At 39.8% G+C, this 144,179-nt stretch overlaps 3 protein-coding genes across 3 annotated transcripts; 2 read left to right on the forward strand and 1 right to left on the reverse strand.

The window, feature by feature from the left end:
• Positions 1-1,740: 1,740 nt before the first annotated feature.
• Positions 1,741-48,434, forward strand: RHOQ (ras homolog family member Q; the record flags this gene model as incomplete). The annotated part of the gene is made up of 5 exons (XM_080711187.1): positions 1,741-1,882; positions 2,299-2,357; positions 43,908-44,072; positions 44,424-44,519; positions 48,279-48,434. 5 exons carry the CDS (start codon positions 1,741-1,743, stop codon positions 48,432-48,434), a joined length of 618 nt encoding a protein of 205 aa, XP_080567313.1.
• Positions 48,435-48,835: 401 nt separating this feature from the next.
• Positions 48,836-89,126, reverse strand: PIGF (phosphatidylinositol glycan anchor biosynthesis class F; the record flags this gene model as incomplete). Its single annotated transcript, XM_080711251.1, has 5 exons — positions 48,836-48,949; positions 66,288-66,396; positions 85,108-85,224; positions 87,188-87,279; positions 88,899-89,126. 5 exons carry the CDS (start codon positions 89,124-89,126, stop codon positions 48,836-48,838), a joined length of 660 nt encoding a protein of 219 aa, XP_080567377.1.
• Positions 89,127-91,479: 2,353 nt separating this feature from the next.
• CRIPT (CXXC repeat containing interactor of PDZ3 domain) lies at positions 91,480-100,494 on the forward strand (the record flags this gene model as incomplete). The annotated part of the gene is made up of 5 exons (XM_080711869.1): positions 91,480-91,495; positions 96,080-96,145; positions 98,281-98,335; positions 100,067-100,170; positions 100,430-100,494. 5 exons carry the CDS (start codon positions 91,480-91,482, stop codon positions 100,492-100,494), a joined length of 306 nt encoding a protein of 101 aa, XP_080567995.1.
• Between the last annotated feature and the right edge of the window lie 43,685 nt (positions 100,495-144,179).

The following is a 144,179-nucleotide window of genomic DNA, read 5'->3' on the forward strand; positions in this document are numbered from 1 at the left end:
CAGCCCCCTGACTTCTGCTTTCAGAATACTAATCCCAGCAAATGCTGCCTGAGCAAATGGTCCCACAGACCAAAAATGGGGCTAGCCCTCCTTCCTTCCCCTCTAAGAGAAAGTGCCAAAGCCTGACCTCAAGGCACTGTGCTGCCTTTTGTAACCTGCCATTCTGTACCTACGAAGTGCCTTCCAGATCCAGTACACAATGCAAAGCAGCTTTGCTGCAAAAACAACAGCAAAAAAAACAAAAACAAAAAAAAACAAAAAACAAAAAACAAAAAACCCAACACTATCTACCACAGGGATCTGGAGAAATGCTTAGTGCAAATGCACAAGGAATTTCCAGACATCCCGAAGTCTTCCTGGAAGGGTGGAAATCAGATTTAGGTCTTGAGAACTGAGGCCTAGGAGTGGAGAAATGACATCACATCGAGTATTTTCCAAAGTATGCTTCAAGTCCTTGAATGCTAGAAGTTAGAAATATTTGGATAACATCTCTCCAGGCATCAGCTTACTCACCTACAACCTAAAAGCCATGGTCTAACTGACCTCCACGATTCCTCTCCACACAGCATTTTTTCTAATGCTGAGAATCAATGGGAGGAAGTGACTTCCTCCTGTCAGCAAGTTTGGGTGGGGCTGTGGTGGGCACCACGCGGGAGGGCACCCTTGCCTGGCACCCAGTTTGCAGAGCCCTACTGTCAGCAGCAGAACCCCACTTGGCCAGGCGGATTTTCACAGGCCAAGTCTTAGAGCACAGGGGAGTGTATTATAGTCTGGAAGGGACATTTGGAACCCCCAGAGAATGTTGCCTCCAGGGGGAGGTCCAAAGTCCATGGGGTTTCCCTTTTCTGGCTGTGTGTGTGTGTGTTTCAGTAGTTCCATTCGCTGTATTTTTCTTAGTTACCAGTTTCATAGAAAGTGATTTAAGCTCTTGCTGTGGAAGGCGGGGGGAGTTGCTGGGGAAGACCAACAATAAGCTAGGAGGGATCGCATCATCATTTCTCCACCATTCCGGTCGCCTTTGTAATTGCCTTAAAAAAAAACTCTATTGGCCTTTCTTTTTTTCTTTCCTTTTTTTTTTTTTTTTTTTTAACTCTATTGGCCTTTTTTTCCTCTCCCAGATTTCTAGTTCTGCTGTGCACTTTGAGGCGGACAGGAGGGCTGTGGCCTTCCGGGTGCAGTTTAAACATGTGTGTGTATAATTTTGCACGCCTATGGCGTCATCGTCGAAGTCTTGGTGGTTCCCGGAGAGGCCTCGGCCCCTCCGCCCAGCCGGGGCCTGCGGACGCCTCGCGGCGCGGCGGGCACTTGCGCGAGGAGCCCTCGGCCCCGCCCCGCGCCCCTCCCCCGCCGCCCGCCTCGGGCGCGCGCGCGCAGGCTCGGGAGCGCGCAGGGCCGCGGCGGGGGGGCCGGCGCGGGGCGGGCCGCGCCGCCTGGCCCCTCCCCCCCGCTCCGCGCCGCGCCGCCCTGAAGTTGCGGTCTCCGCGGGCCGACGGTCTGGGGATCCACCGACCCTCCCGGAGGCCGGGCCGGGCGCGGCGGGCGGCGGGAGCGCGGAGGGCCGGCCGGGCGGGGGTCGGGGCGGCGAGCCAGGCGGCAGCGCCCGGGCCCGCCGCCCCTCCGGGAGGGGAGCCGCTGCATGGGGCCGGGGGGGCGGCGGCGGACCCCCCGGGCGGGCTGCGCGGAGCCGGGGCCGGGGCGCGGGCTCCGGGGGACCATGCCCGGAGGCCGGCCGGCCGCAGCATGGCGCACGGGCCGGGCGCGCTGATGCTCAAGTGCGTGGTGGTCGGCGACGGGGCGGTGGGCAAGACGTGCCTGCTCATGAGCTACGCCAACGACGCCTTCCCCGAGGAGTACGTGCCCACCGTCTTCGACCACTACGCAGGTGAGCCCGCGAACTGCTGACTAAGGGGACGCCGCCCGGCCGGGAACTTCGGAGCAACTTTGGCGGAGCCCCCGGCCGCTCCCCGCGGCCCCACCTCCGGGCCGCAGACCCGGCCGCGCGCCCTCCCTGACCTTCCCTCGGCCGCTCCCCCGCTGCCCCTAGCCTCGGGGAACCTTGGACACCCGGAGAGACGCGGCGCTGGGACTTGGGAGAATGGGTGGGCAGCTGCGGGCCACATCCCCCTTGATCCCAGGCGGCTTCACAGAGCGATGGGTGCCGAGAAAAAGGGGCGACGTCTCCTGGGGATTGCCCACGAGCTCCAGCCGGGCCGGGAGAGGGGGTCCTGGTGGGGAGTGAAAGCCCAGAGCCCAGGTGATTGCGAGCTTCTTTCCCCACCCCCACTTCTGTCCTTACAGTCAGCGTCACCGTGGGGGGCAAGCAGTATCTTCTGGGACTCTACGACACGGCTGGACAGGTGAGTGCCCTGGCCTCTGACTTTTGCCGAATTCCTCCTCCCTTTGCCCAATTCCCCGTTGCTCTCAAGAGCCTTCGGAAACTGAGGGTCTAGGTGGGAGGGTGTGTCCGACAGGGTCTCCCTCCAGATCAGGTCTTTTTTTTCCCCCTCAAGTCAACCTAATAGACAAAAACAAACGCAGCCCTCCCTTGTGAGCCCTGGGCTGCGAAAGTTTTAGCCTCTGTTGGTCCTTCCCTGTGGCGACTCATGTGTGGGTCTCAACTCCTGTTGCAAAGTAGCTGCAGCCAATGGTGAAGTGCCCTTATTTTTAGTTGCAGATGACCAGGTCTCCCTCTCTCAGCCTCTGTCTGGTCCCTCATTGGTGAGTGGTCTGCCTGCCCAAGGAGCCTGATTGGTGGGAAATGGCATCATCTAACATGATGGGAAGGCATTTGGTCTTGGTTATGTTTATTACAACATCATTGCACTCTGGGACTCCAGTCCCAGAAAACGTAATTTGTGGTGTTACCAGAGGACCACAGGGAAAAAGAAAAGAAATAACAACCATCCAGCCACTCCCCGGGGTGGATGGGTGCAGGAGAGGAAGGGTTGGGAGTTCAGTGTGAGTCTTGGAGGAAAAGCTTTCTCCCCTCTGCAGTGCCTGGTTACTTTGTCTTTTTGTTGTTATTGTTGTTTGTTTTTTTGTTTTGTTTTTTTTTTGAAGACATTACTGTGCTGGGAGAAAATGAACAGTTCTCCCTGCAGCCTCTGGCGTGTATTTGCAAATCAGAAGCGGCCAGACTTCGCTCCTGAAGGCTTAAGGGCTGCTCTGCCGGCCTCCGTTTCCCAGCTCCGTGCCCTTCCCAGACCCACTTTTGTTCTGGGGCTGAGATGATTGTGTGATGAAGTTTTGCAGAATCCAGCTCTGTGACTTGAACTGAAGGCTCAGGCACAAGTTTCTGCACACCATGTAGACTTGAGTGGTTCAGGACAAGTGAACTGAAGGGCTTAGAAAATGGTATTGGAAGAAGTCCAATAGCAGCTTTCTTATCTGCAAAATGGGATTAAAGAATAAAAGACCATCCCCCAGTGCAGATAGATATTGTATAGCAGATGCATTGCGCTGAGCCCAGCACATACTTGGTGCTCAAAAGAGGGAGTGCTGCTGTTTGTAGCTTGTCGAGATTTGGCTTTCATAATTGTGCGCAGTTAGATTTGTGTTGGATTTTGGAAAATGGCCTGTTTGTATGTGTGTGGGGGTGTTAGCATGATGTGGCCTTGGCTTCTTAACTGCTAAGTAGAGGAACATCTGAAGACACAGAACTGCTGGCATTTCAAGGTGCTAGAAGCCACCCCCCTTCCCCATACCAGCTCAACTCTGTACAAACAATTCTCAATTCCCGAACTCTTTTTGGTTGCCTGCGTTGTAGTTTTCGCTCTTTCTACCTTCATCAGAAGGTATAGAGGGCAAGAGACAGAACGCACTCAAAGTCCAGTTTTTAAGTAGTTGATAAATGAGAGGTTGACATTGGCTGAAAAGAGTTTTTTATTGTGTGTGTGTGGTACTGGGGATGGAACCCCAGGGGCATTCTACATCCCAGCTATACCTCCAGCCCTATTTTGTACTCTTTATTTTGAAACAAGGGCTCACTAAGTTGCAGAAGACCTTGCTAAGTAGCTGAGGCTGTCTGTGAACCACCATCCTCCTATCTCAGCCTCCCAAGTACTGGGGTTACAAGCATGCGCCACCACACCTGGCTTAAAAAAATCGTTTCTAATTTTAACTTCTTTCTACCTCTTCTTCTTTTGTCTTTCACTGTGATCAACTGGACACATGTATGTCAGAGCTATTCTGTGCACAGTTGGTACCAACTTATATTTACTGAGTGCCTTCTATATATCAGACACAGGGTAACCAAATACAGATATTACAGTATTTACTCCATGAAACAACCTCCTGAGATAAGGTTGCAGATGAGGAAATGGGCTCAGTGAAGCTAGGTTGCTTGCCTAAGGTCACAGCTAATGAGGGGTGTTGGTGGGATTAAGAAGTGGTTTTGAGCCAGGCGTGGTGGCACACGCTTGTAATCCCCGTGCTTGGGAGGCGCAGACAGGAGTATTGTGCTGGTACAAAGCCAGCCTCACTGGCTTAAGAGACCCTGTTTCCAAATTAAAAATAAATAAATAAATAAATAAATAAATAAATAGGTCTGGGAGTGTATCCCGGAGGTAGAAGGGCTTCCAGGAACCCCAGTACCACCAAAAAAAAAAAAAAAAAAGTGGTTTTGAATCTTCTCCGATTTGAAGTGCTTATTCACACAAGAAGTAATAGAAAGTGCTGAAATGCCCCCCAGATTGGTTTGATTGTTTGTATGGACATAGATGTACCTTGAGCCTTTATAGCCAAGTTGCTGAGTGAGGTTTGTATGTTTCCTCTACAGACCAGAGTGCTTAAGCCCAAAAAGTCATGCTAAGTCAAGGCCAGTTACAGAACCAGGGCTTTCCATTTATCATTCTAAACTAAGGATTCTGAGATATATACCAAGCAGGGTCAGTATAAGGCTTGAATAGTACTGTTTTTACTCCCTGGTGGGACCTGATCTGTCGGCCCAAATGTGTGTTAGAACTCCTTGGTGTTTCTCCCAGGGGCTAAAAGATTTGTTTTTAGATCAAAGTTAGTAATCTCTATTACTAAAAAGTACACTAAGCAATGATGGGGCCAAGTGACAGCTGCCTGTTGTATACCTAGTACTATGCTAAAGAAGTACAAAAAAGTAAATTTAAGATAGGGACCCAGCTGGGCGTGGTGGCGCACACGTGTAATCCCAGCATTTAGGATTCAGGAGGCTGAGACCGGAGGATTTTGATTCTCCAATGGCCTCAGCTACTTAGTGAGGCCATTTGCAATTCAGTGAAACCCTGTTTCAAAAATAAAAAGAATAAAATCTAGGGCTGGGGGTGTAGCTTGGAGATACAACGACCCTGGGTTCCATCCACAGTACTGCAAAAAATAAAATAAAATAAAAGATAGGGATCTGTCAAGGTTGAAAGCAACATAGGTAGAAGTATCTGGATTGCAAGCCTGTTTCTATGTCTTATGTAGGAGATGTCTGTGTGATACTTGATCATTAAGATCCATGCCTCTACAGACTGATGTCACATCATCTTACAATAATAATAGTAAAGAAATACATACACAAACATGCATGTGCATGCACGCATGTGTGCACACATATAAACACACATATATCATATAATATATGTCTTTAAGTCTAATGGGCAGCAGAAGAAAGCCCATGCCTTTGGAATCAAACAGGCTAGGGTTCAGATCTCTACCTTGCTGTAATAGTTATGTTATTCTAGCTAAGTTATTTACCTTCTTTGTAATGGTAGAAATGTGGATAATTAGAATCTGAATTTCCAGGGTGTAGTCTGTCTTAAGGTCTTTAATATATATAAAAACAGCTGATGCAGTTCTTCATGCATAGTAGGTATGTAAAAGGTATTACAAAAAATCAGTGCCCTCTCCTTTGGGCAGTTTTGTGGGGGAAGGGGTCACAGATGGAAGAAGACAGTGCATTATGCCTGCAGTTGGTAGAGATTCCACTAAAAAGTCACACCTAGAAATTGCTTCCGCAGAGCATGGAGCCAGCTTTCAGAGCCTGCATCCCCATTAATGTAAGCGAAGTAGCTGAGTTCTGTGTAGAATTTGAGGAGCAAGTGGCATATGCAGTCTTTAGTTGGTGTTTTTTTAAGGAGGTAAGATGGAATGAGGAGGAAGCTCCAAGCACTGGAAAGCAGTTGCTTTCTCTCCAGAATGCTCACTTGTGCATGTGGGCACCTGCTGTGCCTGCTTAAATAACAGCGACAGCACCTCCCCCCAGGTTGGCACCTCTAGTCCACTTGCTCACTTTTGGCCTTCTTCATGACCCTAGCCAAGTTCAGAGCCACAGCCCAATCTGCATATTAAGAATCTACTAGTCAAGGGCTGATCAAAGAAGGTGAACTTTTGCCTTCTAGAGGAGACTGTTTTCTACTGACCTTTGCCACTATTAGTAGAGAGTGATACAGGCAGAGACAAAGACAGAGACAGAGACAAAGATGAGAATATGAGTGTGTCGGACCCCAGTCCCCATCATGTGCTGCTTGGCCTAGGGACATCCCTCAATGTCCCAGCTCACTCACTGACATCTCTGCTAAAGAGAAGCCCTCTCTTCTCTTGGCTGAGGCCCTGGTGGTCCAAGGGCAGTGTGATATTTGGGCTGCCAAGCATTTTGGAGTAAAAGTCCACAGAGGTGCATTCCTCCTCTCTGGCAGCCTAGTAGAAAGGTCTGGTTTTCTGCCTAAGCCTTTCTAGAGCTTCTCTATACTTGCCTATCCTTTAGGAGGCCTGTGTGGACTCTGAACCACCCCCCCCCCCCCACTGTCTTCCCAGGGAGGGACTGGAGTGGTGGGATTTCCCCTCCTGCTTTTGTGCTGCTGGGAGCCAGGGGAAGTGGAAGAGTTCTCTCTCTGTCCAGACAAGCCTGTGGAGAGCTGCCTGGCAAGCTGCTCCCTTGCCTGGCCTGCAGGCTGATCTCTTAATCCTTGGCAGGAAAGCAGAACTTGATACTCTGAAGAGGGAAGGACTGGAGCCTAGTTTATCCCAGGTCCCAGAAAACCCACATAGGAGGATATGTGTTGGGGTGAGTGTGGGATCCCTGGAGTTCCAAATTTAGCCAGTGTCTCGCTGTCTTTATGCATGCTTTGGGGCATGCTGTTGTTAGGTCTGTTAACTTAAACACACAAGCTCAGGGATGCATACGTGAAAGCTATAAATATCCTTTACTCCAGTGTTCCCTGGGGTAGCTCTTTCAGTGACAAGTGAGATTTGTTTCACACTTGACATAGCCCAGCAGCTGTAGCCTCCTTGCCAGCCCTCTGGGTGCTCAAGGAGGCATTTCCCCTATGGAGAGGACTCTTTCCTGTAGGCAGCCTCCACAGGTCCCTCCTGCGACTCATGTGATAGCACCCAAGGACCCAGCATGATGGGTTGGGGGAAGGGCTCCCAGGTATTGTACTGAATAAGCTCCTCCTACCTTCAGGCCAGGCAAGCTCACAGCGCCTTTCAGGGTGGACTTTTCCTAGAGGAGAAGGTGGGGAATGAGTGGGCTAATTGGAACCAGACAGAGATATGATTTGGAAAAAGGTTTTCCTCCAGAAAGGGTTTTCTTTAGAGAGGGCCTGCACTGAACATAGGGCGTGCCCATTCATGACATCAGGCCCTAGGTTGCTGCAGCACTAGTATCCATCCCTGAAGGACCTAGGGAGCAGAATCTAGGAGGGGACACGGGGTTCTCTCCAGATAGCAGCCACAACAGGTGAGATGCTGGCACTAAGCATCCTGGTTTCCCTTAGTAACCTCCTGTAGATGTCTCATCTGTGCATTTTGCTAACCTTTTTAGAAGCTATTTATATCTCCAGCCTGCACCACATCACACAGGATTGCTGGTTTCCTACTCTCAGTTGAGGAGGAGGATGGATGGCCTCTGTCTATTCCAGAGCCTTTGCTATTTAGAATGCCTGTGTTCCCCTCTTTGGGACTCCGATGTCAGTTTGGGATGTGTCAGCTCAGACAAGACCAATAGGCAGGGAATCTTGGAACAAGGCAGTGGCCCACCAGTTCTGATTGGCTTCTGGTTATACCCCAGCTGTGTCCCATCTTCTCTCAGTCCCTTGATCCATCTGGCTTCTCTGCTTCTGTCATGGTTCTCCTGAGGTGTGGTGACATTTCCCCTCTTTAATCCAAAGCTTCCCAACAGGTATACCAGGCATGAATGTTACTGAGTGTGCCAAGAAGCTGTCCTATCAGCTCTTGGGTGCTGGAGGACTGCAGAATCTCAAGGGGGCTGAGCACAAGTTGTCATTTGCTGTCAGTGCCATGATGGGGCTGCAGATAAAACCCAGGGCTTCATGAAAACTAGACAAACACTCTACTACTGAGCTACATGCCTAGAACATGCCATGATATGAAAAAGGTATGAAACATTGAACCTCATAGCTCAGAGCCTCTCTGGAAAATTGGGCTTTTTTGGTTTTGTTGTGGAATTGGGGATTTCAGGAGATGTGACCTAATGGTATTAAAACAAAACAAAACAAAGCAGCTCTCCATGGGGGTATCAGTTTCTAGCAGGGACTTGGGAGTTGGCAGCAGGGTAAATACTGAGAAGCTCTAGACAAGGATAGCGACACTGAAGGAGGAGGGAGGAGACCAGGTGGAAAGAAATCAAAGGCAAGACCATGAATAGCTTTTTATTTTTATTTTCTTATGCTGTACTAGTGATTGAACCTAGGGGCATTCTACGTCTGAGCCACATCCAGCTCTATTTTTTTTTTTTTTTTTGAAACAGGATCTCTGTAAGTTGCGGAGGGCCTCACTAAGTAGCTGAGGCTGGCCATGAACCTGCAACCCTCCTGTATCAGCCTCCTAAATGCTGGAATTACAAGTGTGCACCACTTATGCCTGGCTCACACATGGCTTTTTTTGTTTTGTTTTGTTTTGAAAAGTTTTTTTTTTTTTTTAATATACAAAGGAGCTTCTAAGGGTTATAGGAGTAATAGGCATAGATGTGCAGTTGGCCACCAGTTCTGTCCCTACAGGGCCATGGGCTTTGTGGCCACCAGGCTCAGGCCTGTACATCCTTCCTGAGACCTCTTGCTCCCTGGCCTCCTGAGTGAGAGGCAGTTTGGCAGTGGGAAGACTGGGTTGAATTCCAGCAGTCTCTTTTGTAGAGGAATCCATTAGCTAGCCAGCTCACTCCTGTGAGTCCCCGTTCCCTCTCTGTGATGCGGGGACACAATTTCTGTCTTGTGGGGTAGCCATGAAAATTGAGAGACTGTGTATGTGGCTGAGACGTGATGGCCCAGGCCAGCTTGAGGAGGGCACCATTCTGCCACAATTCCAGTGGTGTTGGTTTTGGTGCCTGTTCTGTGCTCCATCTTCTGTAGAAGAAAGAGCATGATCACTCCACAGAAAGGCCAACTGCACAACTGGGAAAATGCGTGAGAAACCAGGTGCTGCAGGGGCCTACATGGGAAGAGGTAGGTGTAGGAAGAGCAGTTTGCAGGATCTGGGCCCGCAGGGAAGGAATGGCAGGCAGTGAGCACTGGCTACCAGTGTGGTCCCCACGTTGGGCCATCAGCGGGCTCTGCCACTTCCCAGCAAGGGACTCGCCTCTTGAAACCTGTTTTTCTGATCTATAAAATGGAATTATAATCGTTGGGGTTTTTTGGTAGGGTTGTTGAACCAAATCAGAGCTTCTCAGCTTGGCTCTCAGGGCAGCTGGACAAGGTCTTGGACAACCAGGGGCTCAGTTGTCCCCTCCAGTTTGAGCATTCATCTCTGTCACTTACCTGTGGCCCTCTGTCCCCACTCTAACTGTGCCCATCATGGTGTTCCAAGAAGTGAAAGTTGGGGAAGCATTGCACTCAGTGAGGCTGAGCAGGCCAGGGTAAGGGAGCTCATGTTCTGGTGGGGGCAGCAATATGGGGAGGGCAGGCTTGGGAGTCCCACATGTGTCTCTGTGGACCTTAAACTCCTGCGATCGGTGTCAACATGAGGAACAAACTTGATAACTAAATTATGGAGTTTTTCATCCCATGACTGACAACTTAGTAATTAGAAAGATATTAAACTGGTGCTGCTTTTCTTGTTGATTTTAATAAAGAAAAAAGAAAGTGGAGGAGGGGACTTTATTGTTCTTGGTTGTTGTTGTTTTTCCCTCCATGTGACCAGTGGAAGAAGTGAGCCAGCTGTCTCCCCAGATCCCCAGACTTGTAGGTCTACCCTGGTCAGGATAGACTTTAGGGCTTAAGAATGACAGTCCATCAAATGGCATTTTCACAGAGTACAGAGCATGGAACATTGGACCCTCCTGAGGCCTCTTACTTGCTCTGTCACTAGTGGACATTAGTGGTGTCTTCCTCATTTTGCAGATTCCGGGAGGTTAAGTGACTTGCTCCAGGTGACACTGCTGGTGAAGGTCAAAGCTTGGATTCCCAGGGCAGGCACTTGGTCTCCAAGACCTTGATTCTAATCAGCTTGACCAGAGCATATGTGTCCTTATGTGGACATACTTCATTGTTGAATATTTTATGCAAAAAATACATTCCATAAAAAAGGGACTTTGTGAAAATGGAAAGGAGACCAGTATAATAGAGGAAGTGATGGTGTGGGGAGGTCAGAAAAGGGCAGGTTCTAGGGAGTGAAACTGAGCACATTTCTGTTATGTGCATGTAAAAACATGTTAAGATGAGCTCCATGTTTTTGTGTCATTATGATGCACCAATAAAATTTTTAATTTGTAATAAACAAATAAAAGATATATTCCAATCACATTTCTTTTGTGGGTGAAGAGCTGGTGGGATGGTGTTTGTGGGTGGAATCTACGTAGGAGCTTCTGCTAAAATAGAGAGTGGCTAGCTCCTGTTAATGCTGTTCTGCCCTGTGAGGTAGAGGCTATTCTGTCAGTGTGCCCATAAACCACTGCACTTTTTTAGAAGGGGTATGTTTGGAGGCGCTCTGTCACACTGTGGAGTGTTTAGAAGAATTTTGGTGCCACTTGCTCTGAGGAGCTGGCCTTGTGTCCCGTTTTGAAGTGTAGTGGGCTTCCCTCAGGCCAAGGAGGCAGTGCCCTCCCTGTCCTTTTGGGCTCTGGCCTGTTCTTCCCACTAGCTTTGACTCCATGTCAGCTTGCAGTTTGGGAGCTGCCTCCAAAGGACAGGTGTCTTTCTTTCCCATGAGGATCACCCCACACCTCTCTTTTCTCTCTTTAGAAGTTTTCTTATTTAGGGGGAAGCTGCCTCTTCAGAAACGTTTGTCCCTTTCATCTGAATATTCCCAGAATATATTCAGAAGTTTCCTCTGCCACCTGCTGCTCTCCCTGCCCCCTGCCATCCCCATTGCTGCCCCTCGCCATGGACTCCCGCATCCTTCTGCCTAGGTCGCTTCCCATAGTGGCTGTCAAGACTAAATGAGAACATTCACCCAGTCAGTTGGCAAACATCCCTTGAGCACCCAGATCTGGGCGGGGACCTGTGCCAGGGGCAGAGTTTTCAGGGTAGGAGAAACATTTTGTCACATTGTAGTGAGTGATGGGAGGAGAGCTGGTGCTGGTGGGGGCATAAAGGAGGCTGTGGGCTGCTCTTCCAGGAGATGAACTGCTAATAACAGCTAAGTTGGGTGTGGGTTCTCCGAGTGCTCCAGAGGAGTGCCCAAATCGGATTCCCACAGGTGCTGTGCTCAGCAGGGGTTTGGAATGGTTGTACTGGTTCTCAAAGTGTGGTTCCCCAGCCTATGTCTTGGCAACTTATTAGCCATCTGAATGCTTAGGCTCCACCTCCTCATAGTTCTTGAATTAAAAAAAAAAAAAAAGCTCTAGGAAATTTCTTTTATTACAGGCCTTCCAGGTGATTCTGACACAGGCAAAAGTGTCAGAATCACAGAGACAATGAGACAATGTGTGTGTGCTCAGACACCTTCTCTCAGCAAGTCACCTGCACCCCACCCCTGAGGCATGCACACTGTACACTATCTCCAGAGTGTGGGAACAAAATTTCTTTATTTTTTAAATCCTCTGTATGACCAAACAACCCCTTCTCCACTCTTACTCCTTTCTTCCTTGTTTTTGGCATGTTTGGGACGCTTATTTGTTGGAGATCTTCGGCCACTGGGGCTCCACAGCACTCTGGTGCAGTGGGCTAAAGTGCTGCCAGGAGGCAGCGGAAGCAGGATTTTGTAAGACACCTTTGGCTTCATCAGAGTGCTGCTTGCATAGGCTGTACCCACTGTATGCTTCACTGACATTCCTTGATGAGGCCTAAATGCCAAAACATTTTTATTAATGGGCCAGATAGACAGGCACTGTGGTGGCTGAGGCTCAGTCCCTGGGTATGGTCAGCCCTGTACCTAAGCAGGACAGCTTGGTTTGTGCTGAATTAGTTCCAGAACATCAGATGGACCATTGCATCCCTGTATTAAACTCCTGGGCAGGTCACAAGGCGTGGCTGGAGGAAGAGGAAGGGTTTGTCGCTCCAGCACCGTCCTCGGCAGGGAAGGTGTCCCCTTGGCTGACAGCTTGTGCTTAGTCAGTGTCCTCTGTTCTCCTGCCCCTCCCTTTGAAACATTTTTTTTTTCTTTTGGCAAACTCTTTTCAGTCTAGAGAAACCATCCTCTTTCAAGTGGCATCATGGTTGGGATTATAAATGAGTTGGCTCAAGGCAGGGCCCCTCTAAGAGCTGCCTCCGAGGGCAAGCATTTAATTATGACCAGTGGGACAATTAAAATCCCATTGCTCTAGCATAATCTTCAAAAGGCCATCTCCCCAGCCAGCTGAGCCAGGGATCACACTTATTGCCTGGAGGTGTTTCTAGTGGCCTCCTTGGCCCTAGGGACATGGGGTTGAGCTGGACCATGGAGAGGGACCAGGTTAGGGAGACAGGGCTCAGTTCCCAACAAGTGGGACCTTCAAGCTTGATTCAGAAAGTGCACTCATTCTGAGGCTTAGGCACCCTGTGGCTTCCCTCTACAGGTTGATCCCTCTTTTGAATTTCATCTAGGTAAATTGTCACTGTGGTACAATTCCTAGAATTTGGCTTTATTTATGCATATCCCCTTGAGGGGAGCCCGCATGTAGCACTTAGCATTTGATACAAGGTTTGGGGCATTGGTAAGGAGCGTCAGTGTCAGATTTCAGAGAGCCTGTTGGCAAGATTATTATAGAGGGAACCTTTCCCATGACTCTGTTTCACCTTCATCATGGCTTTCTTATCAGCTCACTTGAAAGGGGATTCTGACCTGTCTAGGCATTATTGAAAGTTTTTTTGTGGGTACTGGGGATTGATCCCAGGGGCATTCTGCCTCTGAGCTATAACTCCAGTCCAGTTTCTTACTTATTTGTTATTTGAAACAGGATCTTACTAGGTTGATGAGAGTCTCAGTACTTTCTGAGGCTGTCCTCCTGTCTCAGCTTCCCAAGTACTAGGACTACAAGCATGCTCTACCATGCCCAGCTTAAGGGTTTTAAGATCAGGTTACAAGGGGAGATTTTTTTTAATAAACCATTTTGATTATTTATTATTATTTTTATTATTTTGGCATTACTGAGGATTGAACCCAGGGACATTTTACCTCTGAGCTATACCCCCAGCCCTATTTTTTATTCTTTATTTTGAAACGATCTCACTAAGTGGCAGAGGGCCTCACAGAGTAGCTGAGGCCAGCCACTAACCTTCAGTCCTCCTGTCAGCCTCAGTACTAGGATTACACGCATGCTTCACCATGCCTAGCTGATTTATTTATTTATTTATTCATTCATTCATTGTTTCTTTCTTTTTTTTTTTTTTGGGTGGCACTGGGGATGGAATGCAGAGGCCTTCTACCTCCGGGCTACACTCCCAGACCTATTTTATATTTTATTTGGAAACAGGGTCTCACTAAGTTGCTGAGAATCTCACTAAGTAGCTGAGGCTGGCTTCGAACCTGCGCGATCCTCCTGTCTCAGCCTCCCAAGCACGGGGATTACAAGCGTGTGCCACCACGCCCGGCCATTGTTTCTTAATATGCTTTTCTTTGTACATTATAGTCTCACATCATACTTACAGAGGGAACCTTTTCCATGACCTCTGTTTCACCTCCATCGTGGCTTTCTTATCAGCTCACTTGAAAAGGGATTCCGACCTGTCTAGACATTATTGAAAGTTGTGGGGCTTTTTTGTGGATACTGGGGATTGAACCCAGGGGCACCATAATATGCATCATGTTGATAGTGACATACATGCATACGGCACTTGGTAGCCTCCTTCCCTCCGCCTCCTCATCTTTCCCCTTCCCGAAAGAGAATACTGAGATTGACATTGGTATTTTCATATGTGTACACATAATTGATGGTAGTATTTCTATAAATGAGCTTCACTCTTCTGCTTCTCCTTTCCTTGGACCACTTCCATGGCTCCACTGAGGTTCCTCCTCCCTTATCTGGAGTCCCTCTGGTATCCCAATTAGTCCCTAGCTTGCCCATATTAGGGGAAACACATGACCCTTGACTTTCTGTGAATGACTAATCTCACTTAACATAATGTTCTCCAGGTCCTTCCATTTTCTTACAAATTATATAATTTTGTTCTTTATTGCTGAGTAAAATTCCAGTGTATGTATATCTCATAATTTTGTAATCTATCCATCTGTTGATGGATACTTAAGTTGGTTCCATAATTTGGTTAATATGAAGACCTCTACAATGAAAATTATAAAACACTAAAGAAAGAAATTTAGAAGATCTTAGAAGATGTAAAGATCTACCTCGTTCTTCAATAGGCAGAATAAATATTATCAAAATGGCCATTCTATCAAAAGTGATCTAAGAATCAATGCAATCCCTACCACAATACCAATGTAGTTCTTTATAGACCTAAAGAAAAAATCAGTCACAAATTTCATATGGAGAAACAAAAGACCCAGAATAGCCAAAGCAATTCTTAGCAATAATGCCCATGCAGTAAGCCAGACTTGGTGGCTCACACTTATAATCTCATTACTTGGGAGGCTGAGACAGGAGGATCACAGGTTCACAACCAGCCTCAGCTGCTTAGTGAGGTCCTCTACAACTCAGTGAGATCCTGTTTCAAAATAAAGAATAAAAACTAGGGTTTGGGGTATAGCTTAGAGGTAGTGTACCCAGGGTTCAATCCCCATATCCCCCCTAAAAAAGAACAATGCAAGAGGCATCACAATTCTTGACTTCAAATTATACTACAGCTCTATAGTAATGAAAACAATATGGCATTGGCATAAAAACAGACACATAGACCAATAGAACAGAATAGAAGATACAGAAATAAATCCACACACATATAGCAAATTAATTTTTTACAAAGGTGCCAGATACATATGTTGGCGTAAAGACAGCCTTTTCAACAAATGGTGTTGGGAAACTGGTTATATAGTTGTAGAAAAATGGAACTAAATCTTAACCTCTTACTCTGCACAGGAGTCAACTCAAGATGTATCAAAGACCTGGAAGTTAGACCAGAGACTTTGAAGCTGTTAGAGGAGGGCATAGGTCCAATAGTCCAACATATAGGGACAGATAGAAACTTCCTCAAGAGGACCTCAAAAGCTCAGGAAATTAAAACAAGAATTAAATAGTAGGATGGCATTAAACTAAAAAGTTTCTGCTCATCAAAGGTAACCATCAGCCGGGCGTGGTGGCACATGCTTGTAATCCCTGTGCTTGGGAGGCAGAGACAGGAGAATCACGCAGGTTCGAAGCCAGCCTCACTAACTTAAGAGACCCTGTTTCCAAATAAAAAAATATAAAAATAGGTCTGGGAGTGTAGCCCGGAGGTAGAAGTGTTCCATCTCAGTACCACCAAAAAAAAGGTATCCATCAAAAGTAAATAGAAAGCATATAGAATGGGAGAAGATCTTGCCAGCTATCCCTCTGATAAAGGACTAATATATAGAATATACAAAGAACTTAAAACTAAAAAAAAAAATCCAATTACGAAATGAGCAACTGAATTGAATAGATACTTTACAAAAGAGATACAAATGGCCAATAAATACATGAAAAAATGTTCAACATCATTAGTGATCACAGAGATGTAAATCAAAACTATGCTGAGATTGCATCTAGTCTCAATCAGAATATAAATCACCAATAAGTCAAAAAATATTAAATTTTGGTGAGCATATGGGGAAATTGGAACTTTTTTACACTACTGGTGGGATTGCAAATTAGTTTAACCACTACAGAAATCAGTGTGGAGATTCCTCAGAAAACTGGGAATGGATGCACCATATGATCTGACTATACCACTCCTGGGTATCTTTCCAAAGGGTCTGAAATCAGAACCACAGTAATATATGCATACCCATGTTCATAGCAGCACAGGGGGAGATTTTAATGCATTGCCCTTTTAAGAACAATGGGACTTGAGCTCATTCTCAGAAAGGCTGCCAGGTCACTTGGGTATAATAGTAGTGGTGGTTCTGTTTTCCAGCAAGTCTGGACCTAAAGAAATCCTTCACTGTGTTTTATATCAGGTGTGCCTCTAAAGTGGCCTGTAGCCATCTGTGACAAGTGAGGAAGAGGAGGAGATGTGGGAACTGACTTGCTCAGCTTCTTGCCAAGAAGAGAGATCCAAGAGTTTGTTGTGGCCCATGTGGGCACATGGAATATCAGTGACTAGCAAGTGGCCTTATGAAGAAAATGATTATACAGGGATTCTAGTAGTAGATCAAGTTGTTGATATACACATCTTCTTTCCTTCTTTTAAGTCAAGATAAAATCCATAGAACATTTTCATTACTTTTAAAAGAACCCCATACCCATTAGGAGTCAGCCTTCCCAGTTACTTTTTCCCCATTCCCTAGCAACCACTAGTCTGCTTCTTGTTTCTATGAATTTGCCTGTGCTGCACATTTCATATAAGTGGAATCAATCAGTATTTGCTTTTTTATCATAAGAGATAAAAAAAATAGATGAGTTTGCCAAAGGGTATGTGGCCCTGGTGGAAAAATGGACAAAAGATAATAGCTCACAAAAGAAGAGCAAGTAGCCAATGAAAGCACACTGTGCAAAGATATACAAATAAAACCTTTTTCTTCTTATCAAATTGGACAAGGTGGGAAAAATTGATACCCAAGAGAGAGTAAAGTGGATGATACTTTGCACTGTTTTGGGGAGTAAAAACTGATACAGCCAGTTTGAAGGTTAATTTGGTTACAGACCCTTGAATTTTCAGTGATCCATTTCTATGAATTTATGCCAAGAAAACATTTGAAGTACACAAAGATTTGGATAAAATTATATTATTTTCAGTGTTATTTATAATAGTGATAAATTATAAACACATGGATGTGTGGTACATATGAAATTGTCAAACCATAGAATATGTGTTTTAATAATAGCAGCCATTAAAAACTGTGCTTTCAACAAATATTTAACAAAATGTAAAAGGCTAATGATGTGGTAAGTGTGGAAAAGCATGAATCAAAACTATATACAGCATGATTACAACTTTGAAAAATATGCACATGTGTAATATTCAGGGGATATGTTGGAACAAAGTAGTCCAAATGTGAAAATGGCTGGCTCTATCTAGGTGGTGATGTTGAATAATTTTAGAAATTTGCTTATTTATACTTCATACTGCTTTTCCCTAACTTTAAAAAGTCATTCCATTTTTATTAAAGTTATAATGCAGATGTTTTCAAGAGTCAGCAATTCTATATGGTCCTATTGTAAAGAAACAAAGACACATATCACTCTCCTGAGACATTCACTTTTAATTTTTGATTGTTTATTTTGGTAACAAATACCCTGTATTGACTTTGTACCATGAATGATGAAGTTTTAGCTTTCTTTTACACATACCATTCGCTTCCACCCACTTGGTCTTTGTTTATATTTTTATGGCTATGTGGTCACAGCTGAACTATGTAGTCTACTATGACTTTTTCCTTCTTGTACCAATCTTGTTTTCCCTGGATTTAATGCTGCTCTTGTTTCTCCCATGCTCAGTTCTCCCTGCCCCCCTGTCTCACCCTCAGCTCGCCTTCCATGTGGCCAGGCTTACTGGTGTTCTGCGTCGTCCTCTTGGCAGCATCCCTCCTGAGCCTCCCGCCTGCTGTTGTACAACAACTGCCCGTCTTTATTAGGATTCTTTCAGCTACCATCTCTGAATTAGATTTCTGCATTCAGGATTTCGTATCTTCTTGGTTTACTTCCTCACTTTGATGGGGTTTTTTTTGTTGTTGTTGTTCATTCCCTGAGAAAAGATTACTTGTGGGCAAATTAATAACTAATATGTTTGAAAATTTTTTATTTCCTTCATTCCTGATTGACTGTTGGAAAATTGATTGGCAATTATTTTTCTTCAAATTTCTGTTGTGTGTGTGTGTGTGTGTGTGTGTGTGTGTGTGTATGTGTGTGTGTTACTGAGGATGGTACTCAGGGGCATTCTACCTCCAAGCTACATTCCTAGCCCTATTCTATTTTTTATTCTTTATTTTGAATTAGGGTCTCACTAAATTGCAGAGTGCCTCACTATGTAGCTGAAGCTGTCTTCAAACCTGTGATCTTCCTGTCTCAGCCTCTCAAATGCTGACTTAAAAGCATGCACCACCACGCCCAGCTCTCTTCAGAATTTCAAAGGCATCGTTCCATTATCTTCTACCTTCTGTTTATGCTGTTGAGAGTTCCATACCAATCTGATCTTTGATTTGTCATCAGGACCTGTTTTTTGTTTTTTTGGTTTTCTTTCTCTCTGGAAACTTAAAGGATTTGCCATCTCACCCTCCTGAAATTTCAGAATCATTTGTTTTATAGTAGGGTCCAGCTGTTTGCTGTGGTCTTTGCAATCTAGAAATTTATATGTTCCAAGTTTTATATATATATATATATATATATATATATTAATATATATATATATATTAATATTACTTCCTGTTAGTTTATTTCTCTTACCTGGATTTAGAGGCTGGAGTTCCTGGGACAGTCCTCTAATTTCTCATATTTTTGCTTACTCCCTCTTTTTCTTCTGTTTTAAGGAGATTTTCTCAATTTTGTCATTTATTTATTTATTTATTTATTTATTTATTTATTTATTTATTTATTGTGGTACTAGGGATGGAACCCAGGGGCATTCTACCTTCAAACTACATCCCAGCCCTATTTTTTATTCTTTATTTTGAAACAAGGTCTCACTGAGTTGCAAAGGGCCTCACTAAGTAGCTGAGGCTGTCCATGAGGTGTGATCCTCCTTGTCTCAGCCTCCCAAATGCTGGGATTACATGCATGTGCCACCACACCCAGCTACATTCTTTTTTTTAAATGTGATTTATATATATTTTTTAATTTGATTTAAGCTGGTTGTGATGGTGCACACTTGTAATCCTAGCATTACAAGCCTGTTATCCCTTTACTTGGGAAGCTGAGAGAGGAAGATCATAGGTTCAAGGCTAGCCTCAGCAACTTAGCAAGGCCCTCAGCAACCCAATGGGACCCTGTTTCAAAATTAAAAAATGAAAAGGTCTAGGGGCGTAACTTGGAGGTAGAATTCTGCTGGGCTTAATACCCAGTACCCCCCAAATATATTCTATTTTTAATGTTCAAGAGCCTTTCTTTTCTTTCTCTGTATATTCTTTTCTCCCATGTGGTCTCTTCTAGGTTTTTTTAACTTGGTTTTTGATGAAATAGCATCTATAATGTCTCTGAAGATATCAATAATAAAATATATAGGGTTCTGTACTACCTATAATTCCAAGTATCTGCTGAAAGCCTTGGAAAGTATCTCTTGGAGGTACTTAGAGAGGACTACTGTATATATTATGGGTGATTAAATCTAGCTAATTAAAGTCTTTTTCTAATAAGTCCAATGTCTGCATGTCTTCAAGGATGGTCTCAGTAGATATATTTTGGTCCTTCAAATGGAGGTTGTTTCCTTGTTTCTTTGTATGTGTTGTGGTTTTTTAGAATTCTAGTTTTGTCTCTCTACATAGTCTTTCATTTTGATCTCTTCCCTTTATGAAGGTTAAGTTGGCATTTCCTCAAGTACCCACTCATACCAATAAGACTGGTCCCTGAGCACGTGAGAAGCATGAGTGGGGTTTTTGACTCTGGTCTTCACAGCAGGATTTACCAACTCAACACTGTTGGTATTTGGGGCTTGACTGTTTTATTGTGGGGGCTAGCTTGTGCACTGTTTAATAGGATATTTAATAGCATTTCTAGCCTTTTCTCACTATATGCCATAAGTACCCCTCCTCCAATTGTGACAATCAAAAAATGTCTCTGAATATTGTCAGATATTCCTTTGAGGGAACATAACTTTATACTTCCTCCCCCTAGTTGAGAATCACTATTATTCTGTAGTCTGTCTAAATCTGTTCATTGAAGAATCTCTAAGGTCAGTAGGTTTTGATGTGTTTTCTTGGGGTTGTCATATTCCCAGAAAAGAATCTACTCCTACCCCAGAGGCTCATGCTGGGCTACCAGTGCCCTGGGACAGGTGGAGGAAGCAGGATGGGTTTCAGTTTTCAGCATGTACCCTGGCCTTGCGTTTTCAGTGTGTCCAACTGGGCCTTGTGTCCTCCCATCCAGGCAGCCTTTGTGCTTCCCTTTTCAGAGAATACCTGTCCTCTGCCTTTCACCAGGATTAGGGAAATTGCTATGACAGAGAAGGGAATGTGGGAACGAACCGCTTCATATGCAGACTCAGTCCCTCCTCTTCTTTGTGTCTCTGCCTTCATTCTACATCCAGAACATGCAATTCTAGTCCTCACACCTCAGACCCTTGACACACTGTTGTGCAGCCTGAGCTGTTACTTAGCTTCCCCTCATTGCTGGCTCAGGACCTGGCTCCCTAGGTCTGCAGTCACTTCACTTCTTCTTTTGCCTTCTAATTTCTAAAATTTTCTTGTGTCTCCTTCCCTATTTGTTTTGTCCTTGTGGCTTTATGCCTTTTTTTTTTTTAATACTGTACATTTTAGAGGACTTGAGAGAGATCAGAGACAAACATATGTGTTTAGTCAACTGGACTTTAACCAGTCTTCATTTTATAATTATAAATCTGGAGAACACAGTTAATAGTGGAGGCTCTTCTTTTCAGTACCTTCCTCAAAATACCTGGGGAAATGAGTCTGTAAGAAGTTTGCCTGGATTTCAGGCTTTGGAACAGAAGAAGTTGGATATCTTGGAGCTCTTTGTTTCCTCTGGGTCCTGGAACTGCAGGATGGCCTTTTCCTTCCACGTGAGAATGTGGCTTTCTTGTGACCAGAATCTGCGTCTTCCAGGTCTAGAATATTTCGACTGGGCAGAGCTAGGGGGACACCAGTAGTCCACTTATGCAAGTTCTACTTTTCTGGACTCTGTGTAAGGATTGTTTGGAAGTGATTTTTTTAGTGAACATATTTCTAGACAAGCCAAAACATACTGTATTAGGTTACAGCTTTCTTTGGTTTCATCTCAGCCAATGTAGCTTTATCTCCAGTGGTTAAGTCTCCTCCCCTCTTTCCCCCAGTATGCATTGCCTGTGCCTGCAGTGCCAGTGACATTAAGAAGTGGGAAAGAGCAGGTTCTGTTGTAGGGCAAGGGCAGGGCTGGGGTCTGCAGGTGAGGAGGTGGCATGGGTGGGGGACACAGATGGGACCAGGTATTCCAGGCTTAGAGAAAGATACAAAAGGAGATGAGCAGGGAGTATAGGGGAGCAGCCAGTGTTCATTCTGGCAACAGAGTGCCAGAATAGGCATGAGGGAAGCCATTGATGCTCAGGTTGGCAATGGGGCTTGATGCCAGTTTTCCAGCCGGAAAACTGGGTGGAAGAGTCTACTTCCTGAAGGTGTATTCAAGAGCCAGTGATGTCTGTGAAGATAGGTGCCATTTATCCCGTGTAGTCATAACAGAGACTTTATAAGGCCCGTAGTAGTACCTACTCTTCTCCCTGCCCCCCGCCCTTTTACTAGGAATTGAACCCAGAAGCATTCTACCTCCATGCTACATTCCCAGATCTTTTTATTTATTTATTTTTATTTTAAGACAGGACTCACTAAGTTGCTGAGGCTGACCTTGAACTTTTGATTCTCCTAAGTCCTGGGATTCCAGAATGAGCCACAACATCCAGTTACTCCCACCTTTTTTAATTTATGAAGAAATTGGCTTAGAAATGCTGAAAAGACTCACAGGGTTACATATGTGGCCCTTGTGAGGCAACATGAAGCCTGACTAGGCCTTCCACATGTGGCAGCTTGCTGTTCAGGATCTTTCCCATGCTGCCGAGATCTCACCAGATTCCTCAAATAAGCCAGTAGCTCTTTAAAGGAAAACACCTACTGTTTAATTTTCTCTAGGCTGCACAGAACACAGACTCCAGTGATGGACTGCAGGCCTTAAGGGTCTTCCTTAGTGGGTAACCCAGGGCAGGGCTCCGAGCTGGAGCTAGTAGGCTTCTGTGCAGTTTGGCCAGCCACAGGCTGCAGTCTTGCATGTGAGTTACTCCTGTGGGCACAGCTGTTCAGGGTCGTTTCACCTCCGCCTCACCGCGTGCCTAGCTGTGCCACTTCCCTCATAGCCCTTGTTGGAGGGATGATTGAACCCATCCCAATGCTGCCTGCAAAGGTTTTATGAGAATGCAAGGAAAAGAACATTCTTTGGGAATGTGGGAAAGCACAATTTATCTGGTGAATTTCCAACAGGTCTTGTGGCTCCTGGTTTTCTAGGTTTCTGTGTCATTTATAGTGTTGCTTCTCTTCGATTTCTCTTCACTGGCTCTTGGTTGGCTTTGGGCAGTGTCACCTGTCTCCCTAGCTAGGTGCTTTAGAGTAGGAAATCCAGCTCCTGAACTGGCTGAACTTGGGACACAGAGAATGCTGAGTAAAGAGTGTCCTATCAGTATTGTACAGTGAGCTGCTGTCGGGGCCGTGGCATGTGGGCCAGGGAGGGCTCCGTGGCCATGCCACAGCTCACATGCACAGTGACTCTTCACTTCCCAGGTCAATCACTGCTATTTTCTGATCACATTTTTCAGGTATGTTGATATCTCTGTTTTCTAGGTAGTCATGAAAACCAGGGAAAATGAACCTATTTAAACCAGAAAAACTTCTTGATGTATTTCTCTTGAAGTCCGCTTCACCTCAGTTTTCATTCCCTGCCTATTTATTCTTCTGCCTCATATCTAAACTGAATGGAGAAGGAACACACCTGAGCAGGCATGGTTCTGAAAAATAGCCACCACACGTGCTAAGTGCCTTGATAGTGTTGTCACTCCCTTCCTTTACCCAGCAGTTTAAGGAGAGGGTCTATCCACTTGAAAGATAAAGGAAATCAGAAAGGAGAGTAACTTGCCAAAGGCCACATAGCTAGTAAGCTGGACTCGAGATTCACAAGGTCTGTGTCTGATACCTGGTATACCTATGATGCCAGTTAAAACTAGCTGTTAGGAGAACTGCCTTCTGCTAGGCTTCTGTCCAGTTGTCCATGTGGTAAGCTTCCTTGAACCTCCGTTTCCCCGTCAATAGACTGGGAGCTGTCCTCTGTCCAGGGCTAGTGGTGAAGGCTCAGTGGGATCTTTGAGGTTTGTGGGAAAGTGGGAACCAGGTATTTTTCCCTCTGTGAAGTTAAATAGACTATAGTTACAGAATGAGTTTTCTTGTTCCAGGGCTGCAGGAACTCTGCAGGGAACTCCTATAGTACAAAAAGGTGCCAGCTGGAAGGGAGGAGATGAAGGGAGCAATTCAGAACAGGCAGGATGGGAATGGATGTGACATGTGCCGGGAGGAGGAGCCATGCTCTTCAGTGTGGAAGTGTGTAGTGGTGATTTATGCAGGGTGTGAGGGGGTGAGGGGCCAGGGACTTCCTGAAGGATAATTCTGCCATGTTCAGCACCTCTCAATTTTCAAAGAAATCTATGAGTATGTATGGAGCGGTGGAGTTTCCTGCAGTGACACACCTCTGCACTCTTGTGTATTTGTATGTATTTTTTAAGTTGAGGTGGAGTTCACACAACATTAACCATTTTAAAGTATACAATCCAGTGGTGTTTAGTACATTCTCAGCATGATGCAGCCATCATCTCTGTTTAGTTCCAAAATATTTCCATCATTCCAGCAGAAATTATGTGTATTATGAAGGGATCTGTTCCCTGCAGGCGTATCTGTGAAGTGTGTTAGGTTGTCCCAATTTTGCCTGCTTACTGAGAATCCTTCCTCATCCTCAGATGGCAGATTACACTGTATGTGTTTGGTGAGCAGGGTGTGGTTTACATCTTTACTGGATTCTAAATGGGTTTATTAGTCATAGTTCCCCATGTAGTCTGGCTGTCTCATTTAGACATGGAGAAAGGCAGCCTTGGAGCTTAATCAGAGTGTACAGATGACCCTTGCTGTCCTCATGGGATTGATTCCAGATCCTCTTCAGATACCCAAATCTATGGGTGTGCAAGTCCCTTACGTAAAATGGCATAATATTTGCATATGATCTACACACATCTTCTCATATACTTTAAATAGTCTCAAAAGTGCTTATAATACCTAATACAATGTAGATTTTATGTGAGTGGCCATTTTACTCTATTGTTTAGGGAATAATGACAAGAAAAAGTTTGTACATGTTCAGTACAGGCACAATTTTTTTTTTGCTTGTGAATATTTTTCATCTATCCTTGGTTGAGTGTGGAGCCCATAATAAGGATGGACAACTAATCACAAGTGCTGGGGTCTTCTCTTGGCTGCTTGTCTTCTTAGTGTATTAAAAAGATATATGTTGCAAGTCTGTTTGTCAGCAAGAGAACTCTAGACTCTAGCCCAGGTGTTGAATGGGGAGAGAGGGCTATTTTGATGGAAATGTTAGGCCTGGTACTTATCATTATTCTTGGAGATTGGGACAAGCTCAGTGACTGAGCTGTCACATACACAGTGATAGTGAGACAGAGACCACAGCACTGACCCATGGAGGGGGTGCCCTGACCGTCTCCTTGAGAGAGTGGAAAATCCTTATGTACTGATGGGAGTGGGAAAGAAGAGGATGGGGAAGGTGAGAGGGGAGGAGGGAAGCAGCAGCAGCAGGAGAAAAACAGAGTCTACCTTGAATTATCCAGAAATGCTTCATTCTGATTGGAAGCTTAGGTCATGTGCCCACAAAAGAACCAATGCCTGTGGGAGGGGTGAAGAATGGAACTCACTGACTGGATCCAAGCATGGCTTTTCTGTAGCCAGGTACGATGTCAGGGTTCCCAGAGCCCCATTCCCCGATGGACACTGGGTATGTATGTATGTATGTATGTATGTATGTATGTATGTATGTGTGTATTTAATTTTGTGGTCCTGGAGAGTAAACTCAAGGGCATTCTACCTCCAAGCTGCTCCCCCAGCTCTATTTTTTATTTTTATTTTGAAACAGGACCTTACTAGGATGGTAAGAGTCTTACTACTTGCTGAGGCCCTGAGCTTTAAAAGGAGGAAGTAGATGCTGGGTAGAAGTCAATGGTGCCCTCCATACCTAGGTGAAATAAATGTGAAGACAATTAAAAACATATATATAGGCTAAACAGAAACAGGAACTAAAATGCTGAATGTCAGCAAGAGGCTCTTACACTGAAAATTTACATTATAGTGAGTTTATAGCTTAAGTCATTCTGGCAGCTGGGTAGGTCATTGGTGTGCCATAAAAAAAAAAGGAGCCCTTATTGTGGGATCAAATTTGATTCCTCACTGAAAGTGACAATGGCAACCTGAGAAATGAGCCTGTCACTGGAGAATTGAGACACTTGATTCACTACTTTCAGCTTTGTAGCTGGCAAAGGAGACAGGCTAGCATAGGATAAGCCCCCATCTTACCTTCCCGACCTCATCTTCCCCCGCACACATTTACTCAGCAAGAATTCAATAAGCAGATACTAAAAGCCAGGCTTTGCAGACTAGTGCCTCTCTGTCGATGGGCCCTGTGGAGGTACAGTGTCAGAAATGGAGGAGAAGCCCACAGTGCTGTGGAAGTATAGAGCAAGGCGATGCTTGATCTGAATTGGGGGTTCAGGTGATATCTGTTGTGATCTCTAGACCAACATCTAGAAGATGAGTAGGGGCTACCAAGGAAAGGAAGTGGGGAGAGGGAGAGGCTTGCTACCCAGTTGACTGGTTGATGTGTGTGTTTGGGACGGGTGCTGATGCTATGGGTGCACTTAGAGTTGCTACTGAGGACTTCCACGTTTCATGCTTGGCAGCCTAGTTATTCTCTTTCCTCGTACTGAGCTCTTTTTCTACACAGCACCTATCTCACTTTATAGTTATGGTAGTTTTTTTTTTTTTTTTGGTGGTATTGGGGGTGGAACCCAGATGCTTTCTACCTCCGGACTACACTCCCAGACCCATTTTATATTTTATTTGAAACAGGGTCTCACTAAATTGCTGAGAGTCTCACTAAATAGCTAAGGCTGGCTTCGAACCTGCGCAGTCCTCCTGTCTCTGCCTCCCGAGCGCGGGGATTACAAGTGTGCACCACCACACTCGGCTGTTATGGTAGTTTTTGTCTCAGTTTTGCCTGACCTGGGACCTCAACTGTATCAGACTCATCCCTCTTTTTAAAATTAATTAATTAGCTGGACGTAGTAGCCCACGCTTGTAATCCCCGCGTTTGGGAGGTGGAGACAGGAGGATCACGCTGGTTCGGAGCCAGCCTTGCTGGCTTAAGAGACCCTGTTTCCAAATAAAAAAAATACAAAATAGGTCTAGGAGTGTAGCCCGGAGATAGAAGGGCTTCCAGGAACCACCAAAAAATAAAAAATAAAATAAATACATTAATTAATTAACTTATTTATTTTGTGCTTCTGGGGATGGAACCCAGGGGCAATCTACCTCTGAGCTACACCCCCAGCCCTATTTTTTATTATTTATTTTTGAAACAGGGTCTCACTGAGTTGCAAAGAGCGTCACTAAGTAGCTGAGGCTGTCCCCAAACTGTGATCCTCCTGTCTCAGCCTCCCAAATTCTGGGATTACAAATGTGCACCACAAAGCCCGGCTTAATCTCTCTTTTTACAACAAATGTTTCTCCTTTACTTATCCTCAAATGAAATCTATAGGTAATACCACCACCCTAGACACATAGTTTTAAAATCAGTATAACATCCTAACAGTAGGATGAAGTAGAAATAAAAAGTAATTTATCCTAAAAATATTTTTCAGTATTCAATTTCTAAATTCCAAGACTGAATAATGTAGAAATCAGATAAAATTAGCCATGAATACAACAGCCACAAAAGTTGACATTAAAACACCATAATCGTTTTATTGGTGATTCAGATACTAAGAGCAAAATTGCTAGTAGTCTCTGATCTTTTCATTTACTGGTACATTGTAATGATACATCATGATAAAGTTCAGCGTGATAGAGAACTGGGTGAGCCTCTCCCAGTTCCCACCCCTCTACTACACTGTGATTGGCATTGATAAGCTGCTGTGTGCACATCATGTCCCTTGACATGTTTCCTTCTTTGCGTCCTCCTCCCTCCATCTCCCGCATTAGGTCGCTTTCTTCACCTAACTAAAGTTTCTGCTCCTTTGTCTGGAGTCCCTCCTGTGTCCCAGTTTCTCCCAAGTTTCTGCTTATGAAGGAAAACATCTGACCTTTCACTTTTTTGTGATTGACTAATCTCATTTAGCATAATAATCTCCAGTTCCATCCATTTCCCTACAAATGACATAATTTTGTTCTGTATGGCTGAGTAGGATTTCATTGTGTGTATTCCCCATAAATTTGTAATCCATTCATCTGTTAATGGATACCTTGGCTGGTTCCATAGTTTGGCAATTATGAAATGTGCTGCTGTCAACATAGGTATGTATGTATTACCATGGGAGTCTGGTTTGGCCTATGATTTTCTGTGATGGTAAGCAACTCCTGTGATATTTTGACCAAAATAAAGTACAGTCTTCCTTCAGTCTGGATTGCACGCTTGTAATTCCAGTACTTGGGAGGATGAGGCAGGAAGATTGCAAGTTAGCTGCCAGCGTCAGCTACTTAGTGAGGTCCTTGGCAACTTAGACCCAGTTTCAAAATAAAGAATAAAAAATAGGGCTGAGGGTGCCCCTGGTTTCAACCTCCATTACCCCCCCCCCCACACACACCAGAAAGAAAAAGAAAAGTCATTAAAGCCATGCTCAAATAAACAAAAAACCTTTGTGCTTATAATTCAACCTATTCAGATCCTGGATTCATTATAATTATAAAAGGGCCTTTCATTTTTTGAATGCCTGGCAGAACACTCAGCAATCATATGGGGCTCCAGACTGTTTTGCATTGTTCAGGTTGTAGAGCATCCCAGTGCCGACCCCAAAAGCCAGTAGAGTTTCCCCATTTTTTTCTTGGCACAGGGGACTGAAACTAGGGGCATTTTACCTCTGAGCAATACTCCTGGCCCTTTCTCTTTTGAAATAGGGTCTTGCTAAGTTTCTGAGGCTCTCACTAAGTTGCTGGCCTTGACTCAGCCTCCCAAGTACTTGGATTACAAGCATGTGCCACCATGCCTAGCCTCCGGTTCATTTTTATTATTTTTTTTAGCGAGTCTGGGGATGGAACCCAAGGGCACTCAACCTCTGAGCTACACCCCCCTTCCCTATTTTTATTCTTTAATTTGAAACAGGGTCTCACTAAGTTGTGGAGGGCCTCACTAAGTAGCTGAGGCTCGGCGAACTGCGATCCTCCCATCTCAGCCTCCAGAATGCTGGGATTACAAGCGTGTGCCACCATGCCCGGCCCTCCGATTCATTTTGATAATCAAGAGCACATCCCAGATCTCTAGTGTATCCTGCAGTCACAAAACCAGGCTGCCTAGTTGACAGCCATTTGCCCACTCCAAGTGCATTAAACTCCAGGAAGGGAGAGGCCCTGTCAGTTTTCACTACTGTCTACACAGAGACAGTAAAATAGCTCAGCACCTTTTTGCCAGATATTTGTTGGACTAAATTACTAAATAAATGATGATTTCATTAACAAGAAATTTGTTCCATAAAGTTAGGAAAGAAGTATACCCCGTGGAAGTATGACCTGGTTTTTTTTTTTTTTTTTTTTTTTTTTCTGACCTTTGTTTTAGTGGAAGAGACTTGTAATTATAGCTCCTGACTATGTAGAATTTCAGCTCTAGTACTTTACAACCAGGGGAGTCATGCCACGGTGCTCAAAAGAAGTAGCACTGGCTGTGAAGCTGTGGCTTGTCTTTTTTTGGAAAGTCAGGCCTGTCTGCTAGAGGCGCTCAAAGCACTTGACCAGCCCTCATCCCTCAACATGTGTAGGCTATATTTATTCTCCCTTCACAAATGGGGAAATGAAGCTTAAGCTTGCCAGAGAGCGTGTTTAGCTAAGTCTTGCTCCTTGCCTTGTGAGGTCAGCTTAGATAAAACAGAATCCTAAGACTTGAGTTTTATCCTGGAGTTGAGACCTCCTCCGCATTAAATCTCTTATTAGCACTGCTCATGAGGTAAAAAGTTTGAGCCTTTTCTGCCTGGACTTAGCTATCTGCTTTAGTGATGAGGAAGTGCTGATTCTTGAAAACACAGTAAGACAGCAGTAAGGCCAGGCCTCTCCCCTGTTGTCTTCCTGTCCCACCAGATGTACATTTTTTTCTCCTTTTTCTTGAGCTAATGTAGACAGGAGTTATGATCAGTCAGGTGTCTGAAAGGAAGAAGTGGAAAAAGCCCACAATCTGGGTAACCCAGCTCCTCAATTGGCAATTAATGGGGAGACAGATTTATTAAAAATCATATGAAAGTGACAGTTGATGAGTGTTAGAAGCTAAACCTTGGATGTCTGAAGAATTCTTTTTGTAAGAACTAAATACCATTTTACAGAATGAAAATTAAAATACCATTTCACAGAATGAAAATTAAAAAGAAGAAAAAATCAAATATACGAAATGCTTTTGAAAAACAATGACCTCAGTGATTTATAGAACGTTTTAAAAATTATTTTCCTCCAATTTTCTTTAGTCCGATAGTCATGGGAGGTAGAAGGCAAATTCACTGATAAGCTCTGAACCAAATTTATTTACTCAGCCCAGCTTCTTTGAAAGCAGAGGGTTTTGTTATTGTCTGCAGTGCTGGGGATAGGACCCAGGGCCTCACACATGTTGGGTTACTACTCTACCACTGAGTTATACTCCAGCCTTGGATTGTTTATAAGGATATGAAAAGTGATATCTTACTTTCACAAACTTAAATGAACTCAAAAGTGACAAAAATGACTACATAAAGGAAATGAGATTTTCATATACTACTACTACCAAGAATTACCTTAGAAATATCTGTAGAGTAAATTAGACAAACACTTTTCATCCTAGGAACTAGTTTCAATGTATGTGCCCACTTGGCTTCAGTGATACCCTTTCAGGGCTGGAGTATTTCAAAGTTGTGCCTGCTACCTATTTTGGGCTTCTCACTAGAAACAGATGTTTTGAATGAAGATTACCACTTGTGCCTTGGGAGCAACAGAGTTACTGTTGTTCATATACCACAAAGCCACCAGTTGTCAGGGTATTCTTATTTAGTTGTTAGACATTTTAAATTATCTCTGAAAATAATCAGCAGCTGTTTTAGTCTTTGGAAGGCTGAGGCTTGTCTACGAAAGAATGACTTATTTGTGGCCTCGATTTTTCTCATGCTGGATTGTTACAGAGGAAAAATCTCATAGGTTTTGATAAATGATTATTCCTAAAACAAATCAACATCCTAGATTATGATACTCTTGCATGACTTTCAAAGCATTTGTCACTGGTATCCTCCCATTTTACAGTCAGTGAAATAGAGATTGACCAAGGCCATATGTTCAAATCTTCTCCAGTCAAAAAGGCCCAACTCAAACGCTGCCCCTAGCAAGTCTTTTTTTTTTTTTTAGAAGAAATTACCACATTTGGTATATAACACATTTTTTTTTTTTTTTTTTTTTTTTAAATTTATTTTTTATTGGTGCAATGTATTCATACATCATAGTGGTATAAATAAGATACTTTTGTAGACATACATGCACACATCGCCCAGTTAGCCCCTACCCGATCCCCACCCCATTCCCTCCCCATCCCTCCTTCCCACGCTTGGCTTAGTGGTTGACATCTAGTATTATAGCAATTTATACAATATTAACATTGATAATCTCACATAACAGTTTCATTTGTCTGGTACCAAACTTTTGATGACTTAAAGATAACATTTCAATATTTCTTTTTGCTTTCTTTCTTACCAGAGAATATTTTTTTTTCTTTTTTTTTTTTTAGGTGAAACTATCATACATTTATTTATTTATTTTTCAGAAAAAAAATCTATCCTGATATGGAATATGGGCTCTAGATACCCAAAACAGTCTCAAAGAAGAACAAAGCTAGAAGATGTATATTTTCTGATTTCAAACCATATAAAGCTACAATAATTGAAACAGTGTAGTACTGTTCTAAAGGCAGATATATAAACCATTGGAGCTAAATAAAAGCCTAGAGATAAATTCTTCCATACATTGTCAAGTTATTTTTGACAAGGTTTCCATGAACTTTTGGTGGAGGAAATACTAGTCTTTTAACTAAATATTGTTGAAAAATAATAATAAATGAAAAATAATAAAATTGGACCCTTACCTAACACATATACAAATATTAACTCAAAATAGATAAAGGACCTAAATATAAATCTTAATACTATCAGCTTTTAGAAGAAAATCTGGGTCATAAAACCTCACAACATTGAAATTGGAAGTGATTTCTTGGATATGATTTCAATGGCACAGGCAACAAAAGGGTAAATAAACTCCCTTAAAAAATAAAAAAATATTGTATATCCAAAGACAATGTAAACAGAGTTAAAAGTTACTGATGCTCTTCCAAGAGTTCCTCCTATGACCCATTTCTCCCTAACTCTCACATATTAGGGAAAGCATCTGATTTCTTATTTTTTGTGCCTGACTAATCTCACTTAGCATAATGTCCTCCAGCTCCATCCATTTCCCTGAAAATGATGTAATTGAGTTTTTTTTGATGGCTGAGTAAAATTCCATTGTGTACATATCCCACAGTTTTGTAATCCATTCATCTGTTGATGGACATCTTGGCTGGTTCCATAGTTTGGCTATGGTGAATTGTGCAGCTATGAACATAGATACACATGCATTAGTTTGATAGTTTGGTTTCTTTTCTTTTGGGTAGATACCCAACAGTGGTATTGCTGGATCAAATGGTAGATTTGTTCCCATTCTTCTGAGGATTCTCCATACTGTTTTCCAAAGTGGTTGCACTAATTTGCAATCCCACCAACAATGTCTTAGAGTTCCCACTTCTCCACATCCTCGCCAGCATCTGTTGTTGTTTGTGTTTTGAATGATGGCCATTCTAGTTGGAGTTAGGTGAAATCTCAGGGTAGTTTTGATTTGCATCTCTCTGATTGCCAGTGATGTTGAGCATTTTTTCATGCATTTATTGGCCATTTGAATTTCTTCTTTTGTGAAGTGTCTATTTAGTTCATTTGCCCATTTTGTTATTGGATGTTTTGTTTTCTTAGTGTTGAGTTTCTTGAGTTCTCTGTATATTCTAGATATTAGTCCTCTATCAGTGGTGTAGGTGGCAAAAATCTTCTCCCATTCTGTTGGCTCTCGATTGAGATTCTTGATAGTTTCCTTTGCTGAACAGAAGCTCTTCAGTTTCATGCAATCCCATGTATTGATTCTCCTTTTAATTTGTTGTGCTTTTGGGGTCTTGTTGAGGAAATGTTTGTCTGTGCCTATGTGTTGTAGTGTTGGACCTATGCCCTCTTCAAGGAGCTTCAAAGTCTCTGGTTTAATTTCCAAGTCTTTGATCCATCGTGAGTTGACTTTTGTACAGGGTGAAAAAGTGGGATTAACATCCAATTTTCTGCATATGGTTAACCAGTTTTGCCAACACCATTTGTTAAAGAGGCTATCTTTTTTCCAGTGTATGTTTTTGGCCCCTTTGTCAAAAATCAATTGGCTGAAAGTGTGTGGACTTGTTTCTGGGTCTTCTATTCTGCTCCATTGGTCTATATATCTGTTCTTTTGCCAGTACCATGCTGTTTTTATTACAATGGCTTTGTAGTATAGTTTAAAGTCAGGTATTGTGATTCCTCCTGCGTGGTTTTTGTTGCTGAGAACTACCTTGGCTATTCTGGGCTTTTTGTTATTCCAGATAAATTTAAGGACTGATTTTTCTATGTCTGTGAGGAATGATCTTGGTAGTTTAATGGGCATTGCATTAAATCTGTAGATCAGTTTTGGGAGTATGGCCATTTTAATAATATTTATTCTGCCAATCCATGAACATGGAAGGTCTTTCCATCTTCTAAGATCTTCTTCGATTTCTTTTTTCAGTGTTTTATAATTTTCTTTGTAGAGATCTTTTACCTCCTTGGTCAAGTTTATTCCTAGGTATTTTATTTTTTTGTGGGATATCCTGAGTGGAAGTGTTTTCTGAATTTCTTTTTCAGTGGATTTATGGTTGGTGTACAGGAAAGCTTCTGATTTTTTAAGATTGATTTTGTATCCAGATACCTTGCTGAATTTGTTGATCAGTTCTATAAGCCTTTTGGTTGAGTTTGTTGGGTTTTCTAAGTATAGTATCATGTCATCTGCAAATAGTGAAAGCTTGAGTTCTTCTTTTCCTATTTGTACTCCTTTGATTTCCTTTTCTTGCCTTATTGCTCTGGCTAGAGTCTCTAGTACTATATTGAAGAGAAGTGGTGATAGTGGACATCCTTGTCTCGTTCCAGTTTTTAGGGGGAATTCTTGAAGTTTTTCCCCATTTAATATGATGTTGGCAGTGGGCTTATTGTAGATTGCCTTAATAATGTTGAGATATGTTCCTTCTATTCCAATTCTCTGCAGTGTTTTTATCATAAATGGATGTTGAATTTTATCAAATGCTTTTTCAGCATCTATTGAGATGATCATGTGGTTTTTGTCTTTGATTCTGTTTATATGATGAATTACATGGATTGATTTTCGTATATTGAACCAGCCTTGCATCCCTGGGATGAACCCTACCTGGTCATGGTGAATGATTTTCTTGATGTGGTTTTGAATGCGTGTTGCTAGTATTTTGTTTAATAGTTTTGCATCCAAGTTCATCAGAGATATAGGCCTGTAGTTTTCCTTCCTTGAACTGTCTTTATTCGGTTTGGGTATTAGTGTGATGTTGGCTTCATAGAATGTATTTGGGAGAGTCCCGGTTTTTTCTATTTCCCGAAATAGTTTGAGTAGTATTGGGATTAGTTCTCCTATAAAGGTTTTATAGAATTCACTTGGGAAACCATCTGGTCCTGGGCTTTTCTTTGATGGTAAGCTCTTTATTGCTGTTTCAATCTCTTTAATTGTTATTGGTTGGTTTAAGTGTTCTATATCTTCTTGACTCAGTTTAGGAAGGTTGTATTTATCTAGGAAGTTGTCGATTTCCTCCAGGTTTTCCATTTTGTTGGAGTATAGTTTTTCAAAGTAGTTTCTGATAATCCTCTGGATTTCTATGCTGTCAGTAGTAATGTCTCCTTTTTCATCCCTTATCTTCATAATTTGGGTTGATTCTCTCTTTTTTTTAGTTAGGTTGGCTAATGGTTTATCAATCTTGTTAATTTTTTCAAGAAACCAGCTTTTAGTTTTGTTGATTTTCTGTATTGTTTTTTTATTCTCTATTTCATTAATTTCTGCTCTAATTTTAATAATTTCCCGTCTTCTGCTGGCTTTGGGGTTCAATTGTTCCTGCTTTTCAAGGGCTTTGAGGTGTGTCATAAGGCTATTTATTTGAAGATTTTCTGTTTTTCTTATGTGAGCACTCAGTGCTATAAATTTTCCTCTTAATACTGCCTTCAAAGTGTCCCAGAGGTTTTGATATGTTGTTTCTTTATTTTCATTTGTTTCTAGAAATTTCTTGATTTCACCTCTTACATCTTCTATGACCCATTCTTCATTCAGAAGTGTGGTGTTCAGTCTCCACATGTTTATGTTGTTTCTCTGAGTCTTCTTATAGTTGATTTCTAGTTTCATTCCATTATGGTCTGAAATGACACAGGGAAGTATGTAACATTTTTTAAATTTGCTAGTGCTCATTTTGTGTCCCAGGATGTGATCTATTTTGGAGAAGGTTCCATGAGCAGCTGAGAAAAATGTAAACTCTGCTGTAGTTGGGTGAAATATTCTATATGAGTCCAACAGGTCCATTTGGTTAATGGTGTTCTTTAGTTCTGAGACATCTTTACTGACCCTTTGTCTGGAAGATCGGTCTAGTATTGTGAGAGGTGTGTTGAAGTCTCCCAGTATTATTGTGTTGGGATTTATGTGTGACTTCATATCACAAAGAGTTTGATTTATGAAAGTAGCTGCCCCTATGTTTGGGGCATAGATGTTGATTATTGTTATTTCCTCTTGCTGGACTATTCCTTTTACCAGTAAGATGTGACCTTCTTTGTCTCTTCTAATAAGTTTGGGTTTGAAGTCTAACTTGTCTGATATCATAGTTGCTACTCCTGCTTGTCTTCGAGTACCATTAGCATGGATTACCTTGCTCCAGCCCTTTACCTTGAGTTTGTTCCTATCTTTACTTGTAAGGTGTGTTTCTTGTAAGCAGCAGATGGATGGATTCTGGCTTTTAATCCATTTTGCCACTTTATGTCTTTTTATTGGGGAGTTGAGGCCGTTTACATTAAGTGTGATTATAGAGAGATAATTTTTAATTCCCAACATGTTAAGATCTTATTTCTGTTTAAGATACTGTTTATTCTTCTTTGCTTAGTTGTCTGCTGGATGGGAATTCTTGTTTCTTTGGTTCTGGCGTGTATTACCCATTTCCTCTTTGCAGTTAATCTCCTTGAGTATTTTCTCTAGCGCTGGTTTTGAAGACATAAATTCCTTCAGTTGCTGTTTGTCATGGAAGCTTCTTATTTCCCCATCTAATTTGATGGATAGTTTTGCTGGGTAGGAAATTTTTGGCTGGAAGTTGTTTTCTTTCAGAGTTTGGAATACGTTACTCCAAGCCCTTCTGGCTTTCATAACTTGGTTTGGGAAGTCTGGAGTGATTCTAATTGGTTTGCCTCTGTATGTCACGTGGCCTTTTGTTTTTGTTGCCTTTAAGATTCTCTCCTTGGCTTCCACATTAGTCATTTTGACAATTATGTGGCGTGGGGATCCTCTTCTCTGATCCTGTCTAAAGGGAGTTCTATAAGTTTCCTGGATCTGTGTATCGACCTCTTGCTCTATATTTGGAAAATTTTCTGCTATTACTTCCTTGAAGAGATTGTTGATCCCTTTGGTTTCACCTTCTTTTCCCTCCTCTATTCCAATTATTCTTAGGTTAGCTCTCTTGAAATGGGCCCATATTTCTTCAATGTCAGATTCCTGCTGTCGGGTTTTTTTTTCTAAATTAGAAACTATGCGTTCATTTTTAGAATGATCATCTTCAAGGAGCGAGATTCTATTCTCCATGTGGTCTAATCTGTTGTTTATACTTTGGATTGAGGCCTTTACTTCATTAATTGCATCCTTTATCTCTTTTTGACTCTCTCTAAATTCTTTTCGAAAGTCCTCTATTATTTCTAAAGTTATTTTCCTAATTTGATCTTCTAGAGATCTTTGGATTTCTGTGTTATCAGATTCTGATGTTGTGGGGTTGTTGGCATTCACTGCTCCATTGTTATTTCTCTTTCCCATGATTTTGGAAGTTTGTGCCTTCTCTGGGTTCTTCCCTGAGTCGCTACGAGTTCACTTAAGATGCTCTGGATCTCGTGTCTGTGGTATCTCAGTCACCACTACTCCTTAACTGGTTTGTATCACAAAGTCTCAGACCCAGGGAGTCAATCAAGGCTGCTTAGACCGTGGGGAGTGCCAAGTTGGGCGTTCTCCAGTGGGGAGTTGTGACTATGGTATGATATCTCTGCCACTGCCACTCCCCCCCTGGGCTGCACTGCTAAAATCTCCGACCCAGGGAGACTATCTGCGCAAGTCCCTGGGAGCGCAGTACTGGGATTTCTTCCCTAGGGGTCACAATTTGACTCACAGTTATTGAGTGCGCTGATGGAGCTGTAGTGAACTTGGTGGATTCGCTGCTGCCGCCACTGGCAATATGGCACCACTGCCACGCCCTTGGCCGTGATGCGGCGTATTTCTTCTCTGGTTTTGAACTCCGCTCTGAGTCCCTGCCAGTTGTGCTGTGCTCGGCCCTTGGGAGCTTTAGATGTTCCCTGCACCAACAAAACTGCTGACTGCCGCCCGGCTGTTCAGCACCTGCTCACCTCAGCTCGCTGTCAACCGCTCCTCTCAGGCTCCTGGTGGCTGGTTGAATGGATTGGTCTAGGGCCGTCCGGTGAACTCACCACTGCCGCCAGCAGTAAGACGCTGCTTCTGCGTTTTAGGCCGCGAGGCCAAAGTACCTCCTCTCTGGATTTGAGCTCTGTTTTGAGTCTCCCTCCTCTCTGGAGCCTGGTGCTGCTAGGGGAGATGTAGGCCGCTCCGCTCCGGCCGCTCTGCGCCCGGCTCTGGCTGCTCTGCACCGCGGGTCTGGCCACTCCGGCCGCTCCGGCCGTTCCGCAACGCGGCTCTGGCTGCTCCGACTGTTCTGGCCGCTCCGCTCCGGCTGTTCTGGCCGCTCTGCTCGGCTGCTCTGGCCGCTCCGCTCAGCTGTTCTGGCCGCTCCGCTCCGGCTGCTCCAGCCGCTCCACTCCGCGGCTCTGGCCACTCCGCGCGGCCGCTCCAGGCAATCCGCGCTGCGGCTCTGGCTGCTCCGGCTGTTCTGGCCACTCCGCTTGGCTGTTCTGGCCGCTCTACTCGGCTGCTCTGAACCGCGGCTTCGGCTGCTCTGCACCGCGGGTCTGGCCACTCCGGCCGCTCTGGCGGTTCCGCGACGCGGCAGGCCGCTCCACTCTGCGGCTCCCCCCAATCCGCGCTGCGGCTCTGGCCGCTCAGCGCCGCGCGGGCGCGGCACTTCGGGCTGGTTTTTTTCTAGTGTCTTGTTTTTCCAGCCCTTTTTCTCTGTCCCTTGTAGTTACCGTGTTTATTTCTTTGCTGGTGGTGTTTTCTGGCTCTGAAAGGCGCTGGTTTTGTGGTAGTAGAGTTGGATTGTTAGCGGGACTTGTAAGTGCCGCTTTCCTCCGTCGCCATCCAAGTGGTCTGGGAAACCGAGGAGCAGCTGGGTCTCAGGCTTCCCTCTCACCCCTTCCACCCCGGGGGCTTTAGAAGGGGAAACTATAACACATTTTGTAATAACCTGTTCATGTACATTTTATCTCTTACCCTGAACTTCCCCAAAGCAAAGATTGTTACACAGGTGGATGTACCTCACCACTTATCAGGATCCTTTCTCAGTGTCCTACACTTAGGTGTGTTTCCACACCAACCCGTTTCTTCTCCTTTTCTAGGCTCTGCCTTTGTGGTCTGCAGAGCCATAGAGAGATGCACAGACACACTGTGGGTATGACTGCTCAGTGGAGCTCATTGCCTTATTTTTAGCATAGAGATAACTTATGAAAGAACTTTGTAAATATTTGCAAAGTGTTTTACATATCAAATGCTTAAATCTGGTCCCTCCTTTGTGTCCCTGATGAGGACAGCACCATTCTGGGAACCTGGTAGGTGCTTAATAATGCTTCTTAGATTAAGTGCTGATCTATTCACCTGCTCCAGCTCCACCTTTACCTCTCTACTGCTGTATATGTCTGTCTTCTTTTATTGATGTCTTTAGGTCCCAACCAAACCATCATCTCCAGAGGGTATCATTAGATCTGTCATTTGTATATGTATCCTTAGACCATCTTCCATGTAGTATAATCCCAATAGACATACACAGTCTACAAACATGTACTTTAAACAAAGACCAGTAAAGTAGGAGGGAATGCCCAGGTCCACATGGAGCAGGTGAGAATAGTGCAGAAGCAGAGAGGCTCATAGGTCCTCCTGGCTGAGTAAAGCATAAATGGGCTCTTGGCTGCTGGGCAGCTGATGTTTTTCTCTGCTGTATCTGAAAGTCATTTGTTTCCTCTCAGAACACATATCTTTGTCTTTTTGTCTGTGTTTCTTGTCAGGAGGGTACAGTTGCCATCTCCACAGATGGAGAAGTTTTGACAACAATGGAGAGCTTAATCACTAAGCTATCAGAACTTACTTTTTAAAAATTGATACAACCAGGCACAATGGCACACACCTGAAACCCTAGTACCTGGTTGGTTGAAACAGGAGGATCATGGGTTTGAGGCTGGCCTCAGCAACTTAGCATGACCCTGTTTCAAAATTAAAAACAAAAGGGTTGGGAACAGAGCTCAGAGGTAGAATGTCCATGGGTTCAATCTCCAATTTAAAAAAAAATACTCTGCTTAGTAGTTGGTAAGAAGCTAAAGCAGACTGAAAATTTTGTTGACCACACTCACCATTTTTTATGGTTTTGATATCTTTAATATACTTTACTCCTGAGAATGTTCCAGTTAAATGTTTAAATACCTACTTTTAAAATTAGAACTATAATATATAATGGGTTTGTTAATTAGGACACTGGAGAGTTGGTTGGGAGAAGTTCTGACTTTGATAAATGGCCATTTAAGGGCAGTTGCTCTACATTTAACTTTGTGTTGTCAGATTTAAAAGATATAGTTTAAGATGAAAGTTGTTTCTATAAGCTTCTTAAATATTCCCAAATCCAACATTTCATATTAAATTCACTCAAGATGAGGTACAGTGGGTATAAACAGTTTTATATGATGATGGGTACAGTATGCACAGAGGATAATTAATTTTTTTAATTTGCTACCTATTATTAGACTTTAATTATTCAGGCTGGATGGAAGCAGAAAGGTCTCATTCTTATAATAACTGCCAATTATTTAGCCAGAGGGACAGGTAGGAGGAGTTTATTTTAGGTAGTAAAGACTTAAGAAGTAATGTTTCTTCCCAAGGAATTCTAGATGTATTTTTCTTTTTTTAAAAAAATAACTCTAGTACTTCACATTTAATTATCTTAACAAAAATTGCTGTGTAACAAATAGCTAGACATGAGTGATTGCAATTGTCCTGCTTTGTGCCCACATGTCCCGCACCAAGAAAAGTCGGGATTCACTGTGATTATGAAAGTAATCTGTGTACCAGGCTTATGTTCTATAGAATGTTTGGATTAATATTATTAAGTATTTGTGGAGAACACTGAATTATGCTGCTTGGTGTTTCTTATAATATGCCCCTAGCATAGATTTCCAAATTTATAATTTATTGCCTTATTACCCCCTTTTCTGAAAAAAGAAATCACTCAGTACCTCCCCTGGTGATTCCACCACCCCCTTATTTTTATTCAATGACTCCTAATTGCACCTGTGGCGACTTCTGATTCTCCTGGGTTGGCTCAGCCCCCTCCACAGAGGGAAGAGTGCCAGTTGTATTTCCCTGCATGAAAACCTGCTTAAAAGGTAGTTTTTATTAAAATATTTAATTTGACATTCTCAAAAATATAAATATTCCTTTGTTACATTTTAAAAAGTCTTCAGGTTGTTGCATTCCAAAATAACTAGTTACTACAGTAATAATATATCTTTTTTTTTTTTAATCATAATACAGAAGTCGTACTGCCCTCTATAGACCTCAGTTTGTGTGTTTTGTTGGGAGGATAAAAATTTTATTTCACACAGAAGGAGTTTCTTCTGGGGCTGGAGGGAGATACACAGCCAGGAACTTGTGGAACTCCAGGGACCTGCATGGTTTTGCAGAGGAGTGGGAGAACCTTCTTTCCACATAATAAAGACTCTGCTAAAGCACGGATGAGTTCTCTCAAGTGCCACATGTAGTGCTGAGTGCTTTGTAAAGCTGCATTATTTCATTTATTCCTCATAATCCTATGGGATAGCATCCCCATTGCTATTTCTGTGAGAATTGGAAAGCTAAATCTGGATGAGGAGTGATTTTTAATGAGAACACCCCATTCCCTGGCCACGCCAAGCACAGGTTTGCTCTGAAGCACAGAGCTGCTGGGTAGGATGCTGCAATTAAATACTGATCTTTTTATTCTCTTATGGACTTGCAGTTTGAAATAGGTAATAGAGGGTGGAAAGTAAGTCATATTACTTAACAAATTCAAACTGGTTTTTCTAAATATATTTTTATAATAATTCTTTTGTAGTAACTGACTGTTCCAGGCCCACTTTACTTGATTAATAATTCCTTAACACCAGGGCACAGCGTTGGTCAAACCAATGAGAGGCTTCCACTTTAAAAACTAAAGGTCGCAGAAGATTGAGGCCAGCATTTCCCCATTGTTTTTGCCATAACTGTTACCTGAGAGATTTTTCCAGTGCCATGATTCCAGAATATAGGTATGCCCTTCAAAAGCTTTTAAGTGTTAGCCTCCAAAGTCAAGGGTTTAAGACTTTAATACAATCCACTTTCTGTATCTGTAGGTTGCTCATCTGCTGATTCAACCAACAGTGGATTGAAAATATTTGGGGGACAAAAGTGTCTGTAGTGGGCTGGGCATGGTTACACATCTGTTATCCTAGTACTTGGGAGGCCGAGACAGAAAGTTCACAGGTTTGAGGGCAGACTCACCAATGTGACCAGACTCAGCAACCTAGTGAGACCCTGTTTCAAAATAAAAATTAAAAAGGGCTGGAATATAACTTGGAGGTAGAATTTCCCTAGGTTCAATCCCCAATCTCATCGCATCTTCTCTTTTCTTCTCTGCTCTCCTCTCCCCCCCCCCACATTTTCAGTGAACATGAGCAGACATTTTGCTGTCATCATTTCCTATGTAATACAAATAGCAGTTATTTACATAGAATTGAAGTTATAGTAGGTATTATAAGTAACCTAAAGATAATTTAAACTATAGGAGAGGATGTGTGGAGGTAATGTACACAATGCTGTTTTATATGAAGAACTCCAGCATCTGTGGATTTTGATATATTGGGATCCCAGAACCAATTCCTCAGAGATACAAAGGGATGACTATATGCTTGAATTGAGAATTATATTAATAAAAGTCAGAAGATTACATGAAAGGAAAATTGTCCCATAAAGGAAACAGTACTGTTGAAACTTTGAGTGGAAGATATTTTTAATATTCTCTTAGTTCCACAGTTGTGCTGTTCTAGCAGTGAAGCAGGTCATTGAAGAGGGGAGGTGGCCTAGATAAAAATGGTTTCCTTAAAACTAGATGAGAGTCTAGCCATGACAGAAGTGAAATCTTGACATTGTTCCCTCACTACAATGTAAATAAGCAGAATTCTATGTCATGTAAAATAATTTCTGCAAGCCAGGTGTGGGCACATGCTTTTATTTTTTATTTATTTATTCATTTATTTATTTATTTATTTATTTTGTGGTACTGGGGATGGAACCCAGGAGCCTTCTACCTCCGGGCTACATTCCCAGACCTATATTATATTTTGTTTGGAAACAGGGTCTTCTTTTTTTGTGTGTGTGTGTGGTACTGGGGATGGAACCCTTCCACCTCTGGGCTACACTCCCAGACCTATATTTTTTATTTGGAAACAGGGTCTCTCAAGCCAGTGAGACTGGCTCTGAACCAGCATGATCCTCCTGTCTCTGCCTCCTAAGCACGGGGATTACAAGCGTGCGCCACCACGCCCGGCAAGGGCACATGCTTACGGGAGGCTGAGACCAGAGGATCGTGATTTGTGAACAGCCTCAGCTACTTAGTGAGGCCCTTCACAACTCAATGAGACCGTGTTTCAGAAAATAAAAAGACTAAAAACATAGGGCTAGGGGTGCTGTTAAAAAATAATCTCTGCAAAACAGGATGTTCACTGCTTTTTGTGAGACTAAACCACCCATCAGGAAGACAGCTGAAAAGTAGAAGTTGAAAACAATATGGTATGTTCTGATTTGGAGAAACTTCCATGGACAGTAAAGGTGCAGTGCAGCATGTATTGTATGATATCTTTCATGTATGTTTAGCTGTATGAGGATGTACAGTTGCAGGTTCTTACATGCATAGAAAAAGAAATGGACAGTTACACATGAAAACATTTGGGGAAGGAAACAGAAATTGAGGAGCAAAGAGAGGTTTGGGGACTTACTGTATTTGTTTCTATCCTTAAAATCTCTCTCTCTCTCTCTCTCTCTCTCTCTCTCTCTCTCTCTCTCTCTCTCTCTCTGACTCTCTCTCTGACTCTCTCTTCTGTGTGTGTGTATGAGTGTGCACACACACAATTAAGAATACTACAGAAACATGAGAAGCAAAATTCAAGTGTCTCCATGCAGAAGGTGTTGTGTGTGTGGCTAAGAGCTTTTCTCTGGAGTCAGACCGAGTTTGGATCCCAGCTCCTTTACTATGGCTGTGTATTCTTGTACAAGTGTTTTACCTTCTGCCCCTCCCATTTACTCAAAAGGAAAGCAGGGATAAGGGTACTTGTGTCATACTGTTGTTACAAGGAGTAAGTAAACCATGAAAAAGCGTATCGATCAGTACTTGACATAAATATTCAGTATATGTCATTATAACTTATAATGCTTAGCATCTAGTTCCCCTCAGTCCTCTTGTCACTTTTCATTTATAAAGATTCTCAGTGGTCGGGTGTAGTGGCACACACTAGTAATCCTAGTATTTGGGAGGCTGAAACAGAAGGATCACAGGTTTGAGGATAGCCTCAACAAGTAGTGAGACTCTCATGAACTTTGCGAGACTCTGTTTCAAAGTAGAAATAAAAAATAGGGGTGTAGCTCAGAGGTAGAATGCCTCTGATTTCAATCCCCATTACCAAAAAAATAAATAAATAAATAAATAAATAAATAAGGTTCTCAGTGATAGCATTAATAATCACAATGTATTTTCTCAATTTTTATTGAATTTGTTAATAATACTTTCATATTTTACCCCACTAGTGTTCAAATTTTCAAAAAAAAAGGAATAGCAAAAGCAATTGGAATTAACTTGTTTTAGTTAGAGTGCTTTATGTTCTATTTATGGAATATGCTCAAATCACCACTTTTGCTCTCTGAGCTGATACACATATTATTAGTGAACTATAGTCACAGAAATGTAAACAATTGGCTTTGTCTGTCTTTTTTTCCCCCCTTAGGAAGATTATGATCGTCTGAGGCCTTTATCTTATCCAATGACTGATGTCTTCCTCATATGCTTCTCTGTGGTAAATCCAGCCTCCTTTCAAAATGTTAAAGAGGAATGGGTACCAGAACTTAAGGAATATGCACCAAATGTACCCTTTCTATTAATAGGAACTCAGGTATGTCTGCTTTGATTTTACCCATTTAGGAATAAGCTCTATGGCCAATCTTGGGGGACTACTTTTAGACACATGGCCCCAAGGTTTTATATATACATACAAACATACATACATATGTACGTGTGTGTGTGTGTGTGTGTGTGTGTGTGTGTGTGTGTTCAACCTCAGTTGCATAATAATAAGTTATTTCGTATTTTAGAAAAAATGCCAAAAGAAACCAGTTATCGAATTTTTTTAAAAATTATTTTGTTCAATATTTTGTTTGATGTGGGGCTTAAATGGGACTACATGCTCTGATTTCTCTTTAAAGACTTGTAATATTATGGAACATTATTGACCTTTCTTAATTAGATTGATCTTCGAGATGACCCCAAAACTTTGGCAAGACTGAATGATATGAAAGAAAAACCTATATGTGTGGAACAAGGACAGAAACTAGCAAAAGAGGTAATGGAACATTTGCAGAATTTAAGAATGATGAAAAGATAATAATAAAGCTAACACTTACTGTGTATTTCTGTATACCAGACTCTACTAAGTGCTAGACACGCATTATCTTATTTAATCCTCGCACCCAAATATGTGAGGCAAGCCTGCTTGTTTCTCCTGTTATAAACAGAGATATGAAGATGTAAAGGAATTTGCCTAAGGTACCACAGTAGTAAATGGAAGTTTCAGCCCAAAGCCTAACTCCAGGGCCCCAGGCTCTTCCACCTGTGCTATACTGCCAGCAATGTTTTCTTTAAAAGTCACATATAGAAAAAGGCATCAGAAGCAAGTACTGAGTTAGTTGTTAGAATGACATAGAATGGCAATTTAAATTTGGTTAAAAACTGAAAATTATGGCTATGGTTCTAAAATATATATTACAAACATAAACCATTTAACTTATATTCTTCCTCACCCTGAAACTAGAATTGCTTTTTTCTCCATTTGGTCCTTACATTATTGGATTCTATTTTTTAAATGTTGTGACTTTAATGGATGCTGTGGAAACAATCTAATAAGGTCTTTTGAAATATATTATTAGGAGACAAAAGAAAATAAGAAAACTTTCTAGAGAACAGTGTTTCCCAAGGCAAAATATAGTTTCACTGACAAATCACTTTAGGAATTCTTGAAGAATTTCTAAATACCATAAAGGTAAGTCATAAATGAAGATATTGATGCTATAACTCCATACAAATTTAATACCACATCAAAAGTCATAAAAATCACACAACAAATTTGACATATATAGCAGAAAAAAAGATTAATATCCTTAGTATATAGGAATCCTTTGCATAAAATGAATTAACTGGAAAAAGGACATATACCCCAGTAGAAAAACAGGCTAAGAACATTAGTAGAAAGTTCACCAAAAATATAGATTATATCGAAGATAGGAATACCCAAACTCATTTAGCAGTCAGATAGTAGTTGAGTTTCACATGTAAAATTGGCAAAAAATGAAAAATGACTTGTACCGACTGTTCCAAGGGCAGAGAGGAACAGACACTCTATCAGATTGGTGGTCACTGAATAAGAGCAGTCATGACAAAATGCAAAAGCCTTAAAGTCACGTACAATTTTCATCAAGTAATTCCTTTGTGTAGCAGTTTATCCTAAGAAAATTTTTAGAATGTTGGTCAAAGAGTATAAAAACTCAGAAAGGAGGAATAAAATTTTGAGTTTGCACAGCATGGTGACTATAGCAAATAAGAATATTGTGTGTTTCAGCCAGGTGTGGTGGTGCACGCCCGCTTCCCAAGCGCGGGGAAGCGGAGACAGGAGGACTGCGCAGGTTTGAAGCCAGCTGTGCTGGCTTAAGAGACCCTGTTTCCAAATTTAAAAAAATATATAAAAATAGGTCTGGGAGTGTAGCCCGAAGGTAGAAGGGTTTCCAGGAACCCTAGTACCACAAACACACACACAAAAAGAATATTGTGGCCGGGCGTGGTGGCGCACACTTGTAATCCCTGCGCTTGGGAGGCGGAGACAGGAGGATCACACAGGTTCAGAGACCCTGTTTCCAAAAATAAAAAATAGGTCTGGGAGTGTAGCCCGGAGGTAGAAGGGCTTCCAGGAACCCCAGTACCACCAAAAAAAAAAAAAAAAATTGTGTATTTCAAAATTGCTAAGGAAGTTTCAAATGTTCTTAGCACCAAAAATGATAAGTATTTAAGGTGATGGATGTGTTAATTAGCTTGATTTAATCATTCCACATTGTTTATAACATTGTCACATTGCATTATCTATAAATACATTTAGTTTGTCAATTTTTGGAAATGGTTATTAGGATGTGCTTAAAGAGATGAGTACCAAGATGCTGCATTGTTCATAATGACCAAAATATTTTACATCTATTAAAAATGTGTGCTAAAATATCTATGGAGATGTTCATATTTCTTACGCAGTTTAAGAAGTAGTTGTAAAACATTACAATCCCATTTCTAGGCCACCAGCAGCATTTGGCAGTTATTTTGTCTATTGTGTTGCTGGGAATTGAACCTAGATGAGGGCTCCATCGCTGAGCTAGACCTTCAATATACCCCAACTTGGTTCCTCCTTAACACACTGTCTTCACTTGGCTTCCTTGAGTGGTCTCTCTTGACTTCTCTCCTCTTTCCACCCCTCCTTCATCTCTTCATCTCCCTGGTCTCTGAATGTTGATGGGTTCCAGCACTCTTTTCTGTAACCATACCCATTCCACAGGCGTAGGAAGTTTCTGTCAGTCTTGTGGCTTGAACAGTAAACAACTGAAAATTTCCAAATTTCTATCTCCAGGCTGCATCTGTTCCTTAAATTCCAGATGTGGCTCTCCAGTTGTTCGGTCAAGTCTTTCTGAGTGGCCAAGCATCTCAAAATTAACATGTCTAAAACAGAATTCCTAATTTTACCATCTAAAGCCTATCTCCTCACTCAGCTCAAAACCCTTGAAATCATGCTCAACCTTGCTCTTTCTCTCCTACATCTAACCCATCATCAAAATGTATTGCTCTTTCAGAACAGAACCAGAATCCAAACACTTTCTCACTGTCTCCTCCTCATCTCTCTCAGGTTTAGTGAAACAAGCATCTATCTTACCTTTCTGCTTCTGTCTGCCCCATGGCAACATGTTCTACACAGCAGCCAGAATGAATCTTAAAGTATAAGCTTGGTCAGGCCACTGCTCTTCCAGTGGTTCTCTGCATGCTCAGAGTAAAGGCCAAAGCCCTTCCCTGGCTAATGGGCCCAATCCCGCTGCACCTCACTCACTGTAGTTTTGTACCCCAACCTCCTTGCTTGTGCCACCAGTTGCCTGAATGAGATGCTCTGCCTGGAATGTGCTTCCTTCTGTGGACATTATTCAGTGTCTCCCTCCTTTCATGTTTCTGCTCAGATAGCACTTTTCCGTGTAACCCTTGCTTGATTTCTCTGCACTCCCAACTTTATTTCCTTCTCATTTTTCTCCAGGCCACATTACCCTTTGACATTCCACCTCTATGCTTACTAGTTCAGGGTTGGTCTTCTCCCTCTAAAATGTAATACACTGCATGAGTAGGGACTTGATTTTATTTCCCTCTATGTTCTCATATTTGACAAGAGTGTTCAGTAACCTTTCAATAAATAGTTCCCCTCTTAGAGTAGAAGCCAGCTATCGTGGCCTGAGGCTGCCTCAAGGACCTTCTCTCTCATACTCCCCGATCTTCACTGTCTCTTGCCACTTATGCTCCACATATGTTCCTGTATCAGTATCTTTGCATCTGTGGCTCATCTGCTGGAACCCTTCTTTCCACAGTATCCCTTGCTGCTCAGATTTGACTTAAGAATCCTCTCACCACCACTGCCATGACTTTCTTCAGCACTCTCCAGTCTTCCTCGTGCTGCTTTTTCTCCCTAGCCTTTGCCACCATCTGCTCTATATTCCCCTTTGTGTGCATCTCTACCACAGAATGTAAGCAGATATAAGGTGCCACAAAGAACCTTTGCTCTTTGGTTCAGTTCACTGAAGTGTCCCCAGCACCTAAACAGTGCTTAATGTATATAGTATGTACCTAGTAAATATTTGATTAAAGAATTTTTATAGAGAAAATATGGAAAGACATACTAGCGTTTTAACAGTTCTGAATATGGCTGATGAGTTTATTCTCACTTCATAGCTATATTTTACAATTTTCTTTATATGTTATACCAGTCGTGTAAAAATATTTTAAGTATTTGTGATTTTTTTTTTCTCCCTCCCAGATAGGAGCATGCTGCTATGTGGAATGTTCAGCTTTAACCCAGAAGGGACTGAAGACTGTTTTTGATGAGGCTATCATAGCCATTTTAACTCCAAAGAAACACACAGTTAAAAAAAGAATAGGATCAAGATGCATAAACTGTTGTTTGATTACTTGAGAAATGTCTTCAGTGGCCAAGAAAACTCAGTTTCTCTCAGAAAACATATGAAATGGTACAACTATACCCAGACCTCTTCTAGAGAATAAAGCAGTTTAAAACTTGAAAGGAAAAAAGAGAATCTGTCCTCAGAACTCTATAAAATTCATTAAGAATGTTTCTTAAAAGTCTAAGAAGAAGCAAACAGCATCTGAAGCCACAATCTATTATAAATACTTTATTTCAACTAGAAGGTACAATCTCTCAGGGGTTTCATAGTTTAAAAAGCTACAATCACATCATGTTGAAACTACGTTTAAAAAAAAAAGTGCTGCAAATGGAACTGCTTGGCTTTGACCATACGCTCTTCTGCACAGCCCGTATGAATCTGCACAAAAAAGTATCTTCTCCCATTGCTCCAATTAATTGTTCTTGTATGTAAGTTGCTTTCGATTCCAGTATATCCAGAGTGGTGAAATAAGAAGGCCAGCCACGTAGCCAAAAGTCGCTCCAAGTGTACAGGAGATGGGCCATACCTGAAGAGAATGTATGAGATTAAAAAAGAAAAAATGTTTTATTATTACTTGAGCACAAATTAAGTGTAACCTAAATATTTCTATATTAAAGCTTAATGTGCTTTCTTAAAGAATGCCAAAAGTGTAATAAGGTCATAACTGCATTTATCATCAACACTAAAAATGTACACATTTTAGTTAATGTGCATTAAACTGTAACACGGCTTCTGACAATTGTAGACTTAGTTTGATGCTCCCCGAACTGCATGAGATACATGCTGAAATTACAAAATTAAAATTCTGGGTCAGATTTTGCCATAATCCTGGACTCAGTTTAGCTCTCTGAACTAGTTTTTTTTTTTTTTTAATTTCCACATTGGCTGTGTATATCAAATGAAATGTATGCTGACCAAATCATAAGAAGCTAAATTGTGTTAAACAGGAAAAGACCTAGAATCTAAGCACATTACATGGAATTTGTAATAGAGTAGTTGCTTCCACTAAAACCGATATCACCTTTCAGATAGATATTGGAACTATAGCAGAAGTTATAGAACCACAACTTACATACCTACCATAAGTGTAAATTAAACAGAATAGTACTGGCTTCCAACTATACATTTTCTTCAGCCATATTATATTTTACAATATTACACTAACTCAGAAATAATGTTGATTTATTTAATCCAGACAATATATTTTGGTTCCTAAGTGAAAGGCTTTGCTTTTTTTAAAAAAAAAGTTGGAACCAAACTTTCGTGTTCATCTATAAAGCTTATTAGGCATACTGGAGCCATTTCTAATCTTTTTCTGTAGTAACAAGCCATAGAACTGTGTCAGAAGTAAACCATCTTGATAACTGGTTCTGTTACCTAATTCAGATTTTGTTTAGTCTATGGATCTCCCTTATTCTAAATGTCATGCAACAGACAGTAGTGTTAAAGCTTCCATCACCTAATACAGTTTAGAGAAAGAATCTATAAATTTTTTCTACCCTTTCTTACATTTAAACGTGCTGTTGCTTAAGTTATGCTTTATTTATCTTTGGTGTGTTTCTATTAATTTCTAAGATATGTGCTTACAGCTATGTCTATTACATAGATGGGTAATGAAACACTAAATATTTATACTTGAAAATGACAGCCTTAAATGTTCCTATCAGTCACAAATCTAGAATGTACTGTCTTGTATGTGAGCTTTGTAGTTTTTTTTCTCTTTTAAATATAAGCATCATCTTCCCCATTGAAGAATGGAGAGTCTACTGGATAACCAGTCAGGCACTTTCCCTTGGAGTTGGAAGTTAGATGTCTTCTTCCCCAAAATGGTTTTTCCCATTACGTGTCATGGCCTTATGAATGCTCAAAATCTTCTGTAACTTTCTCATTTTTTTTTTAGAGAGAACTGAAAGGAATTGTATAAATCAATTAATATACTAGCTAAGTTGTCCAACATATGGTACAAGGAATTAAGACAGTAAAGTATTATACTTTCAAGTTGCCTTTGGAGATTTGGTGGGCATTTTATTTTTCAAGTTTATATCTCTAAAACATTTCATACTTGGCATATTATGCAATGAAAATTAAAACCTAGGATATGTCTTGCTATAAGAGAACTAGATTATGAATCAGGAAATGTGAACTGATGCCATCTGTTTTCTCAAGTGGGCCTCAGTTTCCTTTTCTTATAATTATGGGAGGTAGAACAGATGATCTTCAGTGTCTCTCCTCTTTATCAGCTCTTATTCTCTTTCCTATTCACAATAATAATTATTGGACATCATCTTTTCAACTTCACATCATCCGGATGGTAAGAATCATTTATATAGATTATTAGAACTCTACGCAAAGATAATTATATAATCTGAACCTGAGGTGCCTTAGGTACTCTACTGACCTTGTTGGGAGTTGGAATTTCCCATTGCTTATTAAGAGCTTTTTAATTGTTTTGGTTATTTAGTATTTCTTTTTGCAAAATACTTCCTGCCACTTTAACTAAAAACCAAAGATTTGTTTTCTATTCATAAGCAGATTATAGAAAAATTGCCTTATTTCCACAAGCATGTTCTCATTAAAGGGTTTGGTTTCAACAGAAATTGAGATGAATTTCTGGAATGACTATTTCAAACTAGTGAACTATCTGGGAAATAAAATACTTTAAAATATTTTATTGACATGAATTTTGCTAGTGAATGAAAACACATTGCTACAAATAAGGTTATGTATGAAAACTTAAAAGAAATTTGTAGTTAATCAGTTTCTGCATAAGAGAATTAGAAAATTCTTAAAAATAATTTTAAGAACTCAGTTATTTTAAGAGACTCCCTGAAATCTTATTAAAAACTAACATTCCCTTATTCTATCATTACAGGTACAATTAAGTTATCCATGTTGCATTATAATATTTTCATTAAGTACAGTCTGAATTAATGGTTATTGGTCATGAATTATCTTAGTTTAGACACTGCTTCCATTTGATCATTAATTCTAATAGCAAATTAAATGCTGATTTGTTGGTTGTTGATTTTGAAGTGATTGTTACTTTAACAGTGTCCCTTATTGACACATGGGGTTACAAATAAAGTGACATGCATAGTTTGCTATTTATGTAAAGCACTGAACTTCTTACTTTAGTAGTTTTAATGCCCTATGGAAATGTGGGGGGAACATTCTTTTCCCTCTTTTCTTTGTGAGACTGCTCATGAATGGCAAAGTATGAACACCTGCACTGGGTTAAAAAGCTCACTGCCCAAAGTAGAGAGAACAATAATCCCTCATGAATTCCAGCCAAATTCCAATTCTATTTTTAACCACTTTGTAATTTCAGTATGGCTCTGTTCTCATCAGACACATACATGTGTCCACACATTCTTTAAGGAACTGCCATAGTTTACTGCTACAGAATGCTAAATATGAAATAAATGCTGTTTTAAAAGTTTGTATGCCAGGTGCAGTGGTGAAAGCTTGTAATCCCAGCATTTGGGGAGGTGGAGACCAGAGGTTCGAGGTTCAAGGACAGCCTCAGCTACTTGGTGAGGCTCTTCACAACCCAGTGAGACCATTTCAAAAAGTAAAAAGACTAGCTGGGTGTGGTGGCGCACATTTCTAATTCCCGAGCTTGGGAGGCGGAGACAGGAGGACTCTGCTTGGCTTAAGAGACCCTGTTTCCAAAAATAAATTTTAAAAAAGTATAAAATAGGTCTGGGAGTGTAGCCCAGAGGTAGAAGGGCTTCCAGGAACCTCAGTACCACCAAAAAATAAAAATAAAAAGACTAAAAAATAGGGCTGGGGGTGTAGCTCAGAAGAATGCCCCTGGGTTCCATTCCCAGTACCTAAACAAAGTTTTTGTCTAATGAGGATTAAGGTTTCAAACACTTGTGATTCCAAGTTATATAAATCTCAAGAAATACATACCATTAGAAAATTAAAATGTTGCATTAGCTTTTTTTTTTTTTTTGGGTGGTTCTGGGGTTCCTGGAAGCCCTTCTACCTCCGGGCTACACTCCCAGACTTATTTTTTTTTATTTGGAAACAGGGTCTCTTAAGCCAGAGAGGCTGGCTCTGAACCAGCGCGATCCTCCTGTCTCAGCCTCCCAAGCGCGGGATTACAAGCGTGCGCCACCACAAGCGTGCGCCACCACGTCTGGCTAAAATGTTGCATTGGCTTTTAAGATTGCTAGTGATGGGGCAGGCTTTGTACTTGGTGAGTACTAGCTTTTCTTTCCTGAAATAAGCAGCACTTGAGCTGGGGCTGTGGCTCCGAAACAGGGCAGGGCACTTACCTAGTGTGCAGAAGGCCCTGGGCTCCAGGGCTCGATCCCCAGCACCACATAAAAATAAATAAGTGGGAAAAAAAAAAAAAGCAGCCCTTGATTGTGTAAGGGCTGTACAATGGCCTTATATAAAGGCCATTTGCTTGACTTTTACAGACCAAGATAAGAAATGGCATAAGGGGTAGTTGAGGGAGGTTGGCCTAAGAACCACTCCTAAGCAATTCCCTACTAAGTTTCTTAGAACTGTTTTAAAATTCTTAAAACTATACTTCATATTGCCTTGTCAGATCATCCTAGCTTAATGGTATATCTTAATAATTAAATCTAAAACTTTTCTATTTAAACTTCCTATTTAAAACTATGTCTCACATATAAAGATGTTCTTATTTAACATTCTTCATGCCACAAATAGGATTTTTTCCAAAAAGTGACATATATTACATAATTTAGCTGCATAGCTATATTTCTCTAAATTACAGTAATCTAGCTGGGCATGGTGGCGCACACTTGTAATCCCAGCATTTGGGAGGCTGAGACAGGAGGGTCGCAGTTCTCAAACAGCCTCAGCTACTTAGTGAGGCCCTCCGCAATTTTGTGAGACCAACCCTGTTTCAAAATAAAAATAAAAAATAGGCAGAGGGTGTATGCCCTCCATCCCCAGACCTGCAAAATATATATATATAAATAAATAAATTACAGTAATCTGAGATGGCTGTATATAGTTACTTTGTTTTAAGGAAAATAAACAGAACAGCCAGACATGGTGGCGCACACTTGTAATCCCAGCATTTGGGAGGCTGAGACAGGAGGGTCGCAGTTCTCAAACAGCCTCAACTACTTAGTGAGGCCTTCCGCAATTTTGTGAGACCGACCCTGTTTCAAAATAAAAATAAAAAATAGGCAGAGGGTGTATGCCCTCCATCCCCAGACCTGCAAAAAATATATATATAAATAAATAAATTACAGTAATCTGAGATGGCTGTATATAGTTACTTTGTTTTAAGGAAAATAAACTGAGAACAGCCAGACATGGTGGCGCACACTTGTAATTCCAGCATTTGCCTGAGACCAGAGGATCATGGTTCGCCGGTAGCCTCAGCTACTTAGTAAGGCCCTTTGCAACTCAGTGAGATCCTGTTTCAAAATAAAGAATAAAAAATAGTACTGGGAGTGTAGCTCAGAGGTAGAATGCTCCTGGTTTCCATCCCCAATAATACACACACACACACACACACACACACACACACACACACACACACAGGAACTGGGAACAAAAACATGTAAAAAGGAAGTCATTCACAAGTGTCTGCCACCAAAATGACAATCTTTATCCAGTTCTTTGCAAAATTAAAAATTTTAAAATCACTAAATAGAAGAAACAACTCATGTTGCATAACAAAATATAATGCAAGTAGGTAAATTATTAACATTACCATTAAAAAGAAAAACCTAAGCCTGGCGTGGTGGCGCATGCTTGTAATCCCAGCATTTGAGAGGCTGAGACCAGAGGATCGCGGTTGGTGGACAGCTTCAGCTACTTAGTGAGGCTCTCCACAACTTAGTGAGACCCTGTTTCAAAATAAAGAGTAAAAATCAGGTTAAGGGGTGTAGCTCAGAGGTCGAATGCCCCTGGGTTCCATCCCCAGACCTGCAAAAAAAGAAAAAAGAAAAAAACCACATTTTAAAAAGTTGAGTGACTACATTGTGTGAAAAAAAAAGTATCCTGCTGCCGGGCGGGAGTGTTGACACACACTTGTAATCCTCCAGCTTGGGAGGCGGAGACAGGATGATTGTGCAGGTTTGAAGCCGGCTGTGCTGGTTTAAGAGACCCTGTTTCCAAATAAAAATATAAAAAAATAGGTCTGGGAGTGTAGCCCGGAGGTAGAAGGGTTTCTGGGATCCCCATTACCATTAAAAAAAAAAAAAGTATCCTGCTTACGACATCATTATTGTCTTCTCTTTAAATCAAATGGCTTATTATGTATTTTTCATCATTTAAACCAAAAAAGGTCAGTGTCCTCTTAAAATAATCAACAGTCATAAAGGTCCTATATAACATAGGGTCTGAGTACAAGGTACAATTAATAAGTTCTTTTTGAACTCATAAATAAAACAATTTTACTTTCTTAAAACATTCACAGTAAGGCAGGCGTGGTGGCCCATGCCTGTAATTCCAGCATGAGGATCACAATTCGTGGACAGCCTCAGCTACTTAGGCCCTCTGCCACTCAGTGAGACCCTGTTTCCAAATAAAAAATAAGGCTGGGGGTATAGTTCGGAGGTAGAATGCCCCTGAGTTTCATCCCCAGTACCGCAACAAAATAAAAAATAAAAAATTTACAATATATAGTACAGATTTTTTAAAAAGTATGTTTTCCATTAGGCAAATCAGTATTACTGCTGACTGAAAGATAGTTCAGAATTATATTCAGTGTATTTCTACTGAAGGGCACAGTGCTGTCTTCTGATCAGTCATTGCTATAGAACACTATATACTTTAGGAAAGGAATATGTACTAACATCTCTGCAGTACTCAATATTTCTTAAAACATATTCTTTGTGTGTGTGTGTGTGTGTGCGCGCGCATGCACACGTGTGTATGTGTGTGTATGTATAGTATTAGGGATGGAACCCAGGGGCATTCTACCTCCAAGCTACACCCCAGCCCAATTTTTTATTCTTTATTTTGAAACAGGGTCTTACTGAGTTGCAAAGAGCCTCACTAAGATGTAGCTGAGGCTATTCTTGAACTATAATCCTCCTGTCTCGGCCTCGCAAATGCTGAGATTACAAGTGTGCACCACCACACCCAGCTTAAAACATACTCTTAAGTGGCACAAAATAGGATTAAGAACAGTGATTTGGATACTATACTGACTGGATTTGAGTTTTGGTGTTTACGAAGTATGTGACTTTGGGCAAGTCATCTAACCTTTCTATGCTTTGGTTTCTCCTACAAAAATGAGGATGGTCATAAAATTTAACTCTTGAGGCCACTGGAAAGAAGAAATGTTCTATGCATTCTATAACCATAGCTTTAGCAGTATGTTGCACATAGCACAAGTGATTGGTATACCTGCACTCTAATTTATCATAACCTTTTCATTCATATTCTTCATAGGCACATATAAAATAAGTTGGCACTATAATCCTGAGAAACATCATTCCCTTAAAGCCAGGGAAAGTGGTGCATGCCTGTAACTCAAATACTTGGGAGGCTGAGACAGGAGGATTGTAGGTTCAATTCCAGCCTCAGCAACTCTAACACACACACACACACACACACACACACACACACACACACACTCTCTCTCTCTCTCTCTCTCTCTCTCTCTCTCTCACACACACACACAGATAAAATTACATCTAACATAATTCATGTTTGCTTTTTGCCAAAGCTGATCTTTAGATATATAAACTTGCATGTAATTTTAGGGGGTTCACAGACTTCTGAAGCCCATCTATGGACTCCTGGTTAAGAATCCCTGCACTCTGTATTACTCTATCGTAACAAGTATTTTTATTAATGATGACTCTTTACTGTTTGAGTTTCAAATTTTAAGGATCAACTTCAGTTATAAAGATGGCATTTATAATTACATGATTTAAAAATAAACTTGTGTATTTTAAAACTTTGTCATAATATGAACATTCTTTTGGTTCCTTTAATATATGTTGAGGATACAGATCTTAAAACTTGTAATGTTCTTAAAAATAGACCTTAAAACTTGTAATGTCACTAAAATTAAATCCACAAATTTTTTGATCCCCTAGTCATTACTGACTGTGGCAGTTATGTCTATAATGATCATTTATTTGAAATTAATGATTCTTTGAAATTATTTTACAGTGTTTAACAAAAAGTTCAAAATTAATGACACTAAAATGTTACCCCCACACCCGCCCCTGGCCGTGGTGCTTGGAATCTAACGCAGGGCTTCAGGCTTGCTAGCCAAGCCCTTCACCAATGAACTACATTATCAGCCCCTATTAAGCTACTTTCTAAAACATATCTTATTTGAGAGCTTTACTTTGCTTTTCTTAGAAGCAGCATGGAACAGTAGAGTGAAAATGATCTGAATTTCAGGGTCAGCACAGTCATATAACTTTGGACAGATTGCTTACTAAGACTCAGTTTCCCAATCTACAAAATGGAAACAGTATTACTTATACTTCAAAGGTGGGCTACTTTATTACATGAAGTAATGTTTTGAAATTTGTCATAAAACTATAACATACCATGTACTAGCATTATCCTGTATATTACATATTCTACCATAAAAATTTAACTGACAGGGACACTAATGTATTTTTTTAGGTAACCAACACTACTAGGTAATAAGTAAAAACAACAAGGAATAAAATAGTTCATGAGTTCATGAGTGTATAGTAGGAACTATTCCCATATCCTTATGATGCAATCACCTAAAATACTATTCTTCACATGAACTGAGGATTATAAAGGTTACAAAAGAAAATTCTCAGGAATTGTACAACAAACTAGCATTATGTTTACCATTTGTAGCTTCACTTCAGAAATAAAGCAACTAGCCAGGCGTGGTGGCGCACGCTTGTAATCCCCGCGCTTGGGAGGGGGAGACTGGAGGATCGCGCAGGTTCGAAGCCAGCCGTGTGCGCTGGCTCAGGAGACCATTTCCAAATAAAAATATAAAAGTAGGTCTGGGAGTGTAGCCAAGAGGTAGAAGGGCTTCCAGGAACCCCAGTACCACAAAAGAGAAACTAAGAGAAACTAAGAAAGAAAGAAAGAAAGAAAGAAAGAAAGAAAGAAAGAAAGAAAGAAAGAAAGAAAGAAAGAGGAAAGAAACTACCTGCTCTTGGCTATTATTTTTTTTATAATTATTTTTGTCTTTTTTTGAGACAAGGTTTTTCTATGTTATCCAGGATGGCCTCAACTTTGCATTCCTCCTTTCTCAGCCTCCAGAGTAGCTGAGATTATAAGTGTGCAACACTCACCTAGTGCAATTTTTATAATTTTAAGGTTTAATTATATATATTGGTTTTAATCAACCACTCATAGACATTTATGTCATTTTATTATTTATTTGTGCTGAGCACTGAACTCACAGCATTCTACCTCTGAGCTACATCCAATTCCTCTCCCCCTCTGAAACAGAGTATCAGTAGGTTGCCAGGCTGATCTTGAACCTGTAATCCTCCCGTCTTAGCTTCTCAAGTACTAGGATAACAGGCCTGTGCCACCACACACAACTTGTGTCATTTTAATTTTATAAAATTTTTTGAGGTGGGGGATCTATGTTGCCCAGGCTGGGCTTAAATTCCTGGGTGCAAGTTATCCTCCTGCCTCAGCCTCCAAGTAGTACCTGAGACAATAGGCAGGTGCCACAGTGTTCAACTTGTGTTACTTTTTTTTTTTTTTTTTTTTTTTTTTTTGTGGTACTGGGGGTGGAACCCAGAGGCTTTTTACCTCTGGGCTATCCTCCCAGCTCTATTTTATATTTTATTTGGAAACAGGGTTTCACTAAGTTGCTCAAAGCCTCACTAAGTAACTGAGGCTGGCTTTGAACCTGTGCAATCCTGTCTCAGCCTCCCAAGTGCAGGGATTACAATCGTGGGCCACAACACCAGGCTCAACTTGTGTTACTTTTTAAAGTCTCATATGAAAGGCTCCACACATTGAAAACTACCTATTAAACCCCTACAAGAAACCAAGTGTTGGTGCAAATTAAAGTTAAATTATTTAATTTGGGGTAAATTTTAATATAAATTCTTTAAAATGTGTCCCAACATAAAATTACTTATAATGTAAGTTGGTTGGGGAGAGGGGTAGGTGCCATCACAGACAACATGAAGAAATTGACCTGTTAAAAATGAGAACACCTCAAAACATTTAAAACAACTTACAACCATTAGAATTCCTGACTTGCTTCTGATATGGGAAGATAAAATCCAAGCAGCTGGTTTAATAAATCCCACAAGCAACTTTTTATTATCAGTGTTTTATTTGTTGTACTACCATGAATTTGCTTTTGCAGGACTGAGAAGCTTCATGTTTTAAAGCCTACTGACCTTCCACTGGCTCTAAATGATCACTTATATTTTTCTCTGAATTTGGTCTTGAGCTAATCATGTTCAAGCAAATGTTATTGTTAAATGTAGGAATACTTGTACAGATGAACCTACTACTCTGGCTACCTTTCTCTAGTTGTAAGTCTGCACTGATTTGAGTATGCTCTTATTTAGTCTCCTATAACTAAGACACAGGTTTAAGAAGAGTTATCTGTGGAAAAGTATGTAGTCACTGGTCTACACTACTTGCTAAAGTGACACTGAACAGTCTTAGCCACATTCATGCAAATGAGTTGTTGGCCAGGATTATTAGCTCACATGAAAGACCTGCGAGCAGATTTTATCAACGCAATTACCACAATGTAAACATATCTTTTAAGTCCAAAACCATCTTCTGTCAGTTTAGTATATGTGTTTTCCCCATGTGTGAGTCATGTAAATCATACTAATACTTTTATTTTGGTCTAAAACATAGTATAATCCCTTTGGTAGGAGAAATAACAATCTAAAAATGCAGCCCTTTAATCAAATCCATAATCTTGGTTTTATCCCTCCCTGCAGCATTTTTTTTTTGGGGGGGGGCGGGTACTGGGGTTCCTGGAAGCCCTTCTACCTCCGGGCTACACTCCCAGACCTATTTTTTTAAAATCTTTTTATTTGGAAACAGGGCCTCTTAAGCCAGCGTGGCTGGCTTCAAACCTGTGTGATCCTCCTGTCTCCGCCTCCCAAGTGTGGGAATTACAAGCGTGCGCCACCACACCCAGCCTCCCTGCAGCATTTTACAGTAATTTATTTAGTTGAAATTTCCTATGACCTTTAATTTCAGTTTATCAATGAATTATCCATGGCATCTGTGACTTTAGAAAATGAATATATAAGTTTCAAAAATATTAAAGTTTTAACATGTTAAAATGGAGAAAAAATGGAATTTAAAAATACATTAGTACCTCTTTTATCTGGTATTTTATGGGAATAAACTTAACATATTTTTAGACCAAACTGATTCAAAGACAATCTCAAGTGTTACAAGTTTCAAATTCAATTGTTTAAAATACATATGGCAGAGCCGGGCGTGGTGGCACAAGGTTGTAATCCCCGCGCTTGGGAGGCGGAGACAGGAGGATTGCGCAGGTTCGAAGCCAGCCTCAGCTACTTACTTAATGAGGCTATCAGCAACTTAGTGAGACCCTGTTTCCAAATAAAATATAAAAAATAGGTCTGGGAGTATAGCCCGGAGGTAGAAAAGCCCTGGGTATCACCCCAGTACCACACACACACACACACACAAAAAAAAAAAAAACCCTAAAATACATTTGGCTTTTTTACTTTATAAGAAAATGGTTATCTGATTCAATTCCTTTTAGAGACAGTAGCATTGACATCCATAGTTTAAAGACATTTGTGGGTTTTTTAAGCACAAAAACATGTAATGTTTTCATCACCAGAGTGGTCATGTCATTCAGAGGAAATAATGTAGGGAAAGAAAGCAATTTAATAAGCACTCAAGCTCTTCTAAAGATATATATTTACGTTAAGGCCATTTGTTTTTAAGAAAAGGCATTTTAGCCGGGCGGTGGTGCACGCTTGTTATCCCAGCATTTGGGAGGCTGAGACCTGAGGATCGCGGTTCGCGGACAGCCTCATCTACTTAGTGAGGCCCTCCGCAACTCAGTGAGACCCGGTTTCAAAATAAAGAATAAAAAAAAGGGCAGGAGGTGTAGCTCGGAGGTCGAATGCCCCTGGGTTCCACCCCTAGACCTGCAGAAAGAAAAGAAAGAAAGAAAGAAAGAAAGAAAGAAAGAAAGAAAGAAAGAAAGAAAGAAAGAAAGAAAGAAAGAAAGAAGGAAAAGGAATTTTAGAGTCTCTAGTAATGAAGAGAATCATGTCATTGTCATACTGGGGATCTTGTTTCAGTCCTAAGTCTTCCTCTTATCACCTGTGTAATGTTGAGCAAAATGTTTACTCCTTGCCTCCCATATTTTAATTTACTAGGGTGTAGAAATGGAAATGAAATCTACATTGCATTAGAGTTCTCAGGATTATTTTTGTGACAGTGCCAAGCCCCATGCCTGGAACACAGATCTAAAAATGTTATGTTTTCTACTGTCATCTGAATTATCAGGACTGAAAATTAGGTAAAATTCAAATTCCCTAAACCAGTTTAGCAAAATACCAGAGAAACAGAGAAATGAATAGTGCACTCTACCGACTAAAGGACTGCTGGGAAGCAAGAATAACATTGCAAACTGAGACAATTCACATACTCTCAAGAAAACTCAATAGATAGTAGCATTTGCATTTTTGAATACTAAAAGTCTAGTCATTAACAACTTCTTTCATAGGTCAGAAATGCCTATATTAAGCAGTAATTCTATGTCAGGCGCTAAGTATTTCAGAGGATTTTATTATTTAATCCTCACCAGCAAGTGGCAGAGCCAGATCTGAATCCAGAAATCTGATGCTAGCACTCTTAATTCTTAATCACCATGTTATCTGCCTACCTTTCTTTAAAAAATTGAAAATGGTATACATTTAAACTGTGCATGGTGTCCTCTCTCCCTCTGTTTTCCCTTCCTCCCTCCCAACAATGAGTATCCAGGTTAACCATGCTATATTCATACTTTACACATATTCGGATATAACTCATATAGCTCCTCCATTAATCAACCTCAGCCTTCTCCCTCTCCTATCCTTCCTTTCTAACTTTGCTGAGGTTTCCCTCCATTATCTGGAGTCCCTCTGGTATTCCCAGTGCTCCCTAGTTTGGGCATATTAGAGAAAACATATGTCCCTTCTCTTTCTATCCTTGGCTGATCTCACTTAACATAATGTTCTCCAGATCTTTCCATCTTCTTGTGAATGCCATGATTTTATTCTTTATAGCTGAAAATAATTCCATTGTGTGTATTTCCCATAATTTTGCAATCAATTAATCTGTTGATGGAGACCTGGGTTGGTTCCATATTTTGGCTATTACAAATTGTGCTGCTATGAACATAGGTATGCATATGTTACTGTAGTTCTCTGACTTCAACCCCTTTTGAATAATACCCAGGAGTGGTAGAGCTAGATCATATGGTGGATCTATTCCCAGTTTTCTAAGGAATCTCCACACCGATCTCCATAGCGGTTGAACTAGTTTGCACTCCCACCAACAGTGTAAAAGAGTTCCTCTTTCTTTTAATAAAACAGTCAGTTTAAAAACTTGAGCATCAATATTTAACCTTCTACTTTTTTTTTTTTTTTTTTTTTTTTTTTTTTTGCGGTGCATTCTACCTGAGCTACACCCCCAGCCCTATTTTTTAGTCTTTTTATTTTTGAAACAGGGTCTCACTGAGTTGCGAAGGGCCTCGCTAAGCAGGCTGAGGCTGTCAGCAAACTGAGATCCTCTGGTCTCTGTCTCCTGAATGCTGGGATTACAAGCCTGCACCACCATGCCCAGCTTCCACTAATTTTTTATACCATGAAATTCTAGCCAATGTTTCAATAAAGAATTAATAGTTTCCAGATGAGAAGGTCATAGCTACCTATTATTATTATTTTTGTGTGTGTGATACTGAAGATGAAACCCAGGCTACACTCCAGACCCATTTTATATTTTATTTGGAAACAGGGTCGCACTAAGTTCCTGATAGCATCATTAAGTAGCTGAGGCTGGCTTCGAACCTGTGCGATCCTCCTGTCTCAGCCTCCCAAGATCTGGGATTAAAGCATGTGCCACCATGCCCGCCCACAGATAAGTATTCTATAAAATATTTAAAGCATATTAAATCTGAATCTAAATCACAACCTGAATCTACATTATTGTTATCAAATAATTAAACTCCAGTGCTGGGTGATATTTAAGTATCTTTTATGCTTACATAGAGTATATGCTTATTACATAGTAACAACAGATACTGACTAGCTAGTTAGTTGCAGCAAAGAATTAGATTATAATGTACAAAGATTTTCAGAAGTCCAAATATTTATTTTTATCAGTAACTATAACTATAAGCTTTCTCTAGTAGTAAAGAAAAGATGTTTTCTTTTACAAAGTGAAGGCTTTCTCTAACTATAACCTAGTATCTTTTATCAGTTATCATTACTTAAAATCACTTAAAATTCATATTAAGCAAAAAAAATTTTTATTATTACTTTTTTTTTTTTTTTTGCAGGTCTGGGGATGGAACCTAGGGACCTCTGAGCTACACCTTCTGCCCTATTTTTTATTCTTTATTTTGAAACAGGGTTTCACTAAATTGCAGAGGGCCTCACTAAGTAGCTGAGGCTGTCCAGGAACCACAATCCTCTGGTCTCAGCCTCCCGAATGCTGGGATTACAAGCATGTGCCACCATGCCCGGCTAAGATTACATATTTTCAATGGGCCTTTCCAGTCACTTAATGAAGAAACAACTTTTGTACACACACACACACACACACACACACACACACACACACACACACATGCTTGAAATTTATGCTTGGCCTCAGGAACATTATAAGATTTGAGTTGAAAGTAGAGAAATGGGAATTAAAACATGTTACATTTTTTTTTTTTTTGTAGAGCTCTGTGTGTGTGTGCATGTGTATTTTTTAAGGTAAGTATCTGATTGGAGCTATAAGAAATAGGACTAAAAACATCTTTGTACACATATATTAGATAATGTACAGTATTATCTTCTCATGAAATTTTGCTCTAGCAAAATCTCCATTTTTAGGCAATGTCATATCCCTTTATCTGATTTACTGCTTCTATGGCAGATTTTATCAACATCATAAGTCACATGGAGTTCTTGTTTTGTGTAGTTAGGAATATTAAAAGTAACAATAAGAAAAAAACCTTCATTGCTAAAAGTAAAAAGTGAAAGAAAAACGAAGTCTCCTTTCCCTGGCTTAATAATAACTACTAAGAGAGGGACACATAAGTATTATATGAATAAAAGATTTGTAATTACACATCAATTCTATCATTCCCTCACCAGTATGTATCTCAAAAGGATCATGGTGAATGAGTCATTAGCTTGTTAATACCCTAAAAACAACCCAATAGAATAGATAATTAAACAGCCAGTAATATTCCAGCTGAGTGAAATATTAAGAATGAAGATAAAAAAAACATATTATATATTTAAATTAGCTAGAGAGAAAATATTTTTTAAAAGTCAGTAACTCAAGTGAAAACCTCACATTAATCAATTTTTTGTGTGGTATTGGAGGTGGAACCCAGGGGCTTTTCTACCTCTGGACTATACTCCCAGACCTATTTTATATTTTATTTGGAAAGGGAGTCTCACTGAGTTGCTGAGAGCCTCACTAAGTAGCTGAGGCTGGCTTTGAATCTGTGCGATCCTCCTGTCTCAGCCTCCCAAGCACTGGGAGGCTGAATCACGAATTACAAGCATGTGCCACCACACCCTGTTAAACCTCCAATTTAAAAATTACTGTCATTCTACTGAATGAAATCAAGTGCACTTGAAGTTCATAAGATGCCAACTTGATCACTGAGATATGTAAATAAATATAAAAGAAGCCTTTATTAGTATTAAAACCTTGAAAAGGGTTATCAGTGGAACTACATATGCCAAACCTCTAGAGATTTCTATAACATGGTGAATCAAAATAGAGAAGGTAATTCCACCAGAATTATTCAATGTGAAGAACAACTTAACTCTCTGGGAGATACAACATCTAACTGAAAACATGAAGAATGAACCTAAAGGTAGGAAGTTAGTGCAAGACACAGAATCCAGATCCCACATTTGGAAAGTGAGGCATGTATCAAAGATTTAGTCCAGCCATTTATTACTGAGGAATTTATCTTAAAGAGAAAACTTGGCAAATATGCAATGGTGTGTATTTTAGTATGATAATAACAATTGTAATAAAATATTAACAGTGAAAACTGGAAACAATCTAAGTGTCCATTCATAAAAAAATTGGTACAATATATTATTTTACCCAAATAATGAAGTATTACACACATCTAAGTTTTCATTGACATGAAATTATCTCTATTGAGGAGAGAGAGCAAATTAAAAATAACACGTACAAAGCCAGGTGTGATGGCACACACTCGTAATCCCAAAACTTGTGGAAGCTGAGACAGCAAGATCACAGGTTCATGGCCAGCCTCAGCTACTCATTAGTGAGGCCCTCTGCAACTTAGTGAGACCCTGTTTCCAAATAAAGAAAAAAAAAAAAAAGGGACTGAGAGTATAGCGCAGAGGTAGGATGACCTGAGTTCAATCCTCAATTCTAAAAAAAAAAAAAAAAAAAATGTACATTATGAATAGTGTTCCCATGAAAAAGGAGATTAAAAAAAATACCACAAAAATACAAATGAGTGTTTCTTCTGGGTGGATAAAGAAAAAACAAAACAAAACAGTAATTTAAAATTATCAGCATTTTGAAATTTTCTAAAATAAATATATATTCTCTTCGTGATCAGAAAAAGAACATTCTGTTAATGTTAGAAGAATACATTTGTTTTTTAATACCATAATTCTATTTGGGAAAAATTACTCTAGGAAAATAATTAGAAAAGTTTATAAAGCTATATATAGATTCAAAGATGTTTATCACAGTAGTTCTTATAGTAAAATATTGGCAATAATCAAATTATTCATTAAATCAACAGTGATTTATTAAATATATAACCATATTATAATTATATAATTATATATTACATTATAATTGTATGACTATACTATAGAATACCTGAAAGCCATTAAAAATAAAAGATACACTCATCCTCTAATAGCTCAGTGACTTTATATATCCCCAATGTGTCTCTTTTCTCATCTGTAAAAATGGGGATAAAGAGAGCACTTACCTGGCTGTGCTTTACTTAGCATTGGCTTTATCCTATTGTGATAGAAAATGAGAAATCTACATTATCTCTATTTTAAAAATTACTTTTCAGCTGGGCATGGTGGCACAAGCCTATAATCCCAGTACTTGGGAGGCTGAGATAGGAGGATAACAGGTTCAAGGACAACCTCAGCAACTTAGCAAGACTTTCATCAACCTAGCGAGAACCTGTTTCCAAACAAAAATTTTTTTAAAAGTCTGGGGGTGTAGCTCCCAGGTAGAATGACCCTGGGTTCAATCCCTAGTAGCACTCACATACACAAAAATTACTTTCCTATGTGTTTTTGAAATATATTTTAAGATCAACATTGAATTTGGCCATAAATCAAGTTAAGAAAATATGAACCTAAAACCAGAGGGTAGTAAATATAAAAACTGAAAACAAGGAATTTCTACAACATCTAGCTTAATTGTTTAAATACTCCTATATATATTAACAAAATAAGCCTATTTATTCACCTATACATGTCAAAAAAAAATAGTGATGAAGACAAATTCAGGCTGACTGGGATGTCTGCAGTACTGGTACAGACCGCATTAGTAAGTCACTTAAATTATACTGACATATGAAATTGGAATTCCTACTTGAATTCAACAACAAAAATTATACATACATACTAGTTTGCTTCGTCAGCTCTATCATCATTATGCCAACATATGTTTTGTTGCTTTAAGTAATTCAAACAAACCTGCCATGGTCTTTCCCAATCTAGTGGAATAGGAAATGCTCCAAGCCATGCTCCTATAAAACTAGAAATTGTAGTGATCTGGAGACTATTCTCCCAAATGGATGTAACCCTGTAAAACATAAATAGGCAATCATTGGTGAAGTATACCTTAGCTGCTGAAGAATGACACAAGCAATAGCACAATGAACACTATACATAAATTTTCTGTTCTTTAAAATGAATATATCAAATTGACAACTAGATATTTACCATAAATTATTAACAATTAATTGGTAAGAAGACATAAAGGCATTTCCATTGGAAAGGTAATATTTGCACACAACAGGAGTAAAAAAAATACAAAAGAGCATTTGCAGTGATGAATCTTCCTGCCATCTCTATTATCAATTCCTGGCTAGGCAGCTGCTATTTCCAAATTATTACCTACCCTTCCAGAAATATTTTATGCAAGTACAAAGATGTACATGATTTTGTTTAAAGAAATATGCATATTTGCATGAAATGTATATATGTATATATCCTTCACACCAAAACATAAATGTATTCTATTATAAACCCAGTTTTGCTCTTTTTGTTTTCCTTTATTAACAGCTATAATAGTATTACAGGCACATGATTTTGATTGCCTCAAAGAAGAGCTGTGTGTTCTACAGAGGTTAGTCAACATTTGTAAGTCATATACAGTAAAAAATTACTAATCAGTTTCTTCAACTAGCATTCAGCAGAACGGAGATCTGTTCCAACATTAGAAGGACAAAACTACCTGGATTTAATGAGTGTACTGTATGAAGGATTCTCTAGGGTAACTTTTGACTACATGTAACTGGCAAACATATATTGCTTAGCCGCCATATAACACAACTCTTTTATGTTGCAATACAGAAAATGATGTTCCTGGAAATGTAGAGTGTGGAAGAGGTTGAATGCTGGCTTTACTTTCTGCTACAGAGAATTTACTTTTTCTGTTTAATGGAAGAGGAGGAAATTCAGCTAGATTTGAAAGAATAGGTAGTATTAGACCTTGAACTAGAAATAAAGCTGCATTGCAGACAAGAGAAAATAAAATAGGTGGAGGCCAAGTGGAAGAACAAGAAATAAAGGTGGAAAATTAGGTTAGAGTTGGAACTTTTCAAAAATAACAGCTTTATTGAGGATAGTAAAAAAATTACCCTAGAAAATCCTCTTCCTGCCATACAACTTAATCATTTAAAGTATTCGATTCAATGGTTTTTGGTATATTCACATAGCTGTGTTACCATAATTACAGTCAGTTTTAGAATATTTTCATCACCCCAAAAAGAAACCCTTTACCCATTAATGGTCACTTGTTTTTTCCTTCCCCTAGCCTTAAGCAGCCACTAAGATACTTTCTGTCTCTATGAATTTGCCTCTTCTGGACATTTCAGATAAATGGGATCATATAACATGGGGTCTTCTATGATTGGTTTCCTTTGACTTAGAATAATATTTTTCAAAGTTCATCTATGTGGATCACTGCTTCATTCACTTTTATGTCTCAACTACATTCCCCTGTATGGATATCCCATGTTTTATTTATCCATTCAACAAATGATAGAAATTTTGTGGATGTTTTTACTTTTTGGCTATTATATAGTGTAGATATGAACATTCATGTGCAAGTTTCATTTGTCTTCAAATCGTACCTAAGAGTGCAACTGCTAGGTTATCTGATAACTCTCTTTAGTTATTTAAGGAAATGCATACTGTTTCCCAAAGCAGCTGAACCATTTTACATTCCCACCAGTAGTGTATAAAAGGGTTCCAATTTTTCCACATCTTCCCAATACTTGTTATTATCTTTTTTTTATTTTAGTCATCTCAGTGGGTGTGAAATGGCATCTCAACACAGCAGATTCAAAGTTAGGACTTCAGAAAAGTCTTAAATGCAATATAAAATGAATCACTGAAAGTTTTTTTTTTAAACAAAAGGCAGCTATGTGATTAGAGCTCTTTGAGTAAGAGTTATGTACATATCTCTAGGTTCCAAGTTCTTTGGATTAAGAGGCAAAGTACATTTTTAACATTTTTTCATTGTTCTAGTACACCTGTGGCTAATTTATGTATATTGAAATAAAAAGTGTAAACATCCGAGATTGTCTATTTTGTTTCTATGGTATAATCAAGTGTTTATGACCCAATATAAAAAAAAAATGGAACCAAGGCCTAGTTTAAAAGCTAGAAAAACTCCATTATCTTTTTTTTAAAATTACACTTGTCAAAATAGCATAGTATTACCTAAAAGGACCAAATTAGACAAATAATTTTCATATCTATTTTCCTCTTCTACGCCCTTACTCCTGATTTCTATACTCAATGCAGACATTTTTAAAATTTTTGTTTCATCTATACATCTCAAACTTAAGAAACAAGTGTTGAGAACCATGTTTATTTCTTTTTAAATGTTTGATTACTTCCTATGCTTTACTGTGTGTGTGGAGGGAGATACAGTACCGTTTGTCCACAAGAGCTCCACATCCACACAGACCCTTTAAATCCCTTTTCAATGGCAACGTCTCCCTTTTTCAGCTGAACAGCAGGGTTTCCATGATAATGATTATGAACATGTTACAGTGAACCACATAGTAAACCACAATTACATTTCTCTTCTCTTAGTAAATATGATTTTTAATTGCCATTGGATATTAAAAACTGCCTCTCCCACCCCCAAGTTGTTTTTAAGTACCTGTCAGTACATCATCTTCAAATACTCCAAAGAAACACAAACAGTACCCATGTATGCTTGCATGCTCTCTTCTCTCCCTTTCTTTCCTTGTTTTTGGAGGCACCTCACTTCCTCCAAGCTGTACTGACCGCTCTAGGCCTGCTGACAGCTGCTGTCCTGTGATGTCCCTACACCATCACCTTGCGAATTCCCTTTGCTTCTCTGGGCTCTGGTTCTTTTGGGTCCCCTATTTCCTAGATTTCAGACCTTCCTCCCTCCATTTCTCTTTTTCCCCCCTCCTTCCCTCTCATTTCCACTAACAAATTCCCAAGAAAGAAAACATGGAAAATAGATTTTTAAAGATATTTTAAGACAGAAAATAACTTTTCTACAGTTGTTGGAAATAATTTGTCTCAAGTATTGCGCCATTGTTTTCTGATTCATACCCAAGATGTTCAATGACATTCTAGTTCTCCAACCTCTGTAGGTAATACATTTTTTCTATTCTCTAAAAGCATTTATAATCATCTCTTTATTCCTAATTAACTTTTCACAAAAATGTCTTTTAGTGTCATTTTCTTCCATTTTGTGGAAAATATATAGGACTCACAATCCAAAATTTCAGTTCCTTTGGTTCTTAAAGTTGTCATTTATTTAAATAAAATCCCTGCCCAAATATTTGCTTTTCTTACCGTTTTCTATTATTTTAAACTAATCTCTACTTGTCTTACCTTTTTTTTGGGGGGGGGATTTGCTGGGGATTGAACAGGAATATTCTACCTCTAAATTACACCTTACCCCTATTTTATTTTTTATTTAGAAACATGGTCTCACTAAGTTGCTAAGATTGGTTCTGAATCTACCATCCTCCTGTCTCAGCCTCCCAAGTACTGGGATTACAGGGTGTGTCACCACACCAGGCTTTGTCTTACCTTTTAATTAGTTTTCCATATCTTCCTCTTTTTCTTTGAGAGATTTTTTTCAATTTTGTCTCTATTCCTGTTTAATTTGTCTAAAGTGTTATGTTGATAATTACATAACTGTTTTATACTAAAACCATTTAATTATGCACTTTAAACTTGTGAGTTTTATGGTATGCAGTTACATCTAAATAAAGCTATTTTAAGCTAGGCATGGTGGCACATGCCTATAATTGTAGTACAAGGGAGGCTGAGATAGGAGGATGCAAGTTCAAGGACTGCCTCAGCAACATAGCGAGACTCTCAGCAATCTACCAAGACCCTGTTTCCAAGCAAAAAACAAAAAGGTCTGGGGGTGTAGCCTGGAGGTAGAATGCCTCTGGGTTCAATCCCAGAGGGAGGGAGGGAGGGAGGGAGGGAGGGAGGGAAAGGAAGTGTGTGTGTGTTGCTGGGGATTGAATCCAGAGGCATTCTACCTCTGAGTTACACCCCCAGCCCTGTTTCATTTTTTATTTAAAAACAGGGTCTCACTAAGCTGATGTGAGACTCACTGGCTTTTAACCTGTGATCCTCCTGTCTTAGCCTCTGAAATATTGGGATTACAGGCATGTGCCACCATGCCCAACTAGGAAATAAATTTTAAAACAACTCATGTATGGGCTGCTCACCATACATGAGTAAGATGATTCAGCCAGCTGGGCTTCATAGTTCTGGATAGAAACTCTGACTTTTCCTTAGAAGATACCCAAATGTCAGTATCTTTATGTTTTGTGCCATTTCCAGCAGAAAGAATTATTTCAATATTCTAACTAGATGGTAAAAGTCTGACTATCAGTACTCTAGGCCAAGCAGGGGGAAAGAGCAAGCTGTAGAGTGGGGACTCACTGTTTGGTATATGGAGCTTCATTTCATCTATTCCCTCAAGACGCTGAATAAATAGTTCAGCATCAGGGCATACCCAGAATAACTGAGGATATGAGAGGTACAAATATATATATATATTTTCTCTCCTTCTCTCCCCCTATGTATACCTTTTTCTGCTTACATTATTTTTATAACATTTATATTTTGTTCTGCAACACTATTTTATTCAATTCTTTTCTTCATACAGTAAGCCACTTTAGTATACAAACTGAAGATTTCCTTCATTTGGGGAAACTGTCTTCTAACTTGTTTCTATTTCTTGATGTTTCTAATTTATGATCTATAGTAGTATAGATTTATTCTCAATTTACTTCATTAATTCTTTATTAACATTTTTCTATGATAAATTATGTAAATTTTTTTGTTTCTTTTTATTCCTTGGGTAGCATTTTCATCCAGACTAGATTCTTTATCTTCTACATACCCCCCCGACATTCTTCTATAGTATGTCCTAAGGTGGTTGTGTCATTTCTGTTTATCTAATTCACACTTCACATAGGCAAGCTATCTAGACTACCTATTTGCTGAGGTACAATCAGTGAATTAGTCTTGAAAGTGTTTTCCCATCTTAAATGGTACCATTTTTCCTGTCTCAAAGCTGCATTTTGAAAACTAGATGCTATTTTTTATCCAGTTTTCTGTAACATGAGCAAAAGGAGAAATGGAGGCAGAGCAAAGTAAATGATACCTCTGTAATTCAATCAGAAATATTCAGCTGAATTTTAATAAATGGTAGTTCCATAAATCAAACTTTTATAATCTAGTTAACAGAACTTATGCCTGATTAGAAACCAAATGAAGCTACTGTAGCACATAGTCTGACCTCTTGACAGAACCTCAATAAAAAGCTGCCCTGATAACTAAAATGTAAAAAGGCCTGGTGACAAGTGAAGAAACTGACACTCTGTTGGTAAGAATATCCATGTGGATATATACATTCTTCAAATCAGAATTTTAGTTTGAGAGTGTCTATCAACTTCTTTTGATCTCTGAATTCTATTCCCAGAATATAGTTGACGGAAATCCTTGTGTGAGTAAAAAAAAAATTATATGGCACAAAGATGTTTATAACATGTTATTTATAATCATGAAAATCTGATAACAGTCAATATAAAATTACATTGTACATGGAATACTTGTAGTGAAAATAAATTGCTCGATATTCATTGCATCTCTGATGTGTAGACTATTTCAATCATGGTGATCCCCTTCTTCTCAGTGATTAGATGGGGAAGAAGCAAGAAAGATAAACTGCTGCTATCTCCCACCCAGCCCGAGGACCCAGGAGAATCGTTCAGAAAAATAGCCACACACTATCTATACTTAGAATCACCCAACCTGTTAGGGAAATAATCAGTTTCCTTAGTGTTCAAAACAACACAAGATATACCAACTAAGCTCAGTGTAGTGGCCCACACCTATAATCCCAATACTTGGGAGGCTGAGAGAGGAAGATCACAGGTTGGAGGCCAGCCTCAGCAATTTAGAAAGGCCTGCAGCAACTTGAGACCCTGTTTCAAAATAAAAAATAAAATTAAAATAAGGCTGAGGGTATAGCTCAGAGGTAGAATGTCCCTGGTTCAATCCCCAGTAACACACACACACACACACACACACACACACACACACAGATATACCAAAGTATGCAAGAAGAGGTAGATTATACATATATACAAATACAGATGTTCATAATATATTAGTGGAAAAGAGAAAGTTATAAAGCAGTGACTAACCATTTTTTGTTTTAAAGTTATAGATGTTATATGTATGGACAAAATTAGAAGAACATATAGACTATTTGCAATCACTGCCTCTTTAATAGAACTATTAGAATCTTCAACTGTCCTTTTTTTTTTTTTTTTTTTTGGCGATACTGGGGATGGAACCCAGAGGCATTATAACCTCCAAGCTACACCCACAGCCTCATATTTTATTCTTTGTTTTGAAACAAGGTCTCACTGAGTTGCAAAGGACCTAAGTAGCTGAGGCTGTCCATGAACCGTGATCCTCCTGTCTCAGCCTCCCGAATGCTGGGATTACAAGTGTGCGCCACCACACTCGGCGGATCTTCAACTTTTTCTATTTTACTATTATCTGAAATTTTAATTTGAAATATATACAATGTGTATTTTTACAATATATAGTAAAAATCCATATATATATTCATTCTTTTGTCATAAAGAAATAATAAAGATTAAAAAGAAATAAAAAGCCAGGCATGGTGGCACAAGCCTGTAATCCCAATACTTGGGAGGCTGAGACAGGAGGATCACAGATTTAAGGACAACCTCAGCAATTTAGCAAGACCCTGAGTGAGTGACTTAAGGAGACTCTTAAAAAAAAAATAGGTCTGGGGGGTGTAACCCAGAGGTAGAACATACTTAGGGCTGATCCCCAGTACCGAAAAAATTAAAACAAATTTTTGAATGAGAAAGAAATGAAACAGGTAAGCTTCATTTGATTAATTTTTTGCAGCACTGACTTTGGTTTATTCTCATTTTGTAAATTTCCATAATAATGTCATCTAAATTTTATGGTTATTAAATAATTTTGTTATAGTTATGGAACATGAACACATAATCAATAGGGATGAGAATAAATGGCTTGCTGTTCTACTATAACCAAACTGAAGAAGTGACTTAAAATAGTATTACAGATCAATCTTCATGACAATGAGGTCCAAGTCCTCGTCCAAGCTATTTAAGTCCACTGAAATTCATTTAATCAAATTCTAATTGAAATGGGCCATTTGCCTCCTATGTGCCAGTCACTATTTCAGGCATCTAAGGGTAGTTAATAGTAAAAACTTAGATCCATTTCATGAACTTTAAATGGATTTGATCGTTTAAAACTTGTTGAACTCTCATCTGAGAGAGAGAGACACAGAGAGAGAGAGAGAGAGGGAAAGAGAGGAGAGAGGGAAAAAGAGAGAGAGAGAGAGAGAGGGAGGGAAAGAAGGAGGGAGAGAGAAAGGGAAAGAGAAAGGGAGAGAGAGAGGGAGAGAAAGAGGAGAGAGAGAGAGAGGGAGACAGACAGACTGACTGACTCTACAATTCCTCCTAATGGCTAAAGATATTTTATATAATCCTTTGCCACTAAATTTTTATGCCCCTATTGATTAAATTATCTTTGTTGTTGTTTTGTTTTTTGAGACAAGGTCTCTCTAACCTATGGGTTCAAGCAATTCTTCCAGTTCAGCCTCCCAAAGTAAATGGGATTACAGAAGTGACACATTACCCAGCCCTAAACTACCTATTTTTATATAAATAAATCATGGGTCATTCACTAATTTTTATTCTTAATGTCCACAGTGGTTTGTAAATACAAAATCTATTTCAATGCACAGATTTTAAAAAAAAGAGACATGTTGTCTTTGTCTACAAAAATAGGTCTTATTGAGTTGTTTTTACCTTGGCAAAATCACCATAGATTTGTATTTAATCCTACTCGCAAACATACTTAGTTCATCAAAACTGACCAAATTCTAGCTTAAACATATCAAAATAACATCATAAAAGAATGGATATATCCAAAAGTAAACTTCAATGTAAAGTATACATCTATGAGAGTCAGATTATTACTTTACTAAGAAAGTCTACTAATAAAAATACAAAGCAATTGATTATATATTAGTATAAATTGAATATATTTGGTAAAGTATACCAATAAGAAGTTGGCATAATATTTTAAGAAGCTAAACAACTTTTCTACCTTCAGGTTTCTTTATGATACCATTCTTTTGTTTGCCTAGCTAGAATAAGTTTATCTTTAAGGAAAAATTTTATTACAACAATGTCACTTGGTTATGTATTAAATCTGAAAAATAACAGAATTGATCCTTTACTCTTAGGATGTAATTCCTACAAAGTCTCATGCTGAAAGTTTTTTATTTTAGTCTTTATATTCTGATCCGCTCAATATTAAGTTCCTAATATGCAAATAAATACATTAAAAATAATATATATAGCTATTTCACTTAAAATAGTATAAACATGTATACTGAGTCACCATTGTGTGATAATGTCATGCCAATTCAAAATTGGGCTCATCACACTGAAATATAACCTATACATATTTCAATACTGTAATACTAAAAGGACCAGCTTTACATGAAAAAACACCACATACAAATTCTATTTTTAGCATACTTAAAACACAAGATGAAAAATAACTAAAGCTCAAAATCTTTAATCAAAACTTAAAGCTATTTTAAATACATTCAAACTATAGCATAAAATTTCAAATTAAAACCTGATTTCTGTCCTAAATTATTGAGTATGAAAAAAAAGAATGAAACAGTAAGCTTCATTTGATTAATTTCTTGCAGAACTGACTTGGTTTATTCTCATTTTGTAAGTTTCCATAATAACGTCATCTAAATTTTGTATATTACTAAGAGTATATATTACTTATTTTATATACATCCTTAAGTAATAATCGAATTCTTTGAAATTAAAGTTGTAATTCGGTATGAAAAATGCTAACTGAACAGTAGGACAACTGCAATATATAATACAATTAACAGATTTTTGTGGATATTTCATAGTATCACTACAGAACCATCAGATCTTCAATTTTAATATTTTTTGTATAATAGTATAAATTAGTACTTAAAGATAACTCTAAGGTTAAAACAAATTAGTTATTTCCTCCTAGATCATTAAAAAATTGATATACTTTCTATACTAAGCTTTTGAGTGATAACAGTGCTACAAAGAAATTTGAACTACCACTAATCTATTATGTATTGTAGAGATATAAAGACTTAAGTTCCCCTCTCTTGACAAAACCTAAATAAACTTCACACTAGATTAACAACAAAAAAATTATTCATCTGTGATCATCTATGTACTGTGGTCCTTGGTCTGTTACCCAAACCAGGAAGACATGCTGAGACAAGCCAGTAAGGATCAGAAATATAACATATAAAAATGATCCCTGATAGCTGCACAGAGTGGCACACACTTGTAATCCCCGCACTTGGGAGGCTGAGACAGGAGGATCACATAGGTTCGAAACCCTGTTTCCAAAATAAAATATAAAATAGGTCTGGGAGTGTAGCCCGGAGGGAGAAAGCCCCTGGGTTCCATCCCCAGTAACATTAAAAAAAAAAAAAAAAAAAAAAAAGATCCCTGACATCTGTTAGTTCATTTAGCAAATGTTTCCTGATCATATGCTATTGAATTCGCTTATTAACTTACTCAGTTCTGATAACCCTGCAAAGTACATAATAGTTTTATTTTAGTTATATTACACAAGATAATACATGAAGCTAACAGCATATCTGAGATTATTTGGCTACTAAGTAGTGAAGGCTAAAAACCCATTTTATAACTATCAATTATTGGAGTCTTCTAAGACCTATATGGTATGTCAGATGATCTATAATCAAGTCCCAGCCTTATCAGTTGATGGTTATGGTCAGTTATTCACCATCTTTATGTGTAAAATGGCAAAAATAGGAATATCTCACTAGATTGCTCTGAAAATGCCATAAAATTCATAAAATATGTACAAAGTATTAAATATTTTATATTATTACTATTTCTTATCATGCCCTATGTAATATTAAATAAAATATTTTGTTACAAATTGGTTATTGTTGCATAGTCCTCTAACAACTGAACTGTTTTCCAATTGTATGATGAAATTTTTAGAAAGATAACTTTTGCAGTCTACCTAAGTTTATGTAGCATCAGAAAAATCTTGCAGCTTCTTGATTCAGACCTAACTTTCAATAATCAAGCAAGTACTCGTAAAATCTAACTTATTACAATTTTTGTTTTGACTGGGTAAATACATGAATATGCTTCAAATTTCAAAAGACAGCAAAGGAGATGCAGTGGAAAGTCTCCAGATCATGTCCTCTAGCTTCTCAGATGTTCTACCCAGAGAGAATCAATGTATTTATCAGTTTCTAATAGATCCAGAGATACACAGATAATATCTTTTCCCCCTATCCTCCTGCCAACTTTTTACAGAGGATAGTAGCATACTATACACATTTTAAAACCTTTTTTTGCTACATAATATAGAGTAAATAAAGTAAAAAAATTAGTTGAGAGAGTCTGTGCGTGTTTGTTTGTAGTGGCATAGTACTTCATGGTGGAGATTAAATATTACATAACCATATTCCTTTCTAAAGGACATTTAGTTTTTTTCAGTGTTGAAATGAGTAATCCTATGCATTTGACATTTTGTAGGTATGCAAGTATATCTACTGAATAAAATCCTAAAAGGGACACTGTTGGGTCAAAGGTGTTTATTGATTGTGTGTGTGTGTGTATGTGTATGTATGTGTGTGTGTGTGTTACTGGGGATGGAACCCAGGGGCATTATACCTTCAAACTACACCCCTAGCCCTATTGTTTTTATTCTTTATTTGGAAACAGGGTCTCACTGAGTTGCAAAGGGCTTCACTAAGTAGTAGCTGAGGCTGTCTGCGAACTGCAATCCTCCTGTCTCAGTCTCTCGAATGCTAGGATTACAAGTGTGTGCCACCATGCCCAGCTTTTTATTGATAATTTTAAAGATGTTATCAAATTGCCCTTCATAGAGTTTGAACTAAATTATACTTCATAGAGTTTGAATCAAATTATACTTCATATAGTTTGAACATTACCACTAAGACTTGCTTCTCCAAACCTTAATACTATATATTATCAAAACTTACTGATTTCTGTAAATCTGACAGCTAAAATATTTTCCTTTCTATAATTTTTAGATCATTCTGAGATGGGATAAAGTGCTGATAGGCATGAAAAAAATATAACAGATTTATTCACCAAATTTCTGAAGTTTCAATGTAAAATTTTATAATAAATGAAAAAAAATTTTACCTCAGGAAAAAGCAAGCTATGTCAGTCTAAAAGCAGAAACAAGGTTAAAATAGCCCCAGAAAAAAAAATTATATATAATAAACTTACTATGATAAACTAGAAATAGTTCCTCTGTTTTCCTTGAGATTAAAAAAAGAACAAATGATCTGGAGATACATTTCTCCAGTGAAAATAAACAATGGCCAATAAGCACATAAAAAGATTTTTGACATTAATCAGCAAAAAAGTGAATGAAAAAAACACAACAAAACTTTATAATCAGGATGGTGACAATCAAAAAGATAATCAGTGTTATTGAAGATGTATAGAAACTGAAACTCTCATATACTGATATGGCAATTGCACAGACACTTAGGAACACAGTCTTAGAAGTTCCTCAAATGATTAAACATGACCCAGTAACTCCACTCCTAGAAATATACCCCAAAGAAATAAAAATATAGGTTTACACAGATAACAGCCAAAAGGTAGAAAGAACATAAATGTCCATCAAAAAATGGATAAACAAAATGTGGAATATATATAAACAAGTTATTCAGGCATAAAAAGTGAAATACTAATATATGCTAAAATATGGATGAATCTGAAAGCATTATTCCATTTATATGAAATGTCCAGGATAGGCAATTTTATAGCGATAGTAAGTAGATTAGTAATTGTGTAAGAGTTGGGGAGAGAGAATAAGAAAGTGATACCTAAAAGATACAGGGATTTTTTCATTCCCTCTCCCCCCCCAGTACTGGGGATTAAACCCAGGGCCTCATGAATACTAGGCAAGCCCTCTACCACTGAGCTTCAATTGCCTGGCTTTCTTTTTGAGGTAATGAAAAAATCTACAATGGACTCTGGTGATGGCTGTATGTGTCTGTAAATATACTAAAAATCATTAAATAGTATGCTTAACATAGGTCATGTATATGGTAGGTGAACCACATCTCAATATTGTTTTAATCTTTTTTATTTTTTTGAGACAAGGTCTCACTATGCTGCCTAAAATGGCCTTAAACTGTGGGCGCAAAGGATCTACTATTTCAACCTCCCATGCAGCTGGGACCACAAGTGCATACCATCAGGCCAAGCTTCAATGTTTTCTAAAAAATGCTATCTCCCAGCTACCTCAGTTCACAGAATGTATCAAGAACTACAACAGTCCCTATCTGGTGTTAACTTTTGATCACCCCTTACTTCAACAGTGTGGTGTTCAGCCTCCATGTATTTGTGTGGTTACTCTGCATCTTCTTACAGTTGATTTCTAAGTCCACTGTGGTCTGAAAAGACGCAGGGGAGATGTCACTTTTTAAAAATTTGCTAGTGCTCACTTTGTGGCCCAGAATGTGCTCTATTTTGGAGAAAGTTCTGTGAGCAGCTGAGAAAAATGCAAAGTCTGTTGTAGTTGGGTAGAATATTCTATATGTCTAATAGGTCCATTTGGTTTATGGTGTTCTTTAGGTCTGAGGCATCTCTACTGACCTTTTATCTAGATCTGTCTAGTGGTGTGAAAGGAGTGTTGGAAGTCTCAGTATTATTGTCTTGGGATCTATGTGTGACTTAATGTCACAGAGTGTATTATGAAAAAGCTGCACCTTTGTTTGGGGCATAAATGTTGACTGTCATTACTTCCTCTTGCTGAGTTGTTCCTTTATCAGTATAAAATGATACTGATAAAGTTTTGTCTCTTCTAACAGACTTGGGCTTGAAGTCTAATTTGTCTGATATCATAAAAAAAAATCTTGTCTTTGAGTTGCATTGGCATGGATTACCTTGCTTCAGCCCTTCACCTTTAGTTTGTTACTTGTAAGGTGTGTTTCTTGTAGGCAGCAGATAGATGGATTCTGGTTTTTAATCCATTTCGCCACCTTATGTCTTTTTACTGGGGAGTTGAGGTCATTTATGTTCAGCGTGATTATTGAGAGATGATTTTTAATTTCTAACATTTTGAGTTTTAACTTCTGTTTAAGTAGTGTTTGTTCTTCTTTGCTTAGTTGTTTGCTTGATGGAAAATCTTGTTTCTCTGGTTCTAGTGTTTGTTATTTACCTTTGCAGTTAATATCTGAGTATTTTCTCTAGTGGTGGTTTGGAAGACATAAATTCTTTCAACTTCTGTTTGTCATGGAAGGCTTTTATTTCCTCATCAAATGTGAGATATTTTTGCTGGATAGGAAATTTTTGGCTACAGTTTCTTTCAGAATTTGAAATGTCACTTCAGGGCCTCCTGGCTTTTGTGACTTGGTTTGGGAAGTCTGAAATGATTCTAATTGGTTTGCCTCTGAATGTCAATTGTTCTTTTGCTTTTGTTGCCTTTAGAATTCTCTCCTTGGCTTCTACATTTGTCAGTTTGATATGGCATGGTGAACCTGTTCTCTGATCTTGTCTAAAAGGGATTCTATAAGTTCCCTGTACCTGTGTGTCAATCTCTTTTTCTATGTTTGGAAAATTTTCTGAAGTATTATCCTTCTTTGTAAAGATTATTAATCTCTTTGGTTTCACCTTCTATTCTCTCTTCTATGACTATTATTCTTAGGTTAGCTCTTTAAGATAGGCCTTTACCTCTTCGATGTCCAATTCATGCTGTTATTATCTAAATATATACTATGTGTTCATATTTGGAGTGATCATCTTAAAGTGAGATTCTATTGTTTATTTTATTAATGCTTTCACTTCAATGACTGCATTCTTTGTTTCTTTCAGATTTTCTCTAAATTCTTTTCAGAAATCCCGTATCATCTCTACTGTTAAATTTCTGATTTGTCCTTTTGGCAATCTCTGCAATTCTGTTATTGTGAGGTTGTGGGAGCTCATTGCTTCCTTATTATTATGCCTTCACATGATTTCAGATCTATTGCTTTTGATAGATTTTTTTCAGTCTGTAGGTGTCAACTTGTTATCTACAAGGGCAAGTTATGTTGTATTCAATGGTGAAAGTTGAGTGAGGATGAAAGTGATGAAGTTATAAATACAAGAATAGGGTAAAGTCACAGAATCAAATAGAACAAGATTAAGAGTGTGATAAGGTAGTATATAGTAAAGATTAGAGATAGTGAATATGTAGTAGGAATCTGGAAACCAATGTAGAGTATTTAGGTTAGTAATATGAAGTAGATTTAATATAAGACAAAGAAAAGAAAAGAAAAAATAGAGAAAAAACATAGATATGAACAAGGGAGGAGGCTTGTGAAAGCGATAGAGAGCAAACAAGCAAGCATACACAAACACACATACACACACACAACAAAACACACAACAAAAAATAATGCAACCCTACAAATATATAAATACTGAGCAGACTTGGCTTCTGCAGTCTCTTTTTATGCAAGCACTGTGTGCCACTGGCACCTTTCCTGCAGCAAGCCTGGGTATCTGAGACTCTCTCAGTCTATGTAGGCAGCTAGTATCAATGGGCCTGAATCCATTGTTAAGTGCAGGTTTCCCTTGACGCTTTCTACCAATGCTGAGCTCAAGTCTCTCCCTGCCTGTGTAGGCCAGGCGTGCTGGTAGGGCCAAACCCAGTGTGTATATAAAGGAGTCTCTGTTCTACAGTTAGGGCTGGGTTGGTGTGACTTCTCCCCAGTCATCACAATTTGGTGGTCTGTGGCAATCTCTGGAGGTCCTACTAGGGCTCTCAGCCCTGGCAACTGTAGGCCTTTTTGCCTAATTGGCACTGGAGGCTGTCTGCTAATCCAAGCCTCTACTATGTCCAACAGCACATGCCACCCCTCCCCAGGTTGAACCACAAAGTATCAGACACCGCAGCTCTGTCACTTGCTGCAGGATTCTCTGCAGCAGTGCAGGTCAATCTCCTGAAGAGACAGCAGGTTCACTTACAGTGTTGTTGAGCTCCTCTCTGGATCTATGGAGGGCACAATGAGCTCAGCCACCCCTTCAGCAAGTTATAGTTGGTGTCTATGCATGAGAAGTTGACAGCTTATAATTCTAATGAGCTCCAGCTACTTACTTCAAGTCCTTGGCTTTTATGCTGGGGGTCTTGAGGTCGCAATACTGACAGTCCCAGCATGGTAAGGCAAGATGATGCCTCCACAATGTCCTCGGCCACAGCCATTGGAGGTGAGCAGGTTACTTTTCTGCTCTCTGGATCTGCCTTCTAGCTTTTTTTCTGCCTTCTAGCTCTTTTTCACTTGTTGGTGTTTTGTTCAAATTTATGCTGGATTTTTTCTTTCGTCAGAGTGCTATTTTCACATCAATGGAGATTGAGTGTCAGCAGGACTGATAATATGCTGCTTCCCTCGGTTGTCATCTTCCCAGAAGTCTCCTAACTTCTTTTTATGTGTAAGTGGCAAAGTTTTTGAGTGTTATGTCCCTAATCTCATCTTTCCTATAAACATGGTTTTTATTGCCCATTTTGGAAAAGCACAATGATTATTAACACATATATTCTGTTATAGCAGAACTAGCTATAGAATCAGATGACCATGTCTCCTCCAAATATATCTTTAATTACTAGACACAGAATACAAACCTTGATAAATCAATAATCTAAACCAATAAGATTTCAACCAGTTTTCACTGTTTAAAATTTTCCCAGAATAGCCAAAATAGTTCACAGCAACAAGAACCATGCAGGAAGCATCACAACACCTGACTTCAAACTATACTACAAAACCATGTAATAAAAACAGCATGGCATTAGCACAAAAACAGATACACAAACCAATGGAACAAAATAGAAGACTAAAAAACAAATTCACACACTTACAGCCAACTGATTTTTTACATAGAGGCCAAAATATACATTACAAAACAGATAGCCTCTTCTACAAATGGTGTTGGCAAAACTGGTTAACCATACGCAGAAAAACTGAAATAAACCCCACTATCTCATCCTACACATGAGTCAATTCAAGAAGGATCAAGACCTGGAAATCAGACAAAAGATCTTTTCAGCTATATGAAGAGGGCATAGGTCCAATACTTCAACACACAGGCACAGGTAAAAACTTTCTCAATGAGACCTCAAAGGCACAAGAAACTAAAGGAGGATCAATACATGGTATTACATTAAGCTTAAGAGCTTCTGTGCAGCAAAGGAAACTACGAAGAACCTCAATAGAGAGCTGACAGAAAGGGAGAAGATTTTTGCCAGCTACTCCTCCAATAGAGAACTAATATCTAGAATATACAGAAAACTCAAGAAACTCACCGCTAAGAAAACAAATACCCAATCAAAAAAATGAGCAAGTGAAGCCGGGCATGGTGGCTCATGCTTGTAATCCCAGTACTTGGGAGGCTGAGACAGGAGGAGTGCTCAGGTTCAAAGCCAGCCTCAGCTACTTAGTGAGGCTTTCAGCAACTTAGAAAGACCCTGTTTCAAAATAAAATATAAAATAGGTCTGGGAATGTAGCCTAGAGGTAGAAAGTCCCTGGGTTCCATCCCCAGTACCACACACACACACACACACACTCACAAAGGGCAAGTGAAAAAAATAAAAGACAAAAAAAGAAATGCAAATGGACAATGTAGGAAAAAATGTTCAACATTATTAATAATCAGAGAAATGCAAATCAAAACCATCCTGAGATTTTACCTAACTCCAATTAGAATGGCAATCATTAAAAACACAACCACAAATGCTGGTGAGGATGTGGAGAAGTGAGAACTCTAGTATGTTGGTGGGATTGCAAATTAGTGAAACTCTTTGGAAAACAGTATTCTTCTGAGGATCCTCAGAAGAATGAGAATGAATCTACCATATAACCCAGCTATATCACTTCTGGGTATTTACCCAAAATAATAAAAACCATACTATCAGACTAATGCATGTGTATCTATATTTATAGCTGCAAAATTCACAATTGCCAAACTATGGAACCACCCAAGATGTTCATCAACAGATGAACAGATTATAAAACTATGAGATATGTTCACAATGAAATTTCACTCAGCCATAAAGAAGAACAAATTCATGTCATTTGCAGGGAAATGGTTGGAACTAAAGAACATCATGCTAAGTAAGATTATTCAGGCACAAAAAATAAAAAAGTCAAATGTTCTTCCTAATATGTGGAAACTAAGGAGAAAATGTGACATGGGTAGGACTCCAAACAAAGGAGGAAAAACCTTAGATGAGTAAAGCAGGCAACCTGAGGGAGATAGGAGGGGGAAGAGGGAAACACCCTAATGCACATGATACACTTTCACAAATATTTCAATCATTAAGTTGAATATGAGGAGGGAGAAAGGAGGAAATGGGGTGGTAATTGGGGAAGGGCTAAATGAGTTATGTGTGCATGTATGCCTCTACCATCCTGTACCTCATCAAGATGTATGATTGCAATGCACCAATAAATTTAAAAATACAAAAATAAAATTTCAAACTAAAATGTTAAAAGAAATTAATTCTACTTGGAATAATATGATAATACAATGGGAAAGTTTTCAGTTGTTAGAGTTTTGTTTTCTAGAGACTTTTATGAACAGAAGATGTACCTTTTAAAAAGAACAAAGAGTACTCATTTCTAAAGGAAAAAAAATTTATGAAGCCAATGTACTCAGCATGCATCCTTTGTTCCCCTTGGGCTAATTTTTCCCCATTCAAATCACACAAATATATTAACTTCATTTCAATCTATGTTTTCCTCCATTTTCCTAGCACTAGGTATCTTTTCTTCTTGGTTTCACTAAATCTTATATTCCTTATATCATTCCTCTCTTCAGCTCCATTCTTCACTGGTCCCTTACTCCTCAGAGTTCCCATAGCATTGACCATCTACACTGTTTTAGTTTCATATTGTTTACTCATTTTGTTCTTAACCCCTGAAATATGAAAGCTCCTCAGGAGGGAAAAAAAAATCTTCCTAATATTTTTGGATCCACATAAAGTTTAGCATAATGAGGAATACAGAGTAAGTGCTCAAGAAGTTTTTGTTACTTATTGATAAATAGGAAAAAACTATGGGCACCAAATTATCTTCTGGTTTTAGTCAGAACTCAACTATCACTGGTAGGTATTATTTAAATACCATGAAAGAAGTTGAAATCTTAACTCACCTATACTGAAAATATATAGAGCTGCTAAGAAAATTATATCCTATAAAACTTGCACTATGATATATTACCATGAAAAAATATAAAAAAGAAATTATTGTTGTTACACAAACATTTTGAGTCATGGATCCCATTTCTACCTTATGAAATATAAGTAATTTTATACATGGCACTTTATCATAGTGATAAATTATCTTAGTGGTTTTCAAAGCTTTCTTTTGGTAGCACAAACTTTTTTGTAAACAAAGACTAAGTAGAATTATATCATATACATAAAAAAGCAAAGATTATCTTGCTAATGTTAAGAGAGAAACCTGTAGTTCTGCCTGTCTGGGTCCCTCTCAAACCATCTGTACCTTGCCCTCATTCCCCAAATGCACTGGCTCCTACTGGCATCTTTGAGAACTATACAGTTCTGCAAAACATATAACTAAAATGTAAAATTAAAACTTACCCATTTCTACTGAAAACTCTCAGCCATGCTTTGAGGTTTGGTCCTAATAAACATAAACAAGGTACAGTAGTAAAAGTAGACAAAATAACTGCAAATAAAAATGTTTCCAATACCAACCTAGGGAAGAAAAACATTATCAATCTTTTAAAAAGTGTTAAAAGTAAACATACACACACGTTTGTTATACAATTAGCTTTAATATAAAAATATTTTATACTTTGAAATTACATGTGTCCCATCAAAATGATAACTACAAATAATTTTACGACTGAAATAAAAGCTTTAAAAAACAATCTAGCAAATACCGGGCTTTGATGATAAATTTCATCAATGGTAAAAACTCTCATACACTGACTTCAAAAAACCTCATTTCTAGCCGGGCGTGGTGGCGCATGCTTGTAATCCCCGCGCTTGGGAAGCAGAGACAGGAGGATAGCACAGGTTCAAAGCCAGCCGCGCTGCCTTAAGAGACCCTGTTTCCAAATAAAAATATAAAAAAATAGGTGTCTGGGAGTGTAGCCCGGATGTAGAAGGGTTTCCAGGAACCCCAGTACCACGAAAAAAAATAAAAATTTAAAAATTTAAAAATTAAAAAAAAAAAACCCTCATTTCTAGAGTTCAGCGTGGTGGTGCATGCTTGTAATCCCCGCACTTGGGAGGCAGAGACAAGAGGATCTTGCAGGTTCAAGGTGAGCCGTGCTGGCTTAAGAGACCCTGTTTCCAAATAAAAAGTATAAAATAAGTCTGGGAGTGTAACCCGGAGGTAGAAGGGCTTCCAGGAACCCCAGTGCCACCAAAAACAAAAACAAACAAAAAAAAACAAATAACAAACAAACAAACAAACAAACCCAAAACCTCATTTCTAGATAATTAACTTTCTTCCTGAACAGTTTCTGGAACTTTCTTTACAACCAGTGGTTCAACTTTATTTTGGAACCATCTGGAGAACCTAAACTAAAAAGTGGTAGGCTCTTTCCCTATAGTTCTTGATTGAGACCTGATAATTCCAGTTTGATAAAATGTTGATGCTTCTGGCTGGAAGATCATTATACTTTGAGAACTACTGTTCCACTCATTCATTTTATTCTAAGAGGGATTAGAAACTACCATTTCCCATGACAAAGACCTGTTCTTCCTTGCCTAGAAAATAACCTAGAAAAGAATAACCTGTTAAGTTTAATGTGTATATACTTATAATTATGTACAAATATATAACTGTATACATAGCTATATTTTCTAATTGTATACATACACACATATGTATACAAAAATCACTCATTTCACCATGACCATTAATCAAAGATAAATGGAAGATTCCCAAGTTATAAGCATTATGTAAGAAATATTTGTAGATTTAATTTCCACTAATTTGAAACTGGTCAGTTTTTTTTTTTAAATGTTGAGTTCAATTTTACCCATAAATATTAGCTTATTAACTATTTGAATATAGACATCTATTGACTTTTCTTAGGAAAACAAACTCTTAAAGTACTTTAGAATTATTTACTAAGAACTGATATGCTGATTATAACCAACTTATACATATTATAATGAGCCCTTACAAGTTTTTACATGTATTATATCATTATACTTTGAGAACTACTGTTCCACCCATTCATTTTATTCTAAGGATTAGAAACTACCCATTTCCCATGACAAAGACCTTGTTCTCCCTTGCCTAGAAAAGAAATAACCTAGAAAAGAATAACCTGTTAAGTTTAATGTGTATATACTTATAATTATGTATAAATATATAACTATATACATAGCCATATGTGTGTGTGTGTATATATATATGTGTCTATATATATATATATATATATATATATATATATAGACACATATATATATATATTTCTCCTCTCCTTCTCCCAACATACAGTTGGGTAATAGAAGGTGAAGTAATAGAAGAATTTAATTAATTAAGTTATTCCATGGTTTTTTAGATAGTAAGAATAGCAGTGCTAAAAAAATAAAAGGGAAATGATACTTTTATCCTATCTTGAACACACAATTTTTTTTCTAATTGTCAACAGAGTGTTTTAAAACATAAACTTAAAAGTAGAAATTTCAAACTTACTCTATTAGTGGTGCTCCATATAGGACAAAAATCACATGAAAGGAGAAACATGACATAAGAAAGTAGATACAGCATTTCAGAAATCTGGTTACCTAAAAGAGAAATGAATAATTTCAAGATAATGCCTAAAGAATAATAAATTTTTCCATTTTGTATATAAATACAACTTTTTTTCATAGTGTGTAAAACAGTTAAACATTCTTTTATTTCACATATATTGTACTCAGTCACATACATAACCCTCAATACAGGCCATAAACCCCAAAAGGAAAAGATCACACACGCCACTTCTACCTATTCAAGCAACACAATAGTCAAAACGGATTTCTGTTTCTATGATATGTAATAAGCTGTCATTTATCAATATTTGTAAAATATTTATTGGTAAGTGTGCTAGAATTCAAAAAAGTCATACTCCTTATTATGTAATGACACATGAAATATTTATAGAATAACAATTTTTTCATTTTAAAGTAAAACTCCTCGGAAAATTGCACCAAAAAAGCAACATACTAAATAACTTTTTAAACCACACTGATATTACCTTATGAATCATATGAAAAAAAGACACAAACATCTACAAATAGGCACATGCGTGGGACTTGCTTGATTTGGAACTTAAGAAGATATAAGACACATTAAGGTTTTTAAATCATGATACAGTAAAGGTGTCTTAAATAACCTAACAGGGAGCTTATTCATAGTATTGAATGTTAACCCAATAAGTTCCAAGTTTTCAATTGTGTGAATATTTTAACAAAATCAGCACATCTAGAGATTATATAATGTATTATCATTAGTAATGATGCCATTAATATTAATAAGCATCATCACTAATCATTTATCTATTACTTTTCTCAAAAGAAAAGAACTAGCCAGGTGTGGTGGTGCACACATATAACCCCAGTACTTGGGAGGCTGAGACAGGAGGATTACACAGGTTTGAAGCCAGCCTCAGCTACTTAGTGAGACTCTCAGCAACATAGTTGAGACCCTGTTTCTAAATAAAATATAAAAATAGGACTCAGAGTATAGCCTGGAGATAGAAAAGCCCCTGGGGGTTCCATCCCCAGTACCCCCCCCCCACACACACAAAATAGAACTCCAAAACAAATATTTATCTCAAAGCTGTCATAAATGTTATATTTGTTGTTCAAGTTATGATTTTTAGATGTACCATAAATAGGACAATGGAACACAATGGGTTATGTAAAGACTTTATTAAAATAATAGTCAAATGTTACAGTACAGTGAATATTCCAGAAAACTGCTTTCAATATCTGAAATCCTGAACTGTTCAGTCAAGAAAGGCCATGTTTGAAACAAGTTACCACTGTAATTTACTTTGTAATTACTGAAAAAGCCAGTCATTCAGAAGTACAAAAATAAACTGCAATGTGTATTAAAATTAGGTTTAAAGATAAATAACCACATGCATTTATCTCTACTGATGATGTAAAACAATGATTATACCAGCACACAATGCTGTAATATCCACTGAAGAAGTGTAATTCTACAATTAATGCACAGCAAGGTTCTTATCAATGTGTGTACAGCCTTATAGCAATAACAGGCTACTTATTTGAAAAAAAAATCCAGTTCACTTTACATACTATAAATAACCCAATGAATACTTGACTAGCGCTTTGTTCTTCCATTGAAAGAAACATAACTTTCATCCAAAAATTGATTATTAGGAAGTAAGCCTTACCTTATGTGATAAAGAACTTCTTTTAGAAGATGCAGGTGGTTTTATTACTAAATATAATACGAGATTGACAGTAGTTACAAAAACAGAACAGATGGACAACCAGGTCAAGTGTGTTTCCAGTATTGAGAAGTTCTCCAAGAAAAATGATGGAATGAAGATGCTTAGGATAATTGAAAATATGCATAAAAGATGGGTATACAGTAGTCTCTTGATATCAGTATCTCTCATGGTGTTTTCCTGGGTGGCTATCTAATGAAAAATAAAGAAAAGAAAATCATTTGTAATACTGTTTTTACCACTGTTCTAAATGTTTCAACATCTAAAAACAAGCCATCAAATAAACTCAATTTTCTATGGACAATGTATTTGTTGCAAAACCACTGGTGTAAATGTACATGTAGACTTGACACTCTATGTTACCCTAGGTTTTTCTTATTATGGTACAAATCTCTCTCAGAACCTAAAAAAAATTAATAATTTTTAAAATATCTGTAAGTGGCATCTGTAAAAACGTCATGTATTAGGACCACTTAAGCAATTGGTTTTACTTTTTTTTAGTCAAAATCAGAGATGATATATAACTGCATAGATTAAATGTCTCCATTTGGAAATATAACACGCATTCTAGACACCCTGTGAATACATTCTGGCTAAACTGATGGTGATTTTACCTTTTCTAACATCACAGTAGTTCACATCTTCTAGCAAACCAAATGACACCAAGTATACCCATGAATACGCAAATGGTGGCTAGGCAATGGAGTTCAATGAGTATTATGCTAAATTAAAGGTTCCCAATACCAAAATGACATCTGTTACAGTTGCCAAATTCCAATCAAAAGTAGAACATGAGTGTTACCTACTATGTGGAAGACAGGGAGGGAAAAAAAGGGAAATGTAAGGGGGGAGAGAAGGGGGGAGTCACATGAATATTAAAGTGAGACCAGTAGAGTAGAGGAAGAAGACCAGTTGGGAGGAGAAAGATAGGGGTTGTACTGGGGAATAAAATTGATCAAATTATGTTATGTGCATGTATGAATATGTAATAATGAATCCTAATATTTATCATTATAATGTTCAAAAAATAACACGTGGAAGGAAAACTGCTGTCTCTAAATACATATATTTAAATTACCTAAAAACTTATACAATGTATTTACTAATATTAAGTAAGGACTATTAAATAGTGGATATGTCATACTGTGGTAAATAATCCTCCCAAAATAAAGACATGGGGAGGGGGGGCACGAAAGTGAAGAGAGGGAGGCACTAGTATGAAAGGGAAATGGGCGAATCTGAGTACTGCCCTAATTGCCTTCGTTTAACTCACATAATCACTTTTCAAAGGCACAAACTTTAATGATAAGAAACAGGATGAACTGGTTAGAGACACTCGTTCAAGGCCTCACTCCCTAAAACCATTTTGATCCTTGGCCTCTTTAAAGAGAAGACAGACCCCCCCCACACACCCCGCGCCCCAAGGGTCGGAAAAATAATTTACAGCAAGAAAGGATAAAGGTTGGCGCACGCTTGTAATCCCAGCATTCGGGAGGTTGAGACCTGAGAATCGCGGTTCGCGGACAGCCTCAGCTACTTAGTGAGGCCCTTCCCAACTCAGTGAGACTCAGTTTCAAGCATAAGAAAGACTAGAAAATGGGGCTGGGGGTGTAGTTCGGAGGTACAACCGGCCCTGGATTCTATCCCCAGTACCGCAAAAAGGGGGGTAGGGGTTATAGTAAAAGTTTCTCGCAGATTCTATCCTCCGACGATGTCATGTTGGCGGAAATTCGTTCCCCCATCAGGGACCCGGTCGGGGCCACCCTCAGCATCCCAGCTCTCCTCGGACTGGACCTCATACAGTGGGCAGCACCCAAAGGCCGCGCTGGCGAACGAAGCGGGTGAAGAGCGCCCTTTCCTCAGACCCGCAGCGTCCGGCGGCCGCGGGGCGAGGCGCCGCTGTGCCCCAGCCGCCGTCGGGGTGCCCGCTCCGCCTCCGCGGCAGCACGACCCCACCCTAGGCGCTCGGGAATCTGCCGCAGCCTCGGCCGGCGGGGCTGCGAACACGAGGAAACAGCCGAGGGGCACGATCAAAGCGCACAGGTGCTCCGAGACTAACTGGAGGCTGAGACGGAGCTCGGATGCGAAACGCGGTCGGCGGCCGGTCACGCCGGCAGGATGGCGCTCGAGAGGGGAGGCCGGGGAGAGCTGGCCGCTGAGGCTCGCTGAAGCTCCGGCGTCCGCCGGGGGCATCCCGCGGGGCTTACCTAACTCTCCCGCCCGCGGAAGGGAAGGGAGGCACTGCCTCCCGTCAGGTGCGACGGGCCGCCATACCCCTCGCGCAGGCGCGGCCAGGGCGGAGGCCGGCGGCCGCACAGCCAATCGCAGGAGGGGAGAGGCGGGCCGATAGAGCAGCCCCGCCCGCCTACTCGCTGGGCGCCTCCTGCGCCCTTCAGGCTTCGCGCGGGCGGAAGCGGAGGGCCTGAAGCCGGAAGCGGCGTGACGCGGCCGGAAGGGAGTCCTGCGGCTGTGGTGTTGATGTTTTCAAGCTACTGCGGCGGCGGAGGGAAAGGTCGGCGGGAGCATGGTGTGCGAAAAGTGTGAGTTAGCGGCCCGCTTCTGCGTTTGGCAGAAGCTGGGAGATCCCAGTTTGGCCTTCTCTCTTCTTCCTTTCACAGATCTTCGGTTCTAGCCTTTGTCCCCATATCCTGCCTTCTGGCCATTCTCGCCTCTCTCCAGTGACCATATAATCCTATGTATTTTGTTTTCAAAGTGGTCTCAGTTCTGCACCTCGCTGTCTATTTCCCTCATCTTCCCCTATCCCTAGATCTCACCAATTACAGCTTTTTGACTGGCCCTCTCAGGCGTAAAACGAATCTTCAAAAATCACTTCGGCGCCATCTAGAAATGCCAGATGTAGCCAGTAAAATTTCCGGACTTAGTTGAATTTTAATTTTAGATAAACAGCGAATAACTTTTCAGCGCTATAAGTTTGTACCGTGCAGTGTTTGCGACGGCTTTGTTAGCTGTTCCTTACTGCTGTACCTTGTCCCGTGCAATATTTAGTGATACTTTACTAAGAATATATATATATATATTAACTAGTTACCCGGAATTAAAACTAGCTGGCCATCCTGGAACTTTATCGACAACCCTAAGTCAGCATTCCATCAAATGACATAAAATCTTTGAATAAATACCGACAGCATTGGGGCTGGAGTGGAAGAGTCTCATTATGCAGGCATCCCTGGCTTTTAGAAAAGTCTTTTACCTCCGTTTAGTTACCACTCAATTATTGTAATGCAAACCCTTTAGATTTCCAGAAAGTATTCGGTAGGTTTTGTCTTGTTTTTTTAACTTTACAGTCTGTGTGTGTGTGTGTGTGTGTGTGTGTGTGTGTGTGTGTGTGTATTTGTGTGTGTGTGGTACTGTGTAGGGGGGGGTGGTACTGGGGTTCCTGGAAGCCCTTCTACCTCTGGGCTACACTCCCAGACTTATTTTATACTTTTTTATTTGGAAATAGGGTCTCTTAAACCAGCGCAGCTGGCTTCAAACCTGCCTGATCCTCCTGTCTCCGCCTCCCAAGCGTGGGGATTACAAGCGTGCCCACCACGCCCTACTCAATCTGATTATATATTTAAAAGCAGCTTTCAGTGCGGGGCTTAGTGGCACACGCCTTTAATCCCAGTACTTGGGAGGCTGAAACAGAAGGATCACGGGTTTGAAGCCAGCCTCAGCTACCTAGTGAATCCCTCTGCAATTTAGTGAAACCCTGCTTCAAAATAAAGAATTAAAAAAAGCAGAGCTGGGAGCATAGCTCAGAGGTATAATGCCCTGGGTTCAATCCCCAGTACTGCAAAATAAAATAAAAACAGATTTCATATCTCCAAGTCTTTCCTCAGATTAGACATATCTTTGTCATCCCAGTTACTGTCTAGTGGACATAATCCATGTTGTTGATATCCCTCAGTAGATAAAACTTGGACATAATCACCCGTATGTTTCAATATTAGGTAAAAGAATGTTCATGGATGACCTACTTAATATTTCTTAGACGATATTTTTCCTCTTAAAAATTAGAATAAAACATAATTCACGGGGTTTTTAGGAATTAAATAATGTAGATAGTGTGTAGTATAAACGTGCTTTTCCATTTACTCAAAAACTGATTATTTCTGTCATACTTCCATCACCACTATGTGGCACCAGAATTAAACTCTCCTCTATTCTGTGGAACTAATACCTCTGTTTTACTAGATTATATTTTATGCACTATTGTCTTTCTTACATTAAGCTTTTCTTTCTTTTTTTTTTTTTTTTTTTTTTGGTACTGGGGGTGGAACCCAGAAGCTTTTTACCTCTGTGCTATAATACCAGACCTATTTTATATTTTATTTGGAAACAGTGTCTCACTAAGTTGCTGAGAGCCTCACTAAGTAGCTGAGGCTGGCTTCGAACTTGTGGGATCCTCCTGTCTCAGCCTCCCAAGCGCTGGGATTACAAGTGTGCGTCACCATGCCCAGCTTACATTAAGCTTTAAAAAAAAATACTATTGAGATGTAATTTCAACACCATAAAATTCATCCATTTAAAGTGTTCAATTCAAGCTCAACTTGGTATTGAACACATTTAATCCCAGCACTTGGGAGGCAGAGACGTGAAGATCACAGTTTCAAAGCCAGCCTCAACAACTTAGTGAAATTCTGTTTAAAAACAAAAAATAAAATAGGGCTGGAGTGCAGCAGATAGAATGCCCCAAAGTTCAATCCCCATTAAAACACACATGTAAATATAATTTAATGGTTCTTGGAATATTCACACAGTTGTGCAACCATCACTATAATTTTAGGACATTTTTATCACTCCAAAAAGCACTTTACACTTTTTGACATTGGCATTTTTTACCTCTGTCCCATCCTTCACTTAAGCAGTTGTTTGGGTTTTGTCTATTAGACTTTAAATGTTTTATAGCTTAATGTCTTTGATTATGCACCTGTCCTGATATCTTTTATGGTGTATAGTTCCTACATGTATAATTTGGACCTTCTTTGTAATTTTTGTCAATTCCATACATTTTAGCTTCAGCAGATAAGAATTGTATCTGGTTTTGTTTGCTTGTAATTTTCTTTATACCATAAATTATTTTTCTCCAGAGAAATTAAGGATCCTAGGGAAATTAAGAGAGTTAATTTCCTGAGTGATATGAATTTTTTTTTTATGTTGCTAAGGATTAAACCCAGGGGCTTTTTTTTTTTTTTTTTTTTTAATTTTGAGACAGTTATTGAGGTTGGCCTCAAACTTCCAATTCTAGCCAGGCATGGTAGCACATGCTTGTAATCGCAGTACTATTTGGGAGGCTGAGACAGGAGGATCCAGGTCCATACCCTGCCTCAGCAATTTGTGAGGCCCTCCTCAACTTAGTGAGACCTGTTTCAAAATAAAGAATAAAATAGGGCTGGGGGTACTTCAAGTAGTACCTCAAGAAAAGAAAAAAAGAAATAGCTCCTGGCAATTTTAAAGCCTGACATTCAGGACCCTCCACAATAAGGCCACAACTTATCTCTTCTTTTTCACAAAGCTTTCCTGGCCATCTATAACCAGGATATTTCTTCTTTCATAGAATATATCTTACTGTTTTAGCTCACAGTTATACTTTTTCTTTTTGTGTGTGTGTATTTGGTACTGGGGATGGAACCCAGGGGGGCATTCTACCTCCAAGCTACACCCCCAGCCCTATTTTTTTTTTATTATTATTATTTATTTTGAAACAGGATCTCACTGAGTTGCAAAGGATCTCATTAGGTAGCTGAGGCTGGCCTCAAACTGTGATCCTCCTGTCCTAGCCTTCCAAATGCTGGAATTATAAGCATGCGCCACCATGCCCGGTTCTATACTTTTTGGTGGTGGTGGTGTTGTTGTTGTTGTTGTTGGTGGTGGTTGTTGTTGTTGTTGTTGTTGTTGTTGTTGTTGTTTTGGGGGGTTTTTTTGGTTTTGTTTTTTGGGGTTTTTGTTTTGTTTTGTTTTGATAGTACTGGGGGTGGAACCCTTCTACCTCCAGGTTACACTCCCAGACCTATTTTTATATTTTTTATTTGGAAACAGGGTCTCTTAAGCCAGCAAGGCTGGCTTCGAACCTGTGCGATGATCCTCCTGTCTCCGCCTCCCAAGCCCGAGAATTACAAGCATGCACCACCATGCCCAGCACTCCCCCCCACCCCAGGTCTGGGGATGGAATCTAGGGGCATTCGACCTCTGAGCTACACCCCCTGCTCTATTTTTAATTCTTTTTTAATTTGAAACAGGGTCTTCCTAAGTTGCAGAGGCTTCACTAAGTAGCTGAGGCTGTCCGCGAACTGCGATCCTCTGGTCTCAGCTTCCCGAATGCTATGATTACAAGCTTGTGCCACCATCCATTTTCTATCATATTTATGCTGAACGAAGTGTTCTTAGCTTTTTTTTTTTTTTTTTTTTTTTTGAAGTCTAACCTCTTTGAGAATCTGATAAAAACTATAAACTCTTTTTTCTTCTTTTTTTGTGGGGGGGATACTGGAGAGTGAACCCAGAGGTAGTCTAACTTCAAGCTATACCCCTAGCTTTTCTTTTTATTTTTGTTTTGAGACACTATTTTTGTTTTGTCTCACTAGGTTGCTGAGAGCCTCACTAAGTTTCTGAGGCTGTCCTAGAACCTATGCTTCTGTCAGCCTCCAAGTATTGGGATTACAGGCATGCATCACCATTGTTAATGTATCTCCTATGGTCTGCCTGTGGAATCCAGGTTACTGTAAGAAAAATTAGTGAATTTAGGTAGAAGCTTCCTGAAATCTAGAACTTTGATTCATGACTTTATTTTTTTTCAATATTTTGTATAGTAATAGTATTTGTATAGCATAGTATAGTATTTTGTATTTTGATAGAAGCTCAGTAAATATTTATGCAATGAAGAGATTTATCAGATTTGTTCAAAGTATAATAGTAAAAACCTATTATAAACCATCTTATAATTTTACAAATTTTAGTTATCCATTGCCCACAATTAATATCTTGAGTCTCAATTCACTGGCCCTTACCCCAGCATTAGCAGGCTCCTACTATGACTGTTGATATCATTGTGACCCTTAGACATGACATAGTATATTTATTAGATGGTAAGTTATACTTCTCTTTTTACTATATTATTATAACAGGTGAAAAGAAACTTGGAACTGTGATCACTCCAGATACATGGAAAGATGGAGCAAGGAATACCACAGGTAATTTTTTTCTTTTAGAATATAGGAATTGAACCAAATACTTCCTATAAATACTATTTTAGCTTTTACATTTATAAAGTGAAATTTTGTTATCTGTTCAATGTACTTGTACTTCCGTCTATAAAACACTAAAGAATACTGAGTCTCCCAATGATTTTTTTTAAATGGTATGGGGGGGGGTTCAAATGAATGCCCCACCCCCTCCCCCAATGATTTAATATCTTCTTTTTTTTTTTTTCAGTACTGGGGATAGAACCCAGGGGCTTTGTACCTCCGAGCTACACCCCCAGCCCTACTTATTTTTTTTGAAACAGGGTCTCACTGAGTTGCAAAGGGCCCTGCTAAGTAGCTGAGGCTGTCCGCAAACTGTGATCCTCTGGTGTCAGCCTCCCGAATGCACATATTACACACATATACCACCACCCCTGGCTGATTTAATATCTTCTATTCAGTTCTTTGAGTTAAATGTATGGGGTAATATGTTAGGCAAGAGATAGCAAATTTAAGTAATTATTCAAGTGCTGACTATATCTCAAAATTTTTATCTTTTTTTAGCTTGATAGAATCTTAGTTTTTCTTTTGGTGGTGGTGCTACTGGGGGTGGAACCCAGGGGCTTTCTACCGCCAGGCTATCCTCCCAGACCTATTTTATATTTTTATTTGGAAACAGGGTCTCACTAATTTGCAGAGAACCTCACTAAGTAGCTGAGGCTGGCTTCAAACCGGTGCGATCCTCCTATCTCAGCGTCCCAAGCGCTGGGATTACAAGCGTGCGCCCCCATACCCGGCGTGAAGTATGTTTTCAAAGGAGAGAAAAAGAAACACCGTCACTATATTCAAGATTTATACATCAAAAAGGAGTCTCCAGCCGGTGTGGGGGCACACGCTTGTAATTCACGCACTTGGGAGGTGGAGACAGGAGGATCGCACAGGTTCAAGGCCAGCTGCGCTGGCTTAAGAGACCCTGTTTCCAAATAAAAACGTATAAAATAGGTCTGGGAGTGTAGCCCGGAGGTAGAAGAGTTTCCAGGAACCTCAGTACCACCAAAAAAAAAAAAAAAACGAGTTTCCAGATTTCACAGTAGCTAAGTACTGCTTTGGGTCTAAAAAATAAAATAATTGTGTTTTATGCAAATTTTTACTGTTTCCCTAATTTGTTTTCTTTTTAAGTACTATCCTAAGAATTTGACTATTAAGTAAGGATCTTAAAATTTTAGATATAAGGTATTCTATTTGTAGGATGTTAAAGAATGAAATATTAAACTAATTGCTAGCTGGGCGTGGTGGCATGTTGGGGACCACTCGGCAGGACCGAGGTGGCACCCAGGCTTGTTGCCAGCGTGGACTCAAGATGGCGCCTGGGCTTGCAGCCAAGTCACGAGGCTCACGAGGCTGGCGGTGCCCTGAGCCTGCGCAGTGAGCCCTATCAGGCGCCTTACGGATAATTAGTGACGCAACGCCTCGTGCTACCACCTGCCCGCCCAGGAGAAGGTTAAAAAGCGCGCATGCCCTAGCGGGAAGGAAGGAGAAGGAGCTAAGAGGGTTGGTGGACAGGAAGAGCAGTTTCTTGGCGGACTGCTCTGGGCTCCGAGCTGGGACGGACATGTTCACAAAGCCACCACTGTGACCGGTGTGTGCTGCAGCAGAGACATAGAGTGCCAGAAGGAGGGTTGGTGGAGTGATGAGGGAGAGGATAGAAGACTGATGTTGTTTTTACCTGAGAGGGCGTTGAGAGAGCATTAAAGAGGAATGGTAACTGTACAAGAACCTGGGGTAATAAAACTGCTTGAGGAAGATCGTGTAAGAGTCGTCACTGCGCGCGACAGTGGCACACGCTTGTAATCCCCGCGCTTGGGAGGCAGAGACAGGAGGATCACGCAGGTTCGAAGCCAGCCACGTGTGCTGACTTAGGAGACCCTGTTTCCAAATAAAAATGTAAAAATAGGTCTGGGAGTATAGTCCAGAGGTAGACAGGCTTCCAGGAACCCCAGTACCACCAAAAAAAAAAAAAAGAGCTCATAGCCAAAAGTTGAGGTAAACTAATTGATAGACATTAGATGTTATATGTTAAATACATAGTAATAACCCACTAATATATATATATATTTAAATATTTATATATTTTACATATGTAGAAAGTGGTGGAAGAAAGCTGAATGAAAATAAAGCTTTGACTTCAAAAAAAGCAAGGTAAGAGCATTCATAATGCAGTTGTAAATGTTCATTCTCTTTTTGTGTGTGTGGTACTGAGGATTGAACCCATTCTACCTCTGAATTCTACCTCTGAGCTACACCCCCTGCCAGATTTCTTATTCTTTATTTTAAAATAGGGTCTCACTCGGTTGCGGAGGGCCTCACTAAGTAGCTGAGGCTGGCTGCAAACCCAGGTCCTCCTGTCTCAGCCTCCCAATAAATGTTCACTCTTTTTTAATATTAAGCTTACTAGAGTAAATATTCCTCCCAAGTACTGGGATTATAAGCATGTGCCACCATGCCTGGCCACAAATGACTTAAAACTGAGGGCCACTTCTCTATTACCTTATTTCATCTCTTAAACCATTAAGTCCCTTAGCTGGGCATGGTGGTACACACTTGTAATCCCTGCACTTGGGAGGCGGAGACAGGAGGATCGCACAGATTCGAAGCCAGCCTAGCTGGCTTAAGAGACCTTGTTTCCAAATAAAATATAAAAATTAGATCTGGGAGTATAGCCCAGAGGTAGAAGGGTTCCATCCCCAATACCACCAAAAAAAAAAAAAAACAACCATTAAGCCCCCAATTTTTAATTCTATGAATATTTCAGGTATGTTGAAATTGGTTAAAATCAATCTAAAGCTTATATATTTATTATCATTAAAAATTAAATTATCTTATAAATAGTACACTGGAACAATATAGTATTTTTTACATATCTAAGAGGACATCCTATAAATAGGACTTTGGACAAATATGCTATCTGGGATAAAAGTTAGTTAAGAGCCCTTGTTTTTTTTTTGGCACACATTATTCTCTTGGCTTCTGGGGCACCTCATTCTTCTGGTTATGCTCCCAGCTCTGGCTGTTTCTTCTCAATCAAGTGCCTGAGGACTTAGTCCTAACCTTTATCCTCATATATGTACATATTTTATGAACTTATATGTATATAATTTAGAAATTTTTCTAAAGGGACTTTTAGTCCATTGGCTTTAAGTTCAAACTATGTATTAATGACTCCCAAATTTAACTGTTTACCTGACCCATTTTCCTTCAATCTTCTCAAAGTAGTTCACACCACTATAAAATCCAGTTGTTCAAACCTAAGATTACTGATTCCTCCCTTCTCCCCACATCTCATATCCATTAGCAAGTTGTTCCAAACCAGTGTTATTTCTTACATATATACTAAAATCATTCTATATTTATTAACCTTTTTTTTCTCTAATTTTTTATAGTGAACAGATTAGTTTAGATGCTAGATAGGGGCCCCTCTTTGAGGAGGTGACATTTTATCCCAGCAACCAGTTACTCAAGTAACACAGAGTCAGGTATTTAATCTCTGAGGGAGAAGCTTAGGAAGGAACAGAAAACACTCCCACTCCAGGTGGAAGTGGGCGTGGCATATCATGGAATGAGAATGGTATATGAGGAGTGTGGTACAGTAGAGGTCAAAAGAGGAGGGAGATGTCAAATCATGGAGGACTTTGAAAGAACATGACAGGAGGCTTAGATTCTATCCAATGTGAAAAAGAACAACTGGAGAGTTTTAAGCAAAATTCTCTTTAACAGGCCATCTTTTAATGGTCACTGCAGAAAATTAAAGAAAAAAACAGGTATATAGCTAAAGAAGGATTTCAGTATACAACAATGTTGAATAAGTGGAGTTAAAAATGTTTGTGTTGTAATGTACTTTTTTCTTTCTTTTAAAAAAAAAAAAAACTGTAGATTTGATCCATATGGAAAGAATAAGTTTTCCACTTGCAGAATTTGTAAAAGTTCCGTGCATCAACCAGGTTCTCATTATTGCCAAGGCTGTGCCTACAAAAAGGGTATGTTTTTTTTAATCCCACTTTTTATTTCTATCAAACATACTTCATTTGCTGCTAATTTGGATAGCAGAAAGAATGATAGAATTTTTTTCTAAGGCAAAGTAGAACTTAATTACATGTTTATGGTTAAAAATATATTTACTTTCCTCTTGCCTAATGCTGTTAAATAATGTTTTAACTTCAAGATGGAAAATAAAAATAGTTGGTATTATGATTTGATTGCTTACATGTGTTTGTTTTTTTGTTTGTTTTGTTTTAGGCATCTGTGCCATGTGTGGAAAAAAGGTTTTGGATACCAAAAACTACAAGCAAACATCTGTCTAGATGTATTGAAGTTTCTGGCTTTCTGTAATTTTACTCCGCTTTGAATTTTCTTCAAGGCATATCTTACAAAAAAAACTTGTTCCAAGACAAATGACTAAGTTTAAATTTGAAAGGTTGATCTGTATTCATTCTTTGCTCAAGAAGTCTGACCAGCAACAGTCAAGTCTTCTGCCTTAAGTGGTTATTTTCCTTGTGACGCTTATTGAACTGGAATATGTAGCAAAATTTAATGAAAATAATTCTGAGTTCTATATGCACTTTTATTTATTTATTTTATTTTTTGTGGGTGTGGGGATGGAACCCAGGGGCATTTGACCTCCGAGCTACACTCCCTGCCGTATTTTGTATTTTTATTTTGAAACAGGGTCTCACTGAGTTGCAGAGGACCTCACTAAGTAGCTGAGGCTGTCTGTGAACCGTGATCCCCCAGTCTCAGCCTTCCGAATGCCGGGATTATAAGCGTGCGCCACCATGCCCGGCTCCATATGCACTTTTAATTCTTATCCCTTCCATCTACTTTATTTATAGATTTTGCAAAAGCAAGATTATTTTTCTTTTTCTCCAGACTTGACATCCAGGCTTAGAATTCTTATCTTACTGCCCTTACTGGTGGCATAGTTATTAGAATTAGTAGTCTTTTAATTACTTGCAGTTTCATAGTATATTTAAATGTTTGAGGCCATTATTGCTAAATGGTTTCTTAGTAATTAGGTCATACTCAAATCAAAGACAAAATTGATTTGTGATTTTGATGGCCAAGTGCTAGTTCCTTTCATAGGTGAACAGGAACACTTCTTTGTCCAAATGAATACACTGGATTTGAGAAAAACACTTATTACACATATTACTTCAAATTCAAATTGTCATGCAAACAGTGTTTGTCCATGCTAATGTGTAATAAAATTGAATCTCCACTTTTTGGGAAAGCTCTTCAAAGCAGAAAACAAACTTTTTCTTAACATCTTTCCTCCTCCCTCCCCCACAAAGAAATAAAGAATACAAAGCAAACATGTTGACTCTTTTTGAATAATGTAGACAGCTAAGAGAATAGTCTTAGGTTTCAAATGAAAAATTTTTTATATTGTCTTCATAGGTTTAGGGCTTCTGCTTTTAAAACTTGTAGCCTACTATAGAAGACCAAAAAGGTATTCCCTTTTTCTAATTCTAGTCTGTGTAAATATGTGTTACTGTAAAATTTGCAGAATACTGTACATAGCTTGATAATACACATGATATAGACATAATTTTGTTGTCTTCAAATTACTGTAAAAGGTATTTAAAGTTTTAACTGCTCAACTTATCTACAGGGTTCTGTTCTAGAAAATAGTTTTTCTAGGATACATTTTATTTGTGCATATCCAGAAAGATTATATAGATACTGCAAAATAAACAATATTTACAAGGGTAAGAAATATCTTCCTATGCTTTAAGCAATTTGGGATTTAAAATTAAAATAACACAAGAAACTCATAATAGTAATAGATCAGAGAGTGTCCCAGATTCATTAAAAATTAGGTTGTTTGACTTTTCAGGGATTAGCTGAGACCCAAACTTAAACAACTCACTTTTTGTATTCATGCCTTAAGCTCCTTTTTGGAGTGTGTCCAGTGACTAGACTTAAGTTGGCCTGAGTGTTACTATTATGCCTCAGAACAGAATATATTTGTAACCATATTATCTATTAATCATGATTATAACTGTTGAGTAGGAGTAGTTACTGGATGAGAAGGAAAACCCCAAAACAAAGTGAATATAAAATGCTTTTTTAAAAAAGAAGGCATAAAAACTATATCAAAATAAGATGCCAGGAGTAAGGCCAAACATAAATGCTACTGATATAAATGGAAAAGTGATGGAAGAACCTATTTTTAAATTCTTCTTATTTATCTTGTATGGGGGGATTGTTACTGGGGGCTGAATCCTGGGGTCCTCCACCACTGAGGTATATCCTCAGCCATCTTTTATTTTGAGACAGGGTCTTGCTAAGTTTCTCAGGTTAGCCTTGAACTTGTGATACCTGTTTCAGCCCCCCGAGTAGTTGAAATTACGGGCATGCGCCACCAGGCACAACCACCTATTCTTTAAGATCTCATAATATATATTTTTTAAATACTAGAGACAAGTAACAGCAGAACCCTTAAGTAAATTTGTATGTATTCATTAATATATATAGCCTCCAAAATAATGGAGTTGCATATGTGTGCAGAAGTTTGTATGTTTGTATGGAAAACATTGGGAGTTTTTAGTACTATTTTCTCTGGGAAAGATTTAATCCTTAACATCTTCCTAATATTTTTAGCTCCTAATTCCCATTACCTGGGGAAACGAGAGTACTAGAAACTTTAGTATCCTAGTGATATAGCATTTATATGTTCATATACATTTTTTTGAATTTTAAGTAAAATAATAATGTATACATTATTCTGCACTTTTACCTCTTTTCTATTGTTTCCCAATCATTTTCTTATATATTTTCTTTGGCCCATTTGAAAGTGTGTTGCTGGCATCATCTCCTTTACCCTTTAATGCTATGTATGTTCTTCATAAGCATATTACTTTACCTAAGTATGATTATCAGATTCAGGAATTTAACATTGTCATAAATATTTTCACCTCACCTACAACCTATATTCCGATTTAATTTGTTCCATTAGTGATTTCTGCCTCTTCCCCCTCCCCATACACACATATTGGTAATTTCTTTTCAGCAATAGGGTCCAGTCCAGGATCTTATGTTGTATTGTCATGACTGAACTGGAAGAGTGCTCAGCTTTTCTCTGTCTTATAAAATTGGTATATTTGAAACTTATAGGACAGCTAAATAATAGAATATCACCTCAATTGAGCTTTTTCTGATGTTTCCTTGTGGTTGGATTAAGGTTGTACAATGTGGGTGGGAAATACTATAAGAGGTATCTCATCCAGGTTTTCTATCTAGATGCACAGAATGTCCCTTGGCTTCTTACTGTGGTAATTTTGATCTGTTAGGTTTGTTGTTCAGTTTCTTCACTGTATGGTTACTGTTTTTCTCTTCACAACTAGTATTAGGAGTAACTTTGAAACTGTGTTAATTCTATTCCTCATTATATCTGTTCGTAGATTTAGCATTCTTGTATGATTTTGATCTAAACAGTTCTTACTAGAATGTTTGAAAAATTTATTTCCTCCTTTGTTCTTTCTATATTTATTAGTAGTAATTCTGTTAAAAAGAGGTTTCCCTTTATCTGTGATCAGTTTAGAATAATGCTTTTTTTTCTGAACCATTTAAATGTTCATTACAGATGATATCTCCTTTACTCCCCCCCCCTTTTTTTCAGAACTGGGAATTGAACCCAGGGGCACTTTACCTCTGAGCTACATACCCAGCCCTATTTTTTATTCTTTATTTTGAAACAGGATGGTCTCACTAAGTTGTAGAGGTCCTCACTAAGTAGCTAAAGCTGGCCGCAAAGCTGGGGTCCTCCTGTCTGAACCTCCCAAGTGCTGGAATTAAAAGCATGCCCCACCACATCTGGCTTGAGGATGTTTTCTATATAACCGTAGTACAGTTATCAAAGTAAGAACATTGGCATTAATGCAATACTGTTACTTTTCCATATTTTACTAATTATGTCACTAATATCCTTTGCAGGAAAAAATCTGGTCTGGGATAATACATTTTATCTAGTCATGTTTCTAGTTTCCTTTAATCTGGAATAATTCTTAACTAGTTTTATAAAAAATGCCCATAAGGTCAAGAAACAATAGGCCTTTTTTTTTTTTTTAAGAATGCCCCTTAATCTGGGTTTTTCTGATGTTTATTCTGCATTTTGGCAGGAATACCACAATTGACACCATCATTTTCAGTACATCATATGGTATTACTTGTCCTACTACAGATGTTAATTTTGATCACTTGTTTTAGGTGGTATCTACTAGATTTCCCTATTCTAAGTTTCTTTTTATTTTCTATTACATTAATAAGCACCTTGTGGGAACAGTACTTTGAATCTTTAAGTGTTTCTCAGCAGAGTTGCACATTACTAATTTTCACATCCAGTGACATTTCTTGGCTGAATTAATTATTATACTGGTCTTTGCCAAATGTCAATTTTTCAATTCTGTTATCTCTCTATATTTATTAGGTAGCATTCTATTATAGGGAAAAATCTTTCTCTTTTCCTCACTCATTTATAGTAGTATAAATTTATAGATTTCTCTATTCATTCTATTCATTTTGATACCAAATTGTTCCAAATTTGGCCACTGGAAGACCTTTTAAACAGGCCCCTTAGTCTTTTTGACAAGTTATTATTTGTAGAGCAGTTTCTTACTTTCTAACACAGAATGTTCCAAGTTTTTCTTGGTCTTTATTTTTTTTCACCCTAGCCCCAGAATCAGTTATTTCTCCCAATATCATAAGTTTTTTTTAACTGAAGAATGGTATTTAGAAACAGATCTGGGCCTCCAGAATTATTGTTACTTTTAGACTCTTGACAGAGATAGGAAACGTCCATATTAGTAATCACAAGTTTTACTGATACTTCCAATTCCAATCCAACCTACCGGTTTTTTCCTTGCCTTTTCCCATTCAGTATTTGTGTCTCCCACAGCAAAAACCTTAATTCCCAATATCATCAATGTGGGTATTAATTTGTAGAATTTTAAATTGTTTATATTGGATATGTATACATTTGATAATAAAAAATTTTAAGTTTTAAAAATATCTGGGTAAACCCACAGAAGTAGTTACACATGTGAATGTCATTTATCAGTCTTTCATTTATAGAATAAAGCTTGGGAACTAGTATGCATATTCTGCCTCCCAGGTAAATTTAGCAAATGGTACTATATACTTTTTTCAATTTAGCCAACATTTACTATATTTTGTTCTTATCTCATAAAGGATAAGCTGTTACTGCTTCCAGAACTTTTGTTCATAAGTACTTGATAAATCATCAAGTTAATGTTAAATTATAAAATAGGGTATAACAATAGAAACAAGGAAAATATAAAGAATAATGACTAAAGGAAGAGACCAGTTCTTAAGCAGTGATGTAAGCAAAAAAAAAAAAAAAAAGAAAGAAAAGTTAAGAAACCGAAATAAGGTGGTACTAGGAAAATGGAAATAAGGGGACTGATTTCAAAAACCTAATAAAGATTTGAAAGGAATTGGTGATTAACCTTGAGTTACAGTAGGCCTCATTTAAACATGGTAGTCATAGATCTCTCCACCAGATGGCAATGATGCTCTTAGTTTTTAATTTGCCATCATGCTAAAAGATTTGTAGTTAGAGTAACTTATAGATCAAATACCTGAACTTCAGTTCCCAGTGTTATTATGAATAAGATTCCCAAGGAAACTTCCTATAATAATAAAAAGCTTGGGAACTATCTACATATATGAATATTCACATAGGAAAGAAAAATGTGTGTGTGTGTATGTGTATATATTTTTTAATTGGGCTGTGATTAAACAGGCAGAAAGCAATGATGATTCCCAGAGGCCAGAGACAGGGAAAGTACAAATTCAAAAGGTAAAAATATCCCCAATCTAGTGGTTATATTTGAGAATGCCTGCCAATCCTTTACAACCTAAAACCTATGTCTTATTTTATTTTTTTGGTACTGGGGATTGAGCCCAGGGGTTTTCTATTACTGAACTACAATGCCAGCCTTTTTTTTTTTTTTTTTTGAGACAGGGTCACAAAGTTATGAGGCTGGTCTTAAACTTGAGATCCTCCTGCCACAGCCTCCTAAGTTGCTGATAGAACAAGCATGTACCACCATGCCCAGCTAAACCTACATTTTACAGAGCATCACAAATAATCAAAAGAAAGTAGAAAGTGTTCCTAGAGGTAAGAAGATCATTACATAATAAAACGTTCAAGTTTCCAAGAAACTAAAATTCTTAACTTACATGCTAGTAGTAATATAGCTTCAGAATATACAAAGCAAAAGTTGATAGGAGTTCTGTAGTAGAAATTTTACACATTTCTTGCAGTAATTAATAGAATAAGCACTCAAAAGAAAAATTCAGAGACTGGTTGATCTCATTTAGGATGATTGTTTTCTCCTGTATGTGGAAGCTAGCAAGAAAATAGGAAAGAAAAGGAACTTCAGGCTAAAGGAGATTGGCAAAGGAGAGTTGGAGAGGGGAGGGAAGGAAGCTTGAGGAGGGAAACAGACCAAATAATATATGGATTATGAAGGTATCACCAACAATCTTATTAGCATGTATGGGAGGGAAGAGGGGTATAGTGGGATGGGGTTAGAAATAGTGCATAAATATATGAATGTATCACTTTGACTCTCAGTAGAATATATAATTGTACCAGTAAAAATCAAAAAAGTTTTTTAATTCAGAAAAATCTAAACAATATAGTTGACAAGCTAGATCTAACAGACCTAATAAAACATTGTCCCAGTAAATGAATAAGCACATTCTCCTTACTCATAAAAGGAACACTTTTTTTTTTTAGAAAAAGTAATCATGTACTAAGCCATTGAGTTAGAAATTTGTTATAGCTGGGCATGGTGGCGCATGCTTGTAATCTCAGTATTCGAGAGGCTGAGAGCCGAGGATTGCTGTTCACGGACAGCCTCAGCTACTTAGGCCCTCTGCAATTTAATGAGACCCTGTTTCAAAATAAAGAATAAAAAATAGGGCAGGGGGGTATACCTCAGAGGTCGAATGCCTCTGGGTTCCATCTTTAGACCCGCAAAAAAAAAGAATTTTTATATCAGAAAGTGAGTTTTAACCACAAATACTTTTAGAAATAACAATTTGTGTGTGTGTTACTGAGGGTGGAACCCAGGGCCTTTTCTACCTTCAGGCTATACTCCCAGAACTATTTTATACTTTATTTGGAAACAGGGTCTAAGTTGCTGAGAGCCTCAGTCAGTAACTGAGGCTGGCTTCGAACCCATGCAATCCTCCTGTCTCAGCCTCCCAAGTGCTGGGATTGCAAGCGTGCACCACCATGCCCAGCACAATTCTTAAATATAAAGAAATTTAAGATTAAATCAAAGAATAATTAGAACAATGAATCAAAGAATCGGAAAGTTGGGAGATATTTTGGTCAAATGATAAGGAAAATATTTTGTTAAAACTTGTATGATTCAGCTAAAGTGGATTTTAAAGGAAATGTCTAGCTTTAAATGCTTATATAGGAGCCAGGTGTGAAAGAGTACACCTGTAATCCTAGTACTTGAGAGACTGAGAAAGGAGAAGCAGAGGTTCAAAGCCAGCATCAACAATTTAGCAAGGCCCTCGGCAACTTAGACCCTTTCTTCAACTAGACACTTCACAAAAAAAGAGATGCAAATGGCCAATAGATACATGAAAAGATGTTCAACCTCATTAGCCATTAGGGAGATGAAAATCAAAACTACACCAAGATTCCATCTAACCCCAATCACAGTGACAAACATAAAGAAATCAAATAACAAATGCTGGTGAGGATGTGTGGAAAGAGGAACTCTTTCACATTGTTGGTGGGAGTGCAAACTAGTTCAGCTGCTATGGAGATCAGTGTGGAGATTCCTTGGAAAATTGGGAATGGACCCACCATATGATCCGGCTATACCACCTGGGTATCTTTCCAAAGAACTACAGTAACATGTGCATACCCATGTTCATAGAGCACAATTCATAATAGCCAAAATATGGAACCAACCTAGGTCTCCATCAACAGATGAATTGATTGCAAAATTATGGGAAATACATGCAATGGAATTCTACTCAGCTAAAAAGAACAAAATCATGTCATTCACAAGAAGATGGAAAGACCTGGAGAACATTATGTTGAGATCAGCCAAGCACAGAAAGTGAAGGGGCATATGTTTTCGCTAATATGCCCAAACTAGGGAGTATTAGGAATACCAGAGAGACTCCAGATAATGGAGGGGAAACCGCAGCAAAGCTGAAATGGAAGGGTAGGAGAGGAAGAAGGCTGAGGTTGATTAATGGAGGAGGTACATCCAAATATGTGTAAAAGTATGAATGTAGCATGGTTAACCTGGACACTCATTGTTGGGAGGGGGAAGGGGAAGTGGGGGTGAAAGAGGGCACAAAGTGCAGTCTGAATGTATGTCATTTTCAATACGATCCACATAAAAATAAAAAAATAAAAAATAGAATAGGGCTTGAGTGTAGCTTGTAGGTAGAACAACCCTGGGTTCCATTCTCAGTACCAAGAAAGAAGAAAAGAAAAATGCTTATATAGGAAAATAAGAAAAACTGACAATGACAGTAAACTAGGCATCATACTTAAACAACAAACAAAATAGGAAGAAAAAATTAATGAGAATATCATTTGAATCATAAAAATTCATTGGAAGAAATAGAACTCAATAGAGTAAAAAGTTGGTTTTTTAGTAAAATTGTCAAACCTAGCAAAACTGTTAAAGTCAAGAAGAGTCAATGTTAGGAATAAGTAATAGGACATAATTATAGATGTAGCAAAGATCAAAAGGTATATTATGAGCTATTTTATGCCAATATATTTGAAAAATAGACAAGTGGATAATTTCCTTAAAAACTGATTGAAACTGACTTGAGAATAAGGTAATACTTTGAAAGATTTTCTAATGATTAGAAAAAGCTTATCAGGAGTTAAAGATCATTTTGTACCAAAATTTTAAATACAGGTAATTCCACAACTTTTTCAAACAATGGAAAAAATGGGAATATTCTTTCACTCATAAGCATAGTATAATCTTGAAACACAAGCCAGGTAAATACTGTAAAGAAAGGAAAACTAAAGGTCATTATCACTCATGGACAAAGATGAAAAATTGGAAAACTAATCCAACAGTGCTTAATATTTTGTGACCAACATGGGCTTATTTTAGGGATACAAAATTGGCAAAAAAATTGAATATTAAATTAACCATATTAGCAAATTATAGGAAAACTACCTGGCCATCTCAATTGCAGGTCATTTGATAAAATTCAACAATCATAATGAAAATTCTTAGAAAGCTAGAATAGAAAAACTTTCCTTAACCTAACAAAGGGTAATATGAAAAAGCACACAGCAGGTATTTATCAATTTATTAAGTATTAAATTCACATATGAGGGAAAATATTGGACTTTGTTCTTGTGGAGAGTTATGTTTGGTTAAATCTGTTCTTTTGCAATGAGTGTTTTGAGCTTGGTTAGGATATGGAGTAGCCTTTACACTAAGGACAGTTTAGATATGAGACCCTCTGGATACCTACTGAATGTCATGATTGATTAGAGAGGACTCTACTTCATTCTATATGCTAGAATTTTGAATAGTTATCTGCCCTAGGAGAGATCTGGGAACTATTCAGCTCCCAGCTTGTCTTTTGTTTTTCCTCAGCCATGTGGACTCACATGCTACGTGTGTGCATCCCAGGATTCAGCAAAGATACAGGGGACTCTTTGTTTTTGAACCCTTTCCAGACTTCTGCCCTACATCTTCTGTCTCATGCTTCCTTAGCTTCAGCCTTTTTCTTGACTCATGAAGATTAATAGGATTTGCTTGGATATAGAATATGCCTCCAGGACACACCCTCTGAGGATGCCCTATGCTGCCTGTTGTTTAATATTAGAAAATGGCTTTCTAAATTTTATCCAATTTTTCCATTGTTTAGAGTAAGTAGGTAAATCCAATCCCTGGTAGTCTATTATGGTGACAAGTTAAGTCTTTCAGATGGACAAAGACTTATGATGGAGTTATCATCTCAGTGAACCCATTATAAATTGAAAATATTGTAAGTGAAAATATATTTAATAGACGGATATGATGGTGCACACCTGTAATACCAGTACTTGAGATGCTGAGACAGGAGGGTCTCAGGTTCAAGGATAGCCTCATCACTAGCAAGATTCTCAGCAACCTAGTGAGATCCTGTTTCAAAAACTTTTTAAAGAGGGCTGGGGTGATGCCAGGCGTGGTGGCGCACGCTGGTAATCCCTGCACTTGGGAGGTGGAGACAGGAGGATTGCATAGGTTCGAAGTCAGCTGCACTGGCTTAAGAGACCCTGTTTCCAAATTTTAAAAATATAAAAAATTAGGTCTGGGAGTTCAACCCGAAGGTAGAAGGGTTTCCAGGAACCCCAGTACCACCAAAAAAAAAAAAAAAAAAAAGAGGGCTGGGGTGTAACTTGGAGGTAGACTGCCCCTGGGTTCAATCCCGAGATTCCCTTCCCCTAAAACACACACACACACACACACACACACACACACACACACACACACACACACACAAGCTCCTAACCTATTGAATATCACAGGTTGACAGTGTAGTCAACTGTGGGGTTTTGGTTGACCCTCATAGTCTCATGGCTGACTGGGACCTGCATCTTGTTGCTGCCTACCCTCTCCAAAGAGCATCATATCATTATCACCAGCTGGGAAAAGATCAACAATTTCTATAGAATGTGTATGGCTTTTGTGCCATTTTAAAATTTGGAAAACCACATCAAACTATCCCATAGTTTGAGGACCAACTGTATGGTTTTTTCAAGGTTTTCTCTTCCTACGGAGTCTTCATCTTTTCCATGTTGCTTTTCTTTGTCTAGAGCTCTGTCCTGTTAGAGGTTTTTTCTTCTCTAAAACATCTAAAAATGTCTGATGAATTTTTGTTGCCTTCTCACTCTTAATGGAGTTGGGACACTGTTGGATGTTTGGCAGCTCTGCATGAACTAGTGGATCAGGTGACCTCGGGCTTAGTGTAAGACAGTTTCTCAAGTGTCACTGATGACACTTTGACTGCATAACTCATTGTTATAGGAGGCTTTCACTGTGCATGGGAGAATGGTCAGCAGCATCCTCAGCCTCCACGCACTGGATGCCAGCAGCCCATCTCACCCCGAGTTTGCGGCAATCCAGCATGTCTCTAGAGATTGCATAAGCCTTCATCTGAGAATCGCTGATATAGGACAGTCTGTGGGATGCTTATGAGCAGCCTCTTCAAGTCGGTATCTAGGCACTCCCTACAGAGCACTCCTCTAATTTCTCTTACCTAAAGGATAAAATGGAGGAAGAGAACAAAGAGCTTAGTATTCACTGTGCTAGTGGCAGTGGCACCAAGTGGGCAGAAACAGAGAAATCCGGGAATTCATCTGACTTTCACATATCTTTCATTCACCCAGTCTTCTTTAAGTCAACACTCCACACCCAGAGGTGCCGTCAGTTCTTGGACCCATTGAGAACTCTGGAGTGTCTATTGAATTTCTTCCTGTATTTATTTAATCTCAAGTTATAATTTGGTTTTTCAAGTCTGCAAACTACTGCTACTTTTCTGTTTGCTTTTCACTCACCAAAATTTGGTTCTTTCTCTATCTTTTTTACTCTTTATCCTTAGGATATGTGCCACTTTCCCTCAAAATACCTTTTAATGTAGTTTTAGAGGAGATGGTTGAGAAGGATCAAAATTAGGTGTGTTTCATCTCTTAACTTTTTACAGAAGCTTCAATTTTATCATGTTCCTAATCATTACCAGACATTGACTGTACCCTCAGAATGGGAGTCACTCATTGGAAAAAGACAAATATAGCCTATGTTTTTCTTTTTTCAGTACTGAGGGTGGAATGCAGGGGCATTCTACCTCCGAGGTACACCCCCAGCCCTATTTTTTATTCTTTATTTTTGAAACAAGGTCTCACTGAGTTGCAGAGAGCCTCACTAAGTAGCCAAGGCTGGCCTCAAATTGCGACCCTCCTGTCTCAGCCTCCAAAATGCTGGAATTACAAGGGTGTGCCACCACACCCAGTTTATAGCTTATGTTTTAGAGCCACCTTTTCTTTTGCTTTGCTGAGAGTATAGCTCAGTGGGAGATCATGGGTATCCAAAGCCCTGGGTTCAATCTCCAACCCTCCCCCCACAAAAAGTAGTTAGCTATAGCAACCAACCAATATTTGGTATGGCAAGAAATGTGCTTCGTAGAGTACCACATGATTCTGAGTCATACAGAGAAGTGGGCTATTATTTATTGAGAGGTAGCTCATCTAAGACAACTCAAGAATGGGGAAACCAGCCTGGCATGGTGGCATATACTGGTAATCCCAGATACCTGGGAGGCAGAAACAGGAGGATTGAGAGACCAGCCTGGGCAGTATGGTTAGGCCTCATCTCAAAATAAATAAAAATGGCTGGGTGTTGTGATAGATATGTATAATCCCAGTACTTGCAGTATGGTTAGGCCCCACCTCAAAAAATAAAAATGGCTGGGTGTCTTGGTAGATGCATATGATCCCAGTACTTGGGAGGCTGAGATGGGAGGATCACGGGTTTGTGGCCAGCCTGGTCAACTTAGTGAGGCTCTCAACAACTTAGTGAAATCCTGTTTTCAAATATAATATAAAATAGGGCTGGGGTAATGCCCTATAGTGGAAGGTCCTGGGTTCCATCCCCAGTACCACAAAAACAAATTAAATAAATAAATACATATTAAAATGTAAAAAGAATGGGGATGGGCTGTGGTGGTGCACACCGTAATCCCAATACTTGGGAGACTGAGATAGGAGGTTCAAAACCAGCCTTAGCAACTTAGTGAGACGTTCAGCAGACTAAGTCCTTATTTCAAAATAAAAATAAATAAAAAGAGCTGAGGGTATAGTTTGGAGGTAAAATACCTCTGGTTTTAATTACTGCATCAAATGAAAATTAAAGAGAAAAGAAAAGAATGAAGGAATAGAGACCTTTCTAAATCCAGAGTGGTCTCATGGGAATATAAGAAGTTGTGAAGAACAACCAGCCTTCTTGGATTTTAGAACTGAAAATAAATTTAAACATTTTATCCATCTCATCTTTGCTTTACCAGTGAACATATCTTATACAAGGCTGACCAGTGGCTATTCCAGCCGCTGAGGCCACATGACCCTTCTGGCTCCATTTCTGCTACTCCATCTTCCCTCTTGTCTTTCAGTTCAAATTACTGAGAGAGAATTACAACCTGGCTCCACATTTCAAGGCAGGTGTAAGTTACACACAATCAAGTGGCCAGCTATGGCAGGGGATGGATTGGGAGAAACAGGTTTACACTGTAATATCAATTCAGCAGGGTTGATGAATATGGAAAATTGACCTATCTGGGCCCAAATGAAACATTTATTTCGATGAATAAATTAGAAAACTTTTGCATGTACAACCTTAATGTTTGAAGTTGGTATCAGGTACAGAATCCCCATGCTACCTTACAAATCCACTATCAAGGTGAAAGTTTGAGGAGTATGACATTGGCTTAAAGTACTTATTCTTTTTATCTAAAATGGTTTGCACCTCAAATTAACAGCTCTTAATTCTATCATCAAATTGCTGCCTCCTGCATCATCTGGTCTCTTTGACAGCACCAGACAATCCTCATCCTGGCTTCTTTACATATTTATAAATATTTATAAATACTAGTATTTATAAATACTAGTATTTATAAATACTAGTATAAATACTAAATATGTATTTATAAATATTTATAAATATTTATAAATATTTATAAATACATATTTATAAATACTAGGACACAAACTGACCAGTGGATTAATGCACCTCCCACACACAGCCCCCCACAGAAGTTAGTCTGCTGTGCAACTGTGTGATTTTTCTAATCACTTATAATGTTTCCACATCTATGTAATTGTTCAGTATGAAGGGTCAGTAAACCCTTATGGTCCCCAAGTAATGTGCCTATTTTTGCAAATAAAGTTATATTGGAACATAGCCATGGCCATTTACTAGCATATCGTGTAAGGCAGCTTTTGTGTGTGATGGCAGAGTTATAAAGACTAAAATATTTACTACTTGGCTCTTTAAGAAAAAAAATTCAGACCCTTGATCTAGTTAGTTCTAGAAATGATCAGCATGTTTCGGAAAACTTTGGGTTGATGTAAAAGGTTAATAGCAGCAAAGTAGTGGTACAATGTTTTCCCAGGCTATTTTTATTGTCTCTTAATTCCTTGATCACTTTATGGATTAAATTTAGAGCCAGAAGTCACTCAGACATCTCTAAAGATTATTTTATTGGCATAAGCTAGAGCACATATTCTTGTTCATTCATGGACTGAGCTATTATGTAATTTGATCTGGATGATTGTTTATAGTTTAACACAAATATACCAGGTCTTTTCTGAGTCAAGGATTATGGTTTCTTGCCACGTTCACTTAACAATAAATAATATTTAATCATTTCCTGTGTGATCTGGAATATGGGAACCTTTCTCTAAATGGAGCCCTGTGATTTGCTTCCATGACATGGGGATGGCCTTTAGGTGATGTGGTTGAGGTTTCCCAAACAGGAAACCTATAATCCCAGTACTTGGGAGGCTGAGATAGGAGGATCACAGGTTTTAATTTTCACTCTGCAACGCTAGAGAAACATAATCCTTTTTCATGATTTAGTAGGCCAAAGACTCTCCAGTTCTCTCACACTTTATAAAACAAATGGTAAGTTGGTTTCTTTCAGCATCATTTGCAACAAACTAGTAAATTTAAGGAACTTCTCTTACCCAGGCAAACATGCTCAGCTAAGAAGACCTACTTAAATAACTTTTGGCCAAGAGTTTAATAATAACAATAAAAAGAATACACTGCTTACAGAAGCACTAAGCCCTCTGGTGCCTACTATGTGGTTTCTCCAACACATTCTTTTTTTTTTTAACCTGAAATAAAGAATCTTTAAGGTAGAAGCCACTCTCCCTGTCTCCAAGAAGAAAAAAAGAAGAAAGACTGTGACTTGTGAAGGACCCTCCACCTCCTCCATGGAGGCCCATGATTCCCACAGCAAAAATTGAAAAACAGGGAAATGGAATCTTGCCTAGGCCTGTAGCAAGTAGGGGTGTGTGTGTGTGTGTGTGTGTGTGTGTGTGTGTGTGTTATTTTATCAATTTTATTTTTTATAATTAGCTTAATTTTTAATAATTTTATTTATGTGTTATAATTATACAACACAGTAAGATTTAAAGTATTACATTTTAGTTATTTTTTTAAATTTTTAATTTTTTTAAATTTTTTTATTGGTACACTGTATTCATACATCATAGTAGGATACAAACTTTTGTAGACATACATGCACACATCACCCAGTCAGCCCCCACCCAATCCCCACCCCATTCTCTCCCCATCCCTCCTTCCCATGCTTGGCTTAGTGGTTGACATTTAGTATTATAGCAATTTATCCAAAATTAAAAATGATAATCTCACAAAACAGTTTCATTTGTCTGATACCAAGCTTTTGATGACTTAAAGATAACATTTCAATATTTCTTTTTGCTTTCTTTCTTACCAGAGAATATTTTTTTCTATTTTTTTAGATGAAACTATCATATATTTATATATTTATTTTTCAGGAAAAAAACTATCCTAATATGGAATATGGATTCTAGATACCCAAAACGATCTTGAAAAAGAACAAAGCTAGAAGATATATATATTCTGATTTCAAACCATATAAAGCTACAATAATTGAAACAGTGTAGTACTGTTCTAAAGGCAGATATATAAACCATTGGAGTTAAATACAAGCCTAGAGCTAAATTCTTCCCTATATTGTCAAGTTATTTTTGACAAGGTTTCCACGAACATTTGGTGGTGGAAATAATAATCTTTTAACTAAATATTGTTGAAACATAATAATTACATGGAAAAGAATAAAATTGGACCCTTACCTAATCCCATATACAAGTATTAACTCAAAATAGATAAAAGACCTAAATATAAATCTTAAGACTATAAACTTTTAGAAGAAAATCTGGGTCATAATACCTCACAACATTGAAATTGGCAGTGATTTCTTGGATATGATTTCAATGGCACAGGCAACAGAAGAGTAAACAAACTCCCTAAAAAATAAAAAAATACTGTATATCCAAAGACAATATAAACAGAGTTAAAAGTTACTAATAGAATTGGATAAAATATTTCCAAATGCTATATCTGAAGGTTTATTAATATTCCAATTAGAAATACTAAAAATTAACAACAATAAAGGCAAACAATACAATTTAGAGATAGGTAAAAGACTAACATAAATAATGAATCTCCACAGATAACCAATCTTAGTTGTCTGTTGGATGGAAAAATCTTGTTTCTCTGGTTCTGGTGTGTGTTACCTATTTCTTTTTTGTAGTTAATCTCTTTGAGTATTTTCTCTAGCGCTGGTTTTGAAGACATAAATTCCTTCAGTTTCTGTTTGTCATGGAAGCTTCTTATTTCTCCATCTAATTTGATAGAAAGTTTTGCTGGGTAGGACATTTTTGGCTGGAAGTTGTTTTCTTTCAGAGTTTGGAATATGTTACTCTAAGCCCTTCTGGCTCTCATGACTTGGTTTGGGAAGTCTGGAGTGATTCTAATTGGTTTGCCCCTGAATGTCACTTGGCCCTTTGCTTTTGTTGCCTTTAAGATTCTCTGCTTGGCTTCCACATTGGTCATTTTGACAATTATGTGGCGTGGGGATCCTCTTCTCTGATCCTGTCTAAAGGGAGTTCTATAAGTTTCCTGGACCTGTGTATCAACCTCTTGCTCTATGTTTGGTAATTTTTCTGCTATTACTTCCTTGAAGAGATTGTTGATCCCTTTGGTTTCACTTTCTTTTCCCTCCTCTATTCCAATTATTCTTAGGTTAGCTCTCTTAAAATGGGCCCATATTTCTTCAGTGTCAGATTCCTGCTGTTGGATATTTTTTTCTAGATTAGAAACTATGCGTTCATTTTTGGAATGATCATCTTTTAAGAGCGAGATTCTGTTCTCCATGTGGTCTAATCGGTTGTTTGTGCTTTGAATCGAGGTCTTTACTTCATTAATTGCATCCTTTATCTCTTTTTGGCTCTCTCTGAGTTCTTTTCAAAGCACCTCTATTATTTCTACAGTTATTTTCCTGATTTGATCTTCTAGAAATCTCTGATTTTCTGTTTTATTGGGTTCTGATGTTGTGGGATTGTGGGCATTCATTGCTCCAGTATTATTCCTCTTTCCCATGATTTCGGAAGTTTGTGCTTTCTCTGGGTTCTTCCCTTGGGTCACTATGACTTCACTTAAGGTGCTCTGGATCTCGAGTCTGTAGTATCTCAGACCCCACTACTCCTTTACTGGGTTGTATCACAGTCTCCGACTCAGGGAGTCGATAGAGGCTGCTTTAAACTATGGGGGGGTGCCAGGTTGCACGTTCTCCTATGGTGTGTTATCTCTGCCACCGCCACTCCCCCACTGTGTCAAGTCCCAGGGAGTACAGTACTGGGATTTCTCCTCTGGGGCCCACAATTTGACTCACTGTTCTTGAGTTCGCAGATGTAGCTGTACTGGACTTGGTGAATTCGCTGCTGCTGCCGCCGGTGGCAATATGACGCCACTGCCACGCCCTCGGCCGTGAGGCTGGAGTATTTTTTCTTCTCTGGTTTTGAGTTCCACTCTGATTCCCTGCAGCGTGTGCTGAGCTCAGCCACTGGGAGATTTAGATGCTCCCTGTGCTGAGAAATCCCGCCTGGCTGTTCCGCAGTGGCTCACCTCGGCTTTCTGTAGCCGTCTGGTGAACTCGCTGCTGCCGCCAGCAGTATGGCGCTGGTGCCGCGTCCTCGGGCGTGAGGCCGGTGTATCTCCTCTGTGGCTCTGAGCTCTGTTCTCAGTCCGCTTTCTCTCTGGAGCCTGGTGATTTTTTTGTTTCTCTGGTGATGGTGTTTTCTGGCTATGAAAGGCGCTGATTTTGTGCTAATGGAGATTGGTTGTTAGTGGGGCTCTTAAGCCCCGCTTTTCTCAGTCGCCATCTTTCTGGAAGTCCTACATTTTATATATACACACACATCACTTGGTTTGTCTCCCTCCAGGTCCTACTATGGCAAATATACACAATAGAATTTTATTCCACCATAAAGAGCGAAATTATGTCATTCATAAGAAAATGGATGGAACTTGAGAACACTATGCTGAGTAAGATCCGCCAGTTTCCCAAAGTCAAGAGGTTGTATATTTTCTATCATACATGGAAGCTGAAACAAAAATGGGGAATAGACTAGGCATAATGTCACACAGTTGTAATCCCAGTACTTGGGAGACTGAGACAGTAGGAGTGCACGTTCATGGCCAGCCTCAGCTACTTGGTGAGGCCCTTCACAATTTAGACCCTATTTCAAAATTAGGGTTGGGGGTATAGCTCAGAGGTAGATACTCTTGGGTTCAATCCCCAGTACCACAAAAAAATTTAAAAAATATAAAGAAAGAAACTTAGCCTGGTGTCGTGGTACACACACCTATAATCCCAGTACTTGGGAGGCTGAGATAGGAGGATCACAGGTTTGTGGCCAGCCAGCTACTTAGTGAGGTCCTCTGCAACTTGATGAGGCCCTGTTTCAAAAATAAAGAATTAAAAATTGGGTTGGGAGTATAGCTTGGAGGTAGAATGCCCCTGGGTTCCATACTCAGTAACACACACACACACACACACACACACACACAAAAAGGACTTCGGTCAAATGAGAGAGACCAGTAGAATGGTAGAGGTGGGTGGGGCAGTGAAAAAGAAAACTTAAGGATGGAAACAGCAAATAATGTTATGTTCATATATTTCTCACTCTTTTTAGTGAGAAAAGTGTGTGTTTGTGACTATCACAGTATGAAATTTGGAGCTGGGTGAGAGACAGGGCAGCTGCTCTCTGTTCCTTCTCTGCTTAAGAGTCTACTCTGCAGCCTGTCATAGCTTGCCCTGCCACCAGAGCCCTGGAGCGCCCTCTCTCAAGTTGTCACTTGTTCATTCTTGTCTTACCTGAGAAGACTGCTCTGACATTAGGCTTTGGTAGGTGTCCTGCCTCAGTGATCCTAGAGCCTGCCTTTTTTTCCATTTTACCATTAAGATCACTCCTTCATCTGTCTTTCCATGGGCTCTTCCCTCCCTCAACTAAACTAAAAGATCCACAAAGCCAAAGATCATGTATTTTTTGTTCCACCAGACTCTTAGATAAGGTTGCCAACATTAAAATTAGGGCTACTAGTGCCCCTGTATGTAGCCCTCCACAGGAATCCAATTGTTTTGAATGAAGGAATAAATGAATGAGGATATTTCAGATCTGGATGGAGTAGAGTGGCAGAGTTAAGTGTTCCCCACCCTAGGGACAGGATTTTTCAGCATTCAAATGGAACGAGAGCTTCAAGAGGGTGCCCTTGGCAGTGAGCAGCTGCCTTTTCCTTGCTCCCTTCCCACCCAACTTCTCCCAAGACTCCAGGCAGATAGACTGAAGCACTGCCATATACAACGGAAGGAGCTCTCATCATTCACCCAATTCTTGGAAAAGATTCCTTTATTTCAGCATCATGCCCAAAAGTTCAGGCGCTTAGCTCCAGATGCCACAGTGCAAAAATGTCAGGATCCTGTAGAAAAACTGCACCACTGCTGGGATCATTATCTCATTATCCTCCAGAAGTTCACTTTTTGCTTAGTGTCTGATTTCATGTGGGGCTGATCTTTCTTCCAGGTCCTGGAACCAGGAAAAGTATACTAATTCAGGTATGTGGTAGAATAGTATCAGCTGATCCCTTCACCCTGTGATTTCCTTCCTATTCCCTCCCCTCACCCAAGCAGCTAGTCTAGTTTGTGTTCCTTATCTCAGGGAAGACATGTGAAAGCAAGATACAGTTAAATAAAAGTCTTCCTGGTTTGGGGCTTCAGAAGCTGCATTTGGAGAAGGAAAAATGAAAACTGGTGACATGGACAAAATACTTGGAATAAAAGATAATGAGAGTAGAAAAAAGGAAAAAAGTGTTGTATAGAGGAAGTGAATTCATGAAAAAATAGAGATGGTAGAAATGTGGGTCCTGTGTCCTACTCCCAGGCTCACTTGGGAAGATGAGACAGTCTAGATGTTTCTGTGGAACTTGGGAGCAGAGAAGACATATTCCTTACATTTTCACCAAGCCCCAGGAAGGTGGCAAAACCTCAGAGAAGGAATGGGTGTTTGGTGTGTCCCTGCTAAAGGGAACTTAAGCAGATACGCAGTTTTCTATGCCCCAGAGAGACCAAAACAAGGCACCCCTGGGACTGAAAGCTCCATGCAAATGGAATGAAAGATGGCTCAGTAGAAGCATGACCTTGAGAACAGGATTTCTCACTCTCTTCTCCCCCTTCCCCAACTGCACCCCTCTCAGAAAGGCTTTCCCTAGACACAACCTCTGGAAAAGGGAAGGCTGAAAGCCATGAATTCACTAAGGCCAGTTTCTGACAAAGCAAAGAAATGGAAGCTTGAAAGTAAAGTTAATTATATTTCCCATATAAACATGTGGACTAAGAATTGTACCCACTGCTCTCAGCTTACTTATATTCAGGAATGACATTTCTCATGAAAGAGCAGCGCTCAGCCACTTAATTGTCTTCCTAACAGGTGCCTAGGTTCTAGAAACCAAGCAATGAGTGCACTACCCAACATATGCCATGAAAATGGAGCCAAAAACCAGGGGAAAGTGTCTCTCCTAGTGGCAAGTTTCCTCTGGTCTCTGTACCAAGAATCAAGACAATTGATAAGAAAAGTGTGGAGACTGCATTTTAACATTAAAAAATCAATAAAATTTTAACTCAAGCATGATACTTTCTTTTTATGATCAGTTGGTTAAGAAATATAACAGAAAGCATATTCAGTAACATTCCAAATAAAGCTTTCTTCCTCATAATGACATTTATGGATATTTAAAGAGTAATCTTTATAGATGAACACACTTTGTACTCAATCTACAAAGAGCATGCACAGGATTTGTAGATCCTTTAAAAGTCTACAGCTCCCAGTGAGGTCCACATATTAGGATCCACCAGGCCAAGAAATTTTAATTCAGTCTTGTTTAGAGAACTCAATGCATATGATGTCCATGTCTTACAGAAATCTCTCCTAAAGTCTGTGGAATCCAGCAGAAGTAATGATCTGCTTCAAAACAGATCGCCCTTTTTTTGTTTGCAAGTCTTCACACTAGCTGAATCACAGCTTGCTTTTCACTTCTCATAACACCTTGCAACATCACAAAATATTTGGTGGAGTTTGTGAAGGACAACTGCAGAATTAGTAAACCGAAAGGAAGCCTTCCTTCACTCCCACCCCTGCCAGCACCTTCTGTTCCAGCAGCCTGAAAAGGCAGCTTCAGAATCCTGATTGCTTCTCCAGAGTATGACAATTCTTGGCACCATAGCCTGGGGCAAGGATGGAAGCAAAGGAAACATTATGAAACTGCAGGTGCCAGTACATAATATTGTCATTTTACAGAATTGAATTTATAAATGACTCCAGGAAGGTGAGTTGCTATGGTAACCAGCATTCTCAACTTTTATATCTGGAAGAGAGAATGATGTGGGCCATTTCTATTTGAGATTATATATTCTGGGTTTAATAAATAACTACTCATGCTCCAAATCCTAGGTCACTAGGTTCAAGTAATGCTAGACCAGGAAGGGACTTAGTAACTGTCTGGTCCCACCTTTTGGGTTTATAAATAAGGAACTGAGACTCCAAGAAACAACACTACATAGCTAACATGTGTTGGCCCTGAGCTTGTGTTTCCCCACTTAGTTTTCTAGTGCTCTCTTTATGTCACACTGCCTTTCTGAATGGACTCACCCAACTTCCATGAGTGGATAAATAAAAATGAATCACAGGTAGACCTGGGGCTGCCATTGCTTCTCACTGAGATGTTAAATCAAGTCCTATGCATGTGCTGGTATCTCAATCAGAGTAATCACAGAGTCCACATTCCAACAACTTCCATGTTTTTATAATGACAGACAATGAAAGGAAGTAGGAATGACTTGAGGGGACTCAAACTAGTATTGTGGCTCCAACACATAATATACATAGATTAGCAACCTGCAGAAAATTATAATGTAACCCAATTACAGTTAACATAGATACAATGTCCTTATTGATTAAAAATTACCCTTTAGGTTTTCTCAAGTCCTAGTTTCTTGATCAGTTCTTATTGTATAAGTACATGCAAAAATATTTTGGATAAGAGTTTTATTCCACTAATAAATCACCAGCCCAGAGAAAAATTAGCTGTTAAAAATTTTTATATTTATCATGTGAAGAAGAATGGCAAAAGCTTAGAGTATTCGTACCATTCTTTTAGAGTCAAATCGAAATCCAAAGTTAAAACTAAAAAATGAAGCCAAGTATCAGGATAGAAGCCTGTAATCCAAGTACTTAGGAGGCTGAGACAGGAGGGTTGCATGTTCAAGGACAGCCTCAGTAATGTAGAAAGACTTTCAGCAACCTAGCAAGACCCCATTTCAAAAACAAAATAAGGACTAGGGGCATAGTTCAGAGGTAGAATGCCCCTGGGTTAATCCCTGGTAACACACACACACACACACACACACACACACACACACACACACTAAAATTAAAATGCTCGTTCATTTTAAAGAGACAAATGAATACAAATACTTAGTCTCTGAAAGTCTTTATACATGTGCAAATCAACTGGAGATCTTGTTTAAATGCAGATCCTGGTTCTGGTTCTGGAGGTCTGTGCAGTAGTCTATACTCTCAGGCCATGTGGACTCATTGGCTCTTGGTTTACACCTAGAGTAGAAAGGGACTAGATTATTGGAGGTCCTCCTGGATATGTTTTCATATGTCTCTTTAAAATGAACTAACACTTTGATTGTGTGTATATGTGTGTGTGTGTGTGTGTGTGTGTGTGTGTGTGTGTGTGTGTGACTTCCAGGCCTGTGACCACCTCACTCAGGACTCTTTTTGGTCTCTGATCCTAATGCTCTCTTTGTATAGGCTACCCACATGGCTCTGTGTCCACATCCCCAACCAGATCATAAGTCACTCTGTGTTTGCTCAGCCCTGTGTATACACACAGTTGCTGAATGAAGAACTGGTGATGATTGATTGTTCCTCTATTAAATATTATTTCCTCCTTCTTCAGAATGCTATGCTTAGCCCCTCCATGAGCTCCTGACTTAAATGTCTAGCCTAAGAGACAATAAATCTGCTCTGATTCTTATTTATCCTCCCTTAAAAGTTTACTTTTTAGACACCAATGGCTGTGTATACTCATCACTGGATCTGGGATAAAATAACAATCAGATGTGAGGATTTTTTTTTTTAATCACATGTGCTTCTTCTCACAGGGGAAGCACATTTCTTGGTTGTATTCGGCCACCAAGGGAAAGAACTGGGGTATGACGGAAAGAACACAGCATGAGGCCAATAGACCTGGCTTCAGAGCCTTAATTTGCTGGTACAAATTGCATATATTAAGAAAAGTTACTTAAAATTATTGAAATTTATTTCATCTAGAAAATGTGATACCCTCTCTCCTGTAGTTGCTGTAAGAACTATAGAAATGTGCTGTAAATTGTCTACAATTGTGCTTAGTAATAGAGAGATGTTATAATCTTAGCAGAATCTATTTCAAGCAAAACTAGAGATGGAGGCATTGACACCAACACTGGTGTGAGACAACCAGGGGTATAATTTACTTGCAGGGAATTAGTGCCATCTTGTGGTTTATTACAGCCGGAGAGTCTTACAGATGCATCTTCCCCCACCCTGTACCTTTGAATGAATATGATTCATTCATTCATTTCATGCAATGAGCACTTATGATTTGTCTGCTGATGCTACAACAATATGCAATATAGACATGGTCCCTGCCTTCAGGAAGTCATCAGGTTAGGAAGATAGAAATTAATTTCCCAAATAAAATTGGATTCATCTTGTGAAAAGTAATATATATGAAGTATAAGATCCTGTGGGTGTGTAATAAGACTTCCCCAGGGGAATAGAATTGAAAGAGAAAAGAGTATAATTTGGCCTAGAGGCCACATCGGGCATGTACCAGCAGCCACCAAGCAGCATCTCTTTGGACACATCAACCCCCATCTAGGTTCAGGGTCCCGCCAGTCCATGGGGAGCTCAGTCTTCAGCTGTGCCTTTGTCATTGTTCATTTAGTGTCTAGCATATTTCACTCCATGAAAGTCACTTTACCTACACCATTGCCAGACTCCTTAGTGTTATCCTTTTGCAGACAGTATTTGGAGAGCTTAAGGAACTTGTACAAAGACATGAAGGGTCATGTCAGAGATGAGATTCACACTAAATCTCTACCTGCAAAGTAGATCTCTCCCATGCTCTTCCCTCTACTCATGCTGTCTCACTAATGTCAAGCCAAGCTTTCTCTATGTTGCATGATGCTATAGAAAGGAACCCAGTAGGAGAAGTGTTTGGGTAGAAAAAGTTTAAGAGAATAAGGGAAAATAAAATAATAGTTCAGTGGGTCACATGTGAAGGGCAAAGAGGAAACTGCTGACATGACTAGTTATGCTCCTATGGCATGATCTGAGAAAAATAAGTCTAAGAGATCTGCTCTACCAGTAAAGCAAATATCCCTAATTATACTTATTGTGCACTTGGATTTGAAATGGGTTGCAGTTACTTCTAAATTAAATGATGTTGGGAGCATTTGGAGAATAGAGGTTATTCTCTCTAAATCTTTAGGAAGAGGCAAGGATTACGAAGCACCAAGCACCAAAAAATATCACTGGGTCAAAAAAATTGCTGCAGGACTGAGAGGTTTTCTACTACACAGGACTTTCAGCTTTAATATGGACATTCCCAGGCAAAACATGACAGCTGGTCACCCTAGCAATAGGAAAGACCGGAAGGATCGGATATACTTACGGAAGTTAGGCCAAGGCAGGTACTGAAATCTAGGCTCCAGTAGAAGGCTTGGTCACAGACTAAGACAGCAAGGTTAAGACAAGGGAGGTTCTGGTCCCTCAGTAAGAGTGCCGTGGTGCTCAGTATGTGTATTATCAACCCAGAACTCCTGTGATAGGCCTTGTGGGCAGAATTAATTGGTCTCAGGTCTTGGGGTAGGGGGCTCAGGTAGAGAACAGATATGACAGCAGTGTCAAGCCACTGCCTCAACTTTCTCATTGGTAAAATGGGATGAATGACAGTTCCTATCACTAGGATAATATGGGAACCATATTAGTTAATATGTGTAAACTGCTTGGAGCATCACCTGGTCCATTAAAATATAAAATGTGTCACAATGGAGTTCTCAGGGAGATGAGTATATGGCCCCAGCTAGATCACATCTTCTACACCTCAGTTTTCCCCATCCATAAAACAGAAATCAAAATCTCTGTCAAAGACTTTGGGAAAAAAAAACAAGACATAATCAACAAGGAGATAAATCATGGAGAGTAATAGGAACTTGGGTTGTGGAATAAAATCACCTTAATCGAATCTAGTTATACCATTGATATAGATCAGGCACTGTTCTGAGCAATATATTTATTTATTTATTATGTTTGATGCTGGAGATTGAACCCAGGGGCATTCTACCTCCAGGCTACACCCTCAACCCTATTTTTGTTTACTTATTTATTTTTTATTTGGAAACAGGGTCTTGCTAAATTACTGAGAGCCTGTGACTAAATTGCTTAGGCTGGTCTCAAAGCTATGATTCTCCTGTTTCAGCCTCCCAACTATAGGGATTACAGACACGAGCCACCGTGTCCATGACTCTCTTTAACAAGTGGATACCATAATTCTTCCAATTTTATAGAAGAGAGGCCTGAGGCACAGAACATTTATAGCTTGTGCAACTCACAAAAGGAGCCAGAACCTTGTGGAAGTTTGCTGACATTTCTCTCAGTCCCCTCAGCAAAATGGGAATCATATATTATGACATCTACCTTATACGGATGATCTCATCTCTATAACATACTTATCTAAGGGTCTAAAACATAATAAGCACTCAATACTTTAACTCCATGTCACTCATTGCTTAACTGGCATGATAAAGACATATATTCTCTATCAAAAATATAACTGACATGGAAGAAAATTGCCAAATGAGTAGCAAAAGTCTGGAGTGGAGCAGGGTGTGTGAAATACCATGGGAACTTAGGAGTGGGAAGGCCGGCCTAAAGAGTTCTGTTTGCATGCTGGACCTTGTAGGATTTGGGGGAGGGATGGTGAAGAGGACTTTAAGGATCAACAAATGGTTTCCAAATCCAGGCTGCACAAGCCCTCAAAGGGAGAGAAGTCCTCCACAGTCCAGGTAGGAGAGCAGAGGTGTGCAGGAAGACCCACACCTGGGCCCAACCCAGGGAGGCTGGGGAACCCACAAATGCAGTCGGTTCTTAATCCTGCCACAGAAAGCCTTGGGGCAGGTCATGGCTGCAGCCCACATTCCAGATGTCTGCGCTGTGGCTCTCCTCACCAGCTTGGATCCCCACTGTGCCAGTACTGTCTCACGGGCGTCCTCCCTTTTGATGCAGCTCGGCTCACTGACCTCGCTCTCTCCCCAACCTGCTATTGTTTATTGCACCCCATGGTTCCAGGAAAGATGTTGCAGTCATTCATCAATCTCAAGTGGAGGACCTTGTGGGCAAAAAGGGTAGACCAGGGATGGGGAATCATGGCAAAGTGAGATTATGACAAGATATGTGGACATGCTGTTCACAAATAGATCTGAAGTCCTAGGAACTTGCCCCACACTTTTCATGGGGGCATTAAACTGCATTTTGGAAACTTCCTAGCATCCAAGAAAGAACAAGGGCCCTTCTCCAGAATGAGTGACAAGACCAGTAGGCGCTGATGGAGAGTGACTGTTCAGGCAAGCCAGAGTCCCCCACCTCCTCTCCCACCTCTTAAAAAGGGACAGAAACTGTGTGCTCAGGATAAGAATTCTTCTCCACTCTGCTGTTTGCCTCCAAATGGATCCTCAATTCTCCCAAGCCCTTCAGATATTTGGCTGAATTGTACAGTATCATTTTGCACTTCCATTTTCCCTTGGCTGCTGCCTTCTTCAAACTACTGGCATCTGGTACTGTCAAATCCCATTTCTCCCATATGGATGTTATGGCCTCCTTTGGGCCATGCCTTGGGGCCCCTGGTCTGTGTGGGGGATGTTTTTGGCTGCTGCAACCTGGGTACCTTGCCTTTCAGCCCTGGCATCTGGGGTCTTTGGTTTGTAGCCAGGCTGCTGCTCTGTGGCAGAGTGAAGTCCCACTGCCCACAGGCTCACAGGGAAGTCATGGGGAGGGGAGTTGGTGCAGGAAGCAGGCATCAGAACCAGGCAGTTGAATGGTCCCCCAAACACAAAGTGAAATACTTCCTATAGCCAGTGTGGCCTCAGAAGACAGTGAAACTAGCCACAAGGACCTTGGATTCTGGTGGTGTCGCAGACTAAACTCAGTCAGGTCGTTATTGTCCGCTCCCGGTCAAATCCTCAGAAAGATGGGGCAAAAGGCAGGTGAAGTTCTGCAGAAACTTATCTGCAGCGATTCTTTCCCCTCTATGAATTCCTTAAGTTTTTAGGTACAACGCTTTGGAAAGAACCTGAGGTGGACAAAGGCTTCTTGAGCCAATGACACTTTATTACAAGAACCCTGAAAAATTTATACCCTTCACCAGTAAAGTTAATAATAAGAGAAAAAGAAGTGAATGCAATCACTGTGAAACAATAGTGAATGACACGTAAACAAAGGTAAAAAAAAACTAGTCCGGTTTTCAGCTGGCTTTTGGCTTTCAAGAGATTAACTCCGGATCTTCTCCCTGATCTTGCAGACAAGCAGTTCCAAAGGGCAATCTTCCAGAGGAAACGGGCATGCCCAAGGCTTGGAGGCTTCTCGGGGAATCTTCTTTAATTTTCTTGGAACTTTCCATCTTTTGTGCTCAGTCCATATAGCAAGTGTGGGGAGATGTGGTGATTCAGGTGGATGTGATAGAGTTTCTTCAGGTGTTGGCATCTTATCTTGTAAATCTTAAAGCTTAAGCAAACTCACAACACAGTTTGGCAGACAAAACACCACAAACAACACCATGAAGTTCTTGGATTTAGTTGTCAGATGTATTTCCTTAACTGCTGAGCACTCTTCTTTAGACAACAAGCCTATTAGAAGCCTACTCATCTTTAATAATCCATTTCCCTGTCACAAACCCTCTGCAACCTGCTTTTAACCTTCTAATTCCTTTCTTTCCCAGTTGGGACTTTCTTATGATAAGCTCTTTTTCATGCAAAAATGCTTTTCTTACCCTTACGGTATTTCATTTCCTTCATACATATATATTTAGAACATCTGTCCTTTATTTTGTCATATTCATTTCTAACCATGCGGCCAGTCTCCCTATCTCCAGGAATGCTCACACTGAGGTAAAAGTCAACAATCTTTTTCCTTGGGTCTATTGTATTTGGGCAGCTAAGTTGTTTATCAACTAAATTGCTTTAAGGTCACACACAAGGTTTTATCTTCTCTGTCTCTAGGCAGGATCTCAAGGATAAACAGTTACCTTAAACTGAGCTACCGGTTACCGGAGTTAATGGCTTAACCTAAGTTAGTGATAGGAGTGAGGGTCGGAGACCATTTGTGATTGCTGCAGCTGGAATGCTTATCACAGCATCTGAGTTCTGGCCAGTTTTTTCATTACTATTGAGCAAAGCCAAGGGCGTTTAGACAAATTATTAGAGAATTTATTTTCACGGACTCAATCTCTTTCATAGTCCTGGTCTCACATCACCGGAGCAATTCGCGTAGAGAGTTAAAAGGAATCATTACCAAGAAAATAATAGTCATGAAGGGTATCTAAAAGTGGGGGGTACTTTGGCCAGAGACGACACCTCCTTCTCGGGGCTTGTTGCCGATTAACTATGTGGAGTGGGGTCTCAACACATAGATGCCGAGGCAGCAGGCAGTCTCGGCATGGTGGGATGCTTCTGGAAGAAGAGGCTTTCCACTTGGCTTTGAGGTAATCCACCAACCTTTCTACTGCAGATAGCTGCTCAGCCCAATGCTTTTTTTTGTTTGTTTGTTTTGTTATTTCTGTTTTTTGTTTTTGTTTTGGTCCTGGGGATTGAACTCAGGGACATTCTATCTCTAAGAGACACCCCCAACACTATTTTTTATTCTTTATTTTGAAACAGGGTTTCACTGAGTTGCAAACGCCCTCACTAAGAAGCTGAGGCTGTCCTCAAAGTGCAATCCTCCTGTCTCAGCCCCCCAATTACTGAGATTACAAACATACACCACCATGCCCAGCTCTGTTATTCTTTATTTTGAAATAGAGTCTCACTAAGTTGCAGAGGGCCTCACTACATAGCTGAGTCTGGCTGGGAACCTATGATCCTCCTGTCTCAGCCTCCCAAGTACTGGGAATACAAGTGTGCACCACTGCTCCCGGCTCGCTTAGCCCAATTTTAAGCACTCATGCCCACTAACGTTCTCTTTTGTTCTGCAGGGGAGAGCCACAGTCATGGACATTTCACACAGCCCTTCACTGCTACAAAAATACCAGACTGCAATTGCTATGGCATTTGTTTTTGGCTTTTGTATGTGCTATATGTGAAAACACCTATTGCACAAATCAAGGGGACTGCTTTCCAGTGTGTGGCAGGAAGCATCGTAAACACAGAATAATTTTTAGATTTGATACTGTGGTGGCTGGGATGGACTGCAAGCCCCTCTCTGCCAGAGTTGCAGAAACCCTTAGCTCACAGGGCTGCAGAAGGGGGAGGGGCCTGTCTGACTTCATCACCAGGTAGCCCACACACCTTTGGATGCCTGGGAACCGAAGCTGAACTGCTCTGCACTCACTAGCCTCCTCTCCTCAGCAGCTCCCATCAGTACTCTCCACTTGGCTCCTATTGGATCCTTTCTCTCAGGGGCCTCTTCTCTGACACGTTTTTCTTTAAACTGGGAAGACAGGCTGTTCTGACTTTCTATATGAAAGCTTTCTCTTCAAGCAATCTACACCCACCCCAACCTCACACCTGGCTCCCAGCATCCTGCCCAATCCACCTTGCACCACACCCTTGACTTACCTGGCCTGCTTAGGACAATTCTATTTACGCTGCGCTGTAATGTGGATCTTAGCTGAGTCTGTTTATGAAACAACTGACTTTTGCTTATTGTGATTTTAAGGGAAGGAGGGAGGAGAGAGATAATGAGGGAAGGAAAGGGAAGGGAATGAACATTGATTGAGCCCTTAGAGTTCTTCTCACACAACATTACCTTATCCTCATAACAGTCTTTTTTTTTTTTTTTTTTTTGCAGTACTGGGGTTCCTGGAAGCCCTTCTACCTCCGGCTATACTCCCAGACCTATTTTTTTTATTATTTTTATTTTGAAACAGGGTCTCTAAAGCCAGTGCTTCAAACCTGCGAGATCCTCCTGTCTGTCTCACAAGCATGGGGATTACAAGTGTGCACCACCACACCCAGCTTTGGAAGGGGTTTTATACCGCCATTTTACAGAGGAGGAGATAGAGGTTAAATAATTTGTACAAAATTTCGAAGCCAGACCACAGAGAAGCCAACTGCTAATTTGCTTTTTATTTAGCAAAAAATTCAATGAAAATATTCTGAATATTCCAGTCTTAAAAAGAAGACTTCATAAAGCAGGCCATCAGGTGAGCTATGTGACATTGGTCTAGTCAGTGAACCTCTCTGGGCTATAGTTTGAACATCCTTAAAATCAGGAACCTGTATTGACCACGCTTTAATAGTTACACTGAAAGATCCCCGCAGAGGGGAGACCCTCAAGCCTTGGGATTAGCGACGCCAAGTACCCACGAGAGATTTATCCTTGATGCAATGAGCAAAAGGTTTATTAAGGAGCCAGTGCGCACTGGGGTCGTCTCATGACTCATGCAGGAGCTGAGATCGACCCTGAGTGCTAGGGGCTGGGATTATTTAAAGGGAAAAACCGCAAGCTGGGGAGGGGATTGGGCCGGATTACATACGTCAAAGGAAAATTACAAAACCATTTGAAAATCACAATCTGGGGTCAAACGTTGGACAAGATGCTAGGTGTGTCCATCTTGTAGTCAGCGAATTTCTGGAACAAGGCGGGCTGACCTAGGGGTCACACTGACCTGGGGGTCACACATTTTTTATCACTGTACCCTTAATCATGATGTTTCCTAAGCTTGTACTTTTCAAACTGCAGCAGAAATATGTCCTAAGCTTGCACTTTTAACCCATAGCAGAAAGATTTCTCAAATCTGCACTTTAACAGGAATGAGGAACTATTTGCTATGCATTTGGCTAGTTGCTAGGGGCTTTATAATTTTTCATTAGGGTCTTACAACACAATGTCATTATAAAAACAACAACAACATGGCTGGGCGTGGTGGCGCACGCTTGTAATCCCTGCGCTTGGGAGGTGGAGACAGGAGGATCGTGCAGGTTTGAAGCCAGCCACACTGGCTTAAGAGACCCTGTTTCCAAAAATAAAAAAGTATAAAATAGGTCTGGGAGTGTAACCCGAGGTACAAGGGCTTCCAGGAACCCCAGTACCACTAAAAAAATTTAAAAATAAAATAAATTAAAAAAAAAAACAACAAAAACCAACTTCCTTTTGTCCTGTCCAGATCTCTCAAGAAACTAAATCATACCACCAGGAAATAATCAGAAGTGACCCTCCTTTGTCCTGCTGGGCAGTAGCTCTGCTGAATCAGGATCTGTGGGTGGGCAGGAAGATGAGTAAACAGTGCTAAAGGAGCCTGCGGTTCCACATCACCGCTCTCCACGCTGCCCCAGCTACTCCAGCCACTACAGCCGAGGTACCCAGCCCCTGCCACTGCTCCTTTGCAGCCTGTGTGCTCCCCCGCCTCAGGCTCCGGCACACCAGGAAGGACCAATGCTCTCCATGCATGGTCCTTCGGCTAGCTCAGGTAAGACATGGAGGCTGGACTCGCAAGGCCTCCTTACACTCTGAGAGTATTGTTCATGTGGGGAAATTGTCTTATTTACAAGAAACAATAAAATCTACAGCAGCATGTGCACACCTTGAAATTCTAGGGGCCATAAACTGGAAGGGCACTTCCTTACTCCCTGTGTCATCTGTGTTTGCCTGACAAAGAGAGGAGAAAGATTATACATACAGCTACATGCACATACATGTACACAAACACAGAGTATGCATGTGTGTATATGGGCTATCTTCTTGGGATTTGCTAAGTCCCTTGCATGAAGCCTCACCAGCCCTAGGAAACTGCATTTATGACTAATTCCACTAGAACATGCCAGCATTCCAGAGCCATTTCAAGACTTTAAATAGCTGTGGACCAGATTCTGACCTTAGAGAACAGACTGGACAAGAGAGAAGCCAGGGGAGCTAGGTTAGGAGAGAAGCTAAAGTCTGCCCTTCTCATGTCCATGAGCTTCTCCTCCCCAGCTCTCCCCACCTCACACCAAAAAAGGCTGAGTCCCAGGATGAACGTAACATATGAGAGAGAGAGACACTGGTTGAAGCTCTGTTTGTGCAACCCTGTGCTTCCTTCTTGATTTGGGAGGACCACCAGAGGCAGTGTTATAGTTTAATTCAAGTTTTCTTTTTCTTTTCTTCTCTTTTTTTTTTTTTTTTTTAGAACTGGGAATGGAACTCAAGGTATTCTACCTCTGGGATATACCTTCAGCCCTATTTTTTATTTGTTATTTTGAAACAGGGTCTCACTAAGTTGCAGAGGGCCTAAGTAACTGAGGCTGCGACCCCAAACCTGTGACCCTCCTGTCTCAGCCTCACGATCCTGGGATTATGAGCATGGGCCACCATGGCTGGCTCTTGAGTTTTCTTTGGCACTCTGCATCTTGCTGCTTATCCTCTTTGTTCCCAACCGAACCATTCTTGGGCACCCAGTCAAACAGCTCTGTGCAACTCAACTAAATTTATAGGATACTATGCCACTTGGCACAACGTTAAGAAAGACAAAGTCATTCTGGTACCATATCTGTTTCAAGCTCTGTGACCTTGGGCTTCTCCAGCAACTGTGTTCTCACTCCACCTTAGAGAAGCCATGCAAGGGAGATGATGAGGAACTCGGGCTCTAATAGAAAACCTCAGTGCCGCATGCAATGCATGGCAAAGAATGCACGTGTGTATGTTTTAATTTTAAACAGGATGTTGATGGCAGGAGTTATATTTCATTTACATGTGTTTTGTTGTATTTTTTGAGATGGGTCTCATTTGATTACTTTAGTGATTTCAATTAACTGACCAACAACTCAGAAGTTTTCTCTTATCTGTGGTTTCTCTTTCCATAGTTTTAGTTATCAACAGTCAATTGCAGTCTGAAAATATTAAATGGAAAATTCCAGAAAATAATATGAAATGTAGCCAGGCGTGGTGACGCACACTTGTAATCCCAGCATTTGGGAGGCTGAGACCAGAGGATTGTGGTTCATGGACAGCCTCAGCTACTTAGTGAGACTGCCCTCCAAAACTCAGTGAGACCCTGTTTCAAAATAAAGAATAACAAATTGGGCAAGGGATGTGGCTCAGAGGTCAAATGCCTCTACGTTCCATCCCCAGACCCACAAAAAAAAAAAAAGAATATGAAATGTAAAGAGATTATTGTCCCCCAAGAATTAACTTTCACCTCTTACAGGTGGTATTGCCCCTTATTAAGAATGCATGCCTTGACTCAATCTATGTTTCTGTAGAATCCCCTTAATAGTTTTCCAGGTTCTCCTTGAACCTGTGATCCTCCTGTCTCAGCACCCCCTCAAATACTGAGATTACAGGCATGTGCCACCGTATCAGGGTATAATCCCCTTAGTAAAATCTCCTCAATTATCCAGTTTGAATGTTCCATCTCTATCTTGCTAGAACCCTAACACATAGAATAAGAAACTTAACAACATATATTACTAATACAATAACATATTAAAATATATTTAATAATATATTGTCTCTAAACAACATATTTTTAATTGTCCTAGGTTTTGATCTTTAAATTTAAAAAGCATTATTTTCTTTGTTCTACTTTTCTCATTCAGTATTTGTGAGATTTACTTATACTGATGTATATAGTTATTGTCCATGTTCACTGCTGTGTAGTATTGTATGGACATATCAAAATTTATATGTTCATTTAGGGGTGAGAGGTACCTGGGTTGGTTTTTCTGAACACATGGCACAAAACATTCTTGTATATGTCTCCTGGTTTAGGTATAAATACATTTACAGAGATAAATATCCAATTCATAGATATATACAATCTCTGGAGGTATATTCCTGGTAGCAGAAACGTAGGCATGATCTACTTTTCTTCTTACAAGGAAATGCCAGTTTGTTTACCTGTAACTATTAACCATTTATACTCCTCCTGATAGGGTAGGTGAGTTCTAGTTGCTCTACATTCTTTCCATTATTCATTATCACTAGACTTGCTAATCTTTGCCTATCTTATAGGTATGAAAAAGTTATCTTATAGATTTTATCTTTATTTTGCTTATTATTGATGGAATAGCCCCTTTAATTTATCTATTAGCCATTGTGTCTCCTTTCTTGTGATGGCTTCTCATCTTTGTCCGCTTTTTTGCTTGGGTGTTCATATTCTGCTGTTGACTCATCAGTGCCCCTCACATATTCTGGACATTAACCCTTAGCCAGTTACATATACTGCAAATATTTTTTCCCAGACTGCAGCATGTCTTTTGGTACTGGGGAGTGAACCCAGGGGCTTTCTACCTCTGAGCTATACCCCCCAGCACTTTTTATTTTATTAAAGGAACTGAAATTATTTACTCTGAAGGAGGGAAAAATCAGAAGTGACTAATTTTTGAATACTTCTCTGGCTAAGGAGATGAGTGCAAATGGAAAATGAGGCCAGAGTAGAGTTCAAACTGAGAGGGATCAATTAGCACCACAAGGAGACAAACTTCACTAAATTCACAGCACCAGCTCCTGTTCTCCCAGATAGAATGCAGGTTTCATCACAAATCCCATGTCCATTATTGGGGGGGGGTGTTTGTTTCTGGTAATGCATTTACAATGGCATGTAACATGTATTAACTGAATTTTATTATTATTAATATTAATTATTATTTTTGGCAGTACTGGGGATGGACCCAGGGGCATTCTACCTCTGAGCTACACCCCTAGCCCTATTTTTTATTCTTTATTTTGAAACACCGTCTCAATGAGTTGCAAAGGGCATCACTAAGGAGTTGAGGCTGTCCTCAAACACAAGCATGTGTCATCACACCCAGCTTGTATTAACTGATTTAAATCCCTCCCCTCATCCAAATCATCTTCAAATACGCACCGGACTGATCACTGATTGGTCAGCTTTGTCCTGTGAGGAGAAGTTGAAGACTGACCATCTCTCCACAAACTAGGCTTTTGGGCATTTTCCTAAGTGAATCTTGCTCCAGGTTATGCCATTTGAAAATAAAAATAGACATGATGACTTTATTTTCTCTGGAAGAGGCAGATAGAAGGAAGGGAGATGTAGGGAGATGGGTGGGTAGTCCAGAAAAGACTGCATGGAAGACCCATCATGTCCCTATGGAGGCTGTGTGAATAAGGACTCCTTGGCCCTTCACTCCTGGCCAGGAAGTCCACAGTATCAGAAGCCAAGCATCAGCACCAAGGATTTTCCAACAAGGACAGCAGCCGCCTCAGATCCTTTGCAGAGCAAGACAGGTTATAAATAGATCCATAAATTTTTTAACCAGAAGGCAACAGGCTTAGCCCAGCTATTCTTCCCCTTGGATTCTCCTCCCTGCCTGGCCTTGCCTATCAAATCCCTGCTGCCAGGCAGAGTCATCTGCTTACCAGCCAATCCGCTGTGGCAGCCCTGGGAGGGCCAGGCTGGAAACTGGCTTCTGTGACGACTTCAGGTTGTGACCTTGCTTGTGGAAAAGAGTAAATCTTCCTGTCTTCCTCTGGCTAATTGGGTAGGAGGTAGAGGAGATGAGAATTGATTATACAATTTACCACCTGCTGACTAGATCACTGATGTATCCCTTGTGGAGGTTAGCTCTGATTTTAGCAACAGGCTGAAGAGAAAGGCTGAGTGCCGGGCTCAAGAACATGCAGCTGAGATCTGCTCAGGGGCATTTTTATTATGAGGATAGAAGACAGGTCATTTTGCAGGCCAAGTTATATGTGACTTGTGAGGTGGATGTGGTAGGGGAGGGAGAGATAGAGACAAAGACACAGAGATAGACACAGAGAGAAACACTAAGACTGATTTTAGCTCTCCCGACAGATACAAACACAATTAAGCATGCACAGACTAGGAATTCTTTAGCCTGTTGCTTCTCAGACAATGTTGCACATAAGAATCATCTTCAGGAATGATAGAGCACAGCTTTCCAGGTTCCACTCCCATGTGTCTGGTTTAATAGGTCTAGGTTGGGGCCTAAGAATTTGTGTGTCTCATAGTTACCAGGTGAATGATGCTGTCAATCCAAGAACTATACTTTGAAAAGCACTGATTTAGCCCAACATCATGATTTCACAAATGAGGAACCTCAAGTCCAACAGTTAATGAACATAATATACAAGGGCCTACAGATGGCTGCTAGCTAAAGCCACCTACAGTAGAGACTCCTTAACTCCTGTGCTGGTACTTTCCCCACCACTTCAGGCTGCCATGTGACCAGTATGACAGGGAGGTGCTATTCTAAAAATAAACATACTTTCCTTTATGGCCAAAGATGATCAGTCTCTGTACTGTTTCCCTTTCCTCTGCCTCCTCTGATTCAAGAGAACTGGCCCTGCTGCTTCAAAATATCAATAGCTAGCCCACTCACTTACCATCCACTAGGGCTGAGGACCATATCATGTTCCCCCAGCCAGGTGCCCACTCCTAGGGCCTCATGTCTATGTTACTCCCCTAGTGCCTCTGTTGTTTAATAAGCCAGAGATCTGAGGTCTCTGCAGGGACCATTGGACATGCACAGTTGCCCTAAGCTATATCTCTACCTTCTCCATGTTCCCCAGAGGTTTTGACCTTGGAACCTGGCATTTCACTTCATTGTCCTGCTTCTTCTGAAGCTGAAACTACTCTGAATGATCTACCATGGCGTGTTGGAGTGTTGACCTCCACTCAGAACTGGCAGCTGGTTCCCGCAGTCCATGGGCAGGCCTTCTTCATAATGTCTATTTGCCCAGTGGTCTTTTGAGCCCTGACTGCCTTGAATTCCTTGGGACTATGCTCTGCATACCAGAGCCAGAAACTTGGGCTCATCCTGGAGTGAAATCAAAGCTGAGATTGGCCCTAAGCTGCTTACCTACCTGTAACTGGCACTTTATTTTATTTTATTGGTGGCACTGGGGTTCCTGGAAGCCCTTCCACCTCAGGGCTACACTCCCAGACCTATTTTATATTTTTATTTGGAAACAGGGTCTCTTAAACCAGTGCAGCTGGCTTCGAACCTGGGCGATCCTCCTGTCTCCGCCTCCCAAGCGCAGGGGTTACAAGCATGTGACACCATGCCCTGCTGTGACCGGCACTTTCAAACTCAGCTTCTGCATTGGATCAGTTCCCCAGCCCCATCTTGCCATAGACACACTCCTTCATTTTCCCAGGGAGATCTAGCTCAGAAATGTCCTACATATTTGTAGGTCACTAGAAGCAAGTGTTTCCAGTGATTCAACCCCTAACCCCCAGCATGGAAAAGGAATATCCTGGACCTGTCTACAGTAATACCTTACAGGCCTCTTTTGATATGGAGGTGATGGTCTGGAAAAAGATAGAGTTGGCTAAATTGTTCTGTATATAGATACTGGAGGTAATGGAGAAAATACAAGAGAGGATCCTGGAGAAGTTTGGTGTAGTTTGAGTGACACTGGAGGCTAAAACATAGGTGAAGAAAGTAGCCACTGAAGGATTCTTTTCATGGAATGGCCAAGTCTTTCCCTGGCCAACTTTCCTGTTGTGGGACAATATGACCTCCTCCTTCCTCTAAATATTGGTATGCTCGTACAACATTTGTGGTGGTGCCCTGTTTCAAAGCAAGGCAATATGCAAACGTATGGCCAGCTTCAGTCACCTCCACTTAGACCTACAGGCAACTAGTAGCCTTATGTCTTGGTGCTAGGCTGTGATCTGCTATTTCCAGGTGGTGAACATCAGAGGAGTGGGCAGAGCCTGAGTGAGGCTGGGAGAAGCAGGGAGAAGTACCTGACACTGCCAGGTGGGGATGAAGCATACCCCTTATTCACCAACAGTACTGGAAGCTTCAAAGGTCACTTTGAAATGATGGCACTGGGTCATTCTGGAGTCCAATGTCACTCCAGCCATTTTGGGAGACTAGCCTATGAGACACAGTAGATTCTATTTAAATCCAATTAACTTGACTCTGCTCCCTCTGTCAGGTATTTTGGTGAGAAAAATCTTTTTTCTTATCTATAAAGAAACGAATCAGGAGTGGAAATGAGAACACTAAAACTTTGTGAAATAACAATTCAGTATTTTTATCATACCAATAAAGTGTTTATTGCTCTAGAAAAATAATTTGCAGTAAACCCACTGAAAGCTTGAAACAAATTATGTTCTTAAAGAATAAATTTTAAACCCTCAATCCCTCTTTACACTTTGGTTTGAGGATAGATCCAAAGCTTTCTCCAACCCCTTCTTCCTGCTAGATTATATCCCCCTTATTTCTCCCAAATAGGCCTTGTATGGTACGGAGGTGATATGGAAAGACAGGTTGCCTTTTCTAAAAGGCTTCTCAAAGCATCCTGGAATTGTACACATTTTCTTTCTTCTTTCCAAATAAGTGTCAATCATCTGGGACAGAGTGGATGGTTGAGATTTTGCAGTTGGAATAAAGGGAAGTGGGGAAAGGGTTCTTGCCAAAATTATTCCCCTTCTTTATTTGTTCTTAGGCCAAAGGCTGCTGGAAAGTATCTCTCAGAGAACACCTTGGTCCTTTCTCTGAGAAAGCCAAACTTGGAAGTGACTAGCAGGCCTAATTGTGCCTCTGTGGAATCCAAATTCTGGAAGGAGTCAAAGAGAAGTCTGGAGACCTCTGTCTGGAGAAAGCTTGATGGATTAAATCCAAGCCTCACACGGACCCAAAAAGCTGTCAGGGTGCCTGGCAAGTGCAGAGCTGATCTGGACGATATATTCCAGATGGTTTGCCTGCCTTCCTTGAGTTTGGGGCCAGTTGGAGCTCCCAGGTGGTCTCCTAACATAGCCCCCCAGAGGGCTCAGGGAAATTAGCCAGATGGGAGGGACCAGTCTAAGGATCACTGTGGCAGGCATGGAGTTAAAGGGAAGAGCCCCCTCCTTTGTCTTGAGTATCTGGATATAATTTTTTCAAGCTATTAAAAACACTAACTTTATTCTGCTAAATGTAGCCAATTCATTTTTTAAGCACTTGAGGAATAATTTCAGGACAAGTGGTTGCCCCCAATCCAAATAATTTGGTGCTGTATGTTGAAGCTCAAAGAAAGGACTCCAAAACTCTCTAATAGGCATCCAGTTGCCACTCACTCCCACCTCTCAGCTTTATCAGCTAGCAATGATGCCACCAACTGCAGAGATCCCAAGACGGTACCAGGACTTTGCAAGGGCTTTTCTGGACTTCTAGACAATTTCTTCAACTCTCTGCTGAATTTCCAGAATTTAATTAATCAATTTTGATCCTGCTCATGGAAGTCCTGCTGTGAAATACCAGTCCTACTAATGGCTCAGTGTTGTGCCCTGTGCTCATTGACGTGGGGTCACAATTCAGGCCTAACTTCTGTCTCCTTTTAATAAAATAGAACACTGATGGATGTGTGTGTGTGTGTGTGTGTGTGTGTGTGTGTGTGTGTGGTACTGGGGGTGGAACCCAGGGGCATTCTACCTCCAAGCGATACCCTCAGCCCTATTTTTTTTATTCTTTATTTTAAAGCAGGGTCTCATTGAGTTGCAAAGGGCCTAAGTAGCTGAGGCTGTCTGTGAACCATGATTCTCCTGTCTCAGCCTCCCAAATGCTGGGACTACAAGCATGCGTCACCATGCCCAGCTACATTGATAGATTCTTAAATTCCACAAACAATACTACACTGAAACTCATCTACCTAGTGGTATCCAAAACACATCATGAGTACCTGCCAATTCTTCTGAAATCATACTGTTGTGATAGGCACATAAAGAAATCACAAGTATTTTTTATCCCTCAATGTGTATGGGGGGGGAGTACTGCAGATTAAACCCAGGGTCATTCGTCCTCTGAGGTATACACCACCATATTTTTATTTTGAAATAGAGTCTCACTAATCCTAAGGTCCTTACTAAGTTGCTGATGCTGGCCTTGAAGCTGTGATCCTCCTGTCTTAGCCTCCCAAATACTAGGATTACAGGCATGAGCCACCACACCTGGTTTACCAAGATTTAAAAGAGAATATTTTGGTACTGTTTTCCAGACCAGGAGATTTAATGTGATAGATTTCCCTGGACTGGATGTTTCTTTCTCATGAATTTTTCAAGGGTTCAGAGAAGTGTTACTGTGCTTTATTTCTTTACATGGAACAACACTAGTTATCCTCTTCTTACCTATACCTGGTGGATGGCAGCCTCACTCTACTGCTTGGTGCTGGGTACTTCCCCACTGGGATTGGACTTTTCCTTTGTGACTCCTACTTCTCCACACAGGTTGAATGGGGTAGCACAGAGTCACCTGAACTTGGCCCCAAATAATCTTGCTTAGGGAACAGAAGCAGTGAGTTCCTATAGTGTAGAAACACACATCTCTGCTCATCTCCAAATTTCCTGGCCACCTCATTTTCATTTCCTTTCATGCAACTGCCCGTGAGCTCTGTCTAAGATGGAGACACCATGTTTGCTTAAAAAGCAGATGCCTGGGGAGCTATTCCATCACAGAGACTGTGTCCTTGAAGATCTTCCTCACAGGGATTTGGCCCAGATTTTCTAGGACAACTCCCTTCACTAGGAGAAACAAGCTCATCTGGTCTCTGAGCTGACAGATGGCAATGACTCTGATCAGGAGTGTCAAGGACTCCCCAGGAGATTGCTACTCCTCCCTGTGGCTTTGATGGCAATGCTACATTGATAGGTCTGCCTACCTTGTAGCCTTCTCATACCCTCAGACTGTAAACACCAAAAAAAAAAAAAAGCCACAGTCTGTGGTATCCACACATGGGATGTCTCAGCAGACATCTGACTTGAGTCAGCAGAGGAGAATCTGTCAAACTCAAATCTCGTTTGGAAAATATGGGGTTATTCCAGTAGAATCCATCCTGGAACCTAAAAGCTAAGGAAACTTGGCTGAAAAGAGCAAGACTCGTCCAAGAAACTGTCACAGAGTCGCACCATCCTTCCCTGGAAGCTGGTTGCCAAAGGAGACTGGCTCCAGGTAAGTTACTGGCAAAGAAAAGAGAACTTCCTGCTCTGCATCAGCAACCTGTGCCTGGGTCATAAGCTGCTGGAGCATGGTACAGTGCTGACTTGGAAGGACACCAGGAGACTTTTACTATCTGACAATATTCCTGGGCTCACTGGATTCTTCCATCCAATCTCCTACTTTCAAGAAGCTGCTTCTCTCCAGGTGTCACCATGGACCATTAATTTGATATTGAACAGCTATTTCCACATTGTCTCAGCCCATGCCTTCATCTTTATCTTGACTGACACAGGTAATCACAATCTGGGCTTTCTGTCCATCTTCTCTCTCCTGTAACTGAGGAATTAGATTGCCATTCAATAAGTACTCTAGCAAGAAGATGCTCACATCTGTCATAACCAAGACTATTTAACTTAATTTGAATCAGTAACAACTCCGGTTAGGGGACAAAGCACAACAGTTTTCCTTTTCTGAGATTTTTCTTCTCACTGTTCGTTTTGTTCTTGAAACTGGTGACAATGGCAACATCTGGGATCCTTTTTACCCATTTTATTTCGTTTATACATACAGAAACTCAAAGTGCCTATTACATATCATGGAAAACTCAGGCTTTTAGTCTTATCTCCCACAGCCCACCCACACAAACCATCTGTCCAGCCATACCAAAATAGCACTGTTTTCCAGCTCTGCACTCTTGCCCCTGCCCTGTCTCTTGCTTGAAATGCCCTCTCCCAATTCTCTGCTTAACAAAATATAATCATCTTTTAATCCCAAGCTCAACTGTCCTCTCCTGCATATTGCCTTCCTGATTACTGCAGCAGGAAGTAATTTTCTTGCTTGGAATGCAGTTAATAAAAAAAAAAAGGCGACTTCCGGGAAGATGGCGACCGAGAAAAGCGGGGCTTAAGAGCCCCGCTAACAACCAATCTCCATTACCACAAAATCAGCGCCTTTCATAGCCAGAAAACACCATCACCAGAGAAACAAAAAAATCACCAGGCTCCAGAGAGAAAGCGGACTGAGAACAGAGCTCAGAGCCACAGAGGAGATACACCGGCCTCATGCCCGAGGACGCGGCAGCAGCGCCATACTGCCGGCGGCAGGGGCGACTTCACCGGACGGCTACAGCAAGCCGAGATGAGCCTCTGCAGAACAGCCAGGCGGGATTTCTTGCCGCAGGTAAAATCTAAAGCTCCCAGTGGCTGAGCTCAGCACACGCTGCAGGGATTCAGAGTGGAAATCAAAACCAAGAAGAAATACGCCAGCCTCACAGCCGAGGGCGTAGCAGCGGCGCCATATTGCCACCGGCGTAGCAGCAGCAGAGAATTCACCGAATCCAGTACAGCTACATCTGCGTACTCAAGAACAGTGAGTCAAATTGCGGGCCACAGAGGAGAAATCCCAGTACTATACCCTGGGACTTGACCCAGTGGGGGAGTGGCGGTGGCAGAGATATCACACCATAGGAGAACGTGCAACCTGGCACCCCCCCACAGTCTAAAGCAGCCTCTATCGACTCTCTGGGTCGGAGACTCTGTGATACAACCCAGTAAAGGAGTAGTGGGGTCTGAGATACTACTGACTCGAGATCCAGAACACATTAAGTGAAGTCATAGTGACCCAAGGGAAGAACCCAGAGAAGGCACAAACTTCCGAAATCATGGGAAAGAGGAATAATACTGGAGCAATGAATGCCCACAACCCCACAACATCAAAACCCGATAAAACAGAAAATCAGAGATTTCTAGAAGATCAAATCAGGAAAATAACTGTAGAAATAATAGAGGTGCTTCGAAAAGAACTCAGAGAGAGCCAAAAAGAGATAAAGGATGCAATTAATGAAGTAAAGGCCTCAATTCAAAGCACAAACAACCGATTAGACCACATGGAGAACAGAATCTCGCTCTTAGAAGATGAGCAATCCAAAAATGAACTCATAGTTTCTAATCTAGGAAAAAATATCCGACAGCAGGAATCTGATATTGAAGAAATATGGGCCCATTTTAAGAGAGCTAACCTAAGAATAATTGGAATAGAGGAGGGAAAAGAAAGTGAAACCAAAGGGATCAACAATCTCTTCAAGGAAGTAATAGCAGAAAATTTTCCAAACACAGAGCAAGAGGTCGATACACAGGTCCAGGAAACTTATAGAACTCCCTTTAGACAGGATCAGAGAAGAGGATCCCCACGCCACATAATTGTCAAAATGACCAATGTGGAAGCCAAGCAGAGAATCTTAAAGGCAACAAAAACAAAGGGCCAAGTGACATTCAGAGGCAAACCAATTAGAATCACTCCAGACTTCCCAAACCAAGTCATGAGAGCCAGAAGGGCTTGGAGTAATATATTCCAAACTCTGAAAGAAAACAACTTCCAGCCAAAAATTTCCTACCCAGCAAAACTATCTATCAAATTAGATGGAGAAATAAGAAGCTTCCATGACAAACAGAAACTGAAGGAATTTATGTCTTCAAAACCAGCACTAGAGAAAATACTCAAAGAGATTAACTACAAAGAAGAAATAGGTAACACACACCAGAACCAGAGAAACAAGAGTTTCCATCCAACAGACAACTAAGACTGGTTATCTGTGGAGATTCATTATTTATGTTAGTCTTTTACCTATCTCTAAATGGTATTGTTTGCATTTATTGTTGTT

This window comes from Muscardinus avellanarius (genome assembly GCF_963383645.1).
Source record: "Muscardinus avellanarius genome assembly, chromosome: 15".
Taxonomy (NCBI): Eukaryota; Metazoa; Chordata; class Mammalia; order Rodentia; family Gliridae; genus Muscardinus; species Muscardinus avellanarius.